Here is a 144,179-nt window from a genome sequence, read left to right on the forward strand (position 1 = left end):
TACCTGGACCCAGTGACTTCCATGTAAACATGACATATGTTTTATCAGCCATGTTTCGTGCCGGGCATGATTAACCTCCTATCATGGAAGATGATTACCTGGTGACAGAACCATGATGTTGCATGTTAGTGTTGAGGATACGGGACAAGGAGAACCTAACCAAACTAGATTACCTGAACCATCAATAAGAAAGCCTGAGAGGATATACTCGGACAAAATGGTTTTTGTCCGCCTGAGTTCAAGCTTGGCCAACCATCTCAAGCCCATATATATACCTGCACACCTGGAGGAAGTACCTTTCAAGAGGGTCTTGATCAACGATAGGGCGGCAATTAATGTGCTGCCATACAAGCAGATGAAGAAGATGTGTAGGAATGAAAAGGATCTTATCCCACCGATCTTACAGTTTCTAGTTTCTCTGGAGCTATCACCAAGATGTATGGAATACGACCGTTAGAGGTGGATTTATGATCAAAACAAATTATGTTGGCCTTTTTTGTTATGGACAACACTTCCACTTATGAAGCTTTACTAGGAAGAGATTGGATTCATCAGAGTCTTTGTGTCATTTACCTTACACCAACAAGTGGCCATCTACCATGAGGAAGGAGAAGCAGGACTTGGATTCTAGAAGATGGTAGAGGCCGAATCACGGCCATTTCTCCCTACAACCAACGTTGAAGAAGCCAACTTCTATAATCCCAGTATTGGGATTCTTCAATGTTCAGGAACTGATAAGAATAGCTGCCCGACCAAGGTGACGGCCCAAAAGCTTTTGGAACAAGGGCTAGTTCTTACATGGGAAGAATAGGATCGGCCTTATATCATCCAAACTTCCCAACACCTTAAATGTCAGAGCAGAAAAGGAAGGACCAAGTGATCACAGTCAGGTCCTTGATAAAAAGACTATTGGTATATGGGATAGTGAAAAAACAGGAAAGGGAAAGCTCAGCCAAAGAAGAAAATGACTGGAGCAGAAAAACCTCAAGTAGCTAGATGACTAAAGATGATTATTTTGGGAAAGAGTTGGAAGCAACCATCCAAATGGCTGAGTGTATATATGACTTGGACGAGCCAGAAGATTTACCCGAAAGTCTAGAGTTGGTTGAGTTTTTTTTCTGCAGAGCCTGATAAACCAGCCCCAAAGGTACAAGATTCCTTGGAAACCATTGATCTAGGGACGAAAGAAGATCCAAGACCTATACGGATCAGTGGTTTGTTAAAAACTAAAGATCAGACATGGATTGTCAACCTTTTGCATGAATTTAAAGATTGTTTTGCTTGGTATTACACTGATATGCCAGGTTTAGACCCAACCTTAGTAGAACACAGAATACCTATTAAGGAGGGGTTTAAACCTGTCAAGCAAGCACCACGAAGAATTTCAAAAGAGATCGGAGAAGGTTAAAGAAGAGATTGAAAGACTGGTAAAGGCCGGATTTATTAGGCCTGTCAAATATGTTGAGTGGTTGGCCAACATTGTTCATGTATTCAAAGCCATAACTAAAGCAGTTAGGTGTTGTGTTGACTATATAAACATTAATGGAGCCACGCCTAAAGATGAATATCCCATGCCAATGGCCGACTTATCTATAGATGCAGTAGCCAAACACAAAGTTCTGTCTTTCATGGACGGAAATGCAGGATACAATCAGATAAAAATGGCTAAAGAAGATATACATAAAACAACTTTTAGATGTTCGGGTCATGTTAAAACATATGAATATGTGGTGATGCCATTTAAGCTCAAAAATGCTGGTGCCACTTATCAAAGAGTAATGAATGCCATTTTTCACGACCTAATCAGCCATAACATGAAAGTATATATTGACGATATTGTGGTAAAATCCAATACTGATGAACAACATTTGGTAGATTTTAAACAAGCTTTAACAAGAATGAGGATCCACATGTTAAAGATGAATCCAAAGAAGTGTGTTTTTGAAGTAAGGTCGGGCAACTTTTTGGGATTTCTCTTTCATCAGAGAGGAGTGGAGGTTGATAAAAACAAAGCTCAGGCAATAGTGGAATCATTTTCACCCATCAATAAGGTATAATTGCTAAGGCTGCCAGGAAAAGTCAACTTCCTAAGGAGATTTATTGCTAATTTAATGGGCAAGATTCAGCCACTAACTCCTTTGTTGAGACTAAATGATAAGGAAGATTTTGAATGGGGCCCGCAACATCAATAAGCTTTCAACAACATAAAAGCTTACTTAGCCTCTCCACCAGTGTTCCTGCCACCTCAAAGGGGAAAGCCATTAAAACTTTACATCTCTGCCTCGGAGAAATCAATTGGAAGCTTGCTGGCCCAAAACAACGAAGGCGGAAAGGAACAAGTCGTATACTACCTCAATAGAATCCTTACTGAGGTGGAGACAAGATATACCTCAGTGGAGAAACTATGTTTGGCTTTGTACTTTACTGCATGCAAGTTAAGGCATTACATGTTACTTTGCCACATCCACATCATCACCAAGACCGATGTGATCAAATACATGCTTGCGAAACCTATGTTAACATGAAGAGTTGGGAAGTGGATTCTAGCATTGTCCGAATTCAGTTTCCAGTATGTACCTCAGAGGGCAGTCAAAAGATAGGCAATTGCAGACTTTTTAGCAGAGTATCAAGAGTCCTAGGAAGAAATAATCAACATCTTAGGAACCTTGAAAGTGGCTAACATCTTGATCCTACCAAGCAAAGCCATCTCGGGCAGAGATGAATGGATTCAGCAGGAGCTAGAAATGATATCTAGCCTTTGGGTTATCCCCTGAAAGTTGTATTTTGATGGATCTTGTACCCAAAATGCTGCTAGAGCTGGGATCGTTATTATTTATCCTAGAGGTACTCACCATGGTTATTCATTCTTCCTGGATTATTAAGAAACTACCAACAATTGGGCAGAGTATGAAGACTTGATAATTGGCCTAGAAATTTTGATAAAATTGGGGGCAACTGAAGTTGAAGTGTTTGGTGACTCATAATTGGTAATCAATCAATTAAATGGGGAGTATAAATGCAGGCACATCACCATGGCTAGTTATTACTTGGTAGCCACCCAATTATTGAGCTATTGGGGCACAGAAATATCAGCTAGCCATATACCTAGAGAAGCAAATACGATTGTCGATGAGATGGCACAATTGGCCTAAGAAGCACCGATCCAAGAAAGGAAGTTTCAAAGAGACATAGAAGTCCAAAGAAATCTCCCTTCCATCTTGGATAGGGGATTTAGCCTAGATGTAATGATTAAAGAAATGGAAGCTAAAGACTGGAGGACACATGTCCTTCAGTATTTAAAAGATCCTTCCTTCCCCACAAGTAAGAAGGATAGACAACAAGCGACTAAGTACGTTTATGGGAAGAAAATCTACTAAGGATGACTTCAGACGGGTTGATGTTAAAATGCCTAGGCCAGGAAAAGTCTATGAGAGTCATGGCCGAGGTGCATGAGGGAATCTGTGGAGGTTATTAAGTTGGAACCAAAATGAGGTGGTTGCTTAGGAGATATGGTTATTTTTGGCCCAAGATGGAGAAAGATTGCAAAGATTATGCCCGAGGATGTGAAGAATGCCAAAGACATGGGCCACTCCAACATGTGCCTTCGATGCCTTTGAACCCTGTGGTCAAACCTTGGCCCTTTAGAGGATGGGCAATGGACTTCATTGGGCAGATTCATTCAGCTTCTAGTAAATGACACACATTCATAATTGTGGCCACAGATTACTTCACCAAATGGGTGGAGGCTTCAGCTGTCAAGAATTTTACTTCGACCATGGTTAAGAAGTTTATTGAAACCAAAATTTTGCACATATTTGGGGTGCTCGAGGTAATTGTCACAGATCGTGGACCATCTTTTATTTCAAAAGAAGTAGAAGAGTTTCCCGACAAGTTTAGAATAAAGATGATTCAATCTAGTCCTTATTACCTTCAGTCAAACGGGCAAGCGAAGGCCAATAACAAGATTCTGGTGAGTATCATCAAAAGAACGGTAGCCGAGAACCCAGAAAAATGGCATGAGAGGTTGGGGGAAACTTTGTGGGCATATAGGATGTCCAAAAGGATGGCAACTGGAACAACCTCTTACGCTTTGACCTTCGGGCAAGATGTTGTGATTCCCATGGAGATTAATGTGAGTTCGGTCAGAATTCATAATTAGTTCGGGCTACACAGTGAAAAGTATGTACGAGCTATGTGTCAAGAGATTGATGATCTTGATGTAGCCAGAATTGAAGCTTTAAACAAGATTCGAGAAGGAAAAGAAGCTGTTGCCTGAGCATACAATAAAAAGGGTAAAATTGAAGAATTTCAAAGAATGAGAGATAGTTTGGAAAACAATCCTCCCTTTAGGAACACAAGTTAGGGGCTTCGAGAAGTGGAGCCTGACTTGGGAAGCCCTTTTTATTGTTAATCAGGTATTAGGCAATGGTGGATATTACTTGGCGGATGTGGATGGAGTATTACAAAAGCATCCAATCAATGTTAAGTTCTTAAAAAGATATCATCCAACCTTATGGGATGTTAGAGACTGCTACATAGAAGAAGAATAAGCAAAGCCTGAGGTGTAAGAGACATTCATCATACGTAAACCACAAGAAAAATACAAGATAAAGCAATCTGAGAAAATCTTATTCATTTGAGCGAAACATAAAGGTTACATCTTCAATGGCTTCATACTAGTACAGATCCTAGAATAGGGGTTTTACATTTTTGCTCAACCATTTCCAAATAATGTTCCAACTTTTGTGATTTTCCTGCATCTTCATCCACAAAACCCGATCGAATTGTGCGGCCAATAAAAGCTTGATGACTGGCCCCGGAACATACCCTTATGGAGGTCATGGTGAAGTCTGACTTATAGGGGTAGCAGGTAAAGTGGTGATTACTCGATTAGCCTGTAAGGTTTCAACATGCTTAAAGTGAGCAAAGTACCTGACGGAAGTTGTTAATCTCAGTGATTGTTCCTTAGGCACATTGTTTCCAACAAAAAAAAAGGTTAGAGAATACCATGCCGATCTTAAGGGATACAACCCTTCGTCTCTAGAAAAAAATCTAGAAAAAAAAGTTACTCGAGGACGATGAAGACCATCAAGAGGGAAGAACTTAATAGCGATCCCTTCAATAAACATGGAAGAATAAGTTAGGCTCATAGAGCTTCAGATATCATAGTGAAAAATTAAAGGAAGAAAGGATCAAGGGAAATTAAAAGTGATCGTATAACAAGTTGGGAAATATTCGAAGGCTTTGAGGGGGTTTTTCTGGAGGAAATTTTGGGAATATGAAGAATCAATCAGTTTTAAAAACCCAGAAGCTGAAATTGAGTCGGATTTTATAAAGGGGACCAGGTGACAATTGGAATTTACGGGGAGAGGAAGGGACCCAAGTGTGCATTAACTACGTCAGAAAATGCGAGTTCCGAGTGAAGTGTGCGAGGGTTTGACGCATGTTCAAATCATTATTGGCACTTGAAGCTTGAAGGCTGAACAACGATTGAAGGGGGCACTATTTGGGTTAATATTTGAACTTTGGGCTGAAGGAAGAAAAACCCAAAAAATGAGCCCAGAAGGCATAGTTCTGCCCGAATACCTATCATCAAACCCATTCACCTAGCCTAAGGCAAAATGATGATTCCACATTAAATGCAAAGGCTAGTAGCTTGAAAGAAGTGACATTTGATGGAAATCAGCCTAATCTCAGCCCAAAAGCACTTTCTGGATGGCAGAGTATGTAAATTGCTGATGAGTCACTACCCCTCAGTTGTTTTCGGGCAGGAACCAAGTTGTAAGCAGTTAGACTAACTTGCCTATAAAAGGAGGAAGATGGCTAAGAGACATAGACACTCAACCAATCAAACAAATAAATACACAAACTCTGCTCAAGCCAGATTTGCATACGAAGCTGTAGTTAGCCCTCAACCTCAATCATTTTCAAGATCAACCTTCATAAAAGTCATCTTTTGTCTAGTTTAATAGCTCTGCTACTCACCAGTAGTATCGATTCTCTTGTGTAACTTTATTTGTCATCCATTCTCCCTTGAAACCCTCAGATCACTGTAGTGGCAAAGAAAAGAAATAGCGAAAGGTCCAGTCTTGTTCGACAAGGTTTAATCTTGCCCGATTCCCTTTGTTTTGTCTTTTAGTTAATAGATCTGGTGTTGTAATGAATTCCCTAGTATGTATTCAAATCATTTTAGGTATTTCAATGATCCAAAGTTCAGCTTACTTTCAGATCTGGTTTTAATTAAATGGTTTTACTATCTTGAAAGTGAATCCACTTAATGCCTTGATTAGATCTGGACCTCTGCCCTTTTACCATACAAGACATAAAATTCCTTTATCTCAAGGCATAGAAAAGAGTCTAATGTAGACTTAACCCATCCACGACAATCCTTTGATAATGAGAAGTTAGAGTAACTTGGGGCGCAAGTAATCGACTTAAATCTACTTATTTTACATTTGCCATACTGAGATGGCAGTGGCACGACTCAGCACTTAAGTTAGTTTTGACTACGAGCCTCACGACCTATACTTAAGGCCCGACAAAGGCACATTTCAGAATTAACTCTGTCATCTTTTTGCAGCTGGATGAACAAAGTGAAAACCTGACAGTCAACCAAAGTGACCACTCCGCGGGGAGCTGTGTACTCGAGCTAAGAACGCCCGCATGCGACATTCTTGCCCGAACAGAGTGACCCGACACTGTTGGGATCCTAATGTGTTGACCAGGATCCGTGACCTATGTCATACCCAGAATTGTGCGTATCTCTCTCTAGACATACTCCAGCGTATTAGCTCTGAAAAAAATCGATGACTTTTGTGCACTAACCTTCTGACCCGACGCCCTACAGTAGACCTTAAGTAGCAAATTAATATTGTGGCAGTTTTGTGGTGTGGCTTTTAGAAAAATTAACATGTCATCGACAAAAGGTGATGAGTGAGAGGATGCCCGATATCATTGAGCTTAATGGCATATAAGAAGCCACGGTCAGAAGCCCATTTTAAGGGCATGTCAAGCACTTCACTAAAAAAAAAAGGAATAAGATGGCAGTAACAGGTTTCCTTGCCGTAGCCCCCGAGACGGTTTAAATTTCTTTCCCGATTAACCATTAACAAGCACAGAGAAATTCAACATTGTAACCCACCCCATCACCATATCAATCCATCATTGATTAAATCTCATTCGGACATATCAATCTTCATGTGAAAGAATCCCACTATATACGATCATATTGGCACTCCAAAAATCTCATTCTACACTCCTCACAAGTGTATTTTTCTTTCCTAATATAGAAAGTTTGGAGTGTAGAATGAGATTTTTGGAGTGCAAATAACAATTCTCATTCAAAACTCTTTTTCACCTTCCTGAGTTGCAAGAAGTGGAATATCTCGTGAGCAATGATTATGTTGTCTTGTATTTGCCTACCCCCAACGAAGGCATTCTGAGTCGGAGAGATAATATTTGGCAGCCATGGTTTCAAGCGATTTGCAAGGATCTTAGAGAAGAGTTTATATGAGTAGTTACATAGCCTTATAGGGTGAAATTGCCTTACAGATTCTGGGCTTTGAGTATTTGGAAGCCTTATAGGGTGAAATTGCCCTACAGATTCTAGGCTTTGAGTATTTGGAATTAAAACAATATGGGTGGCGTTCAGATTTCTAGGACTCATCATCCTACTCGCAAACTTAAGAACAAAGCCTCGAATATCCTCAGCAATGGTTTCCCAGAAGGAATGAAAGAATAGTCCATGGAAACAATTAGGCCCAAAGGCCTATGATTCTTCCATTTGAAAGACAAAATCTCATCCACCTTAATGGGCCTTTCTACATGAGAATTCATCTCCATTGAAATCATTGGTTTGAGGTAGTCAAGAACTAACCCCCAATCTAGATCCCCGCTTGAAGTGAAAAGCTTGGATAAGTGGTCATAAACAATATTCCCGATACGTTCGGGCTCTCCTGTTGATATTTAGACAATCTATCATCTCAATAAACTAAACACACGGATGACACTAGAAAGATGAAGCAATATTTGACAAATATGATTAGCAGCTTGCTGCAAGAAATAGAGGTAGAGAACAGATGGGAAACAGAGGGCAGAGAGCTCATTCTTACAAAGATATTTTCTTATATTGATTTTTAAGAAATGGGATAGCTAAAAAGGCAATTAGTCAGCCATTTTACAAAAGATCTTAGCCATGCATGTGGCAAAAGATTAGCGACCCAAAACATTTCATATTACATAAAAGGATTAACTTTAAAGCAAAGGATTAACTTTAACACTCCTTCTTAATGCTTCGTTGCTTCACTCCCAAAAGTTTTATTAGGTATATGAATTTGTCCTTTGGTAATGCCTTGGTGAAGATATCAGCAACTTGATCTTCTGTCTTGCAGTAAACCACATCCACTTCCTTGTCTTCCACAACACCTCTGATGTAGTGATGCTTCAGAGCAATATGTTTTGATTTTCCATGACAGACATGATTCTTGCTCATGGCAATAGCTGACTTGTTGTCACAAAAGATAGGAGTTGCTGATTCTTGTTTCTCAACAAAGTTTTGCATAATTCTTCTCAGCCACACTGCCTGAGAAGTTGCAATTGAAGCTGACACATACTCAGCCTCCGCTGTTGATAGTGCAACTGATTTCTGCTTTTTAGACACCCAAGAGAATACACCAGTCCCTAGTGTAAAAGTATAGCCAGATGTGCTCTTCAAGTCATCCACACTACCTCCCTAATCATTATCACAGAACCCATACAATTTTGGCTCCACATTCCTTTCATACATAATATCAAAGTCAAGTGTACCTTGTATGTATCTTAGGATCTTCTTTGCAACTCCATAGTGAATGCAAGTAGGCTTGTGCATAAATCTGGAAAACAAGCTTGCAGCATACATAATATCGTGTCTAGTCGCTGTCAAATACAACAAGCTCCCAAGTAGGCTTCTATACACAGATTCATCAGCATCACCACTACCATCTTCTCTTTGAAACTTTTCATTCACAACTAGAGGTGTTGCAACAGGCTTGCAACCAACCATTTTGAAATTTTCTAGAAGTGTTTTTGCATATTTCTTTTGAGTAATAAAGATACCATCATTTGATTGAATGATACTAATTCCTATAAAACAATACAACAAGCCTAGATCACTCATCTCATATTTCCTCATCATGTCATTCTTGAAATTTAAGATCATTTTATCACTACTTCCAATATAAACCAAATCATCAACATATAAGGAAACGATAAGGATATGTGAAATACCTTCGGTTTTGACATAAAGGGCAGGTTCATTCTCACTTCTTTGAAATCCCCTTTCATTGAAATATGAGTCGATCTCTTTATACCATGCTCTCGGAGCTTGTTTTAGGCCATAAAGTGCCTCTTTAAGCTTGTACACCTTATGCTCTTGTCCTCTAAGAACAAATCCTTAAGGTTGATCAACGAACACCTCTTCTTTTAGGACTCAATTTAGGAAAACGGACTTGACATCAAGTTGGTGTAGAAACCACCTCTTCTGAGCAGCTACAGAAATAAGGCCTCTGATTATTTCATGCCTAGCTACTGGTGCAAAGGTTTCTTGGAAGTCAATCCTGGGTTTCTAAAAATAACCCTTTGCTACCAATCTAGTTTTGTTCCTTTGAATGGAACCATCTTGATTGAGCTTAGTCTTATAAATCCATTTCACTCCAATGACGGAGTTGTCATAAGGTCTGTCCACTAGTTCCTATGTCTTGTTTTTCACAATGACATTGATCTCCTCTTGCATTGCAGCCTTCCATGTATCTTCTTTCACTACATCAAAGTTTTTCGATTCTTCAACACATAAATTGCAGCTTTCATAGACTTCATTTAAGCTTTTTAACCGAACTGGCGTTGAACTTGGACTCGAAGGTGTGGGAGAGTGAACTTGAGGAATGTTTTCAGGTGACAATTGTGGAATTTCCGGCTTAATTTCCTCTTCATTTAGCTGATTTTCTTCTTCAATTATGATTAGTGCAGATTCCTCTCGGATGGTTGCTTAATTCCAATCCCACGAAGATTTCTCACTAAAGAGAACATCTCTACAAACCATAACTTTCTTCTTTTTTAAATTGTAGAGTTTGTACCCTTTTGTGTATAAAGCATAGCCTACGAAAATGCATCTTTCACTTGACTCATCAAGTTTGTCTTAGTTCTTTCGGAACATAAGCAAAGTAGATTGACCCAATCATTCTCAAGTGATTCACAGAAGGCTTTCTTCCACTCCATGCCTCAAATGGTGTCTTGCCTTCAACCGCCACTGTCGAATGCCTATTCATCAAGTAGACTACTGTATTAACTGTCCCACCCCACAAATATTGAGGCATTCTCTTGTCATGCAACATTGCTTTAGCCATTTCAACTATGGTTCTGTTTTTTTCTCTCAGCTACTCCATTTTGTTGTGGAATGTAGCTAACAGTAAGCTGCCTTTCCAAGCCAATATCTTGACAAAACTTATCAAATTATATGGATGTGTACTCTCCTCCTCTGTCACTTCTAAGAACTTTGATTAGATAACCAGATTGTCACTTAACCATAGCTTGAAACTTCTTGAAGGTTAAGAACACTTCTGATTTCTATCTTAGAAAGTATACCTAAGTCATTCTGGAATAATCATCCACAAAGATTAGGAAATACTTATTTCCTACTTGAGTAGAGGTCTTCATGGGTCCACAAACATCTGTATGAATCAATTCCAAATGAGCTTTTGCTCTCCAAGCTTTACCATGTGGAAATGAATCTATATGATGCTTCCCAAGTGCACATCCTTCATAGATTTCTTCATTTTCTTGGATACTCGGCAACCCATGCACCATTTCTTTTTCTTGTAGCTTCTTAAGACTTTGAAAATTCAAGTGGCCAAGCCTTTTATGCCATAGCTTTGAATCTTCTTGCATTTCCATCTTGAGTGCAAATTGAGTTGCATACTCAAATGTGAGAGGAAAACTTCTACTTTTCCTCATCTCAATCATAGCTAAGAGTTGTTCATGATTCCTCCCATCATATATCTTGCAAGTATTGTCTCCAAAATACAAGTAGTAGCCATGCTCAATGAGTTGTCCAAGACTTAGCAAATTTTGCTTCAAATAAGGAACTAACATGACATCCTTGATGAACATCTTTCCATTCTTCGTATGTACGGCAATAGTACCTCTTCCCAATGTATCAACTAGCCGCCCATTTCCCATCTTCACTCGGGTTGGGTTTGTAGTGTCAATATTATGGAGAATGTTCTTGTTCGCCGTTATATAATTGCTATAACCATTGTCCACAAACCAAACTTTAGCTTCTTCTTGGACGATTGTATCATGACCAACATAAAACATATTGGTCTCTTCACCTTCTGCTTCGGAGTAGTGAGCTAGCTGATTATCTTTATAGGTACAATCCTTTTGCATATGCCCGAATCTGCTACACTTATGGCATTTCACTTTTCCCTTGAACCAACATTCACCAGAATGAGCTTTGTCACAAATTTTGCACTTCAAAACATACAAACTCTTCTCAACCTTTTTCTTCTCTTCAAAATTACTCTTTCCTTCCCACTTTTTGTTTTTGCCTTTCCAATTCTTGTTGGACTTGGCTTTGCTTTGACTTGAAGTAGCTTTAGTTTTTTGATTCACTGTAAGTGTTTGGAAAGCATTTCCTACATCATTGTTGTCATGCCTAGATAGTCTCTGAGCAAAACCTTTGAGTGAACCAATTAATTCTTCAACACTCAAAGTTGACAAATCCTTAGTCTCCTCTATGATTGAAACTATGTTGTCATACTTTCTTGGCAAGCTAATTAAATACTTCTGAACTATTCTCTCATCAGACAAGGTTCCACCATAACTTTTCATTTGATTAATAATCTCAAACAATATACTCAGGTAATCATCTAGCAATTTATCATCTTTCATTCTTATGTACTCAAAATCTCTTCTCAAAGATTGGAGTTTGACAGCCCTTACCTTAGTAGAGCCTCTGTAGACTTTCTCCAGCACATCCCAAGCTGATTTGGCACTTGTCTCATTTGAGATTCTTGGAAAAATTTCATCTAAGATAGCATTTTAGATGACCCTAAGAGCTTTTGCATCTCTCTTGATGTTTTCCTTCAGCTCCTTTGTCTGAGCTTCTGTCAAAGCCACAGTACTTAAAGGTACCACATAGCTATCTTCAATCAAATTCCACACTTCATGGGATACAAAAATTGTTCTCAACTTTGTCCTCCAAAAGTCATAATTCACTCAACTGAAGATAGGAGTTCGAATTTCTCCACTACTACTTGAACCAGCCATGAATTTGAAAATTTTGATTTTAGGGTTTCACTTAGAATTTTCTTCCTTTTGAGACTCAAAAAACGCCCCACTCTTTGATAAGATTAGCTCTGATACCATGTTGATATTCAGACAATCTATCATCTCAATAAACTAAACACACAGATTAGACTAGAAAGATGAAGCAATATTTGACAAATATGAGCAACAGCTTGCTGCAGGCAATAGAGGCAGAGAACAAACGGGAAACAAAGGGCAAATAGCTCATTCTCACAAAGATATTTTCTAATATTGATTTTCAGGAAATGGGACAGCTAAGAAGGCAATTAGTCAGCCCTTTTACAAAAGATCTCAGCCATACATGTGGCAAAAGATTAGAGACCCAAAACATTTCATATTACATAGAAGGATTAACTTTAAAGCAAATGATTAACTTTAACATCTTCGTCCACTCCCCCTGGCCATCAATCAACTTAGCAATTTTATTGAATCTTCGTCATTGAACGACAGTCTGATGGAAGAACTTCATGGTTAAATTGCCGCCCGCAACCACTTAACCTGAGCTGTGTGCTACCAAAATTTCTCATCCCTCTCCTCTATTCTAGCGATCAGCCCCGAGAGTTCAATAATTTGATTACTATTTTCCTTGTTGGATAGTGACCAAAATTAGTGGCCAACTTGCAAATACCTTTTGATTAAATAAAAGAAAAGAAAATGTGGACAACATCATTGTGTCCCTTCCTTGTTTTGGGGAAAAGAAAAAGGCACCTTGTCTAAAGTTAGTTGTTTTGGCCATCAACACCTGTGGGTGTTGGTTCTTAACATAGAGTTGTTGCCTTTGGAGCAATTTGAGAGAGCAAACACCTGTAGGTTTTGGTTCTTAACATAGAGTTGTTGCCTTTGGAGCAATTTGAGATAGTAGAGAGGTGTGCACCAGAAAAACAGAGATGAAGAAATAGGGGTGTTGAAGCCCCTCTTTGAAGAGAAGAAGAAAGTGCTTCTCTTTGGTTAGTAATCATCCACCAAGGTAGTTGTTGTTGTAATAGTTTTGAGCTTTGTATAGAGAAAAAATTAATCACTATACTTCTTTCTCTATTTGTTTCTTTGGTGTGTGAAAACTATTGGTTGTATTGAGGTTTTTTGGGCTGTGAGCTTGACAACACTTTGTAAACTTTCATTTGGTTGATATTGGATTATTGGGTGAGCTCCTACTGCTTCGAGGACGTACTCCAGTTACACTGACTATTGAGGAACCTTGTTAAAATCTTGGTGTCCTTTATATTTTGTTCTTACATTCAATTTAATATATTTCATGTGGGTTAGCTTGAGTTGGTTCCAACGGATTTGGTGCTATCCTAGCACAACATTCCTCCCAATCCACCTGTAAGTAGCCCAGTTTTGTAATAAGCTCATCAATCTCCAACCTGCCCTCTTTAAATTTCCTTCAACTCCAGTTCAACACTTCCTCTGCCAATTCGGCTTTCACCCCTACGCCGGGTACACTAGCGGTCTTCAATAGTATCACGGCATCCCTCATCCTCAAGCCCAAATGATTCAAAACAAAATAACTTCTTCCACGTGGAGGGGCTGGATCAAAGTTGACAATCACCGGGCAATAATCAGATGCCCGAACAGTTCCATGGATCACAGTAGTGTTAGGCCATTTCACTTTGCCAGCTCCCATTCACCCTTATCACTTGTCACAGTAATTAGATATCAATATAAAACCCTTTATATTACCAATGGGCTGAATGTTCCGTGCATATGTTTTTATATAGTTCAATGGTTAAATGGTCTCATGTTTTTATGATTTTTTTGCAAAGATGATATTTACAAAGTGATTTATTATATGAACAGTTTTGATCATGAGTACAAAATTTCGTGAATCAGACACTAAGTATCTTGAGGAGGAACTCCTCCACCTCACTCTTAAGGAACCAAGTTAGTTCATACGGCGTTGATCATTTGTTTACAAGAAGCTTTTATAATTTAATCTCGTATGTGAACAGTATCCATTCAAAGATTAACTTTACAAAAATTCACCCAAGTTGATAAGTCATTTGATTATTAAGGGTTCCACTCATAGGGTTTTTATGAAAAACAAATGTAGATTTTATGGTTCTGGATAAATAGTAACGTCAAATGACTATGTTCCACGTGCACATAGTTATTACTCGTAAGTTTGAATTTCCATGAACTCCAAAGAAAAGAAAAAAACTTCGAATTAACTTGCCACATGTAATTTCTAAGTGATTGCTTGTAATCAAACATCTGAAACCAAAGAAAATACAACTATTAATTTGAACGCTTCAACTGAAGACAAAACTTCCAACTCTAACCACAGAAAGAAGGCAGAACTAGCCTTGAGCGATATTAAAACCCTTTATAAATATTACCAGTGGGCTGCCGGCAATGAGTGCAGTTGGTACCCAAACACCATGGGATGCATCAGTTTGCCAGAATTGACTTTAATTTCCATTCCTAATCCGCGACAGAGAGATACTTGTAATTCAATCAGCGCTTGGCTGGATTCCATACATATGTTTTCATTATTTAATTACTTAATCCACATGGCAATATACAATCTGACTTGTGAGACCAAGTTATATGCCATATCAGCATATAACAGAATTTTTAACAGAATTATGACGGAAATAACAAATTGTGCAACACCCATATTTAGAATTTATATTAATCGATTTTTAATTTCATAAATTATCTTGATAAGGTGGGTCAATTTCATAAGCAATTTGTGATAAAAACTCGTATTTTTATTCTTTATGGGACTTCCTACTTCCTATATATGGTTTGTTGACGAATTCATTCACTGATTAAATTAATCGAAAACTTAAAAATTGAAAAATGAAACCTTGGATACAAAAATATAAAGAAATTAGTTAACACAAGTCAATGTTAGGTCGTATCTCTGATGAGTGTAATGTGTTAGGTAGCTGTAGTTCTTAACAAAGATACAAGCACATGACGGTCGCAGTCTAATTTTTCCTTAATAATTTGAAGTTTTTGACTATTGGTTGAGGACAAAAAAATCGAACTAAGTGCCTCATCATCGTCTTCATCTTGTTAAGGAGGAGCTGAATAAGTACAATTTGGTGTTCGTTCATTCTGACTCTATATATACAAAATTAATTATGTATTACGATGTAGTGATATTTTTCTTTATCTGTAATTAAAAAATTTTATGTTTGATTTTCGTTAAAAATGAATTTAAATCACATTATTACTAACTCATTGTGAAGATAAGTAAATCCTCTCTTCATTAGTATAGATTTATTGTATGTTAAAAAAATATAAAATTAATTAAAAAGTAAAAGTAAACATGTGTCGGTCGATCGTAACCTAATTTTTTTTTTTATTATTACAACAGCATTACTGCCTACCCAACTAGCTTAATCTTCTCGACACAAGGGTATTTAACTATTGGTCGTGGGTGAAGTACAATTTGCTTGAAAAAAGAAATCAAAGTACAATTAAGTGGTTCTTTTATATATCGTTTGGTATGCAGATGGGATGGAACGGAACGGAACGGAACGGAGAGGAAGTAAAGATGCATTTGGATGGAAACAAGGATGAAGAAGGAGACGGAGATATTATAATTTTGTGTTCCATGGATGTGGAACGAGTTGTTTCATGGGGATGAGGCGGAACGAAAATTCACCCAAAATTCGTCCCGTGAAATAGCGCATTCCTCCCGTTTTAGGAGCACCAAACGTGGGATGGAACGCCTCGTCCCACTTCGTTCCGTTTCGTCCCACGTACCAAACAGTACCTTATTAAGATTCATCTAATTACTGCGGCCCATGCATGCAAGCAAAATATTAGCAAAAAAAGGCATAATATTGTTCGCATCTCTATTGAGATATTCCACATTGCCGTCTCTATAAGAAAATAAGATTTTAAATACCTAACTCAGCTACATAGAACTACAATCTAATGATATCCCTATTTACTTATAAATGAGAGAAGGGAAATAAACTCATTATCTATCTACTTGTAAGCCTGACTATTTTGGTTCCCTCGACTTAATACAAAATACATTAGTTTTTTCGTGTTTCTGAATATTGTGAAATGATTTTCTAATTATAATTTTATCAAAATCTTACGTGTGAAAATAAATAATTTTTCTTATATGAAGTTAGGACCAACCCTAGTCGATCGTAATCTAATTTTGTTGTTTCTCTCATTTCAACAATATTACTAATTTGAGCTAGGTTAAGGAGAAAAGATAATTTGAACTTAAGACGTAGTGAATCAATGAGAAATGTCTTATTTAACCAGAGTAACCCACTGTTTTCGTTTTCTTCTAATAACTAGCTATCTAACTCATTAATATTACATTTCTATTAAAAAAACAATCCTAGCGTGTAAAGTAGATTATTATGTTTCCGTTGAAGAGATAAAAGATAATTTTATGTGGGTTATCTTGATTTGTCGACATCGTACAATTGAAGCATATCTCTATGACTTTTTATTTGAATTTGCATTAGGTTAGGGTGCAATTGAAGCATAGCTCTGTGACTTGATTTGTCGTCATCTCGATTATGTTTCATGGTTTCCTATGAGAATTCCTGGAATTTGTTTTCAATATGTTAGGGTAATAATTCTAGTCTTGGTTGTCACAAATCATCCAACTTGATGTGTTGTCTTTGAAACCTACACACAAATCCCTTCTTAATTAGCACTATTTTCAACTTGATGTAATGCCCATTTATTTACGTATGGTGGAATTCGTTTGCAGCTGGTAGATGAATCTAGTAATAATTCAGCATCATATGGTGGACTGTACTAGTGAATTTACCACATATAAGGTAAAATTTGCTTGAAGCAATTGATTTACTTATACTCTTGTATGTTTATTCATAATGTGCAATTTTGGTATGTAGTTATTCAAGAGTCGAGAAGAATTAATACAATGGGCTTAAGAAGTTGGGAAGGTGAATGGTTTTGTTATTGTGACGTTACGATCCGATCAAGGTGGAAAAGATAACAGGAGCCCTAGACTTACATTGGGTTGTGAAAGGAATGGACAATATGTAAGTCAAATTCACAAAAAAGACATAAGGGATGAGGATAAAAGGAATTTTGGAACGAAAAAAATGCGGATGCCCGTTTCAATTAAAATATAAAAAGCTAGTAACTGATGATGATTGGATATTGACAGTAGTTATTGGAGTGCATAGTCACATAGCAGCATGCCATTTGGAGGGTCATTCATTTGCTGGTAGATTATCGTCTAAAGAGACTTCGTTATTGACTGATCTGTCTAAAAGTTTGGTGCAACCAAAGGAGATTTTGACTACACTAAACCAAAGAGACAAACGAAATGTATCTACACTGAGGAAATTTTATAATGCATGTCAACATTTGAGGCTTTTGGAGAAAGGTGGGAGGTCCCAAATGCAACAATTGATGAGTAAGCTATTTTTTAGCATAGGTACACTGATTGGCATAGGAATTGCCCAAAGACTAATACTATTTTGGATTTATTTTGGACACGCCCGACTTGTTTGGAATTGTTACATGCATTTCCACATATTTTGATTATGGATTGTACGTACAAGAACAAAAGGTATCGTAAGCCATTGTTAGAAATTGTTGGACCATTGTTAGAAATTGTTGGAGTTACGTCAACTAATATGACATTTTCTATTGGTTTTGTTTATCTTTCTACAGAATGAGAAGATAATTACGTTTGGGCCTTGAGTATATTGCGATAACTCATGAATGGTATTGTTATGCCTGATGTTATTATGACAGATAGATAAAATGGCTTTGATGTGGGCCATTGAACTTATATGTGGTACAAGTAAGCATTCATCATGTAGATGGCACATCAATAAGAATGTGCTAGCAAAGTTTAAAAAATTATATACGTCCAAGGAAGATTGCGATAGATTTTTGGAGAAATTGAATACAATGGTTGCATCTTCTATTGAAGCCGATTTCATAAGGCAGACAAGACAACTATGCAGAGAGTTTAGTATGTATCAAAATATGCTTCAATATGTGATTGATACTTGGTTGAATCCTTATAAAGAAAGGTTTGTTGCAGCATGAATCGATAAATTTATGCACATTGGGAATACAACCTCAAATAGGTAAGCATTTATCACTAGTTACTTTATTTTCATTTTCATTTTCTAGTGAGATTGCTAAACCCTTGTTACTTTAACAGGGCCGAGTCTTCACATGCCAAACTAAAAAGACATCTTGGAAGTAGCCAAGGAACATTTGAGATATCATGGGAAAGTATACATGCTCTGCTTGGGTTGCAGCACACTGAAATCTAGGCTTATTTTGAGAAAAGTTTGATAATGGTGCATCATGATTTTAGACATTCAGATTTCATGGAACTTCGTGGCTTTGTCTCAATTAGTGCACTATATATGGTCCTAAATGAGTACGAGTTGTCCAAAATGAACGGTATTGACTCCGAGGCATGTGGTTATGTTTTACAAGACATTCATGGATTACCATGTGTTCATGAGATTGTTAAATACATGAGAGATGGTCGACCTGTACCACTAAAGAGCATTGATTCTCATTGGAGGAAACTTGACATGAAGTGTACACCCATAAGAAATGCAGTAGAGTACGATTATGATGCAGAGATGGAGTTGTTTCATAGGCGTTAGATAAAATCTCATGCAATTGCAAGAATGGTCCTTAAAATGAAACTTATGGAGTTAGTATTACCACAAACTACTTCACTTGTTAAACCATCTGTGACAACCAAGACTAGAGGTAGGCCAAGTAAAAAGATGGATAAATCTACTCGTCGTGATTTTTCATTGTTTAAGATTGTGGAATCTGAGCAAGGAAGTTATTCACGTGGTGATCTTTATCCTGAAATGAGTTCAAAACAAAAGAGGCGACCAAAGGAAAAGGTGAATCGCGCTCGTTCAGTTAAGCCAATTGAGTTAACTAATGCATTTCCAGTAGCATTGAGGCTATACATTATTCTTGTAAAAGATGTGGCAGCTAATGGACATTGCGGTTTCAGAGTAATTGCATCATTATTGGGTTATAATGAGGATGGATGGAAACAAGTGCGAAAAGATTTATTACAAGAGTTAGAGACTTACTCAAGGTGCTACTCCAAGCTATATGGGTCTGAAAATAGGGTCCATGAGTTGAAGCATGCATTGAGATATTTTGAAACTCATGCAAACATTAATCTGTGGATGACTATGCCTGACTTGGGCCATATTATTGCATCATGTTATGGTGTGGTATTTATCCATCTATCAGATGTACAATGTCTTACATTTTTACCTCTTAGAACAGCACTTATACCACTAGCAACACGTAAGGAGATCACCATCGGATTCACCAATCATCATTTTGTGCAGGTATGAATATAAAGATTTATTGTTGGAAGTTTTTGCAGGTGATCTTATAAGGATTGAATGCATTTACTTTAAGTTTAAGTTATAAATTTCTTGTAGTCTAGTTTAATTAAGTTGTACTTTTATGCAAGTGTTCTTGAAATTAGGTCATCCAATTCCTCCCATAGCGAAAAATTGGGAAAGATATTGTGAACCATGATGTTTAGAATGGGCTACTCCGTGCACTGCTCGTATACAACAGTTCAAATTCATTGTAGGGTCTACTGTTATAACTAGAGAGATCATGGAGCTCAACGAAAATTGAAGCTGGTAAGCAACGCCACCATGCTTATGCGTCGGACAATTCCAGATTCTATTCATAGTATTTTTTTTTCCCCATAAACTCCGCGTTTCGATGCTTTTATGTATTTTTCTGACTAAATTGCTCTTGGTTTGTTCCTCATGGAATATGAATTGAGATTATTTTTTTTGTCTTGTTTTGCTTTAGAATTCGTGCTTTTTTTTTTTAATCCACGTCTACGGTTTAGTGTTTTTTTTTTTTTTGGAATAATTGCTAAAATGTTTTTATCCCTAGGATTTTGGTTACCCAAATCAGAACCCACCTCTCTACAACTCCTATCTGCCTTCCTTTAATGAAAATTCAGAAAGCATTCTCCATCATCATCTAGCATAAAAAAAAAAAAAAAAAAAAAAATCCCTAGGGGTTCAGGCTTGAGAGATGGTTTACTTGAGTTAGCTTCTCCATTTTCAATCCCAATCAAATGTGTACATCAGTCTGAAAATTCGAAGACCTCGGTTTTTTTTTTGGGGCTTTTAGAAGAGAGCAGTATTATTTGTTTATATTCTTTTTTTTTTAAGAAAAGATTATCTCTAATTATATATAGGGTTATTTTAGGAATAATAGTGGGTGGGAAAATAACATTTTAATTTTTTAACTTTTTATAATAGGTGTAAATATAACGTGGGTTAAGAAATAAGACAACGATGTGGGTCTAACAGCTCTCTTTTATACTATCTAGTGATTGACGCATGAGAATATAATGACTTTGAGGCAAAAGAAAAGAACACTCTGGTGGTTTGCTCATTTTGATGCACAAACAGTCTCATCTTTATGGATTTGAGAGATGTGCCAAGTGCCCAAATCACCTCTCCCAATCTAGGGAAGGGCATAAATCATATGGGTTGGCATATTAGAAGGCCAATATGCACCGATCGAGTATATATATAAAGATATTATTTTGAATCTCAAATTCCCACTCAATTAATTAATCGATGGAGTTGGGATAACCTCAATTCAAAAAACAATTAAGAAGAAACGATGTTGTGTTAAGAATAGGAGGATTACAAAATAAGTGAAGGGTTGATTATAACTTTAGGCGAGACAGTCTACACATGAAATAAACAATTGAATTAACCAAACAATTTATCTTCCCAGCTCATAGCGATGTGAAGCAATTTCAATTCAACTTTTAAGTTTTTTATGAGCATGCTTAACTCAGCATAGTAGGATATGCAGTTATCGAAGAAAGTTGGTGTTCTACCATCAATAGGGGAACTCAATTACTTATAAACACATGTAATGTCTATTTTTTTGCCAATATAGGATTCATTCTCAATACGTCATTTCACGTATGACAAATATTCAAACCTAGCACGTGGACAACACAAATTAAGTGACGTGAAACAAGTGTGATCATGAGACATCTTGCTTTGATACTATGATGAAAATTAGAGTTTCACCGTAAAATCAATTGGCAACATAAAAAATAGTCCAATTATATATAAGCACATCGAAAGACACGAAAATTCTTGTTAATTATCTTGTCAAAAGTAGGATATGAGTTAAGACTATGCTTTGTATAGTGTTCAGAGTTCCATTTCCTCCAATATAACCGAACAAAAAGAATCATGTTATGTCATGTACATGGAATACTAATCGATACAGCGTCATGAGCTTAAATGGCATCACCGATTCACCGTACGTGATGATGACTACAAAAGAACAAACCATGCCGATCTAGGTTTAGCATGCTTTGAAACTAAGTCATATCAAGTCTAATTTAACATACTAATTGAGGGAGTTGTCATTTAATTCGACCACTAACCATTTTTTATTAGAACAGATAATTTTTTTATTGGATTAAATACCCAAAACCCTTCAACTTTTTAGTGTCCTTCTAAATTGGTCTCAACTTTTTTGAACATTTCAAACAAGTACCCAACTTATTGAAAATGTCACATCCATTAATCCATAGTTAATCTTTCAAACATAAATTATATTCAAAACTCAGGAACTAGTCAACATTAATATTAATGGCCGCAAAATCTAAATTTCAAACATAAATTTTAAAATATGAAACCCAATAAACCCAATTTAAAATTACATCAGGAGGTCAATCTTTTAACTAAGAAGAGGGTTAAGAATTCAGATAGGGTTTCAAGGAGCTTGTTTGTGCTCATGTGTTTTCCTCATTCATCGGTTATTAGCTCGTGAAATTTCTAGTTCTTCTTTATGGGCGGTGAAGATGGTGGTGGCAGCATCATGGCAGTTCATACCATTTCAGCAACCTCCATGATCTTCTTCTCAATGTTGTTGGCTTGAGTTGTAGGGTGGAGTTGGTGGTTTCACATTGGGTTTGGGGGTGATGGCTTGATGTGGGTGGTGGTGACCGTTAGTTGGTGGAGGCAATGCTTCAATGAACTTCTATTAATTTTGGAGACAAAATAAGCTTTAGTTAATTTAACAGATTTTTAACTGGGGCTTAACGAATGTGATGTTTTTAATAGGTTGGGTACTTGTCTGGAATGATTAAAAAGGTTGAGACCAATTTGCAATGTCACTAAAAGGTTTGAGAATTTTAGGTACTTAATCATTTTTTAATTTTTAAGGTTTTACTTGCGTTTATCTAACTATAAAATAATTTGTCCTAAATTCATCTAATTCAACAGAAGTAAAAATTAAACTTCAATAAAAAAAAATAGAAATATACTGCTATAATCAACTTAAATAGTTAAGCTCATGTTGTCATTTTTCTAATAATATATTTAACACCCAATACAGATTATGAGTAGAGTGATTTATTAAATAAAGGGTTTTTATCATAAATAGTCCTAAAAATTGACCATTCCTATCAAGATGGTCCCTGAAATTAAAAATCAATCAATGTAGCCCCTGAAAATGGGTGTCGCAAATCAATATGGTCCTTTTGTTAGAATTTCATTAAAAATTCGGTTAAGTGCTAATGTGGCACATAAATAGGTCCTTAAAAAATATTTTAATAAAAAAACCTTTTATTTAAAAAAAAAAGCAAAGAAAAAAAAAAGAGTGTTCACCATCTTCTTTCCCCTCCCACCGAGCAACCACTACAACCCCACACCACCCTGTCGACTGCACCTCTGGGTTGAGTGACACTGGAAAGGTTTCAGGTCGATTATCAGCATCGTAGACTACTAGAACAGGAGTGCGACCAATTGGACTAGCCGGAGTTGACAGTGCCGATATGGTTGCTGTAACGCCCCACCCCAAAATATCTATTTTTGGGAAATAATTACCATAGTATGCCCAATTAAACTCTTGTTTAGTTTACTACCATTAAAGACTATTCTTAATTTAACATTCCTTAATAAGTCACGTAATCTCAACCAAAAACATCTTATTAAACGCATAAGATTTAGTATCATCTTATTCATCAAATTTCTTTCCTTAAATAACTACTCAACCAAAATGGAATTCTCTGTTATTCAAGGCTGCATCTAACCCTGTTAGACTGCCTACGTACCCTTGAGAGGGATCAAGCCTTTCGTAGTTCACATTTTCACTTTCTAACTCATTTTCGAAAAACATTTAAGTAACTCACAATCATTAAGTAAGTTCAAACAAGTGAATCACATCAAATGCATGTTAAATATGGACTCAGAACATCGTAATTAGAATAAAAATATGACATTGGCTTACTGGCCATGCGTCGTCACACGTGCCGCAGTGGGTGGCGGTCGGAGGCCCCGACTAGCCGAAAAATTCCACTATTTCTAAAAATTCTCAAATTTTACATAAATGTAGAGCAAGTTAAGGGGAACAATTTCTATACCTAGGCCGAAGTCCAATTAGGCCAGGAAAGGCCCCAATGTCACTCAATTCCTCCAAAACCCTAGAATTTGGGTGTCCTCGATTCGTCACCTTCGGTGCCCCGCCTCCCCAACCAAGGCTTGAGACATGTTCTTGGGTTCACTAGAAGTCCATTGAGGGTGGTGAGGGTGGAAGTTTGCTTTAGATATGGAATGGAAGTTTGCTTCAAATCCGGTGCACTACCATTTCGATTTGACTTGAATCGAGGCCTATCTCCCGTCAATTTTGAAAGTGGGAATGGAAGAGGGGGAGCCACTGAGTCGAATAGTAGCAGTGGCAACACTCAACTCGCCGGGAAAACGTTGGAATTGGCATCGGATGTGGGGTTATCTGGGTCGGGTCACGCGGGACAAAGAGAGAACCCGTTTCCCCCTTTTTTTTTTCTTCTCCCTCCTTTCCCCTCCTTTCCTCTCTCCCTGATTGGTCGGTCCCATTCCTCCCTTTCATTCTTATCCCAACCGTCCATATCTCTCTTTCCTTTTCTTTTCTTTTCTTTTCCTTTCATCCCAGCCACACATGTGGCATATCACATGGCTCCAAATTTTCTGGAGCCTTCCAGATTGAAGTAAAATTACTAAAATATCCCTGACTTTAAACGTTAATAACTTCTTCGTTATAACTCCGTTTCACGAACGGTTTGCACCTACGCGTTTGTGAGATTAAGCTTTATTCAAAAATATAAATTGTGACCTCTAAAGGTCTACTAATTTTAAATAATTATTTTTCAAACTTCAACTTCGTAACTAGTTTAATTAAAATTCTAAATTCAAATAAATTAGTATAAATTCTCGAAAAATAATATAAAATCTCAATAATACAAATACATAAATTATAATAGTCTCAGGAAACAAAACTTTAAAAGTTCTTAATTCAACTTTTCACAACCATAAATCGATTTATTTTCGATTTTCTCCACATATTCATATATTTGAATTTTCAGGGTATCACAGTTGCGGGACGAGAGATGTAGGTTGGGGAGGGCATGTGGTTGGGCTTGGAGTGATCAGACAGGTGAGGGTGGAGGTGGTGGTGGTTTCATTGGATGGCGGGGAGAGGTTGAGAGCGGAGGAGGAGGTGGAGGAAGAGGAAGACATTGGTGGTGAGAGGGTGGTGGGTTTGGTGGTCAATGTTGGGTGGGTGTAGGGTATATGCATATGGCAATTGCGTTGTGTATTTTTACAGAGCTTGGGTTGATGGCTATGTAACTGTAGGAGTTGGGGTTGGGTTTTTGGGGAGGGGAAGAAGATGACAATTTCTTTTTATTTTTAATTTTTTAGTTATTAAAAAAAACTTATTTAAACATTTTCTAATTTACATTTTAATATTTAATTAGATTTGTGGGATCTAGTTATGTGCCACATCAGCACATAACAAAAATTTTGACACAATTCTGACAGAAGAACAACATTGATTTGTAACACCTATTTTCAGGGTCTACATTGATCAATTTTCAATTTTAAGGATCATCTTGATGTGGTGATTCAATTTCAAAAACTATTTATGATAAAAAAACCTTAAATAAATGAAACATAGGTGGCACCAAAGAAACTCATACGTGTAAGAGAAAAAACAATAAGAATTAAATTGCACATGATTTGTAATGAATGTCCCCTGCATGTTATCTCCATTGATTATTACCATTCTTATTACTTGAGTACTACTCCCTGCATGTTCAACTTAATTAGGCCACCTGCTTATGTTATGTTAATTAGGAGACCTCTTAATTATGATTTGTTACGAGGCTACCTACCTATTGCTCCCTCCCAAATTAATTTTCTCAGTTAGAAGGGACATTAACCATGGGATTGGGCAGTTGAGCTTATATAATTCCAAGGTGCCAGGCATGTTGGCTTCTCTGGTTGTAAGCAACATGCATCCTTCATTTCATCAACTAAAATTATTTCGTGGCGTTTTAGTCAAAATGATATGTGAGATTAGCATAATTTCTCACTTTGGTCTTTGAGATTCGAAATCAATAAATGTGGCTCCTGAGTTTGTCTACCGTCAATCATTTTGGTTATTCTGTGAAATTTTTTGTTAAATAAAGCGAGTAATTATGCTAATCTCAGAGATCGTTATAGCTAATTTTTTTTTTTTTTAAAAACTATGTATGTTTTTAATATATAACAAGTTTGATGAGAAGATACAGGACACTTATCCGTTTGTATTTTAGTAAGAGTCGAGTGCGGGATTTTCAAGTGGTTACATTTTGTCGATTGCACACTCACGTCCCATAATTATTTTGTAATATTTGTTCTACATTAAATAATTCATGTTTTAATAAGACAATTTATGTTTTAATAATACAGCTTAAGCTTGTGCCGAGTTTAGCTTTTGCTTGGCTCGTCGAAACTTGGTTCGTGAAAGAAACGAGCCAAGCCTATATTTGGCTCAATAAGAAACAAGATAACTTAAAGATTAATATATTTGACTCGTAAAGTTTGTGCACATATTGTATTTTTCATAATATTGTTGAATGAAAATTCAATGATTTAATACAGAATGTGCATATATTGTATTTTTCACAATATTGTTGAATGAAAATTCAATGATTTAATACAGAACAAATTTCATTGACTTATATGTGCCCTAAACTTTTAATTTTCTTCTTGTTGTTAAAGCTCTAAACTTATAATTTATTAATTGTTGAATTTTCATTCGATTAATTTAAAATAAATAGACATATTTCTAAATTTTTTTTTTTGAGAAAAACATATTTCTAAAATATTGACTATGTCTTCCTCTTATTTAAACCTTAATTTTCCTAATAAGATTAATAATAGTAATAGGATAACCAAATCAAGATCAACCTAATTAGTAAGACTAATTTAAAGTTTTAAATTGTATCTTGATTTAGAATAAAACGTGTGGCACTTCAAGTCGGTGCCCAAAATTTTCTAATACAATACCGTACTTACTCCCCAAAAGTCGTTAGCCGGTGTGACCGAGTGAGTTCGTACCTTCCTTAACCCTGCGTTACGTATGCTTACGTAGTCGCTTTCTGTGATTCCCGCGTTATCAGCCTTTTGAGGGGCCAATGCTATTTAATTTGCAACCGACTTTCTTTTTTTTTTTTTTTAGAACATCGACTTTCTTCTTTTTCTCTATTGTTTTTCAGCTAATTGCAATGACTTTAAGAAGTATGTCTTGAAGCTCCTTCTTTACGACTGCCTTTGAATCTTTGGAAGAAAAGGACAATCGTAGGAGTAGACTAGTGTCATCTTTTTTTTCCTCAAAAAGAGGCAGTGGTGATTTTACCACGACAGTCCACTATTTTGGAGGCCGAAAAAACTCACTAGGATGTTTCAGCTAGCCACCATCGTGTGATTCACCAGTATCAAGAATCGAACTCAAGATATGTCATGTGAAATACGGACTTGGAATTCGTTTCTAACCACTGGGCAATCTCGTGGTGGTTTAGTGTCATCTTTTGACAGAGACAATTGTGTCATTTACCAGTGTGCTTAAACAAATTTGCTTCCCAAATTCCCTTAACGAGTATAAATGTCTTATAAAGTGATATTTTAAACTATTATTATTCATGTAAGGAGATTGAAATTTGAGTTTCAACTAGGCGAGCATATTGTATCAACCAAACTTTGCAAATTTTAAATTGGAATAGCAAATAGAAATACAAGTTAGTGCTCGCTGCTCACCTTTCAAATTAGGTTAATACATTAATTGAGAAATGTTATTAGTGGTACTTTCGAAAACCCCAAATCAAATTTCTACCACCTCTTTAATAAAGATGAGTCTCACATGTGTTGGAAAGATTTTTCAATGTGACCGGCATACAATGTAGTACACCACGTGTTACTATACAAATGGTAAGATTTGTGTGTTAAAAAGTTAATAACTTAAAAAATAAAATTTCCTACTACTTACATAAAAACATGTGGTGTACCACTCGTGTTTCCGTCATAATAAAAAAATTTCATCATGTGTTGGTAGGCCCTATCTTTATTTGAGAGGTGATAAAAATGTGGTATGAAAAATATGGTAAGTGTAGTATTACCCAAACAAAAATGCATAAAGGACCGCCAACGTTTTTCCAAAATTCGAAAGTTTTTAATATGTCTGTAACACTGTTATATGATAATGGCAATCCACTAGTCTTATAACACATTGTTTTTATTGTAACTATTTTCTTAAATATTAAAAAAAATAAGATTAAATGGAGGCAAAAAATGACTTTCATATAACAAGTGAGGTGCCCTTATTATAGCATCTGAGGTAATAACACAAGGTTACGATGTACAAGTGTAAATTTGTATAACATATATTATAACATGTAGAATAATACCACAACATCACGTTATTATCAATAAAAGAAAAACAAGAGGAAATAAAACAATCCATAAGATAAAGAAAAGGAAGGGGTCCAATGTGACAATTATGTCCATGCAATGACGAATGGAGAAGTGAGAAAAATATCCCAAGACTTTACGGTATGGCCTGTTATCCATGGAAGGGACAGAAAGAGGAGGCAACGGGATATTGTATTGGTGGTTTGCTGTGGCCTGTGGGTGGTGGCTCTCTGGCTGGTGAAGGGAGTTCTGGGTCAAATTTCAAATAAATAAAGTCTCCCGTAAAGCCTTCAATTTACATCAATCTCAATGTGACCCCCATCTCACGTGTACGGTTTTCCCCATGATTTGCGGATTCTAATTAAGTAATTAAGTAGTACCAATCAAAGCTGTCGAACCTTTTAACCGCTGAAAAATTCTTGTTTGCGTGATAAGAGATGTTAAGAATACTCCTCTAAAGTCAGACTCTTCCTAGATTTTTCATCACATCATGTTTTTAGCACAAGATTTTATGAACTTATTTTTTGGGAATTATATAAAAACGTGAGGTGGTAGGAGAATTTTTTAGTTGTGACGAGAATACGGATGATACACCACGTGTTTTTATCCAAGTGGTAGAAAATTTTAATTTGTAAGTTATTAACCTTTTAACACACATAAACCACCATTTATATAGGAACACAATGTGCCCCACTTTGTGTGACAATCACACTGAAAAATCTCTCAAGTGGTAAAGAGTTCATAAAGAATCCGACTTTTGTAAAACTCTCCTTAGTATTTTTCTTGTGTAATAGGACAAGGCACTAATTAATTTTGCTTTGCCTCCTAATTGTTTTTACATCTCAACTAGCCAAATTTTAGGCATTGGTTTTGGCTTCAACGGTCCAAGGAAAGGAATTTAATTGGCGGAATCCGTCGTCAATTGAATTTGCACTTGCACCAAAGAGACAAATCCAATTAGGTTGCCGGAGTTTGAAGAAACAAGTTGCCGGATTCAATCACCAAAGAGTATATTTCCTAGGTATATATGTGAGGCCTCATAAATAGAGAGTGTGGTGACTCTCGTGTATAAAACTCATAAATGATAAATGGAGCTCGTAACTAGGGTTAAAATTTTTAATGCGGACTTAACTATACACAGTGGTAACGGTTTTAGAGATGGTATTCATGTGCGCGTGAATTATGTAAGTATGTTTCATATTGCATCAATGGCTAACAGTTACTCGATAATGGTTTCCTTTTGTTAATTTTACAATACCTTCCATGCGAAATAGGAAGTTTACATGCGAAGAGATGTTTTGAATTTGAAGCTTTCTAAAAAGTATGTGTCTTTTATTTTTATTTTTTAGTAATTTGTGGTTCCTTTTACTATAAGGAATTGGTTTTGAATCCTAGGAAATCAATTAGTATTTCCTTTTGTGAATTAAGTTTTTAATTCCTCTTAGAAAAAGGGTTAGATGCTTATTCTATAAAGGAGAAATGTTAAGGAGAGTCTCTACGAACTATATGCCGTCTCACTGTTTAACTTTAATTTTCGTGTCAATATTATACTAAAAACATAACGTGACCAAGAGTCCATGAGGAGTTCCAAAATCCCTTTAGCATTTCTCTCTATGAGGTATGTAAACACAATTACAATGTTTGTTTTATGGCAAGATGGTGATCATGACGAAGACTAAAATATCTCTACAAATCTTTCTAACCTCCAAACGGTAAATTGTCGTGACCAAGCTACCCGCAAGTCCCTTTTAAAGTTTAAAAGTTAAAATTACAATGTTGTTTTGTTTTGTAAGCACAAGATAGAAACATCACTAAAAGTGAAAGATCCTCAAGTAACCTGCTAAGCCGGTTTGCCGGCAACAAATGATCCTATATCTACTTTTTCCCACTTTCATAATCTCCCCAAAGTAATCAAACGCCTCCCCACTCTCTCTCTCTCTCTCTCTCTCTCTCTCTCTCTCTACATCCGTAATACAAGTTCACACCAGCACCCACTCAATTCTATAGAACCAGAGTTAAGAATTTTCAGTGAAGCATTTTCTTCTCTCTTCCTTTTTTTTTCCCTTTCTTTTAAATTTTGAAAAATACAGACACAGAGCAGCAGAAGCCGACGAAAGCAAAAGCGCGTTACAACTTACACCCTCATCATCATCCTCCATTTATATTCCTCTTTGTTCTTTCTCCAACTTCCCCGATATCACTCCCCCCGATTGCTTGCGACGAATGACGCCATCACCCACTGCCGATTATTTGTTCACCATCGCTACTGTTGGGATCGTCGCAAAATCTCTTTGCGCATCAGATCCTTTTGAGAAGGTCTTACAGCTCGCCACCATTGTTGGTTTCTAAGAAGAAGAAGAAGAAGCAGCAAAACTTTCGATACTTGACCCTACTCGGCTCCAGATCGAATAAGCTCTACTGGGTTTTTTTTCCCCCTTTCTGTGATCTGCTACTTTCTCAGTAGCCAAACGCTGGGAAAGTTGCTGCTGCCATTTCTGTAGTGTTTGAAGTTCTCAGAGATTTGATGCCTTCTGGAAGCATGTTCAGAGAGAGGAAGATGGGGAAATCATCAGGTGCGGCGCCAGGCAGCAGAGACTGGACTCAGATCTACGCAATCTACGGTCTCGAGCAGTGGCAGACCATTATTTTCCTATTCTTCAACGCTGTCCTATTTACCATTATGTCTCTCCTCTACCTCACTTACTTCCACCCCATCACCCTCTTCTTCCACCGCCTCCTCCCCATCGACTCCGCCCGCTTCGCCGCCGGCTTCACCGGCTCCGTCACCGCCCTCTCCGCCCTCTGCCTCTTCTTCGCATCCGGACACTTCCTATACTCCTCACTCCCCCTCCACTATGACGTCGTGCAGCGCATGGTCAGCTCCGTCAACGACTGGTCAACCGTCAAGCACGCCCTCGACCTCGGATGCGGCCGCGGCATACTTTTGAACGCGGTGGCGACCCAGATGAAGAAGGAGGGGAGTTCGGGTCGGGTCGTGGGACTGGACCGGTCCAAGATGACGAGCCTCTCGTCGACGCTGCGAACGGCGAAGATTGAAGGTGTGGGGGAGTACGTGACTTGCCGTGAGGGCGACCCCAGTAGATTGCCGTTCGGGGACGGGTACTTCGACGTCGTGGTCTCCGCCGTGTTCATCCACACCGTCGGCAAGGAGTACGGCCATAGGACAGTGGAGGCGTCGGCGGAGCGGATGAGGGTGATCGGCGAGATGGTGAGGGTTCTGAAGCCCGGTGGGGTCGCTGTCGTGTGGGACCTACTGCACGTGCCAGAGTACGTTCGGCGGCTGCAGGAGCTGAAGATGGACGACATTCGGGTGTCGGAGCGGGTGACGGCGTTTATGGCGAGCAGCCAGATCGTGTCTTTTCGCAAGCCCAGTCAGCACGTTATCGGGCCCGGTGAGGTCCGACTCGACTGGAGATGCTGAATAGCAGACCGACCCGACCGGGTTAAACCCGGCCCACATACACACGAAGAAAATAGTCAGCCAAAATAGTATAGTATAAATACATAACCACTCTGAAGACTTTCGAGTAACGACAAATAAATATTAAATGAAGAAATTAATGGGTTTGTTTATGTGTTTGTTGTATGAAGTCTTGTGTTCTGGAGAGGCGAAGCTGACCCAGATCAGATGGGGAGAGAGATGATTATACATGTAATAATCTTAGTTTAAATTATCTAATGATATTTTGTTGATCTTATATATTTTAGAGGTGACTTTATGGGAATTGAAGTATTTTTCGTAATGAGTTTGGTGGATAATTTTATGTAATATTTAACGAAATTAGGATCATACTGGATCTGTATGAGCAATTCCCTGTGTTTGCATGTGTGTGCATTCTGTAATACCAATTTTTATATTCAATTTAATTTTAACTAGGTTATTTCTTTGAATGATTATAAATCCCTTAATCTAGAATATTTAATAGAAAGTTTTAACGAAAAGTTCACGGTACTGTTCATTTTAACGAAAAACCATATTTTTACATTAAAAGGTCAAACATGGTACTATTCATTTTACCTTTTATTTTGTCATTATCATTAAATTCAAAGTTTTCAAATCATTTTCATTAGTTTTTCATATTTAATATGATTTACAAATGGAAAGAAATTAGTAAGAGACTAGCCAAGGAGTAGATCTTTCGCAGTTTGCGATCATGAGGCTACGATGCTCTTTCTCGCTCGCTTATAATTCAGTGAGATTCGTGCAATTAGATCTCATCGATTGTGAGCGAGTTGCCACAAGAGGTGTGCTATTCATTGTTTTTATTCTGTACACATCCTTTTATTTGCGATCGTCAGATCGACTGAATTAAAAAATTTCAAATGATAGAAATTAATAAAGAATGTAAAAAGTAAAAAATGATGTGAGGATAACACACATTTTGCCATAACATAAGACAGCCTCATCGAAGGCTCTTGTTTGGTAGGAACTCACTTAAAATGGGAAGCCCATGTACTGTAATCCTAAGCCGGTTGTTCATTTTTATGTTGAGCAGTGTTATATGAGGCGCAATTTACTGTGTGCTTCAACTTTTTCATGGAACAATAAGTGACCAATTTGTGATACTATTAGTTACAATATTCACATCTTGTTTTTTACTCTCTCCCCTTTCTCATGGCAATGTGGCGTGGCATTGTTGCCATCCGTGTCATGTCCAATTAGCTTATGGTAGGGTTTCCCTTTATTTTGTGGCAAGTAAACATCTATTAGATTAGATGGGTAGTGGGGTTTTAGGGGGCTCCTATCGGTAGGGAAAAAACATCAAAAAATTATTCAACTTCATTAATCCAACTAATGAGTGGTGCTTGATTTTTGGATAACCATTTGATTGTGATACATATGATTTAATTGGCTTTTACGCCAAAATGGTCATTGAGATTAACACAAATCCTCACTTTAGTCTCTAAGATTTAAAATCAACTGAAGTGGCTCCTCAATCAAGGGATGAGGTTGATATGACAAAAATATTTTCCATTCAATGGAGATTTCTCACAAAAAGACCAAAATAATTGACGGTGAACAATTTCAAAGATCACTTTTATCGATTTTAAATTTCAAGCACCAAAATGAGAAGTTATGTCAATCTCATATACCATTTTGAATATATAAAAAAAAAAAAGTCATTTAATCTTATGCCTTGAAATATTTCCTAAGTTTTTAAATCAGCTTTAAAAGAGATGGTGATATTTTTGTGGAGGGCTGTGTGAGGTCGATGGTAAGTGATGATGCATGGTAGGGTTTTGGTGCTGGTATGAAGTCGCAATCGTACATCCTCTGATCGTGAAAGCATGCAAATGTTGTTGAGCTGGGGAATTGAATTTGGTTTGAAAATTAAAAACCCTAATCAATTTCTGCATGTCCATGCATTTCTCTGAAATTATTTGTAATTCCGTACGAGTCTGTCATATTTTCTTCGTTCAATAAAATCTCGTGATGACTATGAAGATGATTAAAAATAACAACGACCTTCCTCCAACTTCAACTTTGGTGATAATGTTGCTTCACATTTAATTTATAAATCGATGTCTTACCACATTATGCTGAATAAGGCGAGACATGCAATATTACGTGCTTGAAATTTTCACTTCCAAAGAACTTAGAATTAGTGTTGTACTTTGATGTATTCGATTTTCCTTTGCTCTAATATTGCTTGTATCTAAACAAAATAAGAATTATCCATACCTCAAGGTTTGAAGTGATTTCAAAAAAAAGGAAAACTAATTAAAATGGTTTGAAAATTTTGAGTTTTAACGATAAGGACAAAATAAAAGGTAAAGTGAATAGTACCATGATTGACATTTTAATGTAAAAATGTAGTTTTTCGTTAAAATGAATAGTATCGGAAGTTTTTCGTTAAAATTTCTTTTAAAAAATGGATCAGGTAGTTTCAGGTTTCTAATATTGCACTATTATGTTTTGACCTCGTATCAACTTTTATGCTTTCGGGTTGTGTAATGTCTTCGTTTACGGGCCATCATGACATGAAAAACAATCATCTGAATCTTCGACTTCTCCTGGGACAATGCTTTGTGTCCCGAACTGACAACCAATCGCACTGTTTGGCTCAAACTATACAAGTGTTGCTTATACGTCAAAGTGGAAACAAGTCTTCTATATATATATATATATATATATATATATATATATATATATATATATATATATATATATATATATATATATATATATATATTTGAACTCGGGTGCATAGGTAAGAGTTACATTAGCATCCCTATTGTTGTACAATTTTTTTTCTAATTTAAGTGACCTTCTGATCTAATTCAAATAATGAGGCAAATTTGAACTTTTCTTTTGAGAAAGAGACTCATAACCTTAACCAACTTGATTATGTTCGTATATACCGCCGTAATATCGTACAATTCCAGTTGTACTTTATAGTTTATATCATACTTGTGGTTCGTTGTTTAAGTGTACCAAATCCTGAATATGATATGATTATTGTTGCCTGTCAAATTTCAGTTTGATTCTTCTTGGTTTTAAATTCCTTTTCTGTATTGAAATACTCAATGTTCCGATCATATCGCTGAATGCATATGTATTTTTATTATTTTCAATGTTTTATTCTTTAATTTCTGGTTATTACATATTTACAAGAGTTCAACATACACTGACTGACTCCATATATACTACCTTCTTCACTCATTGAAAAACTAGAAAATTGAACACAACTGCAAAAGTAAACGTTATTAACCAGCTGAGTTGCAAACTTTTTATTTTACACCTTACGAATAATGGCAAATTCTGAAACATGTTAATTGCGCCATGTGTCCGTCGTGGGGTTCGTGTCATCCCTACAATGCATATAATGCAGCATGTGGTCATGTTCAATTAGTTTTGGGCACCTATTTCGTTTTAATCCTTCATCTCCAATAGTATACATCATCCTTTTTTGTTCATTTGGGACCATGACTTTAATGCACCATCTATCCACCCTCAGTTTTCGGCAATTGGATGAGTCGAGCTCCTTTGGACTGGTGCATGGCCAATTATTAATTTGTTTCAAGGTAAAATAAATACTTGACAAGATGTGCATGCTTGGTGGGGAATCCTAGAATGTATGATTAACGGTCGTGATTCGATTCACGGTGAAAATTGTTATGGATTTTTTTATAGAAACTTTAACGAAAAACTCTCCGTACTTTTTACTTTAACGAAAAATCGTATTTTAACATTAAACAGTCAATTATGTTACTATTCACTTTACCATTTATTTTGTCTTTATCGTTAAAACTCAAAATTTTCAAACCATTTTCATTAATTTTTTTTTTTATCAAATGGAGAAATATTGAGTCAAATATTTCATTGTCGAGTTAACATCTCAACGTCTTGTTCGATTACTTTCACCCTAATTTCTCTTTGTATTAAAAAAGTACAAAACGTCAATTAAATATCTCGTTAAATTGCCTTGGGACTTTTCTAGGATGATACCCTTTCTTCTTCACTCTTTTTGTAGGTTTGCAACAGAGTTCAAATCTTGTTCGTCTAAAACTCTTTGTGGCATCTTTATACTTTATCTACTTGAGTGATATGTGTTATTTGACTTACTTTATCTTTATCTTTTAGTTTTTTTACTGAGAAGATAAGTTGAAGAGTTAACACTGCTCAGTGAGATTTAAATGATTGGCCAAATGTCAAGAAATATACATTACAGAGAAGCCACATAAAGTTTTGGGTGCATAAAATTTGAACTCGTTTACAACGGGCTTAAGCTCAAGTGGGGTTAAGAACAATTATTTCTGCCCTTGAGACTCTTAAGTTCATTTATGTCTTCCACTGTCACTTGTATTAAAAAAAATACTCAACACTTAAAACTTATAAAGATTGGATAGTTGAGTTGATAGTATCTATTGAAGGTTAGGTGGGGAGTTGCTTAATATATATTCACAAGAAATAACAAATTTCAAAGGTTCCCTTTAGTTAAAAACCGAATAATTTATAGATTCCTTTCAGTTAAAAACCGAATGATAATTAAATAAGATGTAATTCTGTTAAGAATATTGGTGTTCGTCAACTTGATAAAGTAGATAACTACTTTTGTTGTTGTCCAGTCACAATCCTATAGCGAATGACAGACAAACTGGGAACTGAGAGTAAACTAATTGAGTTAATTGGGCACGGTTCTTGAATTAGATTACAACAACTTTTTCGAGTCCGTGAGTAGTCATCAATAAAAGATACAAACCATCTTTTTTCACCTAAAGAGGCATTCTTTGCAGGCCCTCAAACATCAGAGTGAACATGGTCCAAAATCTCTTTCGTTTGATTAATAGATGAGCCAAATTTCACCTTTGTTTGTTTGCCAAGAACACAGTGCTCACAGAACTCTATCTTTCCAGTTTTTGCTCATTTTAAACACCCTTGCTTGATCAATCCTAGCAATGCTTTTTCTCCAACATGTTCCAACCTCATGTGCCATAATACAGACAAGTCATTTTTATCACTTTGCACTTCATCAACTACCATAGCCACTTCATTTTCCAAAGTCTTTCCTTGTAGCATATAAAGTAAGCCATTTCGAGACCCTTTCATTATGACAAGTGCTCCTTTAGCAACTTTGAGCACATTGTTATCAGAGTAAACTTGTAGCCTTGTGACTCGAGAGTGCCTAGTGAGATCAATTTTTTCTTCAAATTTGGGACGTACCTTACACAATGCAATTCTTAAATCACACAATCATGATGCTTCCAATTCCTTGAGTTGTACATGTGTTATCATCTCCCATATACACAATTCCATTCATATTTGAAGCTTGAAAACCAATGCCTTTGAGAAGTCATGTGATGAGTACTACATGTATCGAGCACCCACTCTTTCATATAATCCACAGTGCTCGATGCAGTTAGGGCATAAACAAATTCCTCATCCTCGAATTCAACCATATTTACTTATGAGTCATCCTTCTTCTTTCTAGTTTTTTCTTTGATTTTAGGGTAGTCCTTCTTCCAGTGTCCTTTTTCATGACAAAAAAGTACACTCATCTTTGTCCAAGAACTTCCTATTCTTTGAGACTCCTCTAGTATGAGACCTATTATTTTTCTTGTACGAACCTTTCTTTTCTTTCAATCTCCCCCTCACCATCAAAGCTTCAGAGTTATTCCTTTCTTGCTTGTCAAGGTGTCTCACCTCATGATTCATAAGAGCACTTGAGATTTCATCATACTTAATTGTCTCCCTGTTATAAATCCAAGTAGTCACGAAAAACTCATAGGATTCAAGCAATGAGTTCTTCAGGATCAAGGTTTTGTCTTCATCTTTGATTATCTCTTCAAGATTTGCGTTTAGCTAGAAGCTTGTTAAACTTTTCTAGATGGTCAATCATCTTCGTGCCCTTTTTGTACTGGAACTTGTACAACTTGCTCTTGAAATGCAATCAATTCTCTGCATTCTTCTTTATATATTTTGTCTCCAATGCAGCCCACAATTCTTTTGCAAAAGTTATGTTCATCACACTATACTTCTGTTGCTTTCCAAGCATAGCCGAATTGTAGAACATGCATGAGCATTCAATCTTTCCCATTCTTCTTTTTTCATCGAAAATGGCATGTCTCCTAACACAACAACCAAACCTTGTTGTATCAAGACATCTCGAACCTCACACTGCCACATAGCAAAGTTGTTCGTTCCATCAAAATTCTCAATTTCAAACCTAGCACTCTTAACCGTCGTCTTGGTTCCGCTAGTGCCAGACTTTTCTTCAACATCATCACTACTGGTGGAATCACCAGTCTTCATCATTGCTTGATAGTCACAACCCACGTAAGAACCTAAGCTCTTGATACCACTTGGTGTAAACTAAACCAAAAACCAATCAAGCAATAAACAAAACACAACGATTTCAGAGTTCCTCCAATATAGGAGTACCTCTCTAATAACGGAAGCTTTATTGATTACCGGCTAGGGGTGGGTTCAAAAAACCGAAAACCGAACTGAACCAAGGTAAAAAAAAAAATCGAACTGAATCTGGCCAGTTCGGTTTCGGTTTTTAAGGTTCGGAAACCATACCGAACCGATATATATATAATTGGCTTTTTCTTATAAATAGTTTAGTCATACAATCACAACAAAACATAACGTGTTGCTAAGTTGGTTTCAGTGAAACTTTTCAAGCTGGAGTGTATGGTTTCGAACCCTTATGCCTCCAGGATGTTGGAGAATTTTTTTTTATTTGTATGAGAAATCAACAAATCCCTTTAAAGTTTAACCCTAGCCAGCTGTCACTCCCATTTCAGTTTTCACCTCTAGGTTTTCTCAATCACTCTCTCTTTCTCTCTCCTCTCCGCTGCTTTCTTCCTCAGTCTCTCTCTCTCTCTCCTTCCTCTCTTCCTCCAAATCACTCGCCCCTTTCAAATCGGAAGTCTCTCATCTTGCCACAACTTCTTCTTGTCACTTCAAGTCTCGACAGCAAAAGGTTAGTCTCACACTCTCACTTCTCTGTCATTATCATTTTTTATTGTCCTTTTATTTTTTTAATTATCCTTGCATGTGGAATTGTTTCAGTTTCTGGGATGGAGGAGGAGCCCTGCGGTACTAATTTGTATCGAGGAGGAATTGCGTTGTATGTGGTAAACACATTTAAAGCAGGACAACTAATTAATTTCTTCCACTAGATCAAGATAGGTTAAATTGTTGTAGTCTTGTTGTAAAAGATGGGAAAGTATTAGAAAATGAATGGAGATCTGAAATTCCTATTCCCCGGGGAGGACCTCATAGGTCTGTTCTGTCTTATTCTTGTTGCATTTTTGTATCATTGGCCTTGAAAAATGATCACATAAGATTAAATCATAATTTTTAACTTTTATACCAATGAGGATGATTGGCCTTCCAAATTTTGTATCGTTGGCCTTCTAGATTTTATATCATTGGCCTTCCAGAATGGCTGCAAGCTTTGTGTTCTTAGGAAATTTGTTTGCATTAAAAAAAAGAAAAAAAACCGAACTGGAAAAAACCAAACCGAATACAAACCGATAAAAAATCGAACCAAACAGTAATTTCAGTTCCGTTTCCGGTTTTGGCAAAAAACCGAACCCACCCCTATTACCAACAAATACAAAAGAACTCACAAACACAAAGTGTTCTCAAGTAAACAAACTTATGCCTCTCAAAAACTCTCACACACAAAACTCTATCCCACATCCATCTATTTATACTAATAGATGTCATAGGTTTACACAAAGTCCCTAGAATATAGGAAACCAAATCCTATACTAAAACCAAATCTCAAACCAACTAGGAAACACAAATCCAAATATCTTGCATCCAAGATATCCTAATATTTTTTAGTTTAGGCATGTTGATTTAATGCCAAATCCAACAATTTTGGCCTCAAGGAACTAATCGCTTATATGCATTTTAATATAGGGAGAGGATCTACTACAGTTAAGCAATATAATGTCACTACTACTATGGAACATGGAGAGAGATACGAAATATGTGTTGGGACATAAAACATCACAACCTATTAGAGCAGTCCACATGCATTATCAGCTCAATATGATCGTCCTACCATTAACAGACCATGTAGACGTTAGCAATTCCTTAATGGGCTTACCAATCTTTGTTTCATTGACCTTGATATACTATCGGCCTACATGTCATTCATTGCGCTTGGCAAGAACCGCCAAAGCATACTTAAAACATATGCGAGGGAGCATCCTCTGCAATGACCTTGCAAAACACTTCCACACCGGTGTTGCAGACAAGCTACCACACACAAAAATTAATTTTGGAGGGCCTGAAAATATGATATATCACACAACTTAACTCATCCATTATTTAGTTTTGATTTGTGTTGTAGTTTGTAAATATTTTTTTATTTATTTACCAACGAGAGAGGAGTATTCAAACTTAAAACATCTCGCAGATCATGGATATATATGATGAAACGAAAGAACGAGGTTCTTGACATCTTCCTGGAGTGGAAGAACATGGTGGAGAACAAGATTGGAAAGAAGATCAAGATATTGAAAAGTGACAATAGAGGGTAATATACATCTAATCCTTTCTTCAAAGTGTGTAAAAATGAATGGATTACTCGGCACTTTAGTGTTAGACATACTCCACAGCAGAATGAGGTTACAGAGAGACTAAATAGGACCTTGCTCGAGAAAGTTCGTTGCATGCTATCTCAAGCTAAGCTGCCAAAAAGATTTTGGGCAGAAGCTTTGAGCTATGCATGTCATGTGCTTAATCAACTATCATTAACAACATTGGAGGGTAGAACACCCATTGAAGTGTGGTCTGGAGAACCAGCTCAGGACTACGATAAGCTACGAGTGTTTGGATGCAATGCCTACTTTCATGTTAAGGAAAACAAACTGGATCCACGAGCCAAGAAAGCTGTCTTTATGCGATTCAATAGTGATGTGAAAGGTTTCAGACTTTGGAGTCCTGAGTTGAACAAGATTATAGTAAGTAGAGATGTGACATTCAATGAAAGTCACATGAAATTGAAGGAAGATATTTAGATGGGGGAGAGATTTATATGAGACAACTCGAGGGGTATCAAGTGAAGGGCAAAGAAAGATTGGTTTGTAAGCTTAGAAAATCTCTTTATGTTTTGAAGCAGTCGCCTAGGCAGTGGTATTTAAGATTTGACAAGTTTATGAAAGGTCAAGACTATACAAGAAGTCATTATGATCACTGTGTTTATCACAAGAAGTTAAAAGATGGTTCATTCGTGTACTTGTTAATCTATGTGGACGACATGCTCATTGCCTCAAGCAATGTTTCAGAGATAGAAAAGTTGAAGGAGAAAAATGAGAAGGGAGTTCAAAATGAAAGATCTCGATGAAGCTAAGAAAATATTGGGAATGGAAATCACAAGGGATAGACAAAAAGGTTTAATGTGTTTGTCTTAGAAGCAATATCTTGAGAAGTTGTTACAAAAGTTTGGAGTAACAAAAGACACTAAGCTTGTAGGAACTCCATTAGGTGCTCACTTCAAGTTGAGCAGTCAATAATGTCCCAAAAGTGATGAAGAAAAGATGAAGATGGATGGCATTCCATATGCTAATTTGGTTGGAAGATTAATGTATGCTATGGTGTGTACTCATCCTCATATAGCATACACAGTTGGAATTGTTAGTAGGTTCATGCATAATCCTGGAACATAGCATTGGAATGTTGCTAAGTGGATACTAAGGTATTTACATGGAATGAGGGACAAAGGTATTTGTTTTGAAAGATGTCATGAAGGAATTGATAAGTTCTCAATTGGATATGTGGACTTAGACTTTGCTGGAGACTTAGACAAGAGAAGATCGACGACTGGGTATGTGCTTACTATGGCAAAGGGTCCTATATGCTGGAGATCAATACTACAACCAACGGTGGCACTATCAACCACAGAAGCATAATACATGGCTATCGCTGAAGCTATCAAAGAAGCAATGTGGACTCTGGGGTTGTTAGGAGACTTAGGTGATAGCCAAAGTGCCATTTATTTGGCTAGATATTAGGTACATCATGCTACGACTAAGTACATTGATGGACGATATCATTTTGTGAGAGAAGTGGTAGCTGGAGGTGAGATTTGTCTAAAAAACGTTGCTACAGAAGATAATCCAACTGATATGTTGACAAAGGTGGTTAATACAACTAAGTTCGAGCATTGCTTAGATTTGGTGCGGTTGATTCAAGTTTGATCTTGTGATATGGTGGAGCAACGAAAATTGTTTGATGTCTCGTTCTGGATTTCATGCCAAGGTGGAGATTGTTGGATTTGGCATTAAATCAACATGCCTAAACTAAAAAGGATTAGGATATCTTGGATGCTAAGATATTTGGATTTGTGTTTCCTAGTTGGTTTGGGATTTGGTTTTAATATAGGATTTGGATTCGTATGTTCTAGGGACTTTGTGTAAACCTATGACATCTATTAGTATAAATAGATGGATGTGGGATAGAGTTTTGTGTGTGAGAGTTTTTGAGAGGCATAAATTTGTATTATTGAGAACACTTTGTGTTTGTGAGTTCTCTTGTTTTTGTTGGTAATCAATAAAGCTTCCGTTGTTAGAGAGGTACTCCTATATTGGAGGAACTCTGAAATAGTTGTGTTTTATTTATTACTTGATTGATTTTTGGTTTAATTTACAACAAAAACGATGATCAATCTCTTGAGTTATGGCATGCCATTTGCCAAGCCAACGGTTCGTCTTTGCTGTAAAGAGAAATGCTCTTTTTTCTATTGGGACTTTTATTAAAAAAAAAAGAAAAGAAAAAGAAACCTTAAATATTTCTCCAATTAATTATAGGCTAAATAGCCAAAATGGTCCGCAAGATTTGCATAACTCATCACTTTGGTCCCTAACATTTCAAATCGATAAAAGTGGTTCCTAAGATTGTCCATCAGCCATCATTTTGGTAATTCCGTTAAAAACTCAGTTAAGTGTCCCGGAGCTCTTGGCCAGAAGTTTGGGCAATTTTCAAAGCTTCGTAACTCAATCGTTTCTTAACCAAATTCGACCCATAATATATCAAAATGAAGATAGGAAAGTGTAAAATAAGATTATACCTATTTGGAAGCCCAATGGCTGCCGGAGATGGCCGGAAAATAGCCTCAAAGTTGACTGGTCCGAGGGAAAACTGGAAAACTCGCTAGAAACTGGGTAAACTTTAAACGTTCATAACTTCTTCGATACTCAACGAAATCAAGTGATTAAAAAACAAAAATTATATTTATTGAGAGACGAAGAGAATGGTACCTTTTTGGATGGCTAAATCACTGTGGGTTGGCCGGAAAACAGCTCGAAAATGGCTAACTCGAGACCAAGACAGCCACTTTTGAGCCATTTTCCGGCCAAACCATGGCGATTTAGCCATCTAAAAGGTACCATTCTCTTCATCTTGTCAAGAAGTATAATTTTTGTTTTGAATCACTTGATTTCGTTGAGTATTGAAGAAGTTATGAACGTTTGAAGTTTACCCAGTTTCCTGCGAGTTTTCCAGTTTTCTCTCGGACCAGTCAACTTTGATGCTATTTTCCGGCCATCTCCGGCAGCCATTGAGCTTCCAAATGGATATAATCTTATTCTACACTTTCCTATCTTCATTTTGATATATTATGGGTCGAATTTGGTTAAGAAACGATTGAGTTACGAAGTTTTGAAAATTGCCCAAACTTCCGGCCAAGAGCTCCTGGACACTTAACAGAGTTTTTAATGAAATGACCAAAATGATGGATGGTGGACAATCTCAGGAACCACTTTATCAATTTGAAATGTTAGGGACCAAAGTGATGAGTTATGCAAATCTCAGGAACCATTTTTGGCTATTTAGCCTTAATTATATTGTTATATTTGGTTTAATTTCTTTTATATATCTTAAAAGGCCCTTCCTAATAGCAGTTTTTGGCTCCGCCACTACCAGACCTTGTAGTAAGCTCACATTGATCCGTTGTGCAAACTCATAATTCATTCATATATGTGCCTCGTATTCATATTAGTGGTAAACTCAATACAATCAAATACAACATAACATGAAACGAATGAAGTTATTAAAAAATATCAAACCAAACACGACTGAAGGGCCTGTAGACTTACCATTGGGTCAATCTTGTTAGGGGTTCTGAATCAAAGAAAATGAAGCATGCATCACCCAACACTACCCAAGCACTTGCAAATGCTCAAACTTGCATTGGCGCCTAAGTTTATCCCTTTTTGCGGTGGTTTAGCAAGCAAAGAGCACTGAACAATTATTAAATTTGTTCACCAATACAGTTGGGTTAAAGATGTTTCGGTAATCATGTGCTTTACTCCGATTGATGTGTGTGTGTGTGTGTGTGAGCGAGCTTTCAATTTCACTAATTTGGTATCACTACATTTTATATTTAGTACAATCTGGTGTAAAGTTAGCGTTTTAGGAAAGAAAAAAAAATTCGTTAAGGGATGACGTGACACATGCAAAAATGTTATATTCAAGTAGATTGAAATGAGTGGAAAATGTGGGAGAAGGTTTTTCTATAATTTAAGTTTTCCTTCTTCTTTTTTTTTGTTTCTAAATCTTACTTTAAAATAAATAGCAATAATTATATTTTTATTATAAAGTTATGAACGCCGCGGGTGCCACATCATAAGGTACAAGACTTCTTGACAAAAATAATAACTTTAAGGAAAATTTTATTTAAACTCATGCAACATTTTTCTACACCAAGCTCACTCTCTACATCTATATTATTTTTAGCTAAACTATCAATATCTTTTTAAATCCTAATTTACTACCTAAATTATCCTCACAAACCCAATTCAATATGTAAATTTATCTTTACACTTATTTTCAAAAGATAAAAATCAAGATCAAAGCATACATTTTCTTTGACGTTCTCTCCTTCCATCACGTTTGCTGTATTTCCTTTCAAATTCTTCATGCTTTAATAGAAATATAAATCAAAATCAAAAGAACTGGTGAGAATTAAGAAACTTCTTGTTCATTTGTACTAGGTGCCGTCAATTTGTGTAAGAGACCAAACATCTCTTCTTTGCTAGGTACTGAGAGTGTAGTACCATTTGGAGGGGGTGTGTACTCATTAGTTTAAGTTCTCTCATTCTCTTTCATATTTGGCGTGTTTACTTATAATATATGGATGCAGAGCTATGTGGCCTTAAATAATTTTGAAGGAGTAAAAAGAGTCCTGGATGAAATGGAAACACAAGATGTGGAAAAATGCAGTTTGTCAACATATAGTAACCTAGCTGCCATCTATGTAAACGCAGAGCTTTTTGACAAGGCAGTGCAAACCCTCAAAAAGTCAAAAGAAATGATGAAACCTTGAAGCAACGCAAGCCGTACCATATTTTTATTAGCATCCATGTCTACACTTCTAATCTAGGTGAGATCAAAGGGTGTGGAAAATGTTCAAGTAATCTTTCCCCGCTACAAACAATATAAGCTATCTTGTAATGCTTCAAACCCTTTGTAAGCTAAACCATATTTGAGGGATTGAAAGAATTGTTGAGGTATTCATCAATTCCCCCCCTGAACTTGTGACCATTGGCCAATTTCCCCCCTCAACTTTAATTTTGGCCAATTTCCCCCATCAACTCTCATAATTAGTCAATTTCACCCCTCAACTATAATTTGGCCAATTCCTCCCCTCAACTCTCATAATTAGTCAATTTGCACCCTACTGTTAATTTTTTTTAATTTTCCATCTATTCTTTTTTTTTTCTTTCAATCTTTCTAATAACTTCCAACAAAGTACTAAAATTAACATAAACTCACCTGCATAATATAGGGTAAAATGTACAAAAACATAATACAATTAGGATGTGATATGGGTTGATTATAAGAAAAAGTTATGAACCGGGTTTAAAGCATGTAGAAGAAGAAATAATAATCCTAAACTCATGGATCAGACCTATTTCAATAAAATGGGTTATTCTTAATAAGGAGTCGAAAATTATGAATTGACTAGCCATTTTTGCACTAAAGCTCGATTCTCCGCAATTTACTTGAACTTAGCTTTCACTTTTATAAAGAAAATTGTATTCACATACAAAAATGTACACATCAATCCTTTTCGTTATCAATTTTGTATAGTAAAAACATCAAATAAAATTACTCCATACTGATTTATTATGACTAATAATACTATCTATGATAAATTGTAAAATTCTAAATTTTAATCTATTTGTAATAGGATAAAGACATAGGAAAATGATTAACATACATCTTATTTAGTTTCTTACACACACTTGTTTAATTATGATCAAATTAAAAAATTAACAGTATGGTGCAAATTGACTAATTATGAGAGTTGCGGGGAGAAATTGGCCAAATTAAAGTTGAGGGGGGAAATTGACTAATTATGAGAGTTGAGGGGGGGAATTGGCCAAAATTAAAGTTGAGGGGGGAAATTGGCCAATAGTCACAAGTTCAGGGGGGAAATTGATGAATACCTCAAGAATTGTTTGAGGAATGGGAGTCCATCTGCTTAAGAATTACATACAACAACAACAACAACAACAACAAAGCCTTTTCCCACTAAGTGGGGTCGGCTATATGAATCCTAGAACGCCATTGCGCTCGTTTTTGCACATGTCCAAACCCATTTTGTGTACGTGTTGATGCTTCACCGCCCAACATTCTGTGCCATACATCATTGCCGGCTTTATTGCCGTCCTATAAAATTTTCCCTTGAGCTTCAGTGGCCTACGACGGTCACACAACACGCCGGATGCACTCTTCCACTTCATCCATCCAGCTTGTATTCTATGGTTGAGATCTCCATCTAATTCTCCGTTCTTTTGCAAGATAGATCCTAGGTAGCGAAAACGGTCGCTCTTTGGTATTACCTGATCTCCGATCCTCGCCCCTAACTCATTTTGGCCTCCATTTGAGCTGAGCTTGCACTCCATATATTCTGTCTTTGATCGGCTTAGGCGAAGACCTTTAGATTCCAACACTTCTCTCCAAAGGTTAAGCTTCGCCTTTACCCCTCTTGAGTTTCATCTATCAACACTATATCATTTGCGAGAATCATACACCAAGGAATATCATCTTGAATATGTCATGTTAACTCATCCATTACCAACGCAAAAGGGTAAGGACTTAAGGATTGTTGATGCACAAAATCAGTGAGGACTTTGGTACAACAGAAAGTATTAAGTTATTGCTCTGGTCATTAGTGTGGATAAGTATGTAAAAGGATAAAGACAAGAAAGCAAACATAAGATGTATGTGGTTCACCCAGATTGGCTACGTCCATGGAGTAGATGAGTTCTCATTAATTGTGAAGGGTTTACACAAGTACATAGGTTCAAGCTCTCCTTTAGTGAGTACAAATGAATGATTTAGTACAAATGACATTAGGAAATATTGTGGGAGAATGATCTCGTAATCACGAAACTTCTAAGTACCGAAGTGTGGTATCGTCTTCACTTGCCTTATCTGTCTCATAGGTAGATGTGGCATCTTCTCTGGAAGTACTCTTCCTCCATCCAGGGGTGGTATCTTTAACTAGTGGAGATGCACAAGGTAATGTATCAATTTCACTTGAAGCTTACTTGTAGTTTCAGGCTTGGTCAAGCGCGATACAAACCATGTAGTAGGAGTCCCCCAAGTCGCCGAGCTAGGGGATCTGCTGAAAGAGGTGACAGACAAGGTAAGCAATCAGAGCTCCAAGCAATCAGTCCCAGATCAGAAGTTTGATTTCGAGTTCCGGCTGATTGTTCTCATTCTCCCTATCTTGCAAGCAACATGAAGGATAAAGAGAAGAAAAGGAGAATAGATGATATGAGATACTTTTGCTTTTGAAGAAGTAACTTTCAACAGACTTATTCTTGAACTGGGCGGGAGGGTTTTCTGGTTTCCTCCAGAGTATAAGGCCGACTGAAGAATTTGAGGGTCAAAACAAGTCCATCAAATGTAGAGTACGTTCGACCCTGCTGATATGGGATACTTTTGATGTTAACAAAGTAGTGGATGTATCAGCACGCGTTCTGTTATGCTTGTCTCCACATGCTTCCTTGTATCCTTCTCACTTTCCCTATCCGTTCCTCAGGCAGATGTGGTATCTTCTCTGGAAGCATAAAATGTTGAAGATGAGTACTCGAAAGCAATGCCAGGTAAGTAATCAAGTAAGGGGTTCCAGGCAGTCAGTTCCTGACTGGAAGCTTGATTCCAAGTGCTGACTGATTGCTCTCTTTCTCCTTGTCTTGCAGGTAAGAACAAGGCCAAAGGAAAAGACAGGGAAAAAGGATGATATGGGATACTCTTGCTTTTAACCCTGATGATATGAGATATTCTTGCTCTGGTGTAGCTTGTTTGCAGAGGTATTATCGGGGGGAAAGAAGCTGAGTATTTCGAGAGGCTTCGTTGGGAGTGCCCTCTCAAATATGAGGAAGGGTTGAGCATTTTTGCAGGTCTGCCTGTCCGTTGAGGATGGAGGTCGACATATATAGGAGTCTCCCTAACAACAAGTAGTAATGCTATTCCTTTACCCTGCTTGGTCATAGCACGGTAGTGGGAGCTGTCAGCTTCACGTGTGTCAGAGCACTTTGAAAAAGTGGTCTGTGGTATCTGGAAAGCTGATGTTGCGTGTGAAGATTACAAACAAGCTTTATCCAAGAAGATCTGGCTCTCGAAGTTGAGAAAGCGGTGCCTCTTCGATTTTCGAACAAGCAATCCTGTCGGGGATCTGGCTTTCGAGATTCAGAGAACGGTGCCTCTTCGATTTTTGAGAGAGCAATCCTGCTGGGAGTTTGGTTCTCGAGATTCTGAGAGCGGTGTCTCTTCGGTTTTTGAGAAATTAATCATGTTAGGAGTCTGGCTCTCGAGATTTGGAGAACGGTGCCTCTTCGATTTTAGAGCAAGCAATCTTGTTGGGAGTGTTTTCTCGAAAGTGAGTAAAGGTAGGGCATGTTTGCTAGTCTACCTTGCCACGGAGCACAGAGGTTGACACACAGAGACTTTCCAATTATCCAGCAGTGGTGCTGTTCCTTTACCCTTGTGGGTAATAATATGATAGCTAGACCTTCAAAATTGATGTGTCTAAACTTTGTTAGTGCTGTTTCTTTGCTATTCTTTTACCCTTCTTGGTCATAGCGATGTAGTGGGAGCTGCAAGCTTCACGTGTCTAAACTTTGTCAGAGATCTTTGGCAAAGTTATCTGTGGTACCCCTGAGCTGATGGTGCGTGTGAAAAGTGGATGATTGAACAGTAAGATTCACGTGTTTTCTACTTCACCAGAAATCTTCAACAGAATGCCCGTAATTTCAGCAAAGCTGAGTGTGCATGTGACAGGTGCTGACAAGGCTGAAAAGTACCTCTTCGATTTCTGAGATCGGCCCTCGTGGTCTATGAGCAGCCCAGCTTTTGAGAAAGCAAGCCTCTTCGATTTCTGAGATCGATCTTCGTGGTATTTAAGCAGCTCAACTTTTGAGAAAGCAAACGCTTCTTCGATTTCTGAGATCGGCCCTTGTGGTCTCTGAGCAGCCCAGCTTTTGAGAAAGCAAACGCCTCTTCGATTTCTGAGCAGACGCCTCTTCGATTTCTGAAGCTCCGTCGAGTGCAGATTTTTATAGAGGCTGGCATTAAGTTTCAAAGCACACTTGAATCTTCACCAGTAGAAGCTCTCTTCTTGCACTTCTAAGATCTTGATTTGTCCGACCTCTTCTCTCTTCAACACCTTTGAAAATGTCTGGCCCATCCGACCGTCGTTTTGACTTGAACCTTGTTGAAGAGGCAGCCACGCCTTCTCCAGACAACATATGGCGCCCATCCTTTTTATCCCCTACTAGTCCTCTTACCGTTGGGGATTCCGTGATGAAGAATGATATGACCGCTGCGGTGGTGGCCAGGAACCTTCTCACTCCCAAAGATAACAGACTACTTTCCAAACGGTCTGATGAATTGGCTGTTAAGGATTTTCTGGCTCTAAGTATTCAGTGTGCAGGTTCTGTGTCTAATATGGCCCAACGCCTATTTGCTCGAACCCGCCAAGTTGAATCATTGGCGGCTGAAGTGATGAGTCTCAAACAGGAGATTAGAGGGCTCAAGCATGAGAATAAACAGTTGCACTGGCTTGCACATAACTATGCTACAAACATGAAGAGGAAGCTTGACCAGATGAAGGAATCTGATGGTCAGGTTTTACTTGATCATCAGCGGTTTGTGGGTTTGTTCCAAAGGCATTTATTACCTTCGTCTTCTGGGGATGTACCGCATAATGAAGCTCCAAATGATCAACCTCCGATGCCTCTTCCTTCTAGGGTTCTATCCAGTATTGAGGCTCTGAATGATCCCCCTCTGATGCCTTCTCTTTCTGGGGCTCTACCGACTGCTGAGACTTCTCCTAAGCAACCTTTGTGAAGGCTCCCTCTTGTTTGTTTATTTTGACTCATGTATATGTACATATTTGTAACTTATCGGAGATATCAATAAATAAGCTTTGCTTCATTTCCAACGTATTGTGTTAAATACACCAAAGCTTTCTTCACTAAGTGGGGTCGGCTATATGAATCTTAGAACGCCATTGTGCTCGGTCCTGTGTCATGTCCTTCGTTAGATCCAAATACTCTAAGTCTTTTCTTAGAGTCTCTTCCAAAGTTTTCCTAGGTCTTCCTCTACCCATTCGGCCCTTAACCTCTGTCCCGTAGTCACATCTTCTAACCGGAGCATCAGTAGGCCTTCTTTGCACATGTCCAAACCACCGTAACCGATTTTCTCTCAACTTTCCTACAATTTCGGCTACTCCTACTTTACCTAGGATATCCTCATTCCTAATCTTATCCTTTCTCGTGTGCCCACACATCCAACGAAGCATCCTCATCTCCGCTACACCCATTTTATGTACGTGTTGATGCTTCACCGCCCAACATTCTGTGCCATACAGCATCACCAGCCTTATTGCCATCCTATAAAATTTTCCTTTGAGCTTCAGTGGCATACGGCGGTCACACAACACGCCGGATGCACTCTTCCACTTCATCCATCCAACTTGTATTCTATGGTTGAGATCTCCATCTAATTCTCTGTTCTTTTGCAAGATAGATCCTAAGTAGCGAAAACGATCGCTCTTTGGTATTTCCTGATCTCCGATCCTCACCCCTAACTCATTTTGGCCTCCATTTGCACTGAACTTGCACTCCATATATTCTGTCTTTGATCGGCTTAGGCGAAGACCTTTAGATTCCAACACTTCTCTCCAAAGGTTAAGCTTCGCATTTACCCCTTCCTGAGTTTCATCTATCAACACTATATCGTCTGCGAAAAGCATACACCAAGGAATATCATCTTGAATATGTCATGTTAACTCATCCATTACCAACGCAAAAAGGTAAGGACTTAAGGATGAGCCTTGATGTAATCCTACAGTTATGGGGAAGCTTTCGGTTTGTCCTTCATAAGTTCTTACGGCAGTCTTTGCTCCTTCATACATATCCTTTATAGCTTGGATATATGCTACTCGTACTCCTTTCTTCTCTAAAATCCTCCAAAGAATGTCTCTTGGGACCCTATCATACGCTTTTTCCAAATCTATAAAGACCATGTGTAAATCCTTTTTCCCATCTCTATATCTTTCCATCAATCTTCGTAAGAGATAGATTGCCTCCATGGTTGAGCGCCCTGGCATGAACCCGAATTGGTTGTCCGAAACCCGTGTCTCTTGCCTCAATCTATGCTCAATGACTCTCTCCCAGAGCTTCATTGTATGACTCATTAGCTTAATACCCCTATAGTTCATGCAATTTTGTACGTCATCCTTATTCTTGTAGATAGGCACCAAAGTGCTCTTTCGCCACTCATTTGGCATCTTCTTCGTTTTCAAAATCCTATTGAAAAGGTCAGTGAGCCATGCTATACCTGTCTCTCCCAAGACTTTCCACACTTCGATCGGTATATCGTCTGGGCCCACTGCTTTTCTATGCTTCATCTTCTTCAAAGCTACAACCATTTCTTCCTTCCTGATTCGACGATAAAATGAGTAGTTTCTACACTCTTCTGAGTTACTCAACTCCCCTAAAGAAGTACTCCTTTCATGTCCTTCATTGAAAAGATTATGAAAATAACCTCTCCATCTGTCTTTGACCGCGTTCTCTGTAGCAAGAACCTTTCCATCCTCATCCTTAATGCACCTCACTTGGTTTAGGTCCCTTGTCTTCTTTTCCCTTGCTCTAGCTAGTTTATAGATATCCAACTCTCCTTCTTTGGTATCTAGTCGCTTATACATATCGTCATAAGCCGCTAACTTAGCTTTCCTCACAGCTTTCTTCGCCTCTTGCTTCGCTCTTCTATACCTTTCCCCATTTTCATCGGTCTTGTCCTTGTATAAGGCTTTACAACATTCCTTCTTAGCCTTCACCTTTGTTTGTACCTCCTCATTCCACCACCAAGATTCCTTTTGGTGTGGAGCAAAGCCCTTGGACTCTCCTAATACCTCTTTTGCTACTTTTCGGATACAACTAGCTATGGAATCCCACCTTTGGCTAGCTTCCCCCTCTCTATCCCACCCACACTGGGTGATTACTTTCTCTTTGAAAATGGCTTGTTTTTCTCCTTTTAGATTCCACCATCTAGTCCTTGGGCACTTCCAAGTCTTGTTCTTTTTTCTCACTCTTTTGATATGTACATCCATCACCAACAAGCGATGTTGATTAGCCAAGCTCTCTCCCGGTATAACTTTGCAATCCTTACAAGTTATACGATCCCCTTTCCTCATTAGAAGAAAATCTATTTGTGTTTTTGACGACCCACTCTTGTAGGTGATCACATGTTCTTCTCTCTTCTTAAAGAAAGTGTTGGCTAAGAAGAGATCATATGCCATTGCAAAATCCAAGATAGCTTCCCCATCCTCGTTTCTCTCCCCAAAACCATGGCCACCATGAAAACCTCCATAGTTGCCTGTCTCCCTGCCCACGTGTCCATTTAAATCTCCTCCTATAAATAACTTCTCCGTCTGGGCAATTCCTTGCACCAAGTCTCCAAGGTCTTCCCAAAATTTCTCCTTTGAACTCGTATCCAACCCTACTTGAGGTGCGTACGCACTAATCACATTGATAAGTTCTTGTCCTATTACAATCTTGATTGCCATGATTCTATCTCCTACCCTCTTGACATCTACAACATCTTGTGTCAAGGTCTTGTCCACGATGATGCCAACACCGTTTCTCGTTCTATTTGTGCCCGAATACCAAAGTTTAAACCCTGAGTTTTCTAGATCCTTTGCCTTAAGACCAACCCACTTAGTTTCTTGTAGGCACATAATATTTATCCTTCTCCTCACCATAACTTCCACTACTTCCATAGATTTTCCCGTTAAGATTCCTATATTCCACGTTCCTAAACGCATTCTGCTCTCTTGAACTCTACCCTTCTGTCCTAGCTTCTTCACCCTCCCCCGTCCAATATAATCAAAGTACTTATTTTGTGTGTTTTGTGTAAAGTTGATAGGAGCATATGCTCCCAAACAACTTTGAGTGGAGTCGTTCGAAAAGAAGTTTCTATGGCCCCCTTGCTCATTTAACACTGCATCCGGGTGCCGATGGAGATACAGCGACCCTTGCTCACCTATCACTGTGCTCGGGCCACACAGCGCACCACTTACGGGTGACGCCCTAGCTTTAGCGCGATTTCGTTCTGGATTCATTTTCATAAGGATTCGACGTAACTGTGGAGTGCCGGCTGTCGACTACCTGACGCCATCCCCCTCCTCCTTTACCCGGGCTTGGGACCGGCAATGTAAGATAAATTTACACAGGCGGAGTTTGCTTAAGAATTACATAGCTGCAGGAAAAATCATATTGAGATGCACCAATGATGGCACATCGAATTTTTTCCTGAGTTCATGAAATAAAACTCATCAATTCATATCTAAGTTGGAGGATTGAAAACTTCAAAATTGATAACCATTTGTCAAAAAGAGCTTATTCTCTATGAGAGCATCTTAGGATTTTAGCAAGAATAGAACGCAAGAGAAAGATTGCGTGATAGTAATGGTTTGATTATTGGGAGTGGGTTTATTGATACATTTTAATCTTATTGTTAATTTTATCTTGTACTTTACGGTAATTATATATGCAATAGGATAAAAAAGATACTTCACATTTAAAATTTAAGTTGGATGTAGCAAAAAGTTATATGGATTCAAATAAAATTTCCCAATCCTTATCATTTTTATCTGTTCAATTTGACCCGCTGTTGCAAGAAACTTATAATTCAAGTAAAGTGTTTATTCATATGCTCTTGGTCATATCTTAAATTATGTCTTCCCTGATCTTGTTGTTATTTATAGATGTACAGATGCATCATTGTATTACTCATTTTTATTTATGTTTCCTTCTTCATACGATTAAGTGATTGCGAATCACGACTCTAGTAGCAGTAGTAAAATAAAATAGTGAGTTACCATAACCCAACTTTCTATGGTCGAGAGGTGTTGAACTGTGGTGATTGTAGTGATTAAATAACAACGGATGCACATAGTACTCAAATTGGTCCCATGGTCTAGTGGTTAGGACATTGGACTCTGAATCCAGTAACCCGAGTTCAAATCTCGGTGGGACCTTTTTTCTTTTTTCTTTTTTTTTTGTTCTTTCCCTTATTTTTCTCTTTGTGTTTTTTTCTTTTCTTTTGTTCTTTTTTTTGTTCTTTCCCTGGGAAACAGAAACGTTTTATATTTCAAGCACTAGAAAACTTGGAACCATTTATGGGGCTCGATCCCCCTCTGAAAAATTACCATTTCGTTACAAGAATTCTCGTCAAATTGGTTGAATCTTTGAGAAGTTTGATGGTTATGGGAAATTTCATTTGATAGTTTGAGTCCTTATATTCCAAACTAAAATAAAATAGGGGGCATATTGAAGACTGGGATGTTTGCATGGATCCACACCTTGTAAAAAATATAGCACCCTAATATTATGCACTACCAAATTTGATGGTTATGGGATGTTTGAGTTATACTGGTCGTGGCCTGAGCAGTGCACAATACCAACATTTGTGGAAAAGCTGAAACTTAAAAAAAAAAAAAATTAGTACTATTAATGTGACGACCCGTCCCAATTATAATTATATTTTCTCCCCGAGTAGGTAAAATGACGATTATGCTCTCGTTGGCTATGTGACGTAGACGTGCATATGTAGTTTTAAATTATTTTTCTCACTATCGTAATTACTCGACGTCACGAGTGCATTGACGCGAGTTGGACCCGAATTTGAGTCGTAACGAGAAAGTTACGATTATTAAAGTGCGTAAACGGGTAACTACGAACCAATTATATGGGCTCCTATTTCCTTTAGCCCAATTAGATAATATGTTTTTTTCTTCTTTGGGCCAATTAAAAATAGCTCTCTCTCTCTCTTTCTTCTTCTCCAATCAGAAACTCTCCTTCTTTTTCTCTCCTTCTCAATTCTTCCTCTTTCTTCTTCCTTCTTGCACTGTGACACCCACACACACAACCACACCAAAAATGTCACAGATCGAACTTTTGGAAATCACCATCATACTCACCTCAACTTCACGATCACCACCATACCCTTAGTTTTCTGTTTTGGTGAACATTGACCCGTCAACTCACGAGCTCCAACATGGTGGAACTTCGGAGACATGATCGCGGACGATTTGCAAGGTTTTGAGGCTCAAGAAGGCCTCTACACAACTTCCATAGGACCTTAGACTAGGTTTGGGACGGAGTGGACGTCGGAATAAACGAGTTCACAAAGTTGCAGATTTGGCCAGAACTTTCGAGGGATTTTCCGACCATTTTTCGTTGGATTTTGAACTTCTAATAGGTACAAACGTGTTCTACTCCTCTAGAGCTTTAAATCCATATAAATTTCATGGATTTTGGTTAAGAAATGAAGTAGATATAAGCATTTGAAAATTTTCCAGAAACCGGTGAACCAGACAGCGGCCGGCGCCGGCGGACGACGGAGTGACCAGAGAAGAAGGAGAATATTCCGTTAAAGTTAACAGAATATTCTAACGGCGTCAGGTACCGTCAGTTATATTTAACGGAATATTCTGCCAAATTGATGGAATATTCCTAACTGCGTCAGTCACTTGGATGGCACGTGCCTGCTCATAGCCGGCGCGTCCGACGTCCAAAATTTTTTCTAAAAATATGGGTGTGTTCGTATCGTCAAGTAGATCACGTTGATATATTCAAACCTTACATTTGACCAAGATATGAGAAGTTATTCCTAGGTTTTGTATATGTGCTTTATAATTAACGTAAAATTAATTATTTCGCATATAGGTGAGACGTACCCCGAGGACGAGCGTGGACAAGCGAGATTAGGGGGCTACGATCCTGCTACTTATCAGTGAGTGGGCATTTGTTACCGTTAGTTATATTTAACAGAATATTCCGCCAAATTTATGGAATATTCCTAACTGCGTCAGTCACACGGATGGCACGTGCCTGCGTATAACCGGTGTGTCCGAAGTTCAAAAAGTTTTCTAAAAATATGGGTGTGCTCGTATCGTCGAGTAGATCATGTTGATATATTCAAACCTTACATTTGAGCAAGATATGAGAAGTTATTCCTATGTTTTGTATATGTGCTTTATAATTAACGTAAAATCAATTATTTTGCATATAGGTGAGATGTACCCCGAGGACGAGCGTGGACAAGAGAGATTAGGAGGCTACGATCCTACTACTTATCAGTGAGTGGGCATTTGTTATATATATACACACACTTTAAAGTTTCCAGAAACGTTTTTATATAGTTTTATGCTTTGCTTGCCATGTCATAAATAAGTCATATTTTAAATATTGTATTGTGTGATGCTACGGAGGCTCAAGTAAGTTTCAGGTGAGCTTTGTGTGATTGAATTGGTTGTATTGTATGCATACATTTATTTAGAGCTCATCATAGCTGCACCTCGGTGTTAGTGCTCCAGCCCCGGGCCAGGGCATAGTCCTTCATGTGATTGTTCACCTCCCGCACCGCACACTCACCTTGGATCTAAGTCTGGTGCCAGCCTGTCGTACAGGTCACATTAGGTAACTCCCACTCATAGGTGACCCGCAATTTATCGCACAACCTTTACACCTCAGCCTTGTTGTACATGTCACATTATGTGACTTTGACTCGCGTGCTAGCCTAGATTAATGAGCTATAGGTTCAGTCGTACAGGTCACGTTAGGTGACTCCAACTGGCATACTATTTTATATTGATTTCACACCTAGCTTACATCTCTTAGTATTGAAACGTTATGACATGGTTAAGTTTTCACTGGCCTTGTGCGTTGGTTTTTCATATCTACTTAGTAATATTTTCTAGAAACTACACGGGTTTTACGGAGAGGGGTTATTATGTTCACAAAAGATTAAAATGATTATAAACGCTTTGTTTTTGCCCACTCACCCTTTTGTTTTGCGCCCATCCAAGTCCTAAGCAGCTGTAATTCTATGTCTTTCATGAGGACGATCCGGCGGTTTTGACATTTCCATAAATAGTGTAGGGAACTTTCTCTCTATTTGTATAATTAGTATTGAGTTAGCTCGACTGCACTTGTGTTACCTATGCTCTGAGTATTTGTATATTTGGTTGTGATCACTTCCACACACTTATATTTTACCTCTAGTTAAATAAGGTTAGTTTTGGTTTTTATTTATTCACATTTTCTCATTATTATCACTTCTATTGCGCACTTGGCTACGTCACCCTCACGTGACGGTCAACATGCCTCGACTCCGGTCGGGGTGTGTCAACTAAAGTTATAATATTCTATCAGAATAGGAGACGATTTCTAATATTTCTAAAAAAATGTGACAAGAGTAGCATTTTTGCTCGGTTATTTTTAGATTGCCTAAGATTTGTGTATACCTATGCATATATATCTCGCGCCTTCAATCCCCTCATTAGGTAAGCAAGTGAAATAGGAAACGAAAGATATAAATCCCGTTATAGTTCTTCACTTTTATGAGTTATGTTTTCTCTTTTTTTTTAAGGAAACTAGAATAACATTAACCAGGGCAAAAGCCAAAGAGTACAGGAAAGTCATGAAGGACCAACAAACATTAACAATGAGAAAGCAAGAAGGACAAAGAAATACAAGACATCACCAGGCTTCGGCAGAACATCGAACCCACGTTTTCCCAGCCACCAACAACCACCTAAGGGGTGGAGGGTAACCCATCCTTGTTAAGAATCCCCACTAGCGAGGATGGGGGTCAAGTGACCTACATGGAATTGCATATCCTAACTGCCAAATGCGATGCCACAAAATCTGCCAATGTGTTTGCTGATCTTGGAACCCAAGACCAGGTGCACCCTTGAAAGGATCTCCCCAACTCCAGAGCACGGCTTAGAATAGGGAGAACTTCCTAAAGAATGAACTCCATCCCAGCCACCAACGAAGATATGACTAGTTTGGAATCCGATTCTACGTAAATCTGATTGAAATTCCTCAGACGAGCAATAGCACAGCCTTCCCTTATCGCCAAAGCCTCAGCCATAAGCACACTAGGGGCTGCCACTTCCAATTTGCACACCTCAACATACCAAGCCTGAGCATCACGAATAACTACTCCCACAAAGCCCCAAACCTCACCCTGCCTCCAACTAGCATCAACATTCACCTTAACCCCATCACAAGGAGGAGGGGACCAATGGGGGCGACGATTTTGCACATCAGTACGAGGGGGATAGGGTAAAGTGGTGCACAAAGTCACTGTTGAGAAACACTTAAATTCATTTCTGATAATAGCAATAGTGATAGTAAGTGACGACAAACAGTGATCAAAGACTGTATTGCACCTAGATTTCCAAATATGTCAGCAAGAAAACGCAACAAAGGAAAGAGCCCTTTAATAGGAGATGGGATAGCGTTGGGCCATTGACACTGATCCGGATTCCCTTTATAAATCCCAACTCAGTCGCCTGTTGGAATAGCTTGGACAAGACTTCACTGATTATTAGGAAAATATAAGGGGAGAGTGGATCTCCTCAACGAAGACCACGAATGGGCTTAAAATTGTCCCTCGGGCATCCGTTAATTAGAACCGAGAGCTCAACCGACGTAGTGCATCTCATAACTAGATCCACCCAGGAACGATTAAAACCCATTTTCAACATAGCAACCTCCAGGAAATCCCACTCAACTCTATCATAGGCCTTGTTCATAGCAAGTTTAATGCCCAGCTCGTGCTTCCTCTTCGTCTTTCTAAGCTTAAGAAAATGAAAGACCTCATGGGCAATGACGATATTATCCTGTATTTGACGACCTCCAACAAGCGCATTATGACTCTGGGATATCATCCTAGGAAGGAAAAGTTGTAGACGATTAGACAAATTTTTTTAGAGGACCTTGTACGAATAGTTGCAGAGACTAATCGGCCAAAACTGATTCACAGACTCAGGGTTAAGGGACTTTGGGATCAGAACAATATGAGTGGCATTAAGTGAGCAGGGGATCCGACCACCCTCCAAGCAATCAACCATTTGACTTCAGCACAGATAACATCCCATAACGATTTGAAAAACATACCTTGGAAACCGTCCGGTCTTGGAGCCTTAGACCCACCCATCTGGAACGCCGCTTCATGGATCTCGTCATCCTCAATTGGCTTTATTAAAACATTATTCATCTCAGAGGTGATGGACGGGCTAATGCAATCAAGGAGATTCTCCCAGTCACGGCTTCCCGAAGACCGAAATAGATTTCTAAAGTAGTCCTTAAAAGACCTCCTGACACCCGTCGAGTCTTCCACCTAGTTGCCACTTCTGTCCTTAATCCTCGATATTCTATTTACTCACTTTCTCTGGATAGTAGAATGGTGAAAGAAAGTCGTGTTGGAATCCCCAACCTGTAACCAACGAACCCGGGACCGTTGCTCCTAAAACGCCTCTTCCTGTTTCTCAAGTTCAAGAATCATGGCCGTAGTTTCCTTGATCCTCTCGGCATTCGTACTCCAATTCAAATGCAATGAACCCAGGAGCTCAGTAAGATGATTAACTGAGGCTTTTCTATCCTGAAAGGTTTCATGGCTCCACATCTTTAAATTCTTCTTCAAATTTCTCTTCTTCTGGTGCCACTTTATAGCCAATCCCCACCAATCTGATTACACCAACTATTTTCAACCACTTCCTTACATCCCAGTTCCTTAGCCCAAAAACCGTCAAATCAAAATGGTCTATTACCCTTCGCAACCAAATAATTCGTATTAATTACCAAGGGGCAGTGATCTGAAGCTTTTACAACTTCATGGGTGACCGTCGTATTAGGCCATTGGACCTACCAGGGCCCATTAACCAAACCCTGATCCAATCTCTCTTGAACTAAACTATTGTTACGAGTTCCCCTCCAAGTGAAACGAGGCCCATTGAAACCCAAAACTATCAACTCCATATGAGTCATAAATGCATGCAAAAAATGTGGAGATCGTAAAGATCTGGTGGTGCATCCTTCCTTTTCATGATCTCACAGAAACTCGTTGAAGTCCCCCCCTCCGGAAAAACCACGGGCGCAAAGAAGGAATAAAAGTCTCTATTGCCCAATTCCAGAATGTGTCCTTCTCAGCACGATACGGATTCCTGTACATCCAAGACACTAGGAACCAATCATCCCGCCTTTTGAGCTGCATCTCCAAGTGGATAATATTTTTGGTGGAAAGAATGATATTTACCTCCCAACAATCTTCCCACCATAGACTTAGACCCCCCCCCCCCGCCGTCACTATTGGAGAGACGTTGAAGCCGCACCCGTATCCCATCCTTCTTCTAACTCCATCAATTCTGGAATCTTTCATTTTCGTTTAGATACTCTCACTTTTGCACATAAAAATTCCCTAAATCAAGAAAGACTTTTCAACCTTGTCCACATAGCGTTTTGACATTTTGGAGGTCTTGTGCAAATTTAATAAATAGACTCTCCTTATTTAAAAATTAATAATTTTTAAACAATATATTCATACAGAATTCAACAATCAATAATATTCAAACTTAATTAAAATCAGCATCTCACTTTTGCTAATTGAATGATCACAAGAGTTTTAAATGACTGAAATCACTATTGGAGAAAATGTTTTTAATACCAATTCTTAGTAAAAATGAGTTAATCATGAAAAAACACTTTAAGTACTTCTTGTAGGAAGAACTTTTAGAATCTAAAAATATTTTCTCTAAAAACAATTTTATATTTAAAAGCACATCTTAAACGAGCCATAAGTGTTGTGGAAGTGTTATTTCATTGAAGACATTAGTCCATTTTGTTATAAATTGTATTACGTCTACGTACCAAAAGTATTAATTTGCCTTTTCGTATTTTATGGTGGATTTTTTCAACATACTAATGACAAACAAACACTTTGTTGAACTTTTACCAAAAAAAAAAAAAAAACTCTTTGTTGTTGTAAACATTCCTAGAATAAGTATGATTGTGTAAATCCTAGATTAGATTTTATTCTAGTTATCCTTTCCTATTACAACTTGTATTACTTGGAGGAGAAGGAATATCTTCTCTCCCTTTACTACTATAAATAAAGGCACAATGTAGGAGGGATAACAACACACACATTCCCCTACAATTCTACAAACACACATCTCTCTTCTCTCTTTCTTTGCCGCCGACCCTAGTCTCTCTGTCAGATAAAATAGACCACAACACGTTATCAGCACGCTCCTACCGCTGTGCTTAGGAATCTGACGTTGAAGAATTTTTGTGCATCAAACCAGTTCATCCATATCATCACGCAATCAGGTTCTTTCCAAACAACGGTTTTTAACTCGATATTTTGCAAGCCCTAATAGCATGAACATTCACCATGATGCATGACCCAACTTTACGTTTTACGTATTTTAGATTCTACATAAATTGTGTATGCTTCATAATCAAAATTGCTACAATTATGTGAATTTGATATTTGCCATGAATTGAATCTTACATATGTACATGCATTGAAACTATTATTTGCATATGCATCAACGTAAATATGTGATTCATTAGAATTATACATGCATATAATATAATTGAATTGAAAAAAATATTTTTTTTTGCGATTTGGGAATTACGGTTCTTCAAACCCGTGCACTTGCACCATGCAAGCCGCAAGCCACCAAGCCCGCAGCCTGCGATGGCCCAGCTCGGTTTCCTCACCAGGACTGCAGCCTGCATCGATCCTCCGAGCCCAAGATCACGGCTGGAGCTTCTGCTCCTCGTCCAAACCCCAAACCCGACACCCAGCAGGTGTCGCCACCCATCCATCACCGTGCTGCATGGCCTGTCGCCGTGCCTAGCCTACTCAGATGACCTGCAGATCATCCACGGTGTCTTATGGTCTGAGATTTGCTGAGATCTCATCGGAATTTTTCATAAATCCGATTGAAATTTTCTAGGGTTTGGTTGATATAACGTCAAGATTTCTCCAATCTCCGTTCATATTTGGTTCCCCAATTGGACCCCCGTGTTTCCCACGATTGATAGCCACCCAGAACACGGCCACCTGCAGTGGCGGCGCTCCGGCAACCGTTCCCAGCAAACGCTGGGGTGTTCCTAGTTCTGACCCTAGCCCATTAAGGTTTAGCTGCACACGGCCTTAACATCAGCCATTTGGGCTTTGATGTTCTGTTCACAGCACTGGATCACTGCCCTTGCACGGGCCACTTTGGATCCAGCCCATCATTTAAGGCCTGCCACTCGAACCAATTCCTCTGCCCACTGTCCTGGGCTGACGAAAAAAAAAAAAACAAATTTTTTTTTTGTTTTCTGGGCTCGCTTGCAGCGGCCCAGCTCGCAAAGAAAAGAAATTTTTTTTTATTTCCTGGGCATGCCTGCAGCGGCCCAGACCGAAAAAAAATATTTTTTTTAGTTTTTTTTTCTGGGCCTGCTTATTGCAGCCCGTATCTGTGAAACAAAAGATTTTTTTTTTGAGCTGTACACAGCAGCCCATTCCCTCTTCTCCCCCGTGGGCCTGCAGCCTACACCCGAAGGTTCTTGGCCTATAGTTTTAGGCCCCGAGATTTTATTATTTAATACTTTTAAATAATATGGGTTTTTATATTTTCACCCACACTTTAATTTGGCCCCGAAGACCAAAAATAAATTAATTCAATTATCATTATACAATATTTTTGCATATATTCTTTGCATATTTGTTTGCATATATATATGTGTTTGCCTGCAGGAATATATGAACCTGAAGTTCATAATTACTTTGAAACCCGAAGTTTCTTATAAATATGCCTTGTTTGAAAACCTGAAGTTTTCTCTTAAACATATCACCCATGAAAACCCGAAGTTTTTCATGCAAAATTAAACCAATACATGTATATTAGAACCTGTATGTTCTACTCCTATGTGATTGGATTGATTTTTCTCCATTACACTAACCACATCTTGTCCATCTATTTGTGATAGGAACATGTCAAATTTGAACAAACTCGACTTCACCGCTTTGGAGGTCTCTGGAAGGAACTACCTCAAGTGGGTTCAAGATGTGAAGCTCCACCTCACTACAAAAAACTTGCGTCCTGCTATTGAAGAAGCAACGGATGCACCTGTTGGCGAAGCTGAAAAAGCCACTGCTATGATCTTCATCCGAAGACATATTCATGACGCTCTGCAAACTGAGTACCTTGCTGAGGAGGATCCACGTGCATTATGGGTGGCTTTGGCTGATCGTTTCAATCACCAAAAGGACATATTCTTGCCTGAAGCAGGACACGACTGGCAGCACTTGCGCTTCCAAGACTTTAAGTCTGTGAATGAATATAATTCTGAAGTTTGTCGAATCCGATCACTTCTCAAGTTTTGCAATGAAACTTTGACTGAAGAGGATCTCCTGGAGAAGACCTACTCGACCTTCTCTGCTTCTAATATTTTCCTGCAGCAACAATATAGAGCTCAGAAGTTCACTAAGTTCTCGGATTTGATCTCTGTTTTACTTCTTGCTAAAAAGCAGAACCAGCTGTTGATGAAGAATCATCAAGCTCGACCTACTGGGGCTACTGCTGTGCCTGAAGCACATTATAGCACTAATCAGCACCCAAAACGCCAAAAGAGGCGTGGTAAGGGCGGCCAGAAGCCATCCCACCAAGATCAACAGAGCCAAGGCCCATCCAAGGGAGGAAACAAAGCCCAGAAGAGCCCAAACCTCGCTCCCAAGGCCCCGAACTTCAAGAATAAAGGCAAAGCACCTGCCACAATGAATGACGATATGTGCTATCGTTGTGGTTCCAAGGACCATTGGTCCCGTATTTTCCGTGTTCCCAAGAAGGTTGTAGATGAATATCATTCTCGTCGTACGAAGTTTGAATCAAACTTCATGCAAGTGGACGAACCGGAGACTACAAAGATGGAGGTTTCTGACTTTCAGGAGGATACCACTCCTATAGAAGATTAGAATCTTAGACATAGACTTATTTTTCAGTTAAAATAAGACAATTGGGGTCGAATTCCACCAAGTGGCTGAACCCCACCTTGTTTTTTTGGTTGATTTTGAACAATTTTCCTTTATGTTTTGGATTATTAGTTGGCGATTTATTTTGGATATTAAGTTTTTAATCCTTGAATAAATGAAATTATTTTGAATTGATACTTGTTTTTTATAAACTTTTATGCATGTGACCGATTCAAATTAATTTTTCATTCTAGGTATGACTAGTGGGAAAGTTAGTTGTCTGGCAGATAGTGCAACCACGCATACTATTTTGCGTGAACGCATCTATTTCACTAACTTCGTACCTAAGAATGCACCTCTGACAACCCTCTCAGGCCCATCCAACCTGATAGAAGGATACGGTAAGGCACGTATAATGTTGTCCAATGGTACAATCTTGACCATTGCTGAGGCACTCTATTCTCCACGTTCCGGAAGAACGTTACTAAGTTTCAAGGACATTAGAGATAACAATTACCACGCTGAAACCCACGTAGAAAATGGAGTTGAATTTATGTGCATAACTTCCTACGAATATGGCCAGAAGCGTATTCTAGAGAAGATGGAGCGTAACCCGAGTGGTCTGTATACTACGACCATACACCCCATCGAATGCCACTATGTGGCCGGCCCTACCACAGGGACCGCGCACGAAATTACACTTTGGCATGATCGTTTGGGACATCCTGGACGAATAGCGATGCGCCGTATCCTCAAAACTTCACACGGGCATCCACTAACCCGCAGGTTAGGTTCGATCCATGAAATCGCATGTCAAACATGTTCTATGGGAAAGCTTATTACTAAGCCTTCTTATGACAAGATTCGTTCGAATCCTCCCATTTTTCTACAACAGATTCAGGGGGACATTTGTGGACCGATTCAACCTCCCTGCGGACCATTTAGATATTTTATGGTTTTGGTTGACGCTTCTACACGTTGGTCACACGTGTGCTTGTTGTCCACAAGGAACGCTGCATTTTCCAAACTATCGGCTCAGGTTATCAAGCTCAGGGCTCACCACCCTGATTATCCGATCAAATCTATTCGATTGGATAATGCTGGAGAATTCACATCTAAAACTTTTGATGACTATTGCATGTCGGTTGGGGTTGAAGTTGAACATCATGTACCCCATGTTCACACCCAGAACGGCCTGGCAGAGGCTTTCATTAAGCGTTTACAAATGATTGCTCGATCGTTGGTCATACGTACCAAGCTCCCGATCGCTGCTTAGGGCCATGCAATATTGCACGCAGCAAAGTTAGTCAGCCTGAGGCCTGTTGCGACACAACCATTTAGTGCCATTCAGTTGGTCACCGGATGTGAACCCAACATATCGCATCTGCGCGTTTTTTGTTGTGCGGTCTATATGTCGATTTCACCGCCCTTACGTACAAAAATTGGGCCTCAGCGAAGGATGGGAATCTATGTCAGATATGATTCTCCTTCGATTATTCATTACTTAGAACCTTTGACAGGCGATCTGTTTACCGCTCGTTTCGCGGATTGTCACTTCTATGAGACAATCTTCCCGTCGTTAGTGGGAGATAAAAACGTCAACGTTCCTAATGAACGACGCGAATTATCGTGGACGACTCCCACTTTGTCTCATTTAGATCCCCGCACCGCTTAGTCTGAAGCTGAAGTGCAGCGTATATTAGATCTCCAGGGCATAGCTCAGAGCATGCCAAATGCTTTCACCGATCTAACGCGCGTGACAAGATCACATATTCCAGCTGCGAATACGCCTGCAAAGATAGATGTACCAAATGTACGACAGACTACCCTCCTGGAAGCCCGGGACACCAATTTTGGTGATCCACGTACATTAGCAGCTAACCAATCATCTGCCCCTACACAAAAGTGTGGCAGACCCTTGGTTCAAAGGATTCACACCCCCGGAAGAGGAAAACCACGGCACAAGGTCCTGAAGAGCCTACCGTGAATCCGACTATCGCTTACTCATTTTACCCAACTCATGAGGAAATTCTAGATTATGGAAGCGTCCTTGAAGAGACGAATCCTCCTCCCGAGAATCATGAGATTTCGGTCTATTATGCTAGCTTAGATGATGTGTGGCGTAGAAATGAGATGATTGTCGACGATGCATTAGCATTTGCAGTAGCTACTGAGATCATGTTGAGCGATGACATTGAACCGCGTTCCGTTGATGAATGTCGACGTAGAGCTGATTGATCAAACTGGAAACAAGCAATCTAAGTCAAACTTGATTCACTTGCGAAACGTAAGGTGTTTGGACCTGTAGTTCCTACTCCTCCACATGTGAAGCCCGTTGGCTACAAGTGGGTTTTCGTTCGGAAGCGTAATGAGTAGAACGAAATTGTGCGTTGCAAAGCTCGTCTTGTAGCACAAGGTTTCTCACAACGCCCCGGGATTGACTATGACGAAACTTACTCACCCGTTATGGATGTGATTACTTTTCGATACCTTATCAGTTTGGTAGTTTCCGAAAAACTGGATATGCAGCTGATGGACGTAGTAACCGCGTATCTCTATGGGGATCTTGATACGGAAATTTATATGAAAGTTCCCGAAGGACTTACATTGACTGGTTCAAATATTTCCAAACCCCGGAACACGCTCTCAATTCGGCTGAGGCGTTCACTATACGATTTGAAACAATCCGGAAGAATGTGGTATAACTGTCTAAGTGAGTATTTGACTAGTCGGGGATATGTGAACAACGAACTATGCCCTTGTGTGTTCATTAAGAAGTCACATTCCGGATTTGCGATTGTTGCAGTATATGTCGATGACATGAATCTCATCGGAACTCCTGAAGAGCTAGCGAGAACTGCTTCGCACCTGAAGTCGAAATTTGAGATGAAAGATCTAGGAAAGACTCGATACTGTCTCGGTCTCAAGATAGAGCATTGTTCAGATGGAATCTTAGTACATCAATCGAACTACACCCAGAAGGTGTTGCGCCGTTTTAATGAGGATAAAGCGAAGTCTTCGAGTACTCCTATGGTCGTTCGTACGCTAGATGCAAAACGAGATCCCTTCCGTCCGAAGGAGGATGATGAAGAGATTTTGGAGCCTGAAGTTCCTTATCTAAGTGCGATAGGCGCTTTATTGTACTTAGCTCAATGCACTAGACCCGACATCTCCTTCGCTGTTAATCTTTTGGCAAGATACAGCAATGCACCAACACGCAGACATTGGACTGGCATGAAAGACATCTTCCGTTACCTTAAGGGTACTACGGATTTGGGCTTGTTCTATCCCTACGAATCCTCGAGTGATGCCGCACCCTATGCTCATCGGGTTGATTCTCGCCTTGTTGGTTATGCCGACGCTGGATACTTATCTGATCCGCACAAGGCGCGTTCTCAAACGGGTTATGTCTTTACCGTTGGAGGCACCGCAATATCTTGGAGGTCAACTAAACAGACCTTAGTTGCCACTTCGTCTAACCATGCTGAAATTCTCGCCTTACATGAAGCAACTCGGGAATGCTTTTGGTTGAGAGCAGTAGTGGGCCATATTCGAAGCTCCTGTGATCTTCATCCCGCCGTTAATGCTCCGACGACGATTTTTGAAGACAACGCAGCTTGCATCGAATAGCTCAAGAAGGGTTACATCAAAGGAGACAGCACCAAGCATATTGCGCCAAAGTTCTTCTTTACACATCAACAACAAGAGCATCAGAAGATTGAAGTCATGCAAATCCGATCACAAGACAATTTGGCCGACCTCTTCACCAAATCACTACCGAATGCGACGTTTCAGAAGCTTGTTCATGGAATTGGTATGCGTAAACTTTCTGAGTTGTAACTTTGCTATTTCTCTTTGGAATTATGTCAAACTCAGGGGGAGTATCTTCTGGATACTTGCTTGATCTTAATGTACTCTTTTTCCCTACGATTAGGAGCATTTTTCCCACTGGGTTTTTGCTACCTAACTAGGTTTTAACGAGGCACCCACCTTGGGCTGGTCATATCCCTGATGACGTCCTGTAGACGTTTCTTTTGACTTTGCATTTCTCACGCAGTTTTCCTTAGACTATGGATTTTGTCCCTACTTGGGTTTTTGCCATAGCCTTAGGGTTTTTTAGTGAGACTTACTACTTATGCAAGTTCCTACCTTATTGAGAATAAGCGTTGTTCCTTGGAATCAATGCCAACGAGTCAACTTCCTCAACTTCTGCATGATGCTGAATCTATCTTGAGTATTTACACACTCAAGGGGGAGTGTTGTAAACATTCTTATAATAAGTATGATTGTGTAAATCCTATATTAGATTTGATTCTAGTTATCCTTTCCTATTACAACTTGTATTACTTGGAGGAGAATGAATATCTTCTCTCCCTTTACTACTATAAATAAAGGCACAATGTAAGAGGGATAACAACACACACATTCCCCTACAATTCTACAAACACACGTCTCTCTTCTCTCTTTCTCTGCCGCCTGCCCTAGTCTCTCTGTCAGATAAAATAGACCACAACATTTGTTGAATTATACATGTAAATTTTTTTTTTCCTATACAATTACAATATTGTCAGGTTTCACTAATCAAATCTTTATCCCGCCTAATCACTTCAAAACCCTCTAGATATTTTCCTATACAATTACAATAACTTGTATTACCTCCACCGATTTTTATATTTTTACGGAGCATTGTTGAAGTTTCAATACTTTTAAAAATATATTGAAGGTGTCTTGGCAAAAACCCAATGGGGTTTGGTCTAGTGGATAAAAGCTGGCTAGGCCACAAGTTGGGCGGTTCCTCTGAGTACCATCCTTAGGGAGGTCAGGGGTTCGATCATCCGCTTGTAAACAAACCTCTTGAGGAGAGCTTTCCGTATAAACAGCGACCCGGCTCGAAATGGTAGCCCACTACTACCATTTTTATTTTTTTACCAAAAAAAAAGGTGTCTTGGCAAACAAATGAATCTAAGATTCTCACTCGGGTCTTGACGTGCTCATGGAAGAGATGAGAGACCCCGTGTGTGTCTCTCCTTACTGGAATTGGAGCAATGAAGGGAAGTAAAAAAGAAAAAGAAATTAATTAAGAATCTCTTTTGGCACTAGTAGGAAAAAATTATTTGGGCGACAGATATTGTTTGGGCGACAAACCAAAATTCGTCGCATAAGTGTGTTTTGCGCAACGAAACAAAAGCTTCATCACGCAAGAATGGTGCTACTTTGCGCGATGCACATCTTTGTCTCGCAATACTTTTTGGACGACGAAAAAAAGATACTTGTCGCGCAAACTCAGTAAGAAAGCTGTGGGTAATTTTTTTTTTTTTTTTTTGGCGCGAAAAAATTGCGCGACGAAGTTTTTCCCACGGAAACCTTGCGCAACACAAGCTTCATCGTGCAAAGTCCATTCAGTTTTTGAGTCAGAGTATGTGAATCAGAGGAATCAATATTGTATTTAGTGTAGATGTTTGCACAACAAAGGTTTCGTTGCGCAAAGTCCCTAACCTTTCTATAAATATGCGCTTCTACTCTCCTTATTCTTCACAATTCGTTTCGGAAAATGCGAAGAAGCCAGAATTCCTTTCAGCAAATTGTTATTTCAATTTTTGTTTGTTTTTTCATATCCGATGGCAGACTCTGGTCGACCTTCGTCAAAGAGAGTTCAAGGTGAAGGTTCTGAGAAAGGTAATACGTACTAAATTTGTTGGTTGTGTAAATTAATTAAATATTTAAGTAGACTAATATAAGGTTTTTTTTTTTGTTGGTAGACAAGAAAAAGAAGAGAGTTACGACATGCGTTCGAAACACTTCTTATGCTAAGAGCCGCTACCGGATTAGTTACGCAGAATTAGTAGGATATGAGAAGTCGGGTATGGTGAACAAGTTTAAGGACAACGTCGGGGTATTGGTGCCGTGATAGATGCGGAGTGAATTGGGAGTCTTGGAGAGACGTAGGCGTTCTCGATCAGCGTTCCAGCCATGGCGTCAGGGTCACGTTTCCGCTGTTACGCACGTACTCAATTCCGGGCTCGGACGTAGGTCTGTATGAACCTGAAGCCATCTACCTCGCGCCAGGCTTTGACGCACCTATCCCTATGTGCATATGTGAAAATTTAAAACCCTAATTTTCGGAATTGGAGGGAAACGCAGCTGCCTCCAATATTGCCTGGGGTGGATCATCCTTGGTGGCTAGATGTCCGTTTATATCTAAGTCAATGTTCTACCTTTGAATCCTTGGTCGCGTGGTGACTAAGAAAACGAGGCTCATATTTTAACACTACCTTGTATGTTCTTTACTAGAGGTTTTTTATTTGGTATCTCAAAGTTTAATTAGTATGCAATTTATTATATTTTTTGGAAAACTAATGAAAAGTGCTTGCAAAACTTTGAGTTTTAATGATAAGGACAAAATAAAGGGTAAAGTGAATAGTACCAGTATTGACTTTTCAGTGTAAAAATGTGGTTTTTCGTTAAAGTTCAACAGTACTGGGTGTTTTTCGTTAAAGTTCCCTTTATTTTTCTGTTTTGAACCTCTTAAACTGTCACAACAGATGAAAAAACAGAACGGGATTGTATAAAGGAATATGATTTCCGGCGCTTTGTCCAAGGTATCTAAGGAAGTTCATGGAAGCTTTAGGGATTATGTCAATGCATTCGACCCTTCCAAAGTTGCTGGTGATCGACTCAAATCATCTATGCATACAATAAAAGTATAGCTGAACTTTGTATGGTGGGGTGGGGTTGTTTCACATGTTCTTTTAATTTTTTGAGATTTCACTACTGTGATCATGAATGTGTAAAGTGGCAGTATAGCAACAACAACAACAACAACAACAACAAAGCCTTTTCCCACTAAGTGGGGTCGGCTATATGAATCCTAGAACGCCATTGCGCTCGGTTTTGTGTCATGTCCTCCGTTAGATCCAAGTACTCTAAGTCTTTTCTTAGAGTCTCTTCCAAAGTTTTCCTAGGTCTTCCTCTACCCCTTCGGCCCTGAACCTCTGTCTAGTAGTGACATCTTCGAACCGGAGCGTCAGTAGGCCTTCTTTGCACATGTCCAAATCACCGGAACCGATTTTCTCTCATCTTTCCTTCAATTTCGGCTACTCCTACTTTACCTCGGATATCCTCATTCCCAATCTTATCCTTTCTCGTGTGCCCACACATCCCACGAAGCATCCTCATCTCCGCCACACCCATTTTTTGTACGTGTTGATGCTTCACCGCCCAACATTATGTGCCATACAACATCGCTGGCCTTATTGCCGTCCTATAAAATTTTCCCTTGAGCTTCAGTGACCTATGACGGTCACACAACACGCCGGATGCACTCTTACACTTCATCCATCCAACTTGTATTCTATGGTTGAGATCTCCATCTAATTCTCCGTTCTCTTGCACGATAGATCTTAGGTAGCGAAAACGGTCGCTTTTTGTGATCTTCGCTAGATTGTTCCGGTCATTAGTATGGATAAGTATATAAATGGATAGAGATAGGAAAGCGAACACAAGATGTACGTGGTTCACCCAGATTGGCTACGTCCACGGAATAGAGGAGTTCTCATTAATTGTGAAGGGTTTACACAAGTACATAGGTTCAAGCTCTCCTTTAGTGAGTACAAGTGAATGATTTAGTACAAAAGACATTAGGAAATATTGTGCGAGAATGATCTCGTAATCACGAAACTTCTAAGTATCGGAGTGTGGTATCGTCTTGACGTGCCTTATCTGTCTCATAGGTAGATGGGGCATCTTCTCTGGAAGTACTCTTCCTCCATCCCGGGGTGGTATCTTTAACTGGTGGAGATGCACAAGGTAATGTATCAATTTCACTTGAAGCTTACTTGTAGTTTCAGGCTTGGTCAAGCGCGATACAAACCATGTAGTAGGAGTCCCCCAAGTCGCCGAGCTAGGGGATCTGCTGAAAGAGGTGACAGACAAGGTAAGCAATCATAGCTCCGGCTGATTGTTCACAGTCTCCCTATCTTACAGGCAGCATGAAGGATAAAGAGAAGAAAATGAGAAGAGATGATATGGGATACTTTTGCTTTTGAAGAAGTAACTTTCCACAGGCTTATTCTTGAACTGAGCTGGAGGGTTTTCTGGTTTCCTCCAGAGTATAAGGCCGACTGAAAAATTTGAGGGTCAAAACAAGTCCATCAAATCTAGAGTACGTTCGACCCTGCTGATATGGGATACTTTTGCTTTGACAGAGTAATGGATGTATCGGCACGTGTGCTGTTACGCTTGTCTCCACATGCTTCCTTGTATCCTTCTCCCTTGCCCTATCTGTTCCTCAGGCAGATGCGGTATCTTCCCTGGAAGCATAAGATGTTGAAGATGAGTACTCGAGAGCAATGTCAGGTAAGTAATCAGGTAAGGGGTTCCAGGCAGTCGGTTCCTGGCTGGAAGCTTGATTCCAAGTACTGACTGATTGCTCTCTTTCTCCTTGTCTTGCAGGTAAGAACAAGGTCCAAGGAAAAGACAGGGAAAAAGCATGATATGGGATACTCTTGCTTTTAACCCTGATGATATGAGATATTCTTGCTCTAGTATAGCTTGTTTGCAGAGGGATTATCGGGGGGAAAGAAAGCTGAATATTTCGAAAGGCTTCGTTGGGAGTGCCCTCTCAGATATGAGGAAGGGTTGAGCATTTTTGCAGGTCTGCCTGTCCGTTGGGGATGGAGGTCAACATATATAGGAGTCTCCTTAACAACAAGTAGTAATGCTATTCCTTTACCCTACTTGGTCATAGCACAGTAGTGGGAGCTGTCAGCTTCACATGTTTTAACGCTGTCAGAGCACTTTGAAAAAGTGGTTTTTGGTATCTGGAAAGCTGATGTTGCGTGTGAAGATTACAGACAGCTTTATCCAAGGAGATCCGCCTCTTGAAGTTGGGAAAGTGTTGCCTCTTCGGTTTTCGAACAAGCAATCCTATCGGGGATCTGGCTCTCGAGATTCAGAGAACGATGCCTCTTCGATTTTTGAGAAAGCAATCATGCTGGGGGTCTGGCTCTCGAGATTCGGAGAGCGGTGTCTCTTCGATTTTTGAGAAAGTAATCATGTTGGGAGTCTGGCTCTCGAGATTCGGAGGGCGGTGCCTCTTCGATTTTGGAGCAAGCAATCTTGTTGGGAGTGTTTTCTCGAATGTAAGTAAAGGTTGGGCATGTTTGCTAGTCTACCTTGCCACGAAGCACAGAGGTTGACACACAGGGACTTTCCAATTATCCAGCAATGGTACTGTTCCTTTACCCTCTTCGATTTTTGAGAAAGTAGTCATGTTGGGAGTCTGGCTCTCGAGATTCGGAGGACGGTGCCTCTTCGATTTTGGAGCAAGCAATCTTGTTGGGAGTGTTTTCTCGAATGTGATTAAAGGTTGGGCATGTTTGCTAGTCTACCTTGCCATGAAGCACAGAGGTTGACACACAGGGACTTTCCAATTATCCAGCAGTGGTACTGTTCCTTTACCCTTGTGGGTAATAATATGGTAGCTAGACCTTCAAAATTTATGTGTCTAAACTTTGTTAGTGTTGTTTCTTTGCTATTCTTTTACCCTTCTTGGTCAGAGCAATGTAGTGGGAGCTGCAAGCTTCAAGTGTTCAACTTTGGCAGAGAACTTTGGCAAAGTTATCTGTGGTACCCATGAGCTATTGTTGCGTGTGGGAAGTGGGTGATTGAACAGTAAAACTCATGTGCTTTCTACTTCACCAGAAGTCTTCGACCGAATGCCCATAATTTCCGCAAAGCTGAGTGTGCGTGTGACAGGTGCTGACAAGGCTGGAAAAGTAGGTGCCTCTTCGATTTCTGAGATCGGCCCTCGTGGTCTCTGAGCAGCCCAGCTTTTGAGAAAGCAAGCGCCTCTTCGATTTCTGAGATCGGCCTTCGTGGTCTTTGCGCAGCCCAGCTTTTGAGAAAGCAAACGCCTCTTCGATTTCTGAGATCGACCCTCGTGGTATCTGAGCAGCCTTGCTTTTGAGAAAGCAAACGCCTCTTCGATTTCTGAGCAAGCGCCTCTTCGATTTCTAAAGCTTCGTCGAGTGCAGATTTTTATAGAGGCTGGCATTAAGTTCCAAAGCACACTTGAATCTCCACCAGTAGAAGCTCCATTCTTGCACTTCTAAGATCTTGATTTGTCCGACCTCTTCTCTCTTCAACACCTTTGAAAATGTCTGGCCCCTCCGACCGTCGTTTTGACTTGAACCTTGTTGAAGAGGCAGCCCCGCCTTCTCCTGACAACATATGGCGTCCATCCTTCGTCTCCCCTACTGGTCCTCTTACCGTTGGGGATTCCGTGATGAAGAATGATATGACCGCTGCGGTGGTGGCCAGGAACCTTCTCACTCCCAAAGATAACAGACTACTTTCCAAACGGTCTGATGAGTTAGCTGTTAAGGATTCTCTGGCTCTCAGTGTTCAGTGTGCAGGTTCTGTGTCTAATATGGCCCAACGCCTATTTTCTCGAACCTGCCAAGTTGAATCATTGGCGGCTGAAGTGATGAGTCTCAAACAGGAGATTAGAGGGCTCAAGCATGAGAATAAACAGTTGCACCGGCTCGCACATGACTATGCTACAAACATGAAGAGGAAGCTTGACCAGATGAAGGAATCTGATGGTCAGGTTTTACTTGATCATCAGAGATTTGTGGGTTTATTCCAAAGGCATTTATTGCCTTCGTCTTCTGGGGCTGTACCACGTAATGAAGCTCCAAATGATCAACCTCTGATGCCTCCTCCTTCTAGGGTTCTGTCCAGTACTGAGGCTCCGAATGATCCCCCTCCGGTGCCTTCTCTTTCTGGGGCTCTACCGACTGCTGAGACTTCTCCTAAGCAACCTTTGTGAAGGCTCCCTCTTGTTTGTTTATTTTGACTTATGTATATGTACATATTTGTAGCTTATCGGGGATATCAATAAATAAGCTTTCCTTCATTTCAACGTATTGTGTTAAATACACCAAAGCCTTCTTCGCTAAGTTTTTTGAATTTTCTTTTGTTGAAGCTTTGTGAGTGGAGCATGTAGGTTGAGGTAGTGTTCCCTTAATTTCCTGAGTAAGGAAAACTTCTCGGTTGGAGACTTGGAAAATCCAAGTCACTGAGTGGGATCGGCTATATGAATCTTAGAACGCCATTGTGTTCGGTCCTGTGTCATGTCCTTCGTTAGATCCAAGTACTCTAAGTCTTTTCTTAGAGTCTCTTCCAAAGTTTTCCTAGGTCTTCCTCTACCCCTTCGGCCCTGAACCTCTGTCCCATAGTCGCATCTTCTAATCGGAGCGTCAGTAGGCCTTCTTTGCACATGTCCAAACCACCGTAACCGATTTTCTCTCATCTTTCCTTCAATTTTGGCTACTCCTACTTTACCCCGGATATCCTCATTCCTAATCTTATCCTTTCTCGTGTGCCCACACATCCAACGAAGCATCCTCATCTCCGCTACACCCATTTTGTGTACGTGTTGATGCTTCACCGCCCAACATTCTGTGCCATAGAGCATCGCCGGCCTTATTGCCGTCCTATAAAATTTTCCCTTGAGCTTCAGTGGCATACGGCGGTCACACAACACGCCGGATGCACTCTTCCACTTCATCCATCCAGCTTGTATTCTATGGTTGAGATCTCCATCTAATTCTCCGTTCTTTTGCAAGATAGATCCTAGGTAACGAAAACGGTCGCTCTTTGGTATTTCTTGATCTCCGATCCTCACCCCTAACTCGTTTTGACCTCCATTTGCACTGAACTTGCACTCCATATATTCTGTCTTTGATCGGCTTAGGCGAAGACCTTTAGATTCCAACTCTTCTCTCCAAAGGTTAAGCTTTGCATTTACCCCTTCCTGAGTTTCATCTATCAACACTATATCGTCTGCGAAAAGCATACACCAAGGACTATCATTTTGAATATGTCCTGTTAACTCATCCATTACCAACGCAAAAAGATAAGGACTTAAGGATGAGCCTTGATGTAATCCTACAGTTATGGGAAAGCTTTCAGTTTGTCCTTCATGAGTTCTTACGGCAGTCTTTGCTCCTTCATACATATCCTTTATAGCTTGGATATATGCTACTCGTACTCCTTTCTTCTCTAAAATCCTCCAAAGAATGTCTCTTGGGACCCTATCATACGCTTTCTCCAAATCTATAAAGATCATGTGTAAATTCTTTTTCCCATCTCTATATCTTTCCATCAATCTTCGTAAGAGATAGATTGCCTCCATGGTTGAGCGCCCTGGCATGAACCCGAATTGGTTGTCTGAAACCCGTGTCTCTTGCCTCAATCTATGCTCAATGACTCTCTCCCAGAGCTTCATTGTATGACTCATTAGCTTAATACCCCTATAGTTCATGCAATTTTGTACGTCGCCCTTATTCTTGTAGATAGGCACCAAAGTGCTCGTTCGCCACTCATTTGGCATCTTCTTCGTTTTCAAAATCCTATTGAAAAGGTCAGTGAGCCATGTTATACCTGTCTCTCCCAAAACTTTCCACACTTCGATTGGTATATCGTCTGGGCCTATTGCTTTTCTATGCTTCATCTTCTTCAAAGCTACAACCACTTCTTCCTTCCGGATTCGACGATAAAAGGAGTAGTTTCTACACTCTTCTGAGTTACTCAACTCCCCTAAAGAAGCACTCCTTTCATGTCCTTCATTGAAAAGATTATGAAAATAACCTCTCCATCTGTCTTTAACCGCGTTCTCTATAGCAAGAACCTTTCCATCCTCATCCTTGATGCACCTCACTTGGTTTAGGTCCCTTGTCTTCTTTTCCCTTGCTCTAGCTAGTTTATAGATATCCAACTCTCCTTCTTTGGTATCTAGTCGTTTATACATATCGTCGTAAGCCGCTAACTTAGCTTCTCTCACAGCTTTCTTCGCCTCTTGCTTCGCTTTTCTATACCTTTCACCATTTTCATCAGTCCTATCCTTGTATAAGGCTTTACAACATTCCTTCTTAGCCTTCACCTTTGTTTGTACCTCCTCATTCCACCACCAAGATTCTAAAGTGGCAGTATAGCAATAAAAAAAAATGTTCTGGTTTTGTAGTTGGTCTCTTTCTTCCTTGCTTGAAGTATATATTTTGAATGTTAAAGAATAGAAACTCACAACTTACACAACATAGACAGCATTTGACCCATAAAACTCAACCTTGATTAAATTAACTGCAAATTGAGGATATCTTAAATCTGCAAGGGCCTTATAGCGCAAGTGGTTAAGAGAATTTATCCTTCCACTTGAGATTTTATGTTCGATTTCTTCTCCCCCACTATCCCTTGTATCAAACAACAAAATCTTATACTTGTTTAAAATACCTGCGAGACATCTAGTTTCACAGATAATGCCCCAGAATATAGTTTAAATCGGTTAAACTTTTCGAGAATCAAGAGCCAAGGAAAGATGGTTGAACAATATTTAGGCTCAATAGTTAATATAAAAGACATTGTTTTTTTGGGAAAAAAAAAATCCATTCTTTTCTTCCACTAAATTTCTTGGCTGCTACAATTTGGAATTCTTTTTACCCAGAGAACTTATAGCTCAAGTGATTACTAGTATTTTAATTTACGAATTATGTATTTACCTCCACACTAAAGATCATGTGTTTGATTCCCCATCTCCAATGTCGCCTTCCTGAATGACTTCAATCGACTTTTATGCAACAAACTTGTAGCTCAAACGATAACAGGGGGAGGCCATTCACATCTACACCAGTGGTCTTGCGTTCACCTTCCCCAGTTTTCCTGTGTTCGATTCCTTCCTTCCCAATGTCGCTTCGTATAAAGGAGAAAAAGGCCAACATTCCCTTCAATATTTTCAACTACTAAATATTTTGCATCATTTATTCGAAACAGTGAAAAGTATTGAGAGGGAACAAATCTGCTTAAAAATGCGAAAAAAATCTGCTCATGTGGCTCGTACAAACGGCCTTTATAAAACTAGCCAAAAAGTAATTATACAAAATGTGACAAGTGAAGAAAACAAAAAGACAACAAAAGGCTTGAGAACAAGTTCCCAGCTCTCCACAAGAATATCAAATTCCCAGTAATTTGTTTATTGTAATGAATAAAAAATTGTATCCGAGTAGACCTTCGATGTTGCCTCAGTTCCCTTTTCAGCAGTGTGAGTCAGTTGCTTGTTGATCTTTACATGATCCGACGGACATTCATTACTTCGCAAACAGAAATGTTCATGGAAAAACGACTGAACGAGCACCAATTTGTTGCCAAGCAGGATACAGGATTTACAGGTCCAACTATAACCTCATTTCTCTTCAAAAGTTTCAGTGGACGAAAGTCTCTCATCCAAATCTCCCAGCAGATCATGGTATTCAGTAAATGCAGGATGTGACTGAAAAGCATATATCAATAGAGGACAACATCAATCTAGAGACACACAAAGGCAAGGAATGTGGATGCTGGTTTTTTGGTCGAATGTGGACACTGCTTAAAGCAATAAATACCTGCAGGGTGATGCTATATGCTTTCCACAACCGCATGTCGTGCTGGAAGAGATCGAATAGAACCTGTGCAAATTTCACAAAATAAATGCCTGGTCAGACAAAGTTCCATCTTACAAAAGTTGGCATTACTCGCGGTCAAAAGGTCATCTTGAATGCATCTAGCCTCTTCTACAGAAATTTCAACAAAAATATGCCTCGCTCAAATGTGGAAATGTGCAAATTTGGCAGTTAACCTATGATGCACCGATGCTTCAAATTTGGACAAGGGTGAGTATCGGATACTTACACCCCCATGATAACTTCCGATACGTAAATGGAGCATCGTTGACTTTTTTGTGTTGTTGACTATCTGATGCTTCTTGGATACTCCGAGGATATGAGCAAGATACTCCCAGGATACCGTCAAGATACTCCTAAGATATTGATCTAAGAATTTGGGGGCTTGTAGTTTCTAAATTCCGTTCTTGTTGGTTTGGTAGACTCACCAGGATGTTTACAGATGGATGTAGCCCCATAGGGCAAGGATAATCAATCCAAGAGGCCCAATTCAAGAATCAAAAAGACTAAGCAGTGTTCTATTTTGTTAATGTTAAAAGATAAACATGAATGTTTCACTTTTTTTTATTTAACGTATATAATGAAACATATTTTAGAAAATATATTATTCAATTGTCGTATCCTTGCCGTATCGTATCCTTGTTTTTTAGAAATTCGCAGTATCGGCATACGTATCTACCGGATACCCCCACCCATATCTGTATACGTGCACCATAGCAGTTAATTGTAAGATTATGCAGCTCTTCTCACCAGAACAATCCAGAATCTGTTAGCTTGAAGTTAGGTGAAAACATGACCTAAATAAAAGATGATCCTGACCTCAGCACCACTTATCATTGACCATGAGCTGAAGGCTATACTCCATCTTGTCCATAAAAGTGTTTCCTAAATGCCAATGGAATTATAGACTTCAAACTCTAACACAAGGATTACACCCTTTAAATCATACACTTCTGGGCTCTCAGCGCCTATCGACTGGGCAACGACTTTAAACGATTTAACATTGCACAAGTATATAAATGCTACGAGAAAGCTATTATGATGAATTTCATTCATGATTCATACTAAAGGAACTCAAGCATCGGGACAAAAGTATGATGTCAAACTTTCCCAGATTTACGCAAGCTAAGCTCTTGGCCAAGTTGAACCTAACAAGTTTAGAACTAGCTATTTTGGTTCCTTCCTATCATTCAGAAATCAGAGTGAATAAAATGAGCAAAACAAATTACAATGATGTTGGCATGCTCATCATATGGCATATAGACTTGTGAGAAATGAAACGAATTATACCTCAGATCGCCTTAAAAGGGTGGCCAGGACAACAATCCACTCTTTGAACTTGACAGAGCACATATGTGCCAAAAGGAATTCTGCATCAAACCGGCTCTGAAGTGTACCCATTTGGAGCTGGAAAAAGATAACCGTGTTCAGTCAGTGAGGCAAAACACAACTTCTGTAACATGTGACAATGTGGCTTAAATTCTTAACAAAAATAAAAGAAAAAAAAATAACACTAGAATAAAGGGATTTTCAGATGCTGATGCCTTTTGTCCTATTAATTCCAGCCCTGAAGCAAAATTCTCCAGCCGAGCACTTCCATTTCTCTCTCTTTGAAGATATTCCTGGCATAAATTGATAGAACAACTTAGAATCACTTGATTATAAAAGCAAGATCATCCTAATAAGTAATGATAACTGCAAGCTTATCTTACCACTAAATCAAACTGAGTGCCTTTCACAAATGCAACTAGCTTTGAGAGCTCTTTGCCTGACATCAAAAAGTTAGCATGGCTTTCTAAGATACTCTTCACGGAAGCAACATGTGCGTTCTGCTCCTTAAATGAGGTACTGCTCGTAAGGAATGCCTGGTTAGTCTCCATTAAAAGCTAGGTCTGAGAGATGCAAAACAGTACATAAGTGTGCACCAACCTCTTATCCAAGGACTGCTTTCTGAAATTAGTACGGAAACCAAAATAGCCCAAAATTTTGGGAGATAGTCCATCTGAATCTGTTGATGGCTGTTCATATTCCCTTCCCGATCTCAGCAAGAACCTCACCTAAGAGTCAAACAAAGTTAGTATTATCCCCTTTACAGCTATCATCACCTGAACTAAAAGTACAGGAACTTGTCCAGACAGATACCAGCTCCCCAGCGAGTTCATATAACGATTCATCAAGTGTTGCCTGCATATGTTTGACAACCCTTGTAAGGAACATCTATCATTGAAAAGAAAAGAACAAAAAAGAAACACAGAGATACACACTCAATAGCAAGAGAAATCCTTGTAAAACAATAAGCTACTACCAGACATCTACCTGTAGTAAACGCAAAGCACAATATTGACTGACTGCAGGACCTTCAAGCTTCGCAATGACCTGGGCAATTCAAACAATTGGATTATTATACATAAGCATCACAGGTTAGCCATCTTTTACTACATTTTCTCCCATACAGATTGGTTTTTCACATTTAGCAAGTGTTGCAGAAAGTATAGGCACAGCCTTTGTAACCACAACACAAGTAGACAGGATTTCATGATGTATACTTCATAGTTTCAAGATTTTCTAATAAGGAAAAAACTTATGTCAAAAGTGAAAGGAAAAGACAAGAAACTGAAGCAGAATAATAATCTATTCAATATCTTACAAGTATATAGCAGGCAGCAGTCCGGTACCATCTACGTTGGAAGCATTCCTCAAACAACCTGAAAATTGAAAGCAGATAACATTGTTAATTTAAAATCTGACAGCAGCACACTGAACAAAATATTAAAATGTAAAACTTTAATTACAGGTCAGTTAGCCAATTATATATCAAGTGGATCATATGACGTAGCAACCACTGAATGTTTGTCAGGCAGTAGGTCAGCAGTTGGTAATTATGATGGTATAAACCTATCCAAAGAAAGTTCAAAGATCCTTGAATCAAATTCATTTTCCAGGGTTCTGTAATTTGTGGAAGTTTTCCTTTTCTAAAGGAAAAAAATTAAAAACAGCATCCATGGTCTCTAAAATAGACATCAGATAAAGGACATTTCAAATATAAAGTTGACTAATGAGATCATTTTTTTCTTCTGTCTATTTATTACTGAAATTTCACTTTCATGCATGACAATGATGCAAGACTTCTGTATTGCATCAGTATCCTTGTTACAGAAGTTCTAGGTATATTTGTTTTATACACAGCAAATGAAAAGCAATGTTATTTCAAATCAAAAGGCAAAAGAAAAGAAAAGAACAAAACATGAGAAGCAAAGAAAAAGTACTCTGTTGATCTCCCAGCAGCAGAGAACAAATCCGCCCAATGTCGACCATCAGTTTTTCTTGCAACACTGACGACCACATCAAAATATTCTGGAAAATTTCTGAGCAAATCACAGGTCTTCTCTAAGAGAGTTGGACTCTTTGCAAATCTAGGGACAGAGTTCTGATTCTTGTTTACATTTTGCCTGGAAATAGGCATACACAGTGATTAACATATAGACAGAATAATTACATATAAAAGTAGAATTGACTAATGACAATTTAGAGTGGAATTTGAACTTCAGAATGTGATCATGAGCGAAGAAATGATGAACGAATTGCAAAAGGAACGCAGAATTTATCTTGATTATGATATTAGATTAGTACAGGACACCAGGGGGAACAGCCAAGTACCCGAATTCACTAAAACACCTAGAACAATTCATTTCTCAATTATCAATCATCTCAGTTTACCAAGTTCAATGGGCTCACATGCTACTAAATTCCCTTCAAAATATAACTGGTTCAAGAGGAGGAAAGCACCTATATTGGCCATTTAATCATTAATGATAAACATAACACGTAACCTGCTTTTTTCCTGGCCACCACCTAAACTAGAGTTGAGTGGGTTGTGTCGCACTATATGACCCGACAGCCCATCACAGATCTTTCAGTTAAGCAGAAGTTATACCCACAATGAGATGGTTCTCTTGGGAAACCAAGTAAAAAGTAACTCCCAGTATTTATGGTTCCAAGAAAGCTATTATAGATAATGATTCTCCTTAATTAGTTAATATGAAAGCAGAACTGATGATCAATGCAGCTATGATTTTGTTTTCCCTAATTAGGCATTCCTGGATATTTTCGCATCCAAAACATAACAGATACTAATTTATTTCCCTCTTTAGACATACCCGGATATATCGGCATCAAACACAGTAAAGAGAAGCCACTCCAAACAATGAGAAAAATGAGGCTTTTCTGCTGATAACTGGGCCAACCTTAAAGCTTCCTCGCTTTTGTCCCTCTAGCAGATAGAAACAAAACAACCAGGAAGAATATTTCAAAACCAAGCACAGGACTATATGCATCACACTCAAGCTTGTCAAAAGAATATTTCATTGGTACTGATCATGTAACAAACATACAACTCCAATTCTCCTGTGGCCTTTAAACTTGATATAACTACAAGTCTCTAGGCACTGACCATGTACGGATCATGTAGATTTCATAAATTCTACCCAATTGCCTAGTTTGTTAACACATGATCAGTATTGCAAAGCAAGCATAGATCACACACCCATTACAACCTATTTGCAGATTATGATTTGCAGATGCATATATTACACAATAAAACAAATCAGATTCAAGCCACCTTTTACTACACAAGAAAATCATGCCAAAGACCATGTAGATTTCGTAAAGTCTACCCAATTGCCTACTTTGTTAACACATGATCAGTATTGCAAAGCAAGCATAGATCACACACCCTTTACAACCTATTTGCAGATGCATATATTACACAATAAAACAAATCAGATTCAAGCCACCTTTTACTACACAAGAAAATCGTGGCAAAGGCTAGTAGCCTGTGAGTCCAGAACTCAAGGTAACCTCTGTAAGATGAGATCCAATATGATAAGCACCTTCCACTCAAAATCAAAGAAATAAAAAACAATTAGTACCTGAATAAGGTGCCTCAGAAGGCAATGCAGTATAGTTTGAGCTTGAGGAGTTGGCTCAAAACATGGAAATTCTGTGCTGGCAGAAAATGACATTCTCTGGGAAACGCCAACAACAACACCAGCATTTGGAAGAAGTCCCAGAGGGTATACCTCACGATCAAATTCAAGTTCCGGATCCAACTACAAAACTATGCTGAGTCATTTAACCAATCAGAGTAAAAAGACAGGCCAAACTATATCAAGTTCCACTAAGCTTTAAAAGAAAGACAAGTTATCAAATATAAAAGTCTTCAAAGTAAGGCCAAACAAACAGACATTGAAACAGCGTGTAAAGACCAATGTATTAAAAGCGTAAGGCGCGGGCGAGGCGTCCGAGGCGAAGCCCGGCCTAGGCATGAGGCGTGAGGCGTGAGGCGAAGCCTTACGGGATTAAATTTTTTTTTATATATATGTTTTATGTATTATACATATAATTGTACAAAAATTAATACTACATAAAATAAACATCCATTCTCAATTTTTTATTCAAATCCATAGTCATTCAAAAGATAATATCATCTAAATTCATCATTCAAAGGTAATATCACCCAAATTCATCATTCAAAAGGTAATACAAACAAAGAAAACAATCATTCATCCAAATCTTTCCTAACTGCATGCTATTAAAGAAACAAAGTAAGAAAAAAACAAAGTACAACACATTAAGCAAAATCTTTCCTCACTGCATGCTATTAAAGAAAAAAAACAAAGTAATTCCACACAAAGGTTTGCAAATAAATAAAGAAAATAAATAAAATAATTCCACTAGAAGCATCGATTCATTTCTGCCTAAACACATAAAACTTTATCACAACTCACAAGTTCTACAAGTTATAAAGGCCCTAAACAATAAAACCCAGCCCTACAACTACAAGTCATACGATTCTGTTCTGCGGCTGCCTAAACAATAAAACCCTAATCTTAAATTGGGGATTTCTGGGCTTCCTGATGGTGCTGTGGCGATGGCGGCAGGGTGATCACGGTGTGGCGACGGTGGCGTGGCGACTGGGAGAGGACGGCGCCTGGGGTGACAGCGGCTGTGTTCTGGGCCTCTGGCGCACGGGAGAAGAAGGTGAGGAAAGGGATCAAAGTCTTCGAAGGTATGGGGTGGAATCTGTTATCTGTATTTTGTACCCAAGTCTAAAAACCTTACCCAAACGGCATCGTTTTGGGTTTGGGTGGTTTTTCTTAAAAAAATAAAAAATAAAAAAAAAGGGCAGAAAGGCGCTTGGACGGCACCTTGAGGCGCGCCTCCGCCACCTCGGCGTCTCCGGCGAAGCATTTCGCCTACTCCAGCAAAACAGAGGCGTTTGCCTCACCACCCAGCCTCAAGGGCACCCTAGGCGCGCCCCGAGGCGAGTTCTTTAAAACATTGGTAAAGACACAATATATAGAACCTCCCAGAAAAAGAATATAAGCATACAACTTTAATGAAACATAATAATTTACACTATCTGCTCAATGAGAAACACACTGTTTCTTGAATGCATACATACCTGTAAGAAATCCTCCTGCTTAAAAGGGTCAACCCCCAGAGATGGATACCAAACCTGTAAAAATACACTTCCAACCAGAATAAATATCATAGTACAAACTACTGTGCTTAGAGCACAAAATGGTAAAGCTATACACAGTATCATATCAAAGTCGTACTATGAAACCTCAACGGTCCATTACCTGCATTCCTCGGTGGCCATAATCTAACCATGAAACTTCCTCAATAAGATTTGTTTTCTCCTCTGATTGACCACATGTAACCCAAAATAATTCAATAGAATCAGTAAGCTCCCTCTCACGTCCATCATCCAAATCAAGAAGTGAAAGCTCCCCATTAACTCTCTGTATCAAACACCTAGAAAAACATGCATTCATTCAAAGGCATGTGTCTGCTGATAGATCTCTACAGACTACATTTTGGAGAGCACATACCTCGCAGGCTCCTTTGATAAAGGATCTGAATTAGAAATGTGATTGTTTGAAATGCCCTCTCTTGGAAGCTGATCAGGGACAAAACGCATTGCTGCAGGATGGCTCTTTGCAGTCATAATTGAGAGTTCTCGTACTGTAGAAAGCTGTTTGTCATTTTATCACTTAAAACGTATGCAGAATAATTTTCACTAAATTATTCTCATTTAGTGTGCAAATGAAATCACAAGGGCTCAACTATCTGTAAATAGTACCATATTCTATAAAATTAGAATCATTACAAAAAAAGCTAGCAAACATTCCATTACCTGTAAATTTGGAGTAGTGAAAGGTGTCAATTCACCAAATAACTTGACATGGTATATGTGTACATCAAATGGGCGATATGTGACAAGTATATGCTCTTGATAGACATCCATCACCATTGGTTTAGCCAGCAATGGTTTTCGACAAAGTAGCGAGCTCTGATCAAGATGATATCTTGGATAGAAAAGCAATTCGTAACTGCAATTTTACATCAGACCATTATAAATATCCAACAGTACATAATAAAACAACTAAAAAATTCAACTGTACCAACAGAAAGGATAGAATGCAGACTTAAAATTCTAGACATAAACTGGACTAAAAGTATGAATGGCATAATAGTGTAGGTGCCTAGGCATTTAACCACCAAATCAAACTATGACATTGCTGAAGACAAAAAGTTATCAGAGGGTATACTAATATGGGTAGGAATCTCACGTGTTAGAAGAATCAATGTAGTTGCAGACAACAACAATCTTCCCCATCCATAACAAACCTTTGCACTGAATCTTTTGTTCCTGAGTAATGTCTCCAAACACTCGCCACTTCTTCCATCGTATATCATATATGATTAACCCATGGAGACCAGCAACTGCCAAGTACATTCCATCCTTGCTAGCAGCTACATGTTGAACTGGCCAATTTTGGGAGATATAAGAAACCTGAACCAAAATTTAAAAGAGAAGAAAAAGAAAATTAAACACTCATCAGAAACAACTTTAAAGACATAAAATTCAATCCAACTTACAAAACATCAGATGAGAATAACATATCAAGTATGTGATGTAAAGACATAACTGGAAGGTTAAGATGTAGCATTTTAAGTTCATCAGTATCTTCAGACTGCACAACAAGCAATCGATCATCACCATATATCACTTGACGAACATATGTCATTCCTGAGACTCCTCTGTTAAGGCAACATTTTCCAAAGGAAAATGCAAGAACCCTCTCCAAAGATCTTTCTTCAATAGCATAAAGCCTATATCCATATTCATCCCACTGCATCAGTGAGGTGCCAGTCATCAAAGGTTCATATTTACATTCGTGGATAGGCTTAACCATTGGAGAAGATACTGAACTTAAACCTATTTGACGGATTGTTGACATCAAACGACAACCAGAGACAGACCAAACTGTAAGTCCTCTTAACTTCCACCCAACTGCAAAAGCAGAATTATCAGGTGTCCACGCAATGCAACTGACAGGTCCAGTGTCTTCCATTGAGTATCTGAAAATAAGAATGCCGGGTCATATATCATACATTTTTAGATCTGAAATTTACAACATAATTCAAGTTTTGAACTGTTTGGTAAATAACCACAGCCAGAATAATTGAAAATTTGAAATTATCTGGCCCTGATAAGTTGAAACTCAAATCTACCAAAATACAGTTTACTCAGATCCCACACTTACCCCCAGTCATAAAGAGAGACGGATCGAATCAGTGATGCAGATTCTGCAAGGTCATATAACTCCACAAGCCCTCTTTTGGTACCAACAGCAAGGATTTGTTGCTCTGAAGCTACTGAAGCACATACAGCATCACCAACCCCCAACCTTTTCTCAGCTTTAATAGATTCAACATGTTTTAAACCTTTCTTACTTATAGAACATGACACTAATTGTCCATCAGAATACAACACAAACAGCAACCTCAATGGATAGCTAAGGTCTAGCTGGATAATAGCAGACTTCCGGGAGATGCAAATCGCTCCTGGAACCCCTTTAGAAGCAACACCATTATCTAAAGAATGTGGTGACGGGATAACTTCACTGCCATCACGTGGAAATGGATCTAGATCAAAAGTCCCATAGAACTGTACATGAAAGGAAAATCTCACTCAACACCTTGGTCAAAAAGAGGATAATATATCAGCTCCCTACAGAGAGACATTAGATAGACTACAGTAAGAACAGCTAATGCATATCAATATTTTCTTTTACCTCTCCTTTCCAGGAGATACTATACAGTCCTCCATTAGAAAGTCCAAATAGTATATGTTTGCTATCGCTTACAATATTGCTCCTGAAAAAGAAAAGCCACATTAGAAGAAAAACAGTTATAGTTCCACCAGTAAAAATATCTTGCAAGATTGCTTAATTTGAAAAAGAAATAAACAAATGGATTCATGTGCTGTCGTAGGAACATTACATACCCAAAAATAAATTCAAAATTAAATGTAACTCTGAGAAATAAAGTCAGAACGAATATGAAACTCATGAACTGAAAATTAAATTTATTTACAATACAAGTTCAGCATGTTTGAACATGTGCCCATTAGCACAAAATCTTGTTTATTATTCATACTTTTGTTTGGGGAGTAGAGAGTGAAAGGTGTTAACTGTATTCAAGCATCTAGAACCTGCCTGAGGGTATTTTCATGCAGTTAGTTAAAATGTCTATGAAATATCCGACTCATTTCATTTGATCAACACCTAAATCCTTTATGGTGAATAACTTTATGGACTCAAAATTTTATATGTTATCCAAAGGCAACGACACTTCCATATTAAAACTCCAGTTTTCTAAACATATTCAGGAGCATACTTACACTGCCAAGTCATTTTCTGCAAATGGCACCTGCTCACTGAGAAGAAGAGATATAGAAGCAAGAAACAAACCAGAGGGTTGCTTCCCTCCTAGTTGTATTTTTTTCTCAGTAAACTGGACCTTGAAAAGGTGAAGAAAGAATGACGATGTCTGCCAACAAAAACAAAAACAAACATATACAATAAGTTAAAGTTCAATGTCGATAAAGAAAAAATAGCACATAAAATCACATTTCTCTCATAAATCACTCTTCATGTCTCTTCTCACGACAATTATCTTTTCAGATCATAATCAATAATTCTTTACCTTAAAAGATTCATTTAAACAACAAATAACAGAGGACAAAAGTAAAGTGCACTTATGACAAAACATATTTCGGAAATGGGATCAACAGTTCAAAATATACTCAAACTTCTACTGAAATTTATTGACTTTAGATAAAATTAGATGTCCACCAAATTGACATTGATCAGTTAAACTATTTTGCATTCATTTCCTTTTATATGGTTAAGTGTGGACAGGCAAACTCAAGTTACTCAACAAATCCCGGTCACTGCACAATTAGTGATGACCATGAAGGAGCTACCCTTGCACACATAAATAGACACATTGTATAACTTGTTCATGCATTTGCATACACACTTACATAAGAAAGAACATGAATTTGGTATAAAGTACCTACAAAACTAAGATTAAATGCAAAATCAATGAAATACTTACAAGAACGGCGATCAATTTGGCATCAGGGCTCCAAACAGCTTGCAAATTCTCACCTTCCCTCTGCACTGAATCTGAATCCCTCATGTACTTCCCCAGTCTAACTTTATGCTGTATCCCACCAGCCCAAATACACAAAATAAAATGTCAAACACCTTACTAACAAAACCCACATCAAACAAAAGCTCAAATATATACCCACGCACATACATCATTCATATAAAGTTGCATAAGTGCACGCATGTACCCGCCAAATTCACAACACCCACATCAAGAAATAACAAAATACATCAAACCCCCAAAAACCCATCTCAATTAAACAAATGCACTCTGCCCTTTTGATCACTGCACATTTATATCTCCTTAACACCAACATCAATTTCCAAAACCCACAAATACTCATCAAAGTACAAAGCAAACACAGGCGAACCCACATCACGAATTACATAAAACAAACAATTTACTGAAAACACACATATACACATAAATAAAAAAATAAAATAAAAGTATACCTGGGAAGAGCTCCAGAGCTCAAGGTGAGAGGGAGAGACGACAAGCAGCAAGCGATTGATGACCTTGAAGTATATGATCTTTTGGGAAGAAGGGCATTGACCCTGTTCGAGTGGGATGACCTGCGGCCATCCATATGCCATATACATCTTCTTCTTCCTCCTCTTTATTCTTCTTCTTCTTCTTCTTCTATATCTCTGGATTGAATTGCCAATTCTCTGACTTTTGGGTTGGGTTTTCGTGTAATTTGCAAGCGATATAAGAACGTTGGGGACTGGATCAAAGTGGGATTAGAGTCTGTGAGCGAGATATGAATGCATGGCTTCACCCGTCTCAGGTGGATGGATCTCGAGAGAAGAACAAGTTTAAAGCAATTAGTATTTTTTTTCCATTTTTCCTGTGTTTTTATTTCTTTGTTTTCACGTTATCAATGAATACGACCATGATTAATATGTCGTTTTCTAGTCCCATTTTTGTGTGCTTAAAATTAGGGGTGGTTCAGTATGTGATACCGAACTGAAACCTTAGTCCCAATTCCCAAACCGAAATTTTCGGGATTCCCAATTTCAAGACCAATCCCAAACCAATTTTTCGGGAATCCCAATTTTTGGGAATCCCTAAATAGTTTCGGTATTTTTGGGACAATGGGAATCCCGAAATATTTTTGTGCTTTTCGGCTTTTCGGCTATAATAACTTGGCTGTGGCTGTGCAGTGTGCAGAATAGCAAATCGGCACTGCATATCTTGGCAGTGCAGTGATCAAAATTTGGCTGGGCTATAACTTGGCTGTGCCTGTGCAGTGTGCAGGATAGCAAATCTGCACTGCATATCTTGGCTGTGCACTGCATATCATATCTTGGCTGTGCAGTGAAGTGATCATCAAAATAAATTAACAAACTGCTGCCTATTCTACACTCCCAATCTGCCTGTTCTGCTACAAATGCATGCAACAAAAATAAATTAACAAATCCAAAACCAGAGTTTACTAGGTTCCTTCAGAATTTCTTCTACGACTGACATAATTTGAGTCAAAGAAGCGGGATATGAACTTATAGTTTACATGTGTGCAAGTGTTCCCGTGAGTGAGGATCTATGCATGTGCAAACAGTTTAAAAGCACAGATAATGTCATGCTTTGATGACCATTCCAGCAGCATTACATTATGAGCAAAATTTATTTTACCTTGTAAACATAACGAACTGTTCAAATCAAGGTTTCTTTTCTTGTTCTAAATAGTAAAAGAAATCATGATTTCACACCAGGAAGGATAAATCATACACAATTCATATTGGAGATGAATTCGCATAGCCTATAAGAATATATACATAACCATAATCGGTTGAAAAGAACGAATGGGGTACCTCGCTAAAATCCATATAAATGAATTCAAGTAGACAATCAAGATAATTGATTTCTATAAAGAGAAACCATCAAAGCTCACAACTAACTGGTAGAAGACAAGGATCCTAAACACGATAAAAAGAAGGAAAACGTTTTACAAGGAACAAAGAAACAAAAGTAAAAATGCTCTGATTGCAGAAGGTATTTTAGAAAACATTTAAGTCACGCTCCCTCCCCCTTTAACCTCTCATTCCCTCTGCAACCTCTCCGTCGATTCAAAATCCCTAATTCCAAAAGCCCTAATTCAGAAACCCTAATTTCAGAAATTCCTAATTCAGAAACCCAAATTCAAAATCCCTAATCGAATTTGGAATCAAACAATTTGTACGAACTTTGGTTGAGTTTATTGCAGGAATCTCTTACCTTTTGCAGTGAGGAGGAGTGCGGACTGAGACCAAGAGCTCGATTCAGGAGCCGAAGAATTCGGGTGGTATGGACAGTGGGTGAAGGCGCGATTCAGGTGAGGAGTGAGGACTGGTGTGGGTAGATTCGGGATTCAGGCGACGGATGTGGAAGGAGAGACAAATCGGCGAGGAGAGTGGTACGGTTCCGTTCAGAAGATACTGAGGTGAGGTCAGGTGACGTGAGGTGAGGTTTGAGTCTGAGGTGAGGTGAATGTCGAGAGACCGAGAGAGAGGGAGAGACTGGGTTTGATAACTTTTATTTATATGCAACGGTTGAGATTAAATTTCAACAGAATCCAACGGCTATTAAAATTGTAAGTATATATTTAAAAATTGAATAATATATATATATTATTTTTTTCGGTTCGGTTTGGGATTACCAAAATTTCAAAAACTTGAGACCATTCTCGTACTGAAATTTTGAGATCGATTTGATATTAGGTACCGAAATTAAATAATACAACTGATTGATAAAAAATTCAAGTTTTCAACTAATTGTATAATTACATTTTGTGTATCGAGTCATATTCATAACACATTAAAAATCTCTCTAAGAGCCCGAGTCTTTTAATTGAACATGTGTCCCTTACTCATTATTCCCTCGAATTGGAATATTTTGTCTATTTCCTCAATGAATTTTTGGACTCAACAGTTGATTTGTTTCCTAAACTTTAATTAAACTAATATTTTCATTAGTGTTATATTTAACAGCATTTATCTATTTTCAGTCATTATTTATTTTTAGAAAAAACAATGATGGAATTTCATTAAAATAAATTTATTTGTACCTATATAATCTTTTTTACATTAAACTTACGCTTTACACTTGTATTATTTTTATTTAAAATACTAATATCTCTTCAAACCCAAATTTACTATCTAAATTACCTTAAAAAAATCTAATTCAAAATGTAAATTTATCTTTTTCATAAAAAAAAGTAAATTTATCTTTACATTCATTTAGAAAATAAATCGAAAATTGAATAATTTAGTGAAGTTTCTACTTGTTTATTGGAGTGAAGCTTTCTGGAGTTCGACTTATGTGGATTAGTTGAATAATTCGGTTAAGTTTTTACTTGTTTATGGATCTTCCATATTATTGGGGTTCACATAACTTGAACAATGTGGCCCATAATGGGAATTGGATATGTGATCCTTTTGACTAGCATCCTATACTACGCTAGGAGAAACGCTAGGGGCGTCGAGTATAACAGGCATCAAATAACACATTGGATTACTATTTCGTTGACTTTTTGTAGCTTTTCTCACTATGCACCCCCAATTGAGAGTAGCTAGGTTATTTTACGAAAAATCAAAAGGTAAATGCAAATATTCATACATAATTGAAGTTAACATTTTTTTTAAGTGAAACTACATATGCATATTCCCAAACAAACACTAATCAATATCAAGAAATTATGCAGTCCAAAATTGTTGTAGCACCTTCAAATACAAGCTTGAAGGAACTCTCCAGTTTTAATAGTCTCATTGCGCCGAATTATTGTGACGATCCGTCCGTAATTTTCCTATGTAATTTCTCCCCGAGTATGTGTATTGACGGTTATGCCCTTATTGGCAAGTAACGTGGACGTATTCGTATCGCTTTTATTCTATTTCTCGCTACTATATCTAAATTGTGCACGTTGTTACGAGTGTACGATAATTTTTTTATAGTGTGAAAACACTATTTTGGATAGATTTTTATACCCCCCTTTTTCTGTACAAATATAAAACCCTATCCCTAGCTTTTACCTAGCCCATCATGTGCACCCTCCTCCATTATTCACTCTCTCACCAATCACATCTCCCCCTCATTTCTGTCCCCCAATCAGAAAAGAGAAAAAGGAACTATTTTTCTCTCTCATCCCCCATCTCTCTCTCCCGTATGCTTTCTCTCCCTGCAAAACCTTCAAACGAGCTTCAAAGCTCACAGATCGAAACCAAAAACCACACCATTGTACTGATCTCATCTTCACGATCATAACCATGTTCTTGAAACCTGGTTTAGACGAGTTTTGACTTGTTAACTCGTGAGGTCCAAACTCGGGCACATTGAGTTTGACGTGTTTTCGAACGAGTTAGGACGTGTTGAAACTTGGGAAAGCTTCTACACGTCATTCTAAAGGTCCTAGGCTTGTTTTGGAAGAAGGTCGACGTGAAACGACCGAGTTTCGAAGAGTTCACTTTTGGTCGGAACTTTCGAGGCTTTTTCCGACGACCTCCGTCCACTTTTTGGACTCCAAACATGTATAACACGATTCTACTCTTTCCTAGCTTCAAATCCATATATAGTACGTCGAAAATGGTTGAGAAATGAAGGAGAATAGTGAATTTGAAATTTTTCCAGAAATCCGGCGAAAAACCGAGTTGCAGACGGCAGCGAATGGCGGAGACAACGAGGCTCACCAGAGAAGGAGGCGGAATATTCCTAACGGCGTCAGGTAACGCCGTTAACTTCTGTTAGCTTTTAATGGAATATTCCTGACAGACGTCAGGCACTGGCCTACGCGTGGGGCATGTCTAGCCGTGCCCTTGATGGCGCGTGGGGGCACATGAGCCGTCCAAAAAAATTTCTGAAAATTTGAGGATGTTTGTGACGTCGAGTAGGTCACGATGGTATATTTAAACCCTAGGTTTGAGCAAACTATGGGGGTTTTATTTAGGTTTCCGTATATGTGCTTTAATTAATTTTATTTTAGTTATTTCACATATAGGGGAAACGTATCTCGAGGACGTTCGAGGCCAAGCTAGGCTCGGGGGTTATGACCCAGCAACGTATTTGTGAGTGGGCAGTTTATTTTTATATCTATATGTATTTATAGTTTCCAAATTTCATAAATACACCACTTTATGTATATATTGCCAAATAATTGATAACTACAATATAATTGTGATAAATGCTGCTATATGGTTGAGATATTACTGTCATGGCATTCATACATATTTGTACATGCTCAACTTGCTGCACCGCGGTGTTAGTACTCGCTCTAGGGCCAGGGCCAGTCCTTCACATGTATGTTCACATCGCACCATTCGCTCGCCTTTGATCCAAGTTCGGTGTCAGTCCTGTCGGGTAGATTGCATTAGAGAATCCGACTTATATGTGATGTGCTTATGCACCAATCTTCACGTGATCGTAGTACTAGAGCATATTGATTACACTCAGTCATGTTTGTGTCAGAAATTATCTGCTCGAACTCGTGTGTCAGCTTAAATGGATGAGCACTTAGTTATACTTGATTTTCACATAACTATATTATTATGGCATTTGATACATCATGATTTGGCATACTTCTGGTTATATAGTGTTACATTATTGTTGTTTTATTGTTGACATACTTACGTTGTGTGTTTTAAGGAAACTATACTTGTTTTACGGCGAGGGGTTAATATATTCGAAAATAAAAGATTTTCCTTTAAGCATTGTTTTGCTGACCCAGTCAACTTTGTTTTTCGCTCCTTCAGGACCTAGCACTCGAGGGATCGCAGTAATTCTGACATTCTCTTCTGATTTGACGTACAAACTTATCACTGTTGTGTAATAAGTGTACTTTAGTTACCTTGACTACTTTTTGTTGGAAATGTGCCCTAAAACCAATCATATGATGATACTTTACGGACATTTCACATGTTAAACTAATCTAGTTTAATATCAAGGGCAAAGATTATTGTTTGAGCCGTCTCATATAAATGTTATATGCTTAAACGATAAGTCCAAGGAATATGTGATTGGGAGAATGCAATCTAAAGAAGTTAGATTCATGAGACCATTCTTTCGTAGACACATCCTAAACGTTCCTGATCATAGGATTGCCAATTGGGCATCGACAGTCCGTTAAGATCAGTACGTGTTGTGTCTTCTCTCAGGGAGAGTGACTAGTCTCGAGTCATTGGTGTGTGTGACATCAAGATAAGTACGTAGGTGCTCAATAGAGAATGAGTTCACTGAACACGATCAACGAAGAGTTCTCATATTCATGTCACATGAGAACTCATGGTTGGGATAATGCAAAGTAGTCCTTTGACCTAAGGCATCATAGTTGTCTTGTGGTTAAGTCCTTGATCTTTGATTATGTCAAAGTCACTCCATCAGGAGGGTGTCCACGGCATAGTTGGGGTTAAGCCACTTAGCTATGGAGGCAAGTGAATGCGCAACAAGGGATCTCTAACCTTCAAACCGTTTGAGGGAGAATACTTTATGATATGATTAAGAATCTCTAGCCAGAGTATGAATGAGATTTAGGAAAGTCGTTCCAAATCACATTCAAGGTAATCATATAAGCACACGAATTACATCGGATAGTAGACATGAATAAACTATCAAACCAAACAATGTGGTCAAGAGTATTGTATTAGAGAAAGACCGTATTGCATTTGTAATCCTAAACTGAATAGGTTCTCTACCTCTTCTGATTAGCTTGGGTAACCATGATATGCTGCTAGGTGTCACTCTTAGTTTGTGGAAGCCCTAAACGTGTATAATCACTGAAGGGAGAATTGAAAGTAAGTTTCAATTCACAATCGATGTGAAATGGTTTTAATCGCCCACTGCCTCGCTAAAAGGAACCTAATGAATCGTACACCGTGTAAGGTGAAGATTGAAGAAACAATGGAGATGAGTAAGAATAATTAAATGGTTTAATTATTTATGGCAAGGATTAATTAATATGTTAATTAATCAAACGAATAAGTTCATTAAAGACATCGGGATAGTTTTGGACCTTAAGGCCCAATGGGCTTCGAACGTCAAGCCCATTGACTTAAGTTGCATGACAATTTAATGAATAAAGATTCACAAAGGCCCAAAAGCCCAAATCCCTTATATGGCCGGCCATGTGTGTTGAATTAGGGTTTTTGGTTCTTTAGGTCATTTAAAGAAGTGACTATATAAAGAACTTTATAGCCTAAAATTCATTAAGGATTTCTTTTGGAGAAAATTGGAGATAGCATGTCTCTCCCTTTCTCTCTAAAGAGGCCGGCCTCCTTGGAGGGTGTAGCTAGCAATCCTACTACTCCAAGGTCACTCATTTCTTCTCCAATCTAACCTTGGTGAAGATACTTAAAGGTTCTCAATTTTGGGAACTTGGAGAAACCTATTCTTCCATCCAAATCCATAGATTTTAGATGCAAGGAATGAAGGCCCTCTCTTTGGGTGATTAGCCTTTGCTTATGCAAAGAGGAATCTACAAAGGTATATATTTCTCAACTCACTTTGATTTGAGTTGAGTCTTGGTTCACCAATCTACTAGGCTTTGAATTTCATGGGTAATGTTTTGTTTTTGAATGCATGCAAGCATGATTCCGCCTTTTAATTGTTAAATGCATGCTATAGATGTTATTCAAATGAACATGTTTTCACAAAATCATCCTTCACTCTTTTGTAGTCTCACTATCTATTTCGCTTTGAATAAGTGTAGTGGGTTCATCCCACGATTGCGCACTCTTTCCCTTTCATTATTTAGTATAATTAGTTTTAATTTTATTCAATTTTTGTATCACTTACCCTTATGGTTACGTCACCTCACAGTATGCTGCTTCGACCTTTCCGGGTCGGGGTGTGTCAATTATTGTGTTGATGGCATCATTGGTTTGATCCCAAGGGGTTTTAAGGTATATGTATTATGCCTATAAAACAACATGAATTGCAACGTGCAACACTTTAAAGAACCAAACAAGTAAAAATCCAGCATTATACACCACAACTTTGTTATTCTACTCAGAAAATGCATAAAGTGGAAAGAAAAAATAAAACTTTTAATCCCAATGGGTTTATTGTTAAATTTTACTTTTATGGTTTATTTCATCTTGTATTTGTTGGTATTTATGCAATACAATTCACATTTAAAGTTTACATTTGGTGTAAAAATATCATATCGGTTCAAATAAATTTCTCTTTTCATTAACCAAATCAAAGTACATCAGTAGCCGATATAAATACCAAACAAACTCAAAGACACAAAGATTGTAACTATTGCAATCTTCAAACAACATATTTGTGCATGAAATCATGGGGCTCCTCGATTCAATATCAAGAATTGCCAGCATGAAATCATAAGGTTCCTCAATTCAATATCAAGAATTGCCAACATAAAAAACATAGCGAGTTCGTGGGCAAGTAACACCATTGGCTTGACAACAAACATGGTCAAAGTTTATTATTTTAAGTATTGCGGTAAATAAAATAGTGAGTCATTAGAGTAGCCTTCTACATTTAAAGTGAATAGCATCATAAAGATATCGTTATTCACTAGGGTAATAGAATTATAGTAATAATAAATTGATAATATTGGGGAGACCATATTATATGGACATACCACTAAAAGAGTCAATGCAAGAAGTCATTTATCTTTCAATGATGACTTTGCCACACAAGTATTATAATTAGAACTAATTATTTTTTAGTAATGCTAGAGAGACCAACTTATTTGAATGATCTTTCTAATTAATCAATATTTGAATTGAAAATTGTTATTGACACCCGCATATGTATGTACTAAAAAATAGTTGCTAGTCAATTGTGAGGCTAAAGCCCACTCCCTCTCCTTAGGGTGCGTTTGTTGCACCGAACCATCTCAGACTGAACTTGCTTCAGAGACTAAGCTAGATTGACTTAGACTAGACTAAGTTGGTCTAACTTAGTGAAACATTTGATGTAGTGTTGGACTAAGAAATAGTATAATGAAAATCAGTGAAATATCGACCGTATTTGAACAATCACCACAAAGTAATTCCATACAACATCATAAACTAACTCACAATCAAATTCTAAATTGAAAATTACCCAAGAAAATAACTATGCACAAAATATCAACAAAAACCTAAATCAGGTTTTACTGAGATGCAGATTAACCATTCTTGGTGCTTGGTGAAACACCTTTTGACGGACCTGGTTTTCTTAGGACGTAGATTAAGGAGAATGAGCTTCTTGTTCCTATAGACTTCTCTAAGAGCCACCCAAATCACAAACACAAACCAACAAAATTGATCAAATCAATTCATCAATCAATAACATTAGAGAGAGCTGCCCACCTTACTAAGCTCGTGGACCTTAATCCTTGCAATTACATATAAAAATTACGAAAAATAAATAAAAAATTAGACCGACCCAGATTCAAGTTCAGAAGAAATTAAATGAGGAAGATGATAATTTAGCAGATGGTAACGCAAACTAAGCAAACAACGCAGGTTGCCAATGCAATTGACTCAGACGAAGCAGTACGAGGTTCTTAACAGTTCAGTGATATTTGGGAGGCCTAGCTAAGAACTTTTAACGACTAAGAGAGTCGGGTTTACTCCCACTAAATTTAATCCTTGTACCTAACAAACATGGGACAACACCACTAACTAGTCTCCAATGAGAGTTAATGAACCCAAACAAACACACTTTTAGTGTAGATAACCATGAAACTCATAGAACACTATAAAAAATTATGAAACACTTGAAAGAATTTTTTATTTTTTTATTTTCACCATTAGATTTAAATTCAGACAATTAAATATTTATTTTTTTTACCATTGGATTTGATCATATTATATCTTAGCCTTTTGATTCAATAAATTTATAAATATAAAACTAAACAAAAATACACCTATATAGTGGGCCAGTCCACTAACTCAGGGAGAATCCTGACCTAAAAATGCCACATAAACGAGTTTTTGGTTAACTCATATTTGCCCCAATGGTTGGAGAAGTTGAGATAAGTTTAGAACCTAAATTTTGAGTTTTACTTCAAGAATTAAAGTCGGTCTTAAAGAGTTATTCTTATTAAAAATTAAAAATAAATATTAATACTTCTGCTTAACTATATAGTTTTAAATTATAAGCTCACAACTTCTTCCACAATGCTTGTTAATCTGACTTCTAAGTGTTTTTAATAAAAAATAAAACAAAATTGTTACGGTCAAGTGGCTTCATTGCCTATAATGGGGCTCCACACTGAGTTTTTGTATTTGATTCTCCTTACTTTAAAGTCATATGTATGAAAAATAAAATGTATAATTAATGTTTCTCGCCAATACATTATAGATTCATGTTATGGAAATGATGTCTGAGACATATTAAGAGCTAAAACTATTCTCTCGTTAGACAACTTGATATGTTATGTTGTATACGATGAGTATGAGTGGCAGTAAGAGCCGCTTCAACCCACAAATTATGAGGTAAACCAGTAGTGTGGAGTAGGAAACGGATTAGAGTGGTGATGTGTTGCTGTTTCCTTTCGGCAAGCCCATTTTGTTGGGGTAAGTGTAGGCAAGAATGGTGTTGTTTGAGTAGTCTCATCGAGCCGAATTATTGTGTTAATGGCATCATTAGTTCGATCTCAAAAGGTTTTAAGGTATATGTATTATACCTATAAAACAACACAATTGCAAAGCACAATACTTTAAAGAACCAAATAAGTAAAAATTAGGGGTGGGCACTTAAAACCGAAAACCGAAACCGAAACACGAACCAAATCGAACCGCACCGAACGGTTTGGTTTTGCGGTTTTGAAACGGTTTCGGTTTTGAAACCGAACCGCAACATAGAAAACGGTTTGGTTTCGGTTTTGGCTTTTGAAAACCGCACCGAAACCAAACCGCACCGCAAATATTAATAAACATTTAATTAAATGTCCATATTAGATTTCATGTTTTAATTGGTTGTTAAAATTCATACACTTAGTATGGACTCAACCACACTAGAATATCATCATTCATCACTTTCTTTTGTTCATTAACTTGAAGGACCTTTGTTATTTTATACCATCACACACACATATATGTACAAGGGTGGACTAATCTTGTTATCAAGAGTCGAACAATGATCTACTAAAAGCCACTCATTTGAAGCATGATATCACATATTCTAGTATGAAAATTTCGCTCACGTTTAATGAATTCAAATTTATTCAACTTGTTTTATGAAAAATATTGTAAGGGACACCTTTTTGTTGCACAAACATGTTTTAACATCACAACTACATGCAACATGCTAATTGTTTACATAACAAATGTCATTTTCCTATTACTATTGGGAAATGCTTTTTAATATGTTAAATTGCAAATTGCACATTTTTTCTTAAAAACCAAACCGAAACCGTTTGAAACCGCACCGAACCGAACCAAACGGTTTGGTTTCATTTTGGTTTTGGCTTCAAAACCGCACCGAACCAAACCGCAAAAACTTGCGGTTTTGTTTTTGGTTTCACTCAAAACCGCACCAAACCGAACCGCGCCCACCCCTAGTAAAAATCCATCATTATACACCACAACTCTGTTCTCCTACTCAGAAAATGTAGAAAGTAGAAAGAAAAAAAAAAACTTGTAATCCCACATGGTTTATTGATAATTTTTTTATTGTTAATTTCATCTTATATTTCATTGTAATTATGCAATAGGGTAAAAAAGACAATTCACATTTAAAGTTTAAGTTAAGTGTAGAAAGAGATTATATGAGTTCCCTTCATTAACTAAAGAAAAGTACATCGGTAGCAGGCTAACAGTCGACATAAATACCAAACAAACTCAAAGACACAAAGGTTGTAACTATTGCAATCTTCAAACAACATATTTGTGCATAAATCATGAAGTTCCTCGATTCACTATCAAGAATTGCCAACACGAAGAGCATAGCGAGTTAGGGGGCAAGTAATATCATTGGCTTGGCGACAAACATGGTTAAAGTTAACTTTAGTGACCTTCGATGTTAGAACTTTGACATCCTCAACTATCATGGTTTGTTATTGATAGTATGGTTGTGAGTAATCGCAGTTATTAAATTTTATTATTTTATGTATTGTAGTAAATAAAATATTGAGTCATTCGAGTAGCCGTTGATAGTTAAATGAATAGCATCATAAAGGATGTCATTATTCACTAAGGTAATATAATTATAGTAATAATAAATTGATAGTATTGGGGAGACCATTTACATATGGACATACTGCTAAAGAAGTCAATGCAAGAAGTCATTTATCTTTCAATGATGACTTTGAATTTGATCATATTAGATCTTAACCTTTTGATTCAATAAATTTTTAAATATAAACAAAAAAAAAATACGCATATATAGTGGGCCAGTCCATTAACCCAGGAAGAATCCTAGCATAAATTTGCCACATAAATGAGTTTTTGGTTAACTCATATTTGCCACAAGGGTTGGAGCAAGTTGAGATGAGTTTAGAACCTAAATTTTGAGTTTTACTTCAAGTTAAAGTAGGTCTTAAAAAGTCATTCTCATTAAAAAATTAAAAATAAATATTAATACTTCTGCTTAACTATATAAGCTCACAACTTCTTCCACAATACTTGTTAATCTGACTTCTAAGTGTTTTTAATAATAATAAAAAAAAAACAAGTTGTTACGGTCAAGTGGCTTCATTGCCTCTAATGGGGCTCCACATTGAGTTTTCGTATTTGATTCTCCTTATTTTAAAGTCATATGTATGAAAAATAAAATGTATAATTAATGTTTCTCACCAATACATTACAGATTGATGTTATGGAAATGATGTCTGAGACGTATTAAGAGCTAAAAGTATTCTCTCGTTAGACAACTTGATATGTTCTATTATATATGATTAGTATGAGTGGCAGTAAAAGCCACTTCAACCCACAAATTATGAGGTAAGCCAGTAACAGGCCAGGCCCAGGCCCAGTGCCACCAAGGCAGTTGTCCAGGGCCCAAAACTGAAGAGAGCACAAAAAAAAACCCAAATAACTAGGTATAAAAAAATAATAAAATAAAATATGTCCAGAGCCCAAATAGGCAAGAGCCCAAGTACAAAAGATGAAAAAATGGCCCAGGTTTTAGGCATTACAAAAAATAAATAAATAAATAAAAACAAAAAACAAAAAAAAAAGACAAAACAAAACATTAGAGGGACCACTCGGTCCCCAATTAACCCTAACCCCCCCCCATATAATTCCACCCTTTCCCAATTTCCCACCCCCTTTGTTACCCATTTCCACCACTTCCCTCCCTAGTCCCTGTTGTCCCTGACCCTGACTCCTTTTTCCTTTCTCTCAATTCCATTGGCTGCAAGTGCCAAAAGTGATTTATTGTTTCCTAGTTGGCAAACTCAAGTCAACAGTTGCTGCGCGGCGCAGCCAGTCAGCCTCATCCTCAACTCAGAACCATTCACTATTGGACATTGTCTGCAAGTGCATTCACTCCCCACCAACCCTTTTGAGTTTTAAGGTAAACTAAGTTATAAAATTTGAATTATCAATTCATAAATCATAATTTAATATAAAAATTTGTAAGTGACATATAATTATATTATAATTGATGTATAGAATTGTTGTTATTGATGAATCGAATTCTTGATTAATTGAATTATTTGATTTCATTTCAAACCCAACTTTTAGGTTCAATTTTTATAATATGTTAGACGATGTGTTAGTGTCTTTATAATATATAATGTGTTGGAATGATAATTTTGATAGGAAATTTTTGTTATATCATGTGTAGGTAATTTTTGCAAACAAATTATTGAAACCATATCTTTTAGGAAACAACTCTCTGGTAATATGAAAAGATAAAAAAAAGCCAAAGGATAACGAAATTGCCGAAAGTTTAAGAGGATCTCTTAGTAAATTTTTCTCTACAAAGAATGAGTCAGTTAAAAATTTGAGAGAAAATGATGTTGGTGAAGAGTCACAAAATGTTGTTGGGGAGTCTCATGATCATGAAATTGACGGTTATGTGGAGAAAGATGTTAATGACGAGTCTCATAACCATGAAAATGGTAGTGATTTAGAAGAAAATGTTGGTGATGAGTCTCAAGACCATGAAAATAATGGTGATGTGGATGTAAATGTTGATGATGATTATATTGGTGTAGAGGAAAATATTGAATCTCCTGAACCTATATTCCATTTAAACATTTATGATCTAAGAGTTTGGGATGATCTTAATGCAAAAATGAGAGACTTACTTGTAGAAAAGGGACCAATTCGAGAAATTAATCTCAATTATCGTAAGGACAAACTCTCTAGAAAATTTTCCTCACACTACTATGATCGAAAATTACGAACGAATGAAATTTATTATAGGAAATAGCTCGTATACTCAAAAGAGTTGGTTACTGACCTAGACTGGCAGATCAACTCAAATTGCCGAATTGCTACATGAATAGTTTTTTTTTTGGCGAAATAAGAGGTTTTTTTTTAAAGTGTTTTAGATTTCAGGTGATCCCAAAATTATTATTCTCTCTTATTATCGTGAATGGTTGCAAACAAATAGTATTACTTTTCATAAAGTACCCAATGCCCTTTGCTTTTCTTCATTGGGAACCGCCTCCAGAAGATAGTTTAAGGGAAAGGGATCCTCCTTGGATCCCTTCCTTTTAATCCACTAAGTCCGGGGATCCGAGCCATTGAAATTTGATCAAACGACTAAAATTATTAAAATTTTTAAAGTATGCCTATGTTTATAGCCGTTGGATCAAATTTCAATGGTCTAGATCTCCGGACTTGGTGGATTAGGAGGAAGGGATCCGGAGATGATCTATTTTTCTAGTTTAAGGTCTAGTTTGGTATTATTGAAATTTTTTTAAAAGCAGCTTTTTAAAATGCTGAGGTTAAAATTGTGTTTGGTAAATGAAAAAAAAAATGTCTTTGTCTCAATTTTGAATCCAAAACATCAAAAAGTAGAAACAACTCTACTCCTGCTTCTGAAAACAGTGCTTTTTTTTTCTTTTTTCATAGCACTGCAACCCAAACTAGCCCTAAACTCAATGTGGATGGTTGCAGAAAAGACCCTCTTACTTTTACTAGAGCAGGTGGTGTTCTTAGGAACTCTTTGGAGCTTGGGATACTAGGTTTTTAATCTTGGGCATGGAAAGATTCTCAACGCTGAAATTTAGGGCATCTTTTTGGGATTAAAACTTGCTTGAATAAAGGTTTTCAATGCCTTTTATTGGAGTTTGATTCTGCAATTTCTGTCCATCTTATATCACATGGTGCCACTAATAATCATCCTAATGGTGAATTCATTCAAGCTTGTCGTGCGATATTACTGTGTGATTGGAAATGTAATATTTGACATACCTATCGTAACATGAATTTTGTTGTTGATGCATTGGCCAACCTGAGCCTCTCTCATCTTTTGGGTCCGGTCTATTTTGAGCAAACTTTATCTTCTTGTAAGCTGTTATTATTTTCTGATAATATACTTCCTGATCCACGGTGGAATTAAAGAGTTCCGCAGACAAGTTCTTGTTGGGGAGATTCCGCCAGAGATGTTGCTCAACATGTCCTTTGCTCAGCTGCAGCAGAGGTACCCGCTGCCACCCAGGTATCTCGACTACATTTATTCCCAGTAAAACTATGACCGCAATGTCTATGCCGTCGAATTCAAGTTGTGTTCTGGTAGCCATTTGGTAGTTGGATCTCTTGAAGAAGAAGAGTCTTAGCTCGCACTTAGTCATCTCTAGTGTATTTCGATATTTAGCTTGTTCAATTTTCACAAATTATTGTTATTGTTTGGGATAAAATCTGAACTTTGGGCCAGAGAGAAAGTCGGCCCAAACCCAAGGCCCAGAGGAAAACTTAGGAGGCAGGAAAGAGGCTTTCGGCTAAAGCAGAAGTACGACAGATACCCTCAACCGACGCCATTCTCCCAGGGGAGCTGTGTGCTCGTCCGCCAGGAGATTCCTGCGACGAACAGTTATATTATTTTCTCGTAGGATTTCCTCATCTTTTGGTTTTGATTGCCAAACAAGAGAATTTGTTGCTAGAATAAATATAAAAAAAAAAGTGTTCGATTTTAAACGAAAATGCACTGTACGTATTATGGTTTTGCTTTTAGTAGTTGAGTTAGAATAAATTTGTAGCCATTGATTGCCTAATGAGTGTATTTTTAGAGCATTGATAGTTACAAACCATCACCGTTTATAAATGACTGAAAGCATTTTTAGAAAAAATGTTTTAAAACCAATTCTTAGTAAATATGCAAGTTAATTATGGAAAAACACTTGAGGTGCTTCCTGCAAATTCTGCTTCTTGCAAGAAACATTTTAAGTACTTTTAAAACCCAAAAACATTTCTAAAAACGCTTTTAGTCATTTAAAAAAAAATTCTTAAACATTAGTCCATTTTGTTAGTAAATATTCAAGTTAATTATGGAAAAACACTTGAGGTGCTTCCTCCAAATTCCGCTTCTTGCAAAAAACACTTTAAGTACTTTTAGAATCCAAAAACATTTCTAAAAGCGCTTCTAGTCATTTAAAAAAAAAAGTTTCTTAAACATTAGTCCATTTTGTTATACATTGTATTACGCCTACGTATAAAAACTATTAATTTTCCTTTTTTCGTACTTCACGGTGGAATTTTTCAACATACTAATGACAAACAAACAATTTGTTGATCATACAAGCAAGACTTATTATTTATTTATTTTCCCTATACCATACCTCGTAGTAAACAACAATGTGCAGCTCTCACAATTACAGTATTGTCAAGTTTCATTAATCACATCTTTATCTGCCCTAATCTCTCGAAAACTCTGTAGATGTTTGAACAATTGTTATTGGTGTTTGTCCCTCCATGATATTTGTTTCTCTGGTTTGAGAAATTGGTGGAGAAAGAAACAAGCTTCAACCGAATCGACTTGATCCGCTCCAACAAAACCAAGTATCTTTACCACTGGCATCACTGTAATTCTGAGTTCAATATTTTCTATCAAAACAATCAATTTTACAACAGTGAACCCAAAAAATGGACGTCCTCGGGATCTCTACGCTGAATTGTACAGGAAAAGTACAAATTCCCCTTGCACAAGGCAGGATGTCATATAACGTATGACTTGATGAACACTCGAAAAACCAAAAAAGAGAAGGAAAAACGAGATACTGATTTACAGATTCCCGGGATATAAAAAAAGGAAACCTACATTTTTCTCTATAAGCATGTCCAACCATATAGAGTGGAAATTATGAAGACCTGAGACGACTGGAATCCAGGAGAGGTACTGGGTTGACAGAAATCATGCCGGAATGCAAAAGGAGGAGCTCAGAATCGGAGGCAAGACACAAACCAGATGAGGCCCAGCAGGATTGCAACTTATATTCGATTCACCAACATCTGGCAGACCAAGTTGTGGGGGACGAACATAACCCGCCACTAGAGGCACACATAATATTGAGATTTCTATCCTTGAACCTGCCATTGCAAGATTTATGAGCCAGAAGATATTTTCCCAGACAATAGAAAAATATGTGGAGTTTAAGTAGTTCACAAAACCTTGCTTTGACGAGAGAGAAACATGCCCTCTTTTCCTCCCAGCAATCATCCAATTCTCAGTATTTGCACCGACTTCATATAACACCTCATCCTGATGCACAAGCACTAAAATTATTAATACACTCCGAGTCATAGTCACCTATTGTACTCCTCAGCTTTTAACGACAGTTGAAACACTTGAAGATACAGACTTCAGTTCATGCAGTGACGACAAAGTACAAGGTGCAATTCTGATGACGATTCACAAGTTTCTACACGTGTTTTTATTTTCCTTTCAAGTGAAACAACTCAATGCCATACACCATACCACCTCAGGTTTCAAGCGAAACAACTCAACAAGTACACTGCAATTACCTACAATTCTAGTAGACTTAAAAAAACGGTTGAAAACTGGCATTAGTGTTCGTTGACTTTGTTCAGAAATAAAAGTGAAAACCAGAAAAGTCGTGAATTATCAGCATTTCAAGATTTGATAATCGCAATCTAAACTGTCCAGTGTGATCGGGCTGTGACTTACATTGTTAGGAGAAACTTCATTTTCCTCAAAATCCTTCAATCTTTCAACCCTCCATTTCATAGTAACTAGCTGGCCAACCCTAAGGCCACCAGAAGAGAGAGGAAGAAAACCAACAGCCAGGACTGGATCAAGCACAGGCCTTTGCAAAGCAAGAGTGCTTCTGAAAATTAAGTCCCGTCTAGCCCCCTCAGACCCAGAAGATTCTGCAAACACAGGTGGGTGCGCTCCACTGGTTCTATCACCAGAAATTCCATATCTAATGTTTAATATACTCTCTGACTGAAAAGCCTTAGCTTCATCTGCAGGAAAATCAAAATCGTATCATCAGTTCTGTCAAATGTACAAAAATGTAAAGTATGAAAAGATTCACAACTATATCCACATTTGCAAAATGAAATTGCAGCATGGCAGTGACTTGTTAGCGCTTGGTTTACGCATAATCTTTAAACGATTCCATCAGAATAAGTCCCAATCTTAACCTATTGCAGGAGATAAACAAGTGATTTTCCTTTACCGTAATCAGATAGTATGGAAGCTTCGAAACATGCAAGCAAGCAAGCAAGCATTTATAACATAAATGAACAATGCGTACCTTCAACATTAGTCTTCCCTAAGCATATACTGAATAGCATTCCTGCTCTAGAATTTGGAGAAACAACTAGTGGAAAGTAGGCTGAAGTCGGTCTCCCATCACCTTGTCCAGTATTAACAAATCCATCTTGAAGATCAAGCCAAGCATCAAAGATGGTCACCGTGGCTTTCACTTCAGAGTGTAGACTGACCTGGAAGTAATCAATTAATGCATACGTATGAACCACCAACCTCCAAGGACTCCGCAGATATATTATACAAATAAACTTTCCTATTTAAAGGACTTATAAGTACTTATTTTGGTAATTGAAAAACAATCTTAGTGTAACATGATAGAATGCACTCTCAAATCATATCCAGCCAATGCACAAAAGCATTACTCATGCTAAGATAATGGGTTACAATAACTTTTTGTGGAAACAGAAACAATTTCCATGTTTCAACACATAGGATATCACACACTTCACGTCTTATTATCTAATCACCTAGCCAGGGATGCATAAGTAAACTTACATACAAAAGTGTGGTTTTGAAAACCATATCACACATACCTGGAGAAGCAAAGTACCATCATTGCATTTATCTGCAACTCGTGTGCTCACATGGAAAGGATCTGTAAAATGCACTGCTAGGGTCCTGCACAAATTAATAATCAATAAAAGACATCTACAATTTTGAAAGATAAGAACAAAAAGTAGAACAAAATAAAAGAAAAACACCTCTCAAATATCTGATTGTGAGATGCACCAAATTCAAGTTTGAGCGCTATCATCCTCATTCCATCCACAATGCTCTGTCTCTGGGGAGCCACTGCATAATGCATTATGTACAGGTAAGCAGTTGGGACTCAATAGAGTATTTCAACGTAGAACACACATATTCACAACCTGAAGATGATCCTACAGCAAGCTTTTCACTGATAGCACGAACTGGAATCCATAAAATAGACGTCAAATTGCTTGCCCAATGTGGAAACTCTACTCTATCATCAAACAGAGGCAACTGCTCAAAATTTTTATCGATAGCCAAAGAACCATCCTTTAGAGTGCCATTACAGTCAGCCACACCAACTGAACTCTTTGATGCATCAGCGTAGCTCTCCATCTCAATGAAATGTGAATCTTCAATTTTAAGACCAGGTCCAGTATCAACATACAAGATAGCACCTTTGAGAGAGTAGTTAATGGGTCTTACAATAATGCCCACCCACTGAGGTTCATTTATCAGCAGAGCAGCGGAAACAGCTGCAACAAGATCAACCAGAGGTCTTGGTTTGAATACCTGAGAAAGAAAGAAAGGGTCATTTAGATGGTACGATACCCTAAGTAAATCTTAAAAATGAACTGAAAAACTTCGTCGCAAAGTTATGTACTGCTTTTATTTACAAGTAAATTTAAAACAACAGGGATAAACTAGTATTTTGGGATATAATGGGTAGCAACAAGCTATATCTTCATAAGTTGCACCTTCAAGATAGGTCTAGGAGGCTTTTCATAACTCATGAAATCCTCGCTGTCTTCAGGGCCACCCTTGGAAAAGCTATGAGATCTGAATCTTAATTGCCCAATTTTCCCAGTGAGAACCCCCAAAACATATGAACCTGGTTTCTGGGGGGGTAAATCCAGGGTAACGGTATTCCGACCAGGCTTTAATACAATTGCAGTAGAGCTCATTAATGCCTGAAAAATCAGAACAAATAATCTGTCATATCATAAACAATGTTCATACAACATTAGACCTGAAACGGTGAGATGAAAATGCATTGCAAGTCCAAGAAAGCTTACCTTAGCAACCTCATCAGTATTAAATATCGCATTCAATGTGAGACTAAGTGAATCAAGGGTTATATCATCAGGAAAGCCACTCCAAAATGTTACTGATAGAGTACCAGGATCTCCATCACATAATTCTAATGGAGGCCCAGGATTGCCAGAAAAAGTAATTAAAGATGACACATCTAGGGGCACTGGTTGCTCCATTTCGCCATGTGCAAGACGAACAACCTCTGACTGAAAAGCCTGGCGTTCCCTAGTCAAAAACAAGCCTTTATCCAATGAAAGCAACCTCACGCAAGATGATAGATAGCCAGCTTGATCATTGAGTATTTTCTGACACTCTGCTAAATTGGGGAGGACTTCTGCCAATAAATCCTGCCATCCTTCACCAGCGTAAAGTGCACAAACCTTTTCATATGACTTTGCTGCCAGATCATAGTTTCCATGCTTAAAACATACAGATGCTATTTCTCCATCAAGAACAACTCCATGTCTTTTCCACCAGGATCGATGATAATTGTCAGCAGCCCCTTTAGTTAGTTCAAGATATTTTTGCTGTCAAAACAAGAATTTGTGTACAAGACAAAAGATCAACAAAATATTATACAGCATGCATAGAGGAACTAATAATTTGAACAATCCTGGAACTAATAATTTGAACAATCCTCCATGGATAGTAAACTAAAAATTAGCAACTGTTCATACCTCAAACTCTTCTGTAGACGACAAAGACTTCCACAGATCAGGATTAGAAACTGTGTTGTGCAGAGCATAATCAGCAGCAACATAAATTTCAGCAAGCCTCATGGGGCGATCAATTGAGCTCTCAGAAATTCCTGGTGAAGAGTTAGTACGCGCCATAACACTTGCTTGCACTTTTTGTAATGACGGCATCTTAAATGATGCATCTGAACCTGAACTGCCATCATACATCGTGACTCCATTATCACTCAAACATGCCATTTTTGAAAACATAAAAATAATAAATGAAAGGAGAATATTTAGCAAGACTATTAAAAAACAAATGGGGTGTGATATCCACACACCCTTTTTTCCTTCTCACACACCCCTCTAATTTTCGGCCGTCGGATCGGATGGATTGAAGAAGATCAACGAACATAAATTAACAAAGAGTGTGTGAAAAGTAAAATAGGGTGTGTGGATAGCACATCCCAAAACAAATTACTCTTAGAAACCGATAGCACTACATTTGCTACAATTCTTGAACTTCCATTACCTGTCAATAAAATTTTGGCGACCATCAAACATTTCAACCACATTCCCGGCAGAAAGGGAAGCTCTCCTCCGATTAGCCTCACGTAACAGTAGAGAAGGTTCAAGAGGCAATGGTTTTCTCTGAATACCAAAGTGCTTGAACGATGGAGTTGACTGTAGAATTACCTGCAAAAGATAAATGACCAACTTTTTTTTGTCAAAAAAAGAAAGACAAAATGAAACGAAAAGTTAAGGGGCAGAAAATGCTTTTGCATTGCATGAAACTCTATAAAAGCCAACTGAACAGTAAAGAAAAACTAATGGCAACTGTAGAAGATGATCATCATTCATCAATAATCAAAGGTCTAATTTCCTATACACCACCTTCGTTTACCCCATGTAACAAACACGGCACTAATACTATTGTAGTAGTTTGATAAAGGTGCTAACTGCTAAATCATGAAATCCACTTAACTATTTAGTTAAACTCACAATTATAAAGATATATTATGAAATTTGAGGGATTAGAAGATCTACTATGAAATTTTCATAAAATAGGTGAAATATTAATTTCATCACTTGAAATTAATTATGATGTTTTTTTGTTATATTAACACCGCAATCTACAGTAAAAATCCAAGGGATAAGAATGTCACAAATCTGTAACCGGTAGTGGTTGCATAATGCCTTTTAGCATGGCCAAAACTTCATACCACATGACAGGTCAAATAAGAAGATAAAAAGCATGAACAATAAACAATAAATCCCAATATTAGAATTTAGAAGTTTATGCTGATTTATACTAAATGTAGGCTGGACAGGCATAAATTGATGTAGTCTCAATTAAAGAAATTTACACCTAGATATTTTATCCGGAACTATATTAACATATTAGCTAACATTAGCTAGTCCTATTAAAGAATAAAAACTTTAGCTAATCCAATGCTACATTTACTGTATTAAGAACTTACCTTTTCTTTGGCCAGCACCTCAGATGAAGCATCAGGTGGAACTGAGGGCCAAACCGCAGGCTTGGGCCAGGGAAGCATGCTGAGTGAAGCACTGTTCAATGAGTTAAACGGAAAGGACAATTAGTTTAGAAAAAACATCTGCAACTTTTAGGTGCAGTAAAACTAATTCCAATGATTACATGTCCAAGCTTGATTCTAGAATGCTAAAAGATGTTCTCATCTTCAAAGTTTCAATTGGTACCTGTTTCCAGGACTCCTTTCTATATTCGTCCCATATCCAATTAAATATGCAAGCCTCATGAACTGCATAAACATACAATACAGCCTTTGATTACTAAAGTGCAAGCATGTTAAAAACAAAGTTTCTAGTCAATTCCCAGTTGAACAATGGATTCAATTTCACTTGTATCAATGCACTCCAACAAAGGTGTATCAAGGGATTAAAGAACAAAACAAACGATATTTTTGAGTTCCTCTATTGCATATGAAACACAAAGAACTTTTACCTTAACCCTGCATAATGAATAAAGGTCGCCTTGAAGGCGGTAGAATTCTTTTTCTATATCAGGTGCTGCAAGTCCATCCTTATAATGTGAAGCAGTTTCATTGACTAAGGACATGCAAGCCGTTATCACCCACACTTCACGCATACAAAAGGGTAGAATACTCTGAGAACAACTCCAAAAGGAGAAAACAGGAAAGGTAAGAGAAAGAAAAGAAAATGGAAAAGTCAGATATGATCATTCATACTGAACTTCAACATATGTATGACATTACGTTAAAAACACTTTTAAACAAAATGAATACCAGATACCTCATGTACAGCCAGAGACTTTGAGAAGCTTATAATGAATGAGTATCCCCTTGATGCAACTTCAAACGGGCGATTCAGCTTGAATAAAAGCTACATTTAACCATCTATTAGAGATGAATTTCAAATTTTGTTTCAGCAAAATAGTAAGTCAATTTCTGCGTAAACTAGATTCTGAAGGCACCACCATTGTTTTACTGAATGGTCAGATTATTTTTCGATTTGAAGTAATGGTCAATGAAACTTCTTCTATGTCCATGGTAAACTTGTATTCATCACTTGCACCATGTGGTTAACGTAATTGTACACTTAAGTTCCAATTCTTCAACTTTATCAATGTAACAGGCACAAGTTTCAGTAGGGAGTATTTTACATCTTATGTGAGAGAGAGGGGGAGAGAGAGAGAGAGAGAGAGAGGGAGAGAAAGAGCACTATAATATGAAAAGGTTGAATGACCTTATCAAAGCACTTATCAACACATATGTGAAGCGTTAATCATAGAAATGCATTTTCAATGAGACAGAATGGAACAACAATTTACTCTATATGCCAAATGAAATTTTCCAGAGTAAACTAAAGGATCCAGCATCCAAACAAGCAGAAAATTTGAAAGTTTGAAACTAATGACATCACTGCATACTGCATAATGTTAATTCGTTTTTTTAACTGATTTAAGGTCACAGGCTTGAATCGACCATCTGTCTCACATACCTTTGCTTGGCAGGCAAACAGATACTGTCTAAATTCAAATTCTCTAAATGAGTCATCTTGAACAATTTGTGTCAATGATTTCTTTCCAGAATTGAGCAATGCTGCCTGATCATCACCATGGTCAACTCCTCCAAAGTCCTTCCGTTTTCCAGTCATTTCAACTGCATCGGATGAAAATGATATTGGTCTCCAGAACAAAAAAGAAAGAGAAAAGGTCCATTATTGATCAAAATCTTATCATTTAAAAGCACTACGCTTATAATGGAATTGCGATTTTCCAATTTTTAGTTTCCTTCAAAGTGGAGCAAGAACATACAAGCACACATTCAAGATCTCCCACTCACCGCTGAGTAGACAATCATTTTCACCAATCATTGGATCAAAATCAAAATGCTGACACTTATTCAAGAAGAAAAGGTCTTTAATGAGATTTGTATATTAGGCGATGTAATTAGAGCATGGTATGGATTTTAAGAAAATGAATTATGAGCTTGGCTCCCAGGGAATCTGGATCAAAATTGTGTGCATGTTTGTGTTCGTGTTTATGACGTAGATTCTTGTTTCCCTTGAGGAGATATGAACAACTACAGGATTGCAATAAGCAATTAACGGAATCATTTCAACCAAACTTGACAGCACAATAATTAAGACATGAAGTGAAGATTGAAAAAAAAAAAAACTGGTTTAGTGTAAAAAGATACACTCATTAAGTTTTTTTTTTTTTAATACCAGAAACAAACATTTTATGTACATCCTGTAGTCATAGAATGAAAACAATGAATGGATCTCAATATAAAATGACACGTACAGCAGTCAATGGTTGCTCATATCTACAACACAAGGTACCCAATTCATAAAGACTGCTATACCTTCATAAAGTAAGTTTCAAAATCAGTTAGTGTTTCATAAAGTAACACTAACTATAAAAGTGTTAAGAACTTAAAAAATGTAGAAAAATAAAAGATCCCCCATTGATGTACTTGAAGGCGGCATTTGTATTTCCATGTCAAAATAGTATTTTCATTAAAAACACATGTAGAAATCATAACAGGTATCTCAACACTAAAAGTGATAATAAGATATATGTGTAACGCACCTGTTTCCAAATAACAAATTTCTAGTTCATCATATTCACGTAAAGAATCTTCATGAAGATGAGCCATCTCAAACAAAAAAGCCAAGCTTTCCTGAAAAGAGAAGCAATTATGGTAAGACGACAGAAGATGATTAGTAACTTGAATTATATGGATCTGAAAACACAAAGGTTTGTGGTACTTGTGCCTCATATAATTGCCTAAAGTAGGATTTAAAATGCGCTTTTATAATACCAAAAAAGTATTTAGTAAGCTTTTCAATACAATTGATTTATGCATGAAATCCACATTCGAATCAACAACCCTTTAAATCCTCTTTTTGCCCGAAGCAGCTTAATAAAATTCTTCTAGTAAAAATTGATAAAAAATGGAACTACCTTCAGAATAAAAAAATTGCAGAAGTTCCAAACTGGCATGAAGCGTTGTTCACTGAGCTTGCGTATCTCGTCCTCATAAAATTGTACACGTCTATCTAATGTATTTCTGATGCACTCCATTATCTTGGATTCCAAGTCTTCCCAAAAGTTTGCTTCAGGAGAATATAAATCGAACTTGCAGCACCTGAGCAAAGCATATTATGATAAAGTAACATGATGGTAGGTAAACTGAATTTTAAACAAATATATCAAAATATTATTAAACTTTATATTATAACCTGTAAAATTATATTTGATAGTCTACTCATGTTTTATGGTAGAGATGATACCATATGCGACTTGCTGAAAAGAAATGAAAGACAATTTTATACATATAGGTAACTTTAAAACCCAACCCAATTATGATTATGCTGGTCAGCTGATCAGTCTACAACACTTGATGAAAACAAGATGCTTGCCAAGTTCATCTTAACAACCTTCAAGGAAACAGATGAAATCGACATCAACAGTCTTTACCCATCTCTGCCTTTGGCTAAAAAGTGCAAGTAAATGTTGTTATCAATTTAATATCAACATTGTCAAATTTGTATTGTTATAGACGAAGTATCTCAATATCGCATGTTGACTTAATTAACAACAAAGCAGATGATGTAAAGCTTAAGTATGGTAAAAAACACCGACTAATCTTCATATTAGAATTTTGCTCTCTGGAACACCTAAATAGAAAAGGGGGGGAAAGGGGGGGGGGGGGGGACTAGGAATAGCTCAATGCTCAAGTTATCATATATAAAAGTCATCATTTTAGTATAAAATAATCACAGTACTCATTTCTCAATCGACCACTTGAAAAAAAAAAACCATATTTGATTACAAAAGCAATAAACTCACCTTTCTCTCTTCTTGGAACTGAAATCAACTTCAAGTTTGGCATATACTTTATTTGCCAATCTGGTGGCTTGATCATTATTCGGGTGAGCCTTGGATACAAAAACAATAAACCATTCCCGTTCATCATTTTGGACAATTAACTTTAGGCGTGGTTTAAGGATGGTCTTGAACTCATCAAGATCCTAATGAATAAAAACAAAAGATTGTTAGTTAACTATCAGATAAGCAGCATACAATCAAACTGCACATGGTTTGGTCTTATGATTACCATAATACTACCAGCACATGAAAATAATAATATTGATAGAAATATGTGGAACTAAACAATGGAATGACACTAAGTTTTATTGCTACAATTTCTTATCAAAACCTAACAAAATGCTCAAAGAGAAAGCTAGTTACTTTCCCAATTTGCATAAGTTAGTAAGCAAGTACCCTTTACAACCGTCTAGTAGGAAAGCTATATACAAATCTGACTTGACAATTAATATCATAATGTAATAGACGTATAGTTGGCATTCTTCATATATATATATATATAAATAAAAAATAAAAAATAAAAAATAAATTTAGAAAGAGACAATTTTATTTGCTTTTCTTTTTACTGATAACTTGAGGTATCAAGATCCCCAATACAACTAATTGCAAAGGCATGTCTAGATCCTACAACCAGAATGGCTGGTACAAACAATTGGAGGGTTTCCCCATAGGGGTGTATGAATTGAACAAGAGACCTTGGTTTACTAGGCTTCTTATCTTGGCCCTTCCTAAGACTGGACTAACGCATGGATACAGATATAATACATTGGTTATGAAATAATAACATCAAGATAAGTGAGGTGAAGGAAATTGTGTCTTACCTCACAGGTGACGAGGACCGCAGTTGCATATGGCTCTCGAAACCAAAATAATGATTGCTCTTGTGGGAACCGGCTACGAAGCCTCGAATCTGTGGTTAGTATGAATTCAGCAGGGAAATTCTCTACAAACACGGGATTACGGGTTTTGTTATTTAAGCAAGCTCTTTTGAATGGCAAGTGTTCCTCAAACCCATTCTTGACAGTAGGCCACAAATCGCTCACATCTTCAACTGAAAATGAGCTCATGGTTAAACTGTTAGATGGGAACACGAAGAAAGGCCAATGATATAAACTACTACAGCAGAAACACACATTAGCCATCTGTTTCACTACTTGTGAGCTCAATACAGACTAAGAGCATGACTGGAATATTAGCAGAAATTGTCGAGGGATCGGTAGACTAGCCATTTGGCTGTCCATGGGTTCCCACATTAAGCATAATCATATACTTTTGTAAGATAAGCATAACCATACATGGCTGATAACATGACAATGTATGATTACAAATAACTAAATATAAATTGTCATTAAACAAATTACTAATGCCGCATGAGCTGTTCAGTAATTACACAAATCCAATAAATGATTTCTTGTTCTGGAAATACCGAAACAACAAATTTCGCACATTGTGCGAAAATTCATTCCCATTTCCGGACATTCAATTGAAGAACTACTTGTTCCCAAAAACACTCCGAAACTGACACACTAAAGGCATCATTTTACAAACACTAGGACGACAAAATTTGCATTTGCTGCATCACTTTAATAGCCAATTAGCTATCCCTATACTTCAACAAATATGAATATGTACTACCAAATAGCACAAATTAACACCTTTAATTACTTAGAGGTCCCCAAACCTCAATCAAGAAGATCAGTAACTTCAAATGCGTAATTGATTAACAAAAAAGTGAAACAAGAATGGTTAATTTGAAATTACAGAAGAAAAATGGAAGCGGAAAATTGAATACGAATGTCGAATTGGGAGATTTACCTGCAATCACGAGATGATCGAGGGAATTCTTGATCGTCTGGAACTGAGCAAGATAGTTCGCCATTTTCGACCTCGATCTATACCAGACGTATGCATTTGTTCATGATCGATCTAGAGAGAGAAAGAGATCTATACATACATGTATAGAGGGAGGCAGGGAGGGAGAGAGAGAGAGAGAGAGAGCTCTGAGTGAGGTGGTGGTTGTGTGGGTTTGCTCTCTCACTGTGTAATTGGGGAATTGGATCGAAATTCGGTAATGCAAGCCGGTACTTCCGTTTTTTACCGGTTTTTTAACAGTTAGATTTGGAGGCTTTGATCTAACGGCTCAGAATAATTTTTTTTATTGTAACTAGGAAAATGGATATGGATGGTATACCGCATATTTTTATATAATTGGTAGAAAATTATATTTTTTAAGTTATTAACTTTTTAGTACACATATTCTACCGTTGATATAGTGACACATGGTGTACCACCACGTGTTTCAGTGAAAAATTTCTCGTTTTTTAACGGTTAGATATGGAGGCTTTGATCTAACGGCTCATAATAAACTTGAAAATAACCGTATAAATTATTCACATCCGCAACCATACAAAACCCATATTCCAGATAGGCGTTTAAGGGATGAGGCGCGCCAAAACCTCTCTGCAACTCCCAACTTCCAGCTCGAGCCTGCCATGGCATTCCCTCTATCCTCCGCCATTGTCTCTCACAAGCTATCTCTCAATGTTACCATTGCTCCCTCCACTCGAAGGCCGAATTTAAAGCCAACCCATTTCATAGTTTGCTTCAATCGGAAAAATAAAATTTTACGGCTTAACTTTTTTGTATTCCATAATCCGAATAAAAGTACATACAATCATTGTTACAAAATGAAACAAAAATAAACGACACAATATCCTTCTTAAAATATGACTCTAATAATTACAAAATATTTATATTATTTTTCTCCTAAAATATAGACTTACGCCAATACTCCCCCTCAAGTTGGAGCATAGATGTTACGTATGCCCAACTTGATAAGTGAGTCATCGAACCTCCTACTACACACGGCATGAGTAAGGATATCCGCAAGTTGTTCCTCTGAGTTCATGAATGGTATTTACACAATCTTCTTTTCTAGCTTTTCTTTGATAAAATGTCTATTAACCTCAACATGCTTAGTCCAGTCATGTTGCACTGGATTATCAGCTATTTCTCTAGCAGACTTATCGTCACAATACAATTTCATCGCCTCCTTCTGTTTAAAACCAAGACCCCAAAGCAATTTTCGTAGCCAAAGGATCTCACACACACCATGTGTCATACCCCTATACTCGGCTTCGGCAGAGGATTGTGATACCACATTCTGCTTCTTGCTCCGCCACGTAATCAAATTACCTCCAACAAATGTGAAATACCCAGATGTAGACCGTTTGTCAGTCACATCACATGCCCAATCAATATCAGTAAATCCCTCAATCCTCATATGTCCATGATGTTCATACAAAATTCCCTTTCCCAGGGTAGACTTCAAATATGCCAAGATTCTCATTATTGCCGCCATATGATCCACACTTGGTGAGTGCATAAACTGAGTAACCACACTTATGGCATAGGCAATATCCGGACGAGTGTGAGACAAATAAATCAGCCTCCCTTTTAGCCTTTGATATCTACCTTTGTCAACTAGCTTCTGATCTGGATAAATCCCCAAATAATGTTTCTTTGTGATGGGAATGTCCACAGGTTTACATCTCAGCATGCTTATTTCCTTTAGTAAATCCAGAACATATTTACATTGAGACAAGAAAATACCTCTAGAATCATCACCTGACGACTTCCATTCCAAGGAAATATTTCAAATCTCCCAAATTCTTCATCTCCAAATCATCACCCGGTATTATCATGTCATCCACATAAATAATTAAGGCTGTCACTTTACCACTTCTCCGTTTCACAAATAACGTGTGATCAGAGTGACTTCGATAATACCCAATCCTCTTCATAACTTGAGTGAATCTACCAAACCATGCACGAGGTGATTGCTTAAGCCCGTAAAGTGACTTTCGCAACCTACATACTCCGGTTTTGCCTCCGGCATTATACCCTGGAGGAAAATTCATGTATACTTCTTCTTCCAAGTGCCCATGAAGAAAAACATTTTTTACATCAAACTGTTTCAGTGGCCAATTCAAATTTGCAGCTAAAGAAATAAGAACTCGTACTGTATTCATCTTCGCTATTGGTGAAAAAGTTTCCTAATAATCAATATTATATGTTTGTGTATAACCCTTTGCTCTAACCTTGCTTTAAACCTGTCCACTGATCCGTCTGCCTTGTATTTGATTGTAAAGACCCATCTACATCCAACTGGTTTTTTTTCTTTTGGTAGCTCCGTTACCTCCCACATATCATTCTTATGCAGTGCCATCATTTATTCATCTATTGCAGCAGCCCATTTAGGATCATTCAAGGCCTACTTAACTTGGGTTGGTGCTTGGATTGCTTCCACATTATTTACCTAGGTTTGACATTCCAGTGCAAGGTTTGAGCATGCCACATAATTAGTTATTGGATACTTCACTTTTCCTTTAGGAGAAAACTTGTCAGGAGGAACACTACGATTTTGCCTTGGCGGCAACTTATACGTACTCATAATATTATCTGGATTAGTTACACGAGCATCAGTTGTACCTCAGGAATATTCAGAGAAGACACATTGGGTTGCACTATTGAGCTCGAGAGAGAGGGGTACAGGTTCGATAGATGCTGGTTCGGTAGACTCATGCTGATATTTTGCATCATACTAGGCAGACTGTTGCCGAGAAATATCAACTGTTTCAATGCCTGGCAGCTGAACATTAGTCCAATTTTCAGCAAGTTGTTGCCGAGAGCCTTCACTATCTTCACTGTCTTTATTCTTAGTAGTGTCTTGCCGAGAGCCGTCACAATTTTCGTTTTCAATACACGTTCCCCCTGAGCTACATATTACATTGTCTGGTATCTCCAACCACCCAAGATCACCACTAGTATTCTCTCCCTAGTGATTAGAAGGTGATGGAATCGAAGCATAAAAATACTCGGATTCCGAGAAAGTAACATCTATGGTCACATATTGTTGGGTTTTTGGCTCAAAATTAGGATACAACAACAACAACAAAGCCTTTTCCCACTAAGTGGGGTCGGCTATATGAATCCTAGAACGCCATTGCGCTCGGTTTTGTGTCATGTCCTCCGTTAGATCCAAGTACTATAAGTCTTTTCTTAAGGTCTCTTCCAAAGTTTTCCTAGGTCTTCCTCTACCCCTTCGGCCCTGAACCTCTGTCCCGTAGTCACATATTCGAACCGGAACGTCAGTAGGCCTTTTTTGCACATGTCCAAACCACCGTAACCGATTTTCTCTCATCTTTCCTTCAATTTCGGCTACTCCTACTTTACCTCGGATATCCTTATTCCCAATCTTATCCTTTCTCGTGTGCCCACACATCCCACGAAGCATCCTCATCTCCGCTACACCCATTTTGTGTACGTGTTGATGCTTCACCGCCCAACATTCTGTGCCATACAGCATCGCTGCCTTATTGACGTCCTATAAAATTTTCCCTTGAGCTTCAGTGGCCTACGACGGTCCCACAACACGCCGGATGCACTCTTCCACTTCATCCATCCAGCTTGTATTCTATGGTTGAGATCTCCATCTAATTCTCCGTTCTTTTGCAAGATAGATCCTAGGTAGCGAAAACGGTCGCTTTTTGTGATCTTGGCTAGATTGCTCCGGTCATTAGTGTGGATAAGTATATAAATGGATAGAGACAGGAAATCAAACACAAGATGTACGTGGTTCACCCAGATTGGCTACGTCCACGGAATATAGGAGTTCTCATTAATTGCGAAGGGTTTACACAAGTACATAGGTTCAAGCTCTCCTTTAGTGAGTACAAGTGAATGATTTAGTACAAATGACATTAGGAAATATTGTGGGAGAATGATATCGTAATCACGAAACTTCTAAGTACCGAAATGTGGTATCGTCTTCACTTGCCTTATCTGTCTCATAGGTAGATGTGGCATCTTCTCTGGAAGTACTCTTCCTCCATCCAGGGGTGGTATCTTTAACTGGTGGAGATGCACAAGGTAATGTATCAATTTCACTTAAAGCTTACTTGTAGTTTCAGGCTTGTTCAAGCGCGATACAAACCATGTAGTAGGAGTCCCCCAAGTCGCCGAGCTAAGGGATCTGCTGAAAGAGATGACAGACAAGGTAAGCAATCAGAGCTCCAAGCAATCAGTCCCATATCAGAAGTTTGATTTCAAGTTCCGACTGATTGTTCTCATTCTCTCTATCTTGCAGGCAGCATGTAGGATAAAGAGAAGAAAAATGAGAAGAGATGATATGAGATACTTTTGCTTTTGAAGAAGTAACTTTCCACAGGCTTATTCTTGAACTGGGCTGGAGAGTTTTCTAGTTTCCTCCAGAGTATAAAGCCGACTGAAGAATTTGAGGGTCAAAACAAGTCCATCAAATCTAGAGTACGTTCGACCCTACTGATATGGGATACTTTTGCTTTTGACAAAGTAGTGGATGTATCGGCACGTGTGTTGTCACGCTTGTCTCCACATGCTTCCTTGTATCCTTCTCACTTGCCCTATCTGTTCCTCAAGCAGATGCGGTATCTTCCCTGGAAGCATAAGATGTTGAAGATGAGTACTCGAGAACAATGCCAGGTAAGTAATCAGGTAAGGGGTTCCAGGCAGTCAGTTCCTGACTGGAAGCTTGATTCCAAGTGCTGACTGATTACTCTCTTTCTCCTTGTCTTGTAGGTAAGAACAAGGCCAAAGGAAAAGATAGGGAAAAAGCATGATATGGGATACTCTTGCTTTTAACCCTGATGATATGAGATATTCTTGCTCTAGTATAGCTTGTTTGCAGAGGTATTATCGGGGAGAAAGAAAGCTGAATATTTCGAAAGGCTTCGTTGGGAGTGCCCTCTCAGATATGAGGAAGGGTTGAGCATTTTTGCAGGTCTGCCTGTCCGTTGGGGATGAAGGTCAACATATATATGAGTCTCCCTAACAACAAGTAGTAATGCTATTCCTTTACCCTGCTTGGTCATAGCACGGTAGTGGGAGCTGCCAGCTTCACATGTTTTAACTCTGTCAGAGCACTTTGAAAAAGTGGTCTGTGGTATCTGGAAAGCTGATTTTGCGTGTGAAGCTTACAGACAAGCTTTATCCAAGGAGGTCTGGCTCTCGAAGTTGAGAAAGTGGTGCCTCTTCGGTTTTCGAACAAGCAATCCTGTCGGGGATCTGGCTCTCGAGATTCGGAGAACGATGCCTCTTCGATTTTTGAGAAAGCAATCCTGCTGGGGGTCTGGCTCTCGAGATTCGGAGAGCAGGGTCTCTTCGATTTTTGAGAAAGTAATCATGTTGGGAGTCTGGCTCTCGAGATTCGGAGGGCGGTTCCTATTCGATTTTGGAGTAAGCAATCTTGTTGGGAATGTTTTCTCGAATGTGGGTAAAGGTTGGGCATGTTTGCTAATCTACCTTGCCACGGAGCACAGAGGTTGACACACAGGGACTTTCCAAAAATCCAGCAGTAGTATTGTTCCTTTACCCTTATGGGTAATAATATGGTAGCTAGACCTTCAAAATTTATGTGTCTAAACTTTGTTAGTGCTGTTTCTTTGCTATTCTTTTACCCTTCTTGGTCAGAGCGACGTAGTGGGAGCTGCAAGTTTCACGTGTTTCAACTTTGTCAGAGAACTTTGGCAAAGTTATCTGTGGTACCCATGAGCTAATGTTGCGTGTGGAAAGTGGGTGATTGAACAGTAAGATTCATATGCTTTCTACTTCACCAGAAATCTTCGACAGAATGCCCGTAATTTCCGCAAAGTTGAGTGTACGTGTGACAGGTGCTGATAAGGCTGAAAAAGTAGGTGCCTCTTCGATTTCTGATATCGGCCCTCGTGGTCTCTGAGTAGCCCAGCTTTTGAAAAAGCAAGCGCTTCTTCGATTTCTGAGATCGGTCTTCGTGGTCTTTGAGCAACCCAGCTTTTGAGAAAGCAAACGCCTCTTCGATTTCTGAGATCAACCCTCGTGGTCTCTGAGCAACCCAGCTTTTGAGAAAGCAAACGCCTCTTCGATTTCTGAGAATGCGCCTCTTCGATTTCTGAAACTCCGTCAAGTGCAGATTTTTATAGAGGCTGGCATTAAGTTCCAAAGCACACTTGAATCTACACCAGTAGAAGCTCCATTCTTGCACTTCTAAGATCTTGATTTGTCTGACCTCTTCTCTCTTCAACACCTTTGAAAATGTCTGGCCCCTCCGACCGTCGTTTTGACTTGAACCTTGTTGAAGAGGCAGCCACGCCTTCTCCAGACAACATATGGCGCCCATCCTTCGTCTCCCCTACTGGTCCTCTTATCGTTGGGGATTCCGTGATGAAGAATGATATGACCGCTACGGTGGTGGCCAGGAACCTTCTCACTCCCAAAGATAACAGACTACTTTCTAAACGGTCTGATGAGTTGGCTGTTAAGGATTCTCTGGCTCTCAGTGTTCAGTGTGCAGGTTCTGTGTCTAATATGGCCCAACACCTATTTGCTCGAACCCGCCAAGTTGAATCATTGGCGGCTGAAGTGATGAGTCTCAAACAGGAGATTAGAGGGCTCAAGCATGAGAATAAACAGTTGCACCGGCTCGCACATGACTATGCTACAAACATGAAGAGGAAGCTTGACCAGATGAAGGAATCTGATGGTCAGGTTTTACTTGATCATCAGAGGTTTGTGGGTTTGTTCCAAAGGCATTTATTGCCTTCATCTTCTGGGGTTGTCCCTCGTAATGAAGCTCCAAATGATCAACCTCTGATGCCTCCTCCTTCTAGGGTTCTGTCCAGTACTGAGGCTCCGAATGATCCCCCTTCGGTGCCTTCTCTTTCTGGGGCTCTACCGACTGCTGAGACTTCTCCTAAGCAACCTTTGTGAAGGCTCCCTCTTGTTTGTTTATTTTGACTCATGTATATGTACATATTTGTAACTTATCGGGGATATCAATAAATAAGCTTTGCTTCATTTCAACGTATTGTGTTAAATACACCAAAGCCTTCTTCGCTAAGTTCTTTGAATTTTTCTTTTGTTGAAGCTTGTATGTTGAAGCTTTGTGAGTGGAGCATGTAGGTTGAGGTAGTGTTCCCTTAATTTCCCGAGTGAGGAAAACTTCTCGGTTGGAAACTTGGAAAATCCAAGTCACTGAGTGGGGTCGGCTATATGAATCTTAGAACGCCATTGTGCTCGGTCATGTGTCATGTCCTCTGTTAGATCCAAGTACTCTAAGTCTTTTCTTAGAGTCTCTTCCAAAGTTTTCCTAGGTCTTCCTCTACCCCTTCGGCCTTGAACCTCTGTCCCATAGTCGCATCTTCTAATCGGAGCGTCAGTAGGCCTTCTTTGCACATGTCCAAACCACCGTAACCGATTTTCTCTCATCTTTCCTTCAATTTCGGCTACTCCTACTTTACCTCGGATATCCTCATTCCTAATCTTATCCTTTCTCATGTGCCCATACATCCAACGAAGCATCCTCATCTCCGCTACACCCATTTTGTGTACGTGTTGATGCTTCACCGCCCAACATTCTGTGCCATACAGCATCGCCGGCCTTATTGTCGCCCTATAAAATTTTCCCTTGAGCTTCAGTGGCATACGGCGGTCACACAACACGCCGGATGCACTCTTCCACTTCATCCATCCAGCTTGTATTCTATGGTTGAGATCTCCATCTAATTCTCCGTTCTTTTGCAAGATAGATCCTAGGTAACGAAAACGGTCGCTCTTTGGTATTTCTTGATCTCCGATCCTCACCCCTAACTCGTTTTGGCCTCCATTTGCACTGAACTTGCACTCCATATATTCTGTCTTTGATCGGCTTAGGCGAAGACCTTTAGATTCCAACACTTCTCTCCAAAGGTTAAGCTTTGCATTTATCCCTTCCTGAGTTTCATCTATCAACACTATATCGTCTGCGAAAAGCATACACCAAGGAATATCATCTTGAATATGTCCTGTTAACTCATCCATTACCAACGCAAAAAGGTAAGGACTTAAGGATGAGCCTTGATGTAATCCTACAGTTATGGGAAAGCTTTCGGTTTGTCCTTCATGAGTTCTTACGGCAGTCTTTGCTTCTTCATACATATCCTTTATAGCTTGGATATATGCTACTCGTACTCCTTTCTTCTCTAAAATCCTCCAAAGAATGTCTCTTGGGACCCTATCATACGCTTTTTCCAAATCTATAAAGACCATGTGTAAATCCTTTTTCCCATATCTATATCTTTCCATCAATCTTCGTAAGAGATAGATTGCCTCCATGGTTGAGCACCCTGGCATGAACCCGAATTGGTTGTCCGAAACCCGTGTCTCTTGCCTCAATCTATGCTCAATGACTCTCTCCCAGAGCTTCATTGTATGACTCATTAGCTTAATACCCCTATAGTTCATGCAATTTTGTACGTCGCCCTTATTCTTGTAGATAGGCACCAAAGTGCTCGTTCGCCACTCATTTGACATCTTCTTCGTTTTCAAAATCCTATTGAAAAGGTCAGTGAGCCATGTTATACCTGTCTCTCCCAAAACTTTCCACACTTCGATCGGTATATCGTCTGGGCCTACTGCTTTTCTATGCTTCATCTTCTTCAAAGCTACAACCACTTCTTCCTTCCGGATTCGACGATAAAATAAGTAGTTTCTACACTCTTCTGAGTTACTCAACTCCCCTAAAGAATCACTCATTTCATGTCCTTCATTGAAAAGATTATGAAAATAACCTCTCTATCTTTCTTTGACCGCGTTATAGAATCTAGAATCAAGTCATCTCGTTTTGAATCTTGGAGAACCCAGAATTGCCAACTCTTCGTTCGCTCATTTCGAATCTCAGATAACCCAAAGCCCAGAACCCAGAGTCACCAACTCTTTGTTCGTTTGTTTTGAATTGCGGAGAACCCAAAGTCTCAAACTCTTCTTCTGCTCATTTTGAATCTCGAAGAACCCATAATCAAGTTGCGTTTTTTCTCTCTCTTCTTTGCTCTCTCTGCTCTTGTCGTCGTCTGTTCATTTCCAAGCTCGCCTAGGCCTTCGCTGGTAGACAAAGACAGAGAACTTAGCAGGCTAACAACCATTGCCGACGCCCACTTCCATCTGCAACCATAGCTTCATCTTAGTCTTGTGCACATCTACACAAACTCGATGGAATAAAAAAACCTAGATTCGGTGGAAGTGCAAAACCAATCTTCGAATTGTGAAACCCAGATTCGAATCACTAATTACAAATCCCAGAGAGAGTGTTCTGAAAAACTAACCTATTTTCAATAGAGGGAGAGAGTGTTCATGCAATAGAGTTCTGAAAAAAATGAGAGAAATGAAAGGGAAGTGTTCCGAAAAAAGGAAAAGGAAAAAGAAAAAGAAAATTATTAGTTTGTTAGTCCGACACTGCACCAAACGCCTTACTAAGTTAGTCCAACTTAGTCTAGTCCAAGTCAATCCAGCTTAGTTCCTGAAATAAGTCCAGTTCGAGATAGTCCGGTGCAACAAACGCACCCTAAGTGTACTACTTCTCCTTCACTCTACTACTGTCGATATTGTCTAATTTGCATAATGTGCCAATTAAATTTTTTGTTTTGGTGGCAATCATGTGCCAATTTAACGTTATGTGTGTAGATGTGAAAGTATAAGAGTTCCACATTGGTGAAAATAGAAATGTAGTATGTGCTTATAAGCAATTGAGTTATTTTCCATATTGCCAGTTGATTTTATGGTAAAACCTTAACGTTTTTCATGACATATATTTAAGTAATTGAATTTCTCCCTATTCTATCAATTAGTTTTATGGTGAATTTTCAACGACTCAACTTTCTTCATTGAGTAGAAAGAAAAAAGAAAAGAAGAAAAGAATATTTTTTTTTTTTTGAGAGCTTGAAAAACAATCACTCATCTCTCTCTAAACCCTTCCAAACCAACCCTAATCTAGAAGCTTCACAGTCGCCAGCCCCTTGCTCCAGCTTGGGGCTAGCGGCAGCCCTTTTCCTCTTTCTTTTAGCCTATCTCCCTTTTCCCCTTTTTCCCTCTATCCTTCTTCCTCACCTTTACTTGTTTGTTCTTCCTTTCTATCTTCTTCCCCCATGACTGATCCCTCCCTTGCGCCTCATGTAATACCCTGAAAATTTTAAATATATGAATTTGGTATTCATAATTATGAATATGTGAAAAGAATTGAGAATTTATATTAATTCATAAAATTTTAGTTTTAAATTAAACTAGTTACCAGGTTTAAAGTTTAGACATTAATTATTTAAAATACGTAGACCTTTCGAGGTCAAAATTTATATTTTTGAATAGAGCTCTATCTTACGAACGCGTAGGCGCAAACTGTTCGTGAAACGGAGTTAGAACGAAGAAGTTATTAACGTTTAAAGTGAGGGATAAATTGGTAATTTTAAATATCTTTAGAAGGCTCCAGAAAATCTGGAGCCATGTGAAAAAGCCACGTGTGTGGCTGGTATGAAAGGAAGAAACAAAATGGATGGTTGTGATTAAAAGAAAATGATAGAAAGGAGAAAAAGGAGGGAAAATGAGAGGAAGGAGGACCAATGGGGGATGAGAGAAGGGGGAGCAGGGGATCCCGCTACCCGAGGACCCGACCCGACCCGATCGGGCCTATTGTGATTTTCTGGTAGGATTTGGTCACTTTTTCTGGTGAATTACATCAAGTTAACCATTGTAAAACCCTTCATAACCTTCTCTCTTCCTACTACACCTAAAAAATCATGGGATTTGAGCTTGAAATGGGTAGAACTCGCATGGTGGGGTGCGGCAGCTTTGGGTTCAAATTACGCAAAATTTGAAACTACTCAAGTCCAATTCCACCACCATTAGACTCCTTTTGAGGTGTGGAACAAAGCCCAAACAAGTTTAGGGGCGTCGGAGTTACTTTGAGGTCGAATTGAACACTCACAAATTCAAGGGTTTCCAACGGTTCATGGCTGATTTGAGGTGTTTCCTAGACAAATTGGGCTTGGCCGTATGTATGAAAGTTGTTCCTCTCACTAAGATCTACTTTCTTGTAAAATTTGGTAATTTTTGGAGATAGTTGATATTTTCCGGCGAATTCGGTGCGGCCGACCGCCACCGATGACGGCGCGTGACCAGGGAGCCGACGCCGTATTTTTAAGCTAATTTTGATGTTCTGGAACTAAATTTAATAAGCATTTAATGTAATACACTTGTTTGAAGCTAGATGGTGATTGTTAGTTATGTGTAGAAATATCAAAGTTTAATAGAATTGGAATTTGTGAACTACGAATGCCTTGATCCCTGTTTAGGGTATGTAGGCAGTCTAACGAGACGTTAGATGCGGCCATAATACCAGTAAGATTAAATATTCAAGAATTAATCTTTGAATTAGAGGTTGCTTGATAGAAGAATTTAGGGAATTAAGTTGATAACTTAATTGATTGTTATGGTAATTAAAAACATGGTTAATTTTATGGGAATTAAATCGTTTGGAGATTTAGAAGTAAGATAAAAGAAATAGTAGCAAACTAAACAAGAGTTTAGTTTGGGCCTATCATTAATATTATTATTTCCCGAAATAAAGCAAATAATTCAGGGTGGGGCGTTACACCTCACCTCCCACCCATTTCTTTTTCCCCTATCGGCGTCTCCAACACTTCTCTCTAGTTGGGTGGAGTCAAGCTATTATCTTTCCCATCGATAATGGCCTAATTTTATTTCTCCTTCACTAATGAGTGTGTTGGTCGTGTTCATGACGGTGGTAGTGCGGGTACACATGGTGGTTTGTTGTGCAGATTCGAAGCCATTGAGGCTTTCTATCGGTTGAATTGGTTTACTGAGGCATGCAACTTGTTCTTTGGTTTTGGGTTAGTGGTGCTGATTGGCTACAACGTCGCTTCGGTGTCGGCAGTGACTTTGGTGTGACTTTCCTTTGCTCCGCACACCAATATTCTTTGCCAAGCAAATGCCCTCCAAGTTGTGGACATTGCTGTTGGAATTGGAAAATTGTTGCAACTTACCCATTTTGTTGCTTTAGTTTGCGGATAGCTATTGGAATATTGAGGATGAACAAATGATTTCAATTTTGCTATGCTATGATTCATGTGGCTTCGGTGTTCACAAATCTTATCTTTTGGTGCTAACGATTTTATGCAGGTTACTATGGGCTCGTGGTGGCGGCGACGACGATGTGACGGAGATTTTGGCGCGTCGTGGTATCTCCTCTGCAACCCAAGCCCAATACTTTTCTTGTCCTAGGCATCGACACACCCATATGGTCCTGCAAGGCTGCAGCCCACGCCTCCTGCCACGATTGTACTCTTGTCTTTCCTGTGGACATGTCATTGGTTTTAGTTTAGGTTTAAGTTTCATTTGTAGCGCAATGAGAGGGTTAGGTTGGTAATTTTGTGCTACTTTGGTGATCTATTTGTGTCGCTTATGCGATTTATGTGGTCTCGTTGTTGATGGCTTTATGTCAGGTTGCTGGTGTTCGGATTGTCTCGTCTGCCGTCTTTGTGACAATCCTATCCGGAACTTTTGTTTGTGGTAGTTTATTGTGGTAGCTGTATAGGGGTTTAAAATTATTTGTATCTTGCGCAAACCATCTCCATATCAAGAAATTGGTCATTGGAGAAGGATTTGGATCCCATCCAGATCCAAATTGTGGGGATCTTAGAGATCCTCACATCCTAACCGTTTATCGTACATCGTACGGTCAGAAATCATTTTGAATTTATTTATTTAAAACTAAACACAAATGGTACCTAACGAAAACTGACAGCGCGATGTACGATAAATAGCCATAATGTGAGAGCAAGTCCACCGGGAAGAAGAGAGCCCAACACCCAGTCAAAAAACCAGGCTAGCACCTTGTCAATTCACTCCAGCCTGTGAAATCGACTGGCACCCAGCCCAAGCCAGTCCACAGGCTGGCCTAAAATCGACAGACCTTGGGACCGGCCTATCTGACGTCAGTGTGGTGTCGGAGGGCATATGACGTCAGAGAGGGAGTTGTTGTGGAGGTTGAGGAGCGGAGCTGGTCGAGGCGGGAGATGATGTCGGGAGGGAAGGAACCACGGAAGGAGAACGACGGGAGGACGAAGCGACGGCGTCGAAGGTGTGGAGATGCAGGAGGACGACGTCGACAACGTCGGAGATGCAGGGGTGGATGGCGTGCAGAAATGGAAGGTTTTGAAGAGGAAGGAGAATGAGAGCTCATGGGAGTGAGCTGGAAAAGAGAGAGAGAGGGAGAGAGAGAGAGGGAGAGAGAGAGAAAGGATCGGAGAGGGAAAGGAAGAAAGAAGAAAAAATAAAAAATAAAATAAATGATAAAATATTAATTGATATGAATAAAATAATATAATATTAGATAGACTGGGTGCCAGTGTATTTTTAGGGTCTGAGATGCTTTGGTCTATTACTGTTCACTGAGGTCTATTACTGTTCAATTGAGTGGATAAATGCGCTGGGTGTTGGCACAAAGTCCTTAGGGGTGGACTTGCTCTGAGGATCCCTAGAATACCCCACAAGGAAAATCTGGAGAAAATCCTCATCCACTGGAGAAATTATACCCATCTAACACCTCTTGTATCTAGTTGTTCTTATTAATGAAACTTTTGTCAAAGAAAAAAAAGAAAAAGAAAGAGAAAAAGAGTAGAACGACTGCGTCCTTTAGGAATATACAGGTCAACGTCCAATAATTTACATCTCCAACATTTGTTAATTTAAGTATATTTTCTGGTTAAACAAACAGTTACCTTTTTCATGGGAAAAAAACTTACGGTACTGTTTATTTTAACGAAAAATTATATTTTTATATTAAAAAATCAATCATGGTATTATTTATTTTACTCTTTATTTTATCTTTATCAATAAAATTCAAAATTGTCATTAGTTTTCTCTTTTTTCACGTGGACTGCATTTCATCACTATATTCTCCCTCAAAAACTTAACATCTGCAAACATCCCTACACCACATTCTTTCCCCGAATTACAACCTTACACGATTAAACCTCTCTCGTTAAACATCAATCTAAGAACTTCTACCACCGTCCATCTCGAAGTCCCTACGAATCCAACGTAAAATAAAAAAACTCAAATCATACAACGTAACGCAATTGATCATAATATACCCCGCCACAACTACCATGCGAAAACAATCGGATTTCGCCATTACAACGCGGCGAGATACAAATTTCAGACTCTACTCAACTCAACTCGGTCTCTCTCGTCTCGGATCCAACGGTCAGCCATGGTCGCCATCCACTCTATAGCTGCTCAGAGCTTCCTCTCTCTCCCAAACCACAAACCCCGAAAACCCATTACCGCACACCCAAAACCCATCTCGACCTCCAATTTTCCCACCTCCAAACTCCCAAAAAACCCATCTTTCCCGAGAAACAAACAGAAAAGCAGGTGGCTTCTGAACTCGGTGGTCGAGCGAGAAGAGTGGTGTGATTCCGGTTCAGAGCTCCGACTGTACGGACCAGAAGGAAGGGGCGGTGGCGGCGAGCAGGGCGGATAGCGACGGCGGGGATCCGGGGGAGTTAGTGAGTCAGGTGGGCGGGTTCGGAGAAAGTGAGGGGAGGCTTTCGTTTGAAGGTGCTGGTGGTTTTGGGTCTTCTGGGGTTTGAAGTGAGAGGGAGAGTGAGGAATTTGAGAGGTTGGTAGATAGGACTATCAATGCCGCTGTTATGCTTGCAGCTGGTACTTTTGCTCTCACTAAGTTGATCACCGTCGATCAGGATTACTGGCATGTAAGTCAATCTCTTTGGTATTTAATTTCCATTTTATTTTGTTTAGAGAGATTAATTGCCATTTTATTTGTTTTCATGTGATTGTGTGTTAGAACTTGATGTGAATTATGCTAAAGGAAGATGGGTTTGGGGTGATGTTGGTTCTTAGTTAAGTTCGGTTTTCGCCTTTCTTGTTCTTTAAGGTTGCTTATTTTTCTTTGGTAATTAACATTGGCCACTTTTACACTGAGGTTTCAATTGCCTGAGTGCTTTTTGACTTTGAGTCCGAAGATTTAGAATTTTCAGTTCAATTGGTGGATTAAACTTGAGCTGTATCAGCCAAGGTCTAAAATATCAATGATATTGGAAATATCAGTAGTAAAAAAACACGGAAATTTCGATGGAAATATCAGGATATTATCAATATCGATAAAAATTGAATAAAAACCATGGAAATTGTAAGAAAAACTTAGAAATTTTTATTGAAACTTTGCAGGATGTTTATTTAATCAATTATCTATTAGTTTATCACAAAAAATTGGAAGGAAATGCATTGCATGATGAATTTAACTGATTTAAGTTGATTATATAGTGAGCTGGCAAACATTGTGAGTGTAGAAAATATGTAGTAATTAATGAAAGAAGTTTAAACACACCATAATCATTTATATATAATGAATTAGTACAATATTTTACACTTTATACATTGCATGATAAGATACATAAGTGACTTAGTACCACATAGAGTTCCTATCAAGGTCTAAAATATCGATGATATTGGAAATATCGGTAGTCCAAAAACACGGAAATTTCAATGGAAATATCGGGATAATATCGATATTTTAGGCGATGGTATCAGCTATATCTGTGTGGATCAGGTTGTCTGTCTTATGATGAGTTGTGAATATGCTGGATTGATGCTGTATATTCAGATTAACTGTTGTTATCTTTATATGATCATCCATGAGGAGGCGAGAGTGAGGGGATGTTCTTATATAACTTACAAGGAAATAATGAAGTGGATACTGCTTTTGAAGGATTGTGATTATGCAAACTTGTTAATCCGAAGGAATCGTGATCTGAAACTGTTATGTCGAATCATGGATGGTTTTGCACTATAAAATGACAATCATGGGGGAGTAAAAAGGTCATAGAATGGTATGGATGGAACAAGCATGGTGAGATAAGTAAGTTGCTTGTTATGGATGGGAAAAAGAAAACAGAATTGGATGTAAATGATTGCTGGGAAACTTGGAGATTGCTGCCATTTCTGAAGTTGAATTTGGTGAAGAGGACTTGTCTCTTATGGTTAGAGTTGTATGACTATGTAGCAGTTAGTTGGTCCTGTCCGATTCGTTCTTAGCTATCTTCAGGAAATTTCTTGATTAGTTCATAGTTATGTTTAGGAGATTTCATATAGGCTGTGATTTGTGATTTGTATGTCTTAAACTATTTATTAATATAGGGCTGGCTCTGCTTGATTATATAATTTCCTATTTACATGTGCACTGCACTTTTAACAATTTGTCTATGGGACTTATGTGTTTGGTACTCATTTCAGGGTTGGACTCTATATGAGATCCTATGGTATGCACCTCAACACAACTGGTCTGCTTATGAGGAAGCTCTCAAGACTAACCCAGTTTTAGCCAAAATGGTGATTAGTGGTGTCGTGTACTCTGTAGGGGACTGGATTGCCCAGGTGTGTTGCTGTTGTGAAGTAAAAAATTCCTTCTGCAGTTGTTTATTTTCAGAAGTCAACATTTTCTTTTCTTCTTTTTATCCATAAGACAAATTTCCTGGGCTCCTTAAACAAACTTAAACTTGTTTCAGGAGCTTATTCCTTTCCAAGACTGGTGGGTGGTTCCTGTCAAAGTAGCCTTCGACCAAACTGTATGGGCAGCGATTTGGAACAGCATTTACTTTACAGTTTTGGGATTTTTGCGTTTTGAATCTCTCATAAGTATTTTTAGTGAACTTAAGGCAACATTTTTGCCGATGCTGACAGTAAGAGAACTTCTGCCTTTTTGTTTTGAAGTACTATCTTTTCATGCGCTCTTCAGTGTTTCGAGTCAAACGACCTGAAATTTAATTGATTCTCTGTCCTCTAGCTTGTGGACATTTGAAAAGTCAAGATCGTCCAAAGTCTTTAATCAATTTGAACTTGAATTGTTAGTTTATACTATTTTTGTAGCAAGGTTCCATCAGTTGTCAATCAAAAAATGTTTGTGTATTAAACTTTATGCTGGCATGTATATATTTGTGTCAGCTGTTTTGTGTCCATGTAGTGTTAGCTCTCTTTTCCGCTGTGATGTAGTTTAACCTTGGAATAAGAGTTTAGTGCCATTTATCTTACCTTGGGGTGTTAAAAATTGTTGTCCAAATGAACATGAATCTATTTTGTCTGAAAGTTTTATCTAGCGGGTATAGTTTTAAAGAAACTTAAATTTTATCTTTACAAAATTTACATGTATTGGGTTTTTACCTTTAAACAATAATGTTTGCTTTCTCTGGCTGGGGCTTAGAATCAGGTAGTGCATATAGGGTAAAACTTTGTCAATCGTAAACTCCAAAATGTGATTTTTCCTTCCCAAACATGCATTTTCCTTCCTGAAGTCCAAAACACGCAAGGAAAAGCAGGATTTTTCAGAGAAATAAAAAGTGCTCATGGTTTATGGTCCGAGTCATGTTACGTGTGTTAAAAGTGCTGCTAATTTTAGTAGTTACATATTCCTTGGTTAAAGCTAGGGTTAAAAGAAATGTTTGTTTGACCAATTGACATATTTCTGTAATGTAATTTGTTATGCAGGCAGGGTGGAAGCTTTGGCCATTTGCACATCTTGTTACCTATGGTGTGATCCCTGTCGAACAAAGGCTCTTATGGGTGGACTGTGTAGAGTTAATCTGGGTGACTATACTCTCGACGTAAGTATTTAATATGGATAATTTGTACTTTCACTAGTGAGTGGAAAAGATTGATGATCATGACTTACTTTCCTCCTTTAAGAGCTTAATAACTATCCTCACTAAAATTGTTCATGTTTTCTTTCTAATTTGTTCTATCCTTGTCTTTGTTTATGTCTCGGGTTAGAACAAGTTACTCTAATTCTTCCCCTGCCTATGGATCGATCAACACACCGTAGTCGATGTTTCTTCATAAAAAAAGTTGATTGGAGAAGTTAAGCTAAAAAAAAAAAAAAAAAACAAATTCGAGGCAAATGTGATGTGTAAATATATGGCAGATAGTATATAGGGAGAGCGCGGTGGGGTGGTATATATTTCTATGTGCCTCAGGCAATGTTCTAGTCACATTTTGTATTGCTCTCAATTTCTATAGGAAGCATTCAACCATAATATTTTTGGAATGTTTAAACCTATGGTTTTGTTAGGTAATTACAAAGTTTGTTTTTGAGGGTTTAGGTGTTTAATTTCGTGCTGCGGCATCATGTCTTCGGTAGAATTTTCGTCTAACATTACTGATAATTTCTGTTTGCCAGTTACTCAAATGAAAAATCAGAAGCAAGAATTTCCGAGGCACCAGCTGAAGCAAATTCCAGTTCTTCAGACACAGGTCCTCTTGAGGTATTATACAAACCCTTTTAAACTGATTTCCTTACGTATATAAGAGCTGCAGATTACACACTGTGCTACATTTTTTTTTTACTTCTTCCCCCTTCCATCAGAAGTAAAGAAATTGAAAACGACTAGAAGACCAGAGACGGATACATACATGAGGGAAATTGCTCAATGAGTGTGTGTAAAGACTAAAAGATCGATTCCATGATGGACCGCGACTGCAAAGGTGAAATACCTAGCGATGTGGAAATATGCCTTGGCTGGTTGTTTATGGTATATATATTGCACCGATCTCAGAACATGCACATGTACGTGATATGTATAGTTTGGGGAAAGTTGGATAAAATTTTCACAATTGAGATGTGTTTTCATGTTCTTGATGTGTCTTTTGATTTGGCGATATTGCTTATTTTTACTAGCCTATCAACACGAGCCTCGTTGTGAGATTGAATAGTTTTACTTACAGAATACTTGTGGAAAAAACTGTGGAAGAATTGATCATATTTGCAGGAGAGATGCATTGACCGAACAAGAATCTTTCAGAGTCAAAATTAATATACACAGATTGGTAAATAATTAATCATCCTCTATGGAACAAAAACAGCACTTAATAAAAGAAAGGTTTAGCAGCTTTAGCTAGCTCCTCCATTAAGCCATTGACATGTTAGAAAGCCGACTAGGCGTTGGTTGGAAATTCCACCACCGAAGACTTAAGCTACGATTTGGAGTAGATCTCAATGCCCTCCTCAAAATCTCCTTCTTTCCATAGTTCCTCAACCCCTTTTTGCCTCCCGGCGGCACTGCATACTGGTGCCGGCTACACCTTTTCAACCCAGGACGATTCGAGCACGTACAAACCTGTTTTCGAGGCCTCGGGGATGATACTGATGATGATGATGCCACCATACTACTCTTGTTGAGTGTTTGTAGCCTTTCTCCAATGTGACTATAGTGAGGGTTGTTCTTCTGCATTTTGTGAAGTTGAAAGCCAAAGGAGAAGAGAAGAATGGTGGTCTGTGTAATTTGATCTTTTGAATGTAGAATATATATCACGAGTAATGTGCTTGGGCTGTGAAGATATATAATATGATATGCTTATATGGTTGTATATGAGTGACCATAAGGGGAAGACCTTTTCCCAGTTCAAAATGGTTGGGCTCTGAGTGTTTGACCAGTCGATTACATATTATATCTCTTGTAATTCTCTTTGACTTAAGAGACTAACCAACACGATTCTCTCCGCATCCTCTCTTTAAGAAGATTTTGGGAATCTGTAAATCATATCTTTTTTTCGTATATTATGCGGTTAGTTTTTTTCAAGTACTGTTTATGTTCAATTTTAAATAAAAGAATTTTAAATAATTTCTAACCGCATAATTTACGATAAAATGACACAATTTACAAATTATCAAAATCTTCACAAAAGAGAATTCAGAGACCAAATGAAGACTTGGTCTCAAATATTAGACTTTTTATTATTTTTATTATTTATGTATAGGAGCGGAAACATTCTTGTCAAAGTATGATCGATGAATGGTCAATGCATGGGACGTGTCAATTGAAGAATGGTCAGGGTAGGGGACGTGTCAAACACCTTACATGTGTTTGGTATGACCATACGTAAGAAAGTTCTGCATGAGGTGGAAAATCGTGTACCAACAGGATCATCTAGGGATCGTTTTGGAAAGAATCTTGAAGATTTATAAATCATGTTTGTTCAGGAAAGAATCTTGAAGATTTATAAATCATGTTTGTTCATTTTATATTGTGTGGTTAGTTTTTATCAGGTACTGTTTATATTTAATTTTAAATAAAAATATTTAAAATAATTTAGGACCGTACAATGTACGATAAATAGACACAATTCATGAATTCTTATAATCCTTATAAAAAAGATCCAGCGAGGATTCGGATTCAATGGTGTAAACATATATCACTTCACATAGTATAATCAAGGGTTGCATCCCTCTATTGAGAGGAATGTACATATCACTTTCCTTGGTATAACATGGTTTTATCGTATAAATTTCCGTTCAATATTTTTAATTTTTATTTAGAAATCATCCTTATAAAGGCACATTTGAATAATTTTTATTATAGAAATGATTTTCAAATGTAGATTAAAAAAGCATACGCTTCTAATTATGAAAGTTTTACAATAAAAATATATTATTCGCCAGGGGTGATATGCATGCATTCTAGATACAAATATTATTCTTCAAAAATTGTTGTCCATACAGTCGTGCGTAAGTGGTCATCAGATGGCAATGCAAGTGAACTCACAACGTACAAGTGAACCTCACAATGAATCAATGACTAACAACTAAACACACTGTGTGATCGATTGTCACTAGTACGAGTACATAATCATGCATGAAAGATGAAACATGCGTGCATGATATAACTTCGTACTTGCCAACAAGTTTTGTACCATATGCATTAAACATGGGACTGAATTGTACTTTCTAATTGGTCGGGGTATTTTTCTGCCTGGAAGTTAGAACAACTTCGGAATCAACTGTCAAATGTCATTGCTAAGTTAGACTTCTATGCCACATTTTTTTAATGAAGACTTTTAAGTCAGTTTGTGCATTTTCATTATCCAAACAGCATAAAACATAATGAAAATCATTTTAATGTGTCGCTTAAACATGGGTTTTTTTACTATTCAATCATGTCCTAAATGTGGTTTAGAATTAGTTATAATTCTTAACCTTTTTAGTAGGAAAGTAGCTTCATTTATATCTAGTACTGAAGATTCTCACCAGATGATAATTTTGATTTGGGTTGGTTTGGTTTGACTTTGTGAGGTTTTAATATGGATGTAGCATTATAGTTAAAATACAAGTAAAAAAGGATAGGGTAAATTACACAAAACCACCTTAACCATTGGTCGCACTACAATCTCATACCTCATATTTTAAACATTACAATGTCATACCTTAATTTATGAATTTGTTGCAATGTCATACCTCAATTAATTAATATGTCAAATTAATTGTTAAGTGATGACGTGACAAATGCATGATCCATATTTTGCTGACATGATAGCCAACTTGTGCCAACTAATAAAAATATTTAATTATTAAAATTATTTTAATTAATTTAAAATATTATTTATAAAATTTAAAAAAAAAAAAACAAAAAACAACCTCACGGCCCTCACCCCACCCAACCCATCGTTCCCCTCACTTCTCTCTTGCCACGCATGAACCCATCACCACCATTTTTGCAAAAGGAATCAAACCCAATTTTGAATCGTAAATGGCAACACAACAAACAAAGCAAAAACCAAATGGCTTATTATGTTAACACCTCACATATTGTTGAATAAACCTCACATACTTAATACACCATACGTTTACTTTTTTAATTAAAAATTATCTTAATACACCCCATATACTTCCCCATAATACCCTCATACCCCACATTCTCAACATACACCTCACATTTTCTCCATACACCCCACCTTTTATGTACACCCCACATTTTTCATATCTTGTAACGGTCATTTTTAAATGTCTTATGATTTTGTTTTTCGTTCTACTCTGTTGTTTTTTGTTCATTTTTAAACGGCTTAGTTGGCTCATTGAACTGTGACTCGAGTTTTTTGCTTCACCATCTGAATCACACTCTAACATCTTAGAAATTAAACGTCTTATGATTTTGTTTTTTGTTCTACTCTGTTGTTCAGGCAAGGGCTTGCCTGTGTAGCTTATTAATTTTCAATGGTGATTTTGATACATGTGAACTTTTAAGTTGTTATTTGATGTAGTATTTGATGAAGCAATATTTGGCCCTTGTAATGAAACCAAAAGCTCTTAGCAATTTGTAGGCATTTTTCATATGAAAAATTATGGTTTGCTATAGCTATCGGATATCTCTGTGTTCATCCAATTTGTAGTATTCATGCTTCCTAAATGCTCTGTACTTTCTATTCTGTTAAATAAACCTAGTTGAAAATAACCATAAAAAAAATGAAAACTAACGATAAGGGCTTCAAATCTTTGCAATTTAATAAAAAATCATACACTAATTTTATTTAATAATAAAGATAAAAAAAATAAAAAATAAAAAAATCCAAATCGCCCCGAGTGCCCGTCCCTCCCCAACCACCACCACCACCCAAAAAACTCCATCAAACAACTTCCACTTGGTAGGTCGTGGTGGGCCCAACTACTCTTAAGCAATTAGGAAGACACCACCACATCAGCAAATTGCCTCTGTTTTTTCTTATATGGCAGACAAAATTTTGTTTGTTTTTCGTTTGGGTGCTTCAATTTTTGGCTATGATTTTTTATGCATTGGACATCGACATGTGAAGAGGAGAAATTTATTTGTACACAATACGAATATGTCGTCAAGCTGATGTTTTGAGACAAAAAGATAAATATATGTGTATATGTTTATTCACATATCTTTATTTTATTGACACAGAACGTTAAGTGATGGCATATTTATGCCATAAAATGTGTTATTTGTATTAGAGAAGGGATTCTTCTTGCAATCAGTGATACTATGTGATAACTATTTAACAAACAATTATCTATACCATCGGTTGTGTCACTGAAACAATGAATTAGTTGTAAGAGTATTCACATCAAAAAATACCGTCACATGGTGTAAATGACACAATTGACAAGTGACAAAGTGGGATAACGTAGGAGATGGTCAAGTACAAAATGGGGATAAACGACGTAAGTTTCAAACCTTATGAAATTGAACCAAGAATTAGATACTATTTATAAAACTTGACCAATAAGTAGATATTATTCAAGAAACGAAAATAAGAATTAGGCATTATTTATAAAACTAAACCAATAAGTGGAAACTATTTATGAAACTGGACTATACACTATTTATGAAACTGGAGTAAGAACTAGACCATATTTATGAAACATGACCAAGAATTAGGCACTATTTATGAAAGTGGACCAATAACTAGACACTATTTATGAAACTGGACTAAGAAAGAGACACTATTTATAAAACTATATCAATTACTATACATTATTTATGAAACTAGATCTAATAACTAGGCACTATTTATGAAACCTGACCAAGAACTAAACACTATTTATAAAAGTGGACAAAAAACTAGGCTCTATTTATGAAATTGAACCAATAAATAGTATAGTACCGTTCAGTTTCATAAATAGTGTTCATTTTCATAAACAGTGTACAGGTCTCTCACGTAATTTTTTTTATTTTTTATAAATTGTGTCATTTTCATTAAAATTTAAGTTTTTTTGTCATTTTTATTACAATTTACGGGTTTTTCATTAAAATTTATTACTTTTTCATTAAATAAAGTTATAGTATGGTTTTTGGTTAAAATAAACTTAGCCCAAGCCCTTTTCATGAAAGTTCCTTAAAAAAATGAAGAGTGGGAAGAGTTTTGATAGTTGATGAAGATAAATAGTAAAAATGATTTGTGATTTATTTAGAATTTTTTTATTTTTAAAACATATTGCATAGTAGGATACATAAATCATTTAGTATTAAAATTTAATGTGAGGTGCATTCAATATTTTATGGGGTGCTAATATAAAAAGCTAAACCAAATTCAGCCAAGAAAATCGAAGAAAGGCCATGTAATTTACATCAGAGAAAGAAAAGGAAACCAAATTAAGCAAGCAAGCAAGAATAGGCTGAGGAGCGAATTTAGGGTAAATGCAGGAGGAGCTGAGGAACAGGAGCTTCTTGACTCTGAGTCCGTAGCCGCTGTCAATGACGTTCTTTTACAGTCTGACATTATTACTCATCACGGTAATAGAATTGCTAAGTTGCAATCCTCAAAATAAAAAACCATTCGAATTAGGTCATTCGGTTTTCATCAAACTCACTCTACCAGCCAAAACAAATAAACTCAGACTGCAACCTACCCTTTAGCATCGGCAGGATCTTCTTTTTGGTAGATAGAGAAACTGGTTTTCTCTCTGTCTGTCTGATTGATTTATTCAACTTAATTTTGTTTGTTGTCTTCTAGAATGAAAAAGTCTTGAAAATGAAGGACAATAATTAATTTTAATCATACAGCTTTTAAATTCTAGATCTGCTTTCTTTTTAAAGCATGAAGAAGAAAAAGTGTCTGCTCTCTTTTCTTATGAACATTTTCCAAGGCCAAGATTGTAAATATTTGCACATAAGAATGTTACACAAGAATATTTAACTTTGCACGAGAGGTCATTGGTAGGTCAATTCTCCTCTCCGCTATCAGCTTGTATATAAAAAAAAGAAAAAAAATTGTCAAATAAGTATATATATGTTTGAGAAAGCATATGAGACGGGATGCTCCGGGAAGAACTGGGAAATGAAAACTATTGATGGCATTGTCTTCAATGTAGTTTAGACAGCCAAACATATGGGGTCAGTTGAGAATTCCTCTGCTCCTTGTTAATGTAATAGAGAGCGGTTCACTTGATGGTTTGGTTTGTTAATCCAAATGGTGCATCTCATAGATGAAACTTGGTGCGCCTGATTGGTTATTTAATATTCATGTGAAGGATGTTAATGTTTCAGAAATCTTGGAAGAAAATAATTTCAATTAGGAAATTGTAACCTTGTAATGTATGGGGCGAGATGTGTGGTGGGTTTCTAGGGTTTGCGAAAGCATCTTCCACAATGGGATCAAAGAAGATAATAGCGCATTTTCATGATCGCAATGATCTGCACCAAATTAAGCAGCAATGATGCGAAATTTAATAAAGTTGTTTTGTACTCTTTCCTTAGAGAGGTATGTAATGAAAGGGTATTTAATTTGTGTGGTTTTAAGATAATGATTCCTGTAGATGATTTTGCAAGAATGGTCGCGTATATAGTCAGCACAAAAGAAAAGCCATTTGTGAGGTAGCCTCTTGTTGTCAATTTGTGTGAAAAGGTCATGGAATATACTTAACCACGTCTTATCAGTCCAATGAAAGAAAATGACACACACTCTCTCAAATATCTTCAAAATCTTTTTGGAGATAGAAATATCATGAATTGAAAATAAATAAATAAATAAATCAGAGGTTTGGTGTAGGAAATTAAGGTAAAAGCAAACTCATATTTTTTCTTCAATGCCATACTTGAAATTTCAGGCTAGCTTCTTCTTGTGCAGCTTAATTAATATGGGTTATCTCTCTCAAGATGTTGATTCACACAAACACAAACAAACGAATATGAATTTATGTACTAAGAATAAAAGCGATTTTCTCTTACTAACCAGAATAATTATAAGGGTTGTCACCTGGGTACAATCTCCACTTATATATATATATATTTGATATCAAAAGTAATTTGCACAAGCATCCATCAAGAATAACTTTAATTAATTAACAATTCCGATTAATCTTTACAAGTAATATTTTATATTAAATTTATCCAAACTATGAGAGAAGAATTCGAACTCAGATCTAGAGGGGAGTACACTTAGTCTAGCCAACTTGGCTAAGCCTAGCATTTAGAAAGAAAAAACAAACTTAACTAATCTCACGTCTACAATTTATCCTTAATTTCTATATTCAGTCTTTCACCTCCAAAAGAGACATAAGAAAGATATAAAGTTCCCTTTTGTAAGGAAAATTTGTTCAGTTCATTTCTGAAAATGTCATACCGCTTATTTTAAAAGCTAATTATTTCATGCAAAATCTCACAATGGTGACTTGGTATGTCACAAAAAGAGAACTTGAGCTTTCCAATTTGTTTTCTTTGAATTATCTTACTTTTGTATGCTTAATTATATGTATTTCTTATTTTCAAATGAGTGATTTCATGTAATTGATTAGTTAATTTCATAAAATGGATAGAGTAAAAATGAAAAACTGAATGTGATTGAAGATATTGGAGCATGTTTTGGAGCCTGGGATTATGAGAGAAATCGGATAAAAAGATTTCGACTAGCGCGGAAACTAATACAAATACTTAATTATTTAGTGCTGAAATTCTCTCAAATGCAATAGTAAATCGACAGACCACACTTCATAGTCTAATCACCATTGAACCACTCAACGGAGAAGGGTGCAGAAAGTAATTAGACTTTGACTATCGAAGTTAACCGTGACTAAAAGAATTAACGACAACAAAGCATGACTAACCTTAATACCGATATGATAATATCTGATCTGACAACAAATCATGCGTGATTTAATTAAAAGCAATGGAACCCCATGTTCATACTACAAATTAGTTACATGTTTATAATTCTTTTCCAACCAATTATTAAGAAGAAATTTCTTGTAATACTGTCTACTACTGGTGATAGCTTTTTAATTTTTTACTTCGTGTATGATATTACCGTAAAATCTAACTTGAATATGCGAATATATGCGAAGCGTACATGTGAAATTATACATATAAAACTGCTACTGCTTCACCTCAAACAAGTCATTTGAAAATCTGGAAAAATGAAAAGGAAGAATTAATACCACAAAGGCGTATAGATAATATGGACTTCACCTTCAGATTGCATGTTCTTTCTTTTTACAATTTATTTTAAGTAGATGTGGAGAGGAAGAAAATGGTGTATTACGAAGAGATCCTTACCTTGTGGGTTCATGGTGTTCGATGCGAGAGAAAGCCAAAAACCTAGCAAGAAACTACTAGCTAGCTATACCTA

At 37.9% G+C, this 144,179-nt stretch overlaps 5 protein-coding genes and 1 non-coding gene across 11 annotated transcripts; 3 read left to right on the forward strand and 3 right to left on the reverse strand.

Moving 5' to 3' along the window:
* The first annotated feature begins 29,952 nt into the window (after positions 1 to 29,952).
* Positions 29,953 to 31,846, forward strand: LOC103448641 (uncharacterized). The gene has a single exon (XM_008387905.4). It carries the CDS (start codon positions 30,607 to 30,609, stop codon positions 31,522 to 31,524), a length of 918 nt encoding a protein of 305 aa, XP_008386127.1. The 5' UTR covers positions 29,953 to 30,606; the 3' UTR covers positions 31,525 to 31,846.
* A 22,209-nt stretch (positions 31,847 to 54,055) lies between these two features.
* TRNAQ-CUG (transfer RNA glutamine (anticodon CUG)) lies at positions 54,056 to 54,127 on the forward strand. The gene has a single exon. It is a non-coding gene; the product is annotated as a tRNA-Gln (tRNA).
* A 23,673-nt stretch (positions 54,128 to 77,800) lies between these two features.
* Positions 77,801 to 91,430, reverse strand: LOC103448642 (uncharacterized). Of its 3 annotated transcripts, none has more exons than XR_011573506.1 (24): positions 91,149 to 91,423; positions 89,387 to 89,731; positions 88,878 to 88,985; positions 88,159 to 88,307; positions 87,551 to 87,632; positions 87,020 to 87,423; positions 86,402 to 86,834; positions 86,042 to 86,265; positions 85,606 to 85,801; positions 85,301 to 85,443; positions 85,049 to 85,223; positions 84,868 to 84,921; positions 83,333 to 83,512; positions 82,562 to 82,674; positions 81,671 to 81,853; positions 81,052 to 81,109; positions 80,721 to 80,780; positions 80,547 to 80,588; positions 80,334 to 80,461; positions 80,117 to 80,252; positions 79,949 to 80,026; positions 78,634 to 79,811; positions 78,348 to 78,410; positions 77,801 to 78,235 (listed from the first exon to the last, which is right to left on the reverse strand). XR_011573506.1 is itself a non-coding variant. In XM_029089003.2 (24 exons), exons 2-24 carry the CDS (start codon positions 89,531 to 89,533, stop codon positions 78,149 to 78,151), a joined length of 3,360 nt encoding a protein of 1,119 aa, XP_028944836.1. In that variant the 5' UTR covers positions 89,534 to 89,658; positions 91,149 to 91,430; the 3' UTR covers positions 77,801 to 78,148. The 3 variants fall into 3 exon arrangements, 2 of the variants coding, with proteins under 2 accessions (XP_028944836.1, XP_008386128.2); XM_029089003.2 differs by having other exon boundaries at positions 79,695 to 79,811; positions 89,387 to 89,658; positions 91,149 to 91,430; XM_008387906.4 differs by having other exon boundaries at positions 79,695 to 79,811.
* A 14,396-nt stretch (positions 91,431 to 105,826) lies between these two features.
* On the reverse strand, positions 105,827 to 117,486 carry LOC103448643 (trafficking protein particle complex II-specific subunit 130 homolog). Of its 2 annotated transcripts, XM_070808779.1 has the most exons (22): positions 117,222 to 117,449; positions 116,228 to 116,457; positions 115,368 to 115,549; positions 114,875 to 114,955; positions 114,480 to 114,663; positions 114,105 to 114,195; positions 113,009 to 113,169; positions 112,301 to 112,390; positions 111,993 to 112,154; positions 111,728 to 111,789; positions 111,487 to 111,577; positions 110,538 to 110,701; positions 110,006 to 110,219; positions 109,310 to 109,855; positions 108,992 to 109,204; positions 108,413 to 108,806; positions 108,245 to 108,335; positions 108,077 to 108,161; positions 107,527 to 107,716; positions 106,935 to 107,233; positions 106,418 to 106,508; positions 105,827 to 106,336 (listed from the first exon to the last, which is right to left on the reverse strand). In XM_070808779.1, exons 5-22 carry the CDS (start codon positions 114,597 to 114,599, stop codon positions 106,161 to 106,163), a joined length of 3,240 nt encoding a protein of 1,079 aa, XP_070664880.1. In that variant the 5' UTR covers positions 114,600 to 114,663; positions 114,875 to 114,955; positions 115,368 to 115,549; positions 116,228 to 116,457; positions 117,222 to 117,449; the 3' UTR covers positions 105,827 to 106,160. The 2 variants fall into 2 exon arrangements, with proteins under 2 accessions (XP_070664880.1, XP_008386129.2); XM_008387907.4 differs by lacking the exon at positions 114,875 to 114,955 and having other exon boundaries at positions 117,222 to 117,486.
* Positions 117,487 to 131,231: 13,745 nt separating this feature from the next.
* On the forward strand, positions 131,232 to 135,955 carry LOC103448811 (protein SYM1-like). Of its 3 annotated transcripts, none has more exons than XM_017335473.3 (6): positions 131,232 to 132,025; positions 133,566 to 133,706; positions 133,838 to 134,011; positions 134,814 to 134,929; positions 135,502 to 135,586; positions 135,688 to 135,955. In XM_017335473.3, exons 1-6 carry the CDS (start codon positions 131,963 to 131,965, stop codon positions 135,691 to 135,693), a joined length of 585 nt encoding a protein of 194 aa, XP_017190962.1. In that variant the 5' UTR covers positions 131,232 to 131,962; the 3' UTR covers positions 135,694 to 135,955. The 3 variants fall into 3 exon arrangements, with proteins under 3 accessions (XP_017190962.1, XP_017190963.1, XP_017190964.1); XM_017335474.3 differs by having other exon boundaries at positions 135,691 to 135,955; XM_017335475.3 differs by having other exon boundaries at positions 133,838 to 133,897.
* Positions 135,956 to 136,051: 96 nt separating this feature from the next.
* Positions 136,052 to 136,702, reverse strand: LOC103448645 (uncharacterized). The gene has a single exon (XM_008387909.4). The coding sequence runs from the start codon at positions 136,550 to 136,552 to the stop codon at positions 136,229 to 136,231; it is 324 nt and encodes a 107-aa protein (XP_008386131.1). The 5' UTR covers positions 136,553 to 136,702; the 3' UTR covers positions 136,052 to 136,228.
* Positions 136,703 to 144,179: the final 7,477 nt, after the last annotated feature.

Source organism: Malus domestica, chromosome 11 (assembly GCF_042453785.1).
Source record: "Malus domestica chromosome 11, GDT2T_hap1".
In the NCBI taxonomy this organism is placed as follows: Eukaryota; Viridiplantae; Streptophyta; class Magnoliopsida; order Rosales; family Rosaceae; genus Malus; species Malus domestica.

Coding starts and splice junctions, on each gene's coding strand:
- LOC103448641 (XM_008387905.4), top strand. CDS start 30,607: ATGCCTTCTGGAAGCATGTTCAGAGAGAGGAAGATGGGGAAATCATCA.
- LOC103448642 (XM_029089003.2), bottom strand. CDS start 89,533: ATGTATATGGCATATGGATGGCCGCAGGTCATCCCACTCGAACAGGGT. Junction 81,110..81,670: donor GCTGCTGGGAGATCAACAGA/GTACTTTTTCTT, acceptor TTCAATTTTCAG/GTTGTTTGAGGAATGCTTCC. Junction 78,411..79,694: donor CCCTTTTAAGGCGATCTGAG/GTATAATTCGTT, acceptor AAATTTGCACAG/GTTCTATTCGATCTCTTCCA.
- LOC103448643 (XM_008387907.4), bottom strand. CDS start 117,285: ATGGCGAACTATCTTGCTCAGTTCCAGACGATCAAGAATTCCCTCGAT. Junction 116,458..117,221: donor CGATCATCTCGTGATTGCAG/GTAAATCTCCCA, acceptor GCTCATTTTCAG/TTGAAGATGTGAGCGATTTG. Junction 108,336..108,412: donor TGCTGTAGGATCATCTTCAG/GTTGTGAATATG, acceptor TGCATTATGCAG/TGGCTCCCCAGAGACAGAGC.
- LOC103448811 (XM_017335473.3), top strand. CDS start 131,963: ATGCTTGCAGCTGGTACTTTTGCTCTCACTAAGTTGATCACCGTCGAT. Junction 132,026..133,565: donor TCGATCAGGATTACTGGCAT/GTAAGTCAATCT, acceptor TACTCATTTCAG/GGTTGGACTCTATATGAGAT. Junction 134,012..134,813: donor CATTTTTGCCGATGCTGACA/GTAAGAGAACTT, acceptor TTTGTTATGCAG/GCAGGGTGGAAGCTTTGGCC.
- LOC103448645 (XM_008387909.4), bottom strand. CDS start 136,552: ATGCAGAAGAACAACCCTCACTATAGTCACATTGGAGAAAGGCTACAA.